Source organism: Archocentrus centrarchus, chromosome 18, assembly GCF_007364275.1.
Source record: "Archocentrus centrarchus isolate MPI-CPG fArcCen1 chromosome 18, fArcCen1, whole genome shotgun sequence".
In the NCBI taxonomy this organism is placed as follows: Eukaryota; Metazoa; Chordata; class Actinopteri; order Cichliformes; family Cichlidae; genus Archocentrus; species Archocentrus centrarchus.
Genome location: NC_044363.1, coordinates 8,573,183 through 8,716,780, shown reverse-complemented (window position 1 = coordinate 8,716,780; position 143,598 = coordinate 8,573,183). Strand labels below are relative to the sequence as shown.

The 143,598-nt window shown below is 40.5% G+C and overlaps 9 protein-coding genes, 1 long non-coding RNA gene and 1 pseudogene across 11 annotated transcripts in view; 7 read left to right on the top strand and 4 right to left on the bottom strand.

Moving 5' to 3' along the window:
* The window catches only part of LOC115796698 (uncharacterized), a 10,780-nt gene extending 2,972 nt beyond the window's left edge, over positions 1 to 7,808 (top strand). The window contains exons 2-5 of the mRNA XM_030753078.1: positions 4,116 to 4,382; positions 5,508 to 5,765; positions 6,741 to 6,878; positions 7,684 to 7,808. Of these exons, the coding sequence (XP_030608938.1) occupies positions 4,116 to 4,382; positions 5,508 to 5,765; positions 6,741 to 6,878; positions 7,684 to 7,700 (680 nt within the window). The 3' untranslated portion in view covers positions 7,701 to 7,808. The remainder of the gene's footprint in view (positions 1 to 4,115; positions 4,383 to 5,507; positions 5,766 to 6,740; positions 6,879 to 7,683) is intronic.
* Positions 7,809 to 20,641: 12,833 nt separating this feature from the next.
* Positions 20,642 to 22,238, top strand: LOC115796701 (uncharacterized). 2 transcript variants are annotated; one of them, XM_030753084.1, is made up of 5 exons: positions 20,689 to 20,773; positions 21,195 to 21,255; positions 21,365 to 21,650; positions 21,726 to 21,916; positions 22,019 to 22,238. In XM_030753084.1, the coding sequence occupies exons 2-5, from the start codon at positions 21,248 to 21,250 to the stop codon at positions 22,236 to 22,238; spliced, it is 705 nt and encodes a 234-aa protein (XP_030608944.1). In that variant the 5' UTR covers positions 20,689 to 20,773; positions 21,195 to 21,247. The 2 variants fall into 2 exon arrangements, with proteins under 2 accessions (XP_030608943.1, XP_030608944.1); XM_030753083.1 differs by having other exon boundaries at positions 20,642 to 21,255.
* Positions 22,239 to 22,263: 25 nt separating this feature from the next.
* LOC115796676 (caskin-1-like) lies at positions 22,264 to 24,368 on the top strand. Its single transcript, XM_030753038.1, has 5 exons — positions 22,264 to 22,383; positions 22,471 to 22,557; positions 22,995 to 23,498; positions 23,608 to 23,648; positions 23,745 to 24,368. Exons 1-5 carry the CDS (start codon positions 22,264 to 22,266, stop codon positions 24,298 to 24,300), a joined length of 1,308 nt encoding a protein of 435 aa, XP_030608898.1. The 3' UTR covers positions 24,301 to 24,368.
* Positions 24,369 to 26,820: 2,452 nt separating this feature from the next.
* Positions 26,821 to 31,348, bottom strand: LOC115796674 (cell number regulator 5-like). The gene is made up of 5 exons (XM_030753037.1): positions 31,342 to 31,348; positions 31,086 to 31,201; positions 27,693 to 27,798; positions 27,393 to 27,564; positions 26,821 to 27,082 (listed from the first exon to the last, which is right to left on the bottom strand). The coding sequence occupies exons 1-5, from the start codon at positions 31,346 to 31,348 to the stop codon at positions 26,830 to 26,832; spliced, it is 654 nt and encodes a 217-aa protein (XP_030608897.1). The 3' UTR covers positions 26,821 to 26,829.
* Positions 31,349 to 31,793: 445 nt separating this feature from the next.
* LOC115796673 (uncharacterized) lies at positions 31,794 to 35,895 on the top strand. Its single transcript, XM_030753036.1, has 5 exons — positions 31,794 to 31,892; positions 34,049 to 34,175; positions 34,344 to 34,412; positions 34,888 to 35,106; positions 35,540 to 35,895. Exons 1-5 carry the CDS (start codon positions 31,794 to 31,796, stop codon positions 35,893 to 35,895), a joined length of 870 nt encoding a protein of 289 aa, XP_030608896.1.
* Positions 35,896 to 50,900: 15,005 nt separating this feature from the next.
* Positions 50,901 to 51,388, top strand: LOC115796715 (uncharacterized). Its single transcript, XR_004021326.1, has 3 exons — positions 50,901 to 51,038; positions 51,241 to 51,293; positions 51,373 to 51,388. It is a non-coding gene; the product is annotated as an uncharacterized LOC115796715 (long non-coding RNA).
* A 4,220-nt stretch (positions 51,389 to 55,608) lies between these two features.
* LOC115796686 (uncharacterized) lies at positions 55,609 to 66,285 on the top strand. Its single transcript, XM_030753052.1, has 11 exons — positions 55,609 to 55,932; positions 59,143 to 59,330; positions 60,318 to 60,455; positions 61,631 to 61,769; positions 63,626 to 63,800; positions 64,305 to 64,440; positions 64,693 to 64,836; positions 64,960 to 65,012; positions 65,246 to 65,323; positions 65,789 to 65,902; positions 65,989 to 66,285. Exons 1-11 carry the CDS (start codon positions 55,813 to 55,815, stop codon positions 66,000 to 66,002), a joined length of 1,299 nt encoding a protein of 432 aa, XP_030608912.1. The 5' UTR covers positions 55,609 to 55,812; the 3' UTR covers positions 66,003 to 66,285.
* Positions 66,286 to 69,248: 2,963 nt separating this feature from the next.
* Positions 69,249 to 73,146, bottom strand: LOC115796694 (Fc receptor-like protein 5). Its single transcript, XM_030753067.1, has 5 exons — positions 73,046 to 73,146; positions 72,510 to 72,776; positions 72,153 to 72,398; positions 71,632 to 71,787; positions 69,249 to 69,414 (listed from the first exon to the last, which is right to left on the bottom strand). The coding sequence occupies exons 1-5, from the start codon at positions 73,074 to 73,076 to the stop codon at positions 69,353 to 69,355; spliced, it is 762 nt and encodes a 253-aa protein (XP_030608927.1). The 5' UTR covers positions 73,077 to 73,146; the 3' UTR covers positions 69,249 to 69,352.
* Positions 73,147 to 82,631: 9,485 nt separating this feature from the next.
* On the bottom strand, positions 82,632 to 93,214 carry LOC115796687 (selection and upkeep of intraepithelial T-cells protein 1-like). Its single transcript, XM_030753053.1, has 6 exons — positions 93,001 to 93,214; positions 89,197 to 89,547; positions 86,677 to 86,890; positions 85,246 to 85,310; positions 84,253 to 84,369; positions 82,632 to 83,735 (listed from the first exon to the last, which is right to left on the bottom strand). The coding sequence occupies exons 1-6, from the start codon at positions 93,047 to 93,049 to the stop codon at positions 83,239 to 83,241; spliced, it is 1,293 nt and encodes a 430-aa protein (XP_030608913.1). The 5' UTR covers positions 93,050 to 93,214; the 3' UTR covers positions 82,632 to 83,238.
* A 779-nt stretch (positions 93,215 to 93,993) lies between these two features.
* On the top strand, positions 93,994 to 99,447 carry LOC115796689 (butyrophilin subfamily 2 member A2-like). Its single transcript, XM_030753056.1, has 6 exons — positions 93,994 to 94,073; positions 94,810 to 94,915; positions 95,702 to 96,043; positions 96,503 to 96,784; positions 96,870 to 96,960; positions 97,907 to 99,447. The coding sequence occupies exons 2-6, from the start codon at positions 94,819 to 94,821 to the stop codon at positions 97,956 to 97,958; spliced, it is 864 nt and encodes a 287-aa protein (XP_030608916.1). The 5' UTR covers positions 93,994 to 94,073; positions 94,810 to 94,818; the 3' UTR covers positions 97,959 to 99,447.
* A 9,342-nt stretch (positions 99,448 to 108,789) lies between these two features.
* Positions 108,790 to 109,744, bottom strand: LOC115797459 (type-2 ice-structuring protein-like; annotated as a pseudogene).
* Positions 109,745 to 143,598: the final 33,854 nt, after the last annotated feature.

The window sequence follows — 143,598 nt, the reverse complement described above, 5'->3', positions numbered from 1 at the left end:
GTGGAAGAGAGCCAGAGATTAATATCAATTAATGATTAAATGCAGAGTGGAGTATAAACAAAGTAAATAAGGTGAATGAGAAACAGTGCATTATGTGAACCCCCCAGCAGACTAGGCCTATAGCAGCATAACTAAGAGCTGGTTCAGGGTCACCTGATCCAGCCCTAACTATAGGCTTGATCAAAAAGGAAAGTTTTAAGCCTAATCTTAAAAATAGAGAGGGTGTCTGTCTCCCGAATCCAAGCTGGAAGCTGGTTCCACAGAAGAGGGGCCTGAAAGCTGAAGGCTCTGCCTCCCATTCTACTCTTAAGTATCCGAGGAACCACAAGTAAGCCAGCAGTCTGAGAGCGAAGTGCTCTATTGGGGTGATATGGTACTATAAGGTCTTTGAGATAAGATGGGGCCTGATTATTCAAGACCTTGTAAGTGAGGAGAAGGATTTTAAATTCTATTCTAGATTTAACTGGGAGCCAATGAAGAGAAGCCAATATGGGAGAAATCTGCTCTCTCTTTCTAATACAGTGTTTTTCAACCACTGTGCTGCGGCACACTAGTGTGCCGTGGGAGATCGTCAGGTGTGCCGTGGGAAATTATCCAATTTCACCTAATATGCCATGAGTGTCTGTGCTGTAGTAGTGAGTGGGAGCATAATCATGTAATACTCTTCCATATCACTAGACTAAATAGGAGCAGGTAGCGAATTTCATTGTACATAGAGACAAGAGAATTAAGCCGCGTTTCCAAACGGAATGACTCGCCGTGGGTCGACTCGACTCGCCGCGATTTGACGGCATCTCCATTCAGGTTATATTGATGCTTTGATTATTATTCCTGATTGTTATTCTCTCACTGATGAATTCAAACACTGCACCAAAAAGTAGCCAGCAACGCACAAGGACTGAAAAGGTTAATCACAACCTTGTGGGCTGTGTGGACCCGACATGTAGTTCGATTTCTCCGGAGGTGCACGTTAGGTTATGTTGAAGGATCAGTGCGGTTTCTCAACAGACCGCTGCCATTACTTTGCGGACCGATGCGGTGAGCACGCAAGCAGTTGCCCGATGTCGCTCCCAGCTTAAACTGTTTGAGCGGAAAAAATGATTTCATACCAATCCACAAGGGTTTTAAATAAAATTACGAACACAAAGGTCATTTTATCTATAATTTCTGTTTTTTGCTTTTAATTATAGATTTTATTTATTTCAGTTAATGAAAATGTTTTTTTCAGTTTCAGTTTTCATTATTTAGTTCGTTTTCGTTAACTATAATAACCCAGTTTGTTACAAAGTTTACCAGCCGGCAGGAACCAGCTTGGTGGTATAACGTAGTATAGCCAAACTCGATTGCAATTGGTCAGTGGGTTTCCTTGGACGCTTTACTACTACCATAAGGATTGTAAAAGCTGCGCCGGTAAACCAGAAAGTGCTCAACAAGATTTTAATTAAGTCGTTATTTCTGTTTTGGTATTAGGTTCGGGTCCACTTGAGACATCATTTCGGTCCGGATCTGGACCGAGGTCAGCCTATTGGTGATGGCTGTTCTAAGCGATCCGAGGCGGTACAAAAATATGACGCAGAGTACAGCATGCCACTGATTGGCCAGGGAGTATCGTCACTAGCGGAGGCATGAGCAGTCCCGTCGCCAGATCTCAGTCTTAAGGGGGGCTTATGAAATACAACAGGGGGGCACCACTATTATTAGCTTGATTAGTGATCTGGCTTGGGTGGGCGGGCCAGGGCGGGCCCAAGCGTATCAGTGGGTGGGCACGGCCCCCTGGGGCCCGCCCATAGCGACGGGTCTGGGCATGAGAGCAACTCCTTCACCACAATCATTTTTAAAACCCCACAGCAAGAAACTGGAGGCACGCAAAGCACCGGTGGAATGCCCAAACCGACAGTTTGCAGTGGTAGTTTTGCAACATGAGAGCCATCTGAAACACTCACATAGCATACATATTTTATGGTTAACAATGATAACCTTCATCCATTAAAACATTGTATGGGGGGACTTATGCATGATGATGATATTAAACTGGCATTAGCTGTGAGCTTGCCTCTTTCTCATGTATTGTTGTGTTATTCCTGGTAATAGAATGCTTTTGGACAGAATTAGAGTTTGCAAAACACTGAAGTTTTCTACTATAAGACCACATTGTTGTGGCATTTATTATGTTCAAGCTGTGTTTTTGAAGTGGACATGTTAAGTGCACTTTTTATTTGAAAGAAGATATATATTATATGATAAAGTTCTTTTTTGTGTTTATTTGATTCCTATTCAAGACACTTTGATAAGAATATAGGCTTTAATATAGGCTACAGAATATCATTTTTTAACATTTTTGGCTGGTGGTGTGCCTCATGATTTTTTTCAATGAAAAAAATGTACCTTGGCTCAAAAAAGGTTGAAAAACACTGTTCTAATAAATGCATGAATTAGCTTTTCAGCATCAGTCTGAGAAAGGATGTTTCTAATTTTAGAAATATTGTGCAAATGCAAAAAAGCGGTCCTACATATTTGTTTAATATGTGCAAAAATGACTCCAAGATTTCTACAGTGTTACTGGAGGCCAAAGTAATGCCATCCAGAGTAAGTATCTGGTTTGACACCATGTTTCTAAGATTTGTGGGGCCGAGTACAAGAACTTGATTTTCATCTGAATTTAGAAGCAGGAAATTAGAGGTCATCCAGGCCTTAATGTCTTTAAGATATTCCTGCATTTTAACTATTTAATGTGTATCACCTGGCTTCTTGGATATAACGCTGTATTTCAGTATAATGCACATGGTGAAACTATGCCATGTCCATAATATTGAGGAGGGTGGGACAAGAATCAATGCATGCCATATCCAATCTAGAGGGCATAGGCTTTTTAGGAAATATGTGATTTATGCACCTAATTACAGACTAGTAAATAAGCCAATTGTAATATGTAAATAATAATTCCGGAGCATTCAGCATACAGAATTGCTGAAAATCAATGGAATAACATTGAACACAAATGGTCTGCAATTGGGGCCCAGTGCTACAAGAAGTGTAGGAAATATATTATTACACTGTTATAAGATCATAACGGTTAACAAGACACAAGAGGAGGACTTAGACTACAGCACAAGGAACAGAGACCAGGACTAAATTAACTTAACAGGAGAATAAACCAGAAACAATAAAACACAAAAAAGAACTGGAAACACAGGAAGTCTGACAACTCAAACAGGATTAACTAGAAAGTGAACAACAGCCAAGAACAGAAGTCAGAAAACTAAACTAAGAATCCTGCGGATATAAACAATGAAACCAACCAGGAATTACCAGAATAAGACAAATTCAAAACCACAATACACTAGGAATCAAACAGTAACATTAACAACAGAAATAGAAAAATAAAAAATCCTAAAACTAAAAACGCTGGGTCATAAACCTAGAACCATGACAGTAAATGTATATGATCCAAGCAAAATGTATATTAACTAGAAACACACTGAGGATGGTGGCACAAGCTGACAGGTTGTTTTTTTCATAGAGATATAGCGACATGATAAATACCATACCTACCAAATACCATAGCTAGAGATAGCTAACTACGTTTGGAGTTGGTTACAAAAAAAAAAGTATTGTAATTGCTCACTGAAACATACCTTTGTCTTTTTTCGTTTATCTTCTCCTTTCGCTCCTCTCTGCCTCTGAGGGACAGGTCCTTTCTGTCACATTTCTGTTTCGTAGCTTCATCCACAAATGACTGTAACTGATGGACCATCAGGTCACAACTGCTGATGGGGATGCCTGCCCAAACTACCTGAATGCACGCTGACACAGGAAGTCAGTGTACCCTACTCATTAAATTAGTGTTGTCACAACTGTACAAATGTGGACAGTTGTAATAGTTTCGTCTTTCTTTTAGGACACTGGCATATGTAAAAAATTTAAGCAAACAAAAAAGTTTCATGACAAAATCTGGGGGAACTTGGGGGCCCCTGGTGTAGACAAAGACGCACAACTAACCAATCACCAGTTCCTATTTTCTTATCAATAAGACAAAGCATATTGAGTTAAGTGTGTTTTTTTCTAATTAACAAAATACATTTTTAACTCATTTGTTTTCTATTTGAAACTTCCAGCAGCCACAATAAATATCAATCCAAACAAATGTCAGTTCTTTCGATATGAGAACATCCATCTGAGCTGTGCAGTGTCAGGGTATCCCAGCAACTGGACAGTGAGGAGAAACACTTCCTCTGAAACATCTCAGCCATGCAAAGGTGGATTTGGAGACCCCAATGTGACCTCCTGCATCCTTTCAGATGTTTACCCATCAGACAGTGGATTATACTGGTGTGAGTCTGAGCAAGGAGAGTGCAGCAACATTGCCAACATTACAGTAGCAGGTAGGCCGGCAAATGAGTGTGTGCTTTCTTACAGACTATGGAATATTTTAGTTTACTATTTTCTTAAGTCATTTATTTATATCTGATATACTGAATATAGCTGGAGGCCAAAAAATATGACAAATCTTAGTCTGACAAGTGTATGCACGAGTCTGCTCTGCTCTGTTCCATTCATTTTTCTCAAAGTGAGGAAAGAAGTCACAACATTTAAACTTTTGCAACATGCTCATATGCAAACATTGTGTACCATCTTGTTTTTATTCATGTCATATTGATCTAGAGAATATTAGTTCACTTGTCCACGTAGGCAGTTGTCTTGGGTTGAAAATGGGCAGCCATACCAACAATTAGAACAAAACAGTTCATCAAAAGCTCTACTGTTATCTAGGCCCACATACATGCACCAGTGGGAGTAAAAAGAAACTGCTTCTTTCACTTGAAGTTTAGATCATGTGAAAGAAGCAGGCATAGACTCCATGTGTCAGGTGGCAAATGTCTGTCTGCACCTCTCCAAAGGGGAAAAAAAAAAAAGAGTACACAGACACACAGACTAAAGTTTGAAACAAAACTTGAGCCACTGTCTCAATACCTGGAAACATTAATAAAAATGCTGTCCATCAACAGCAGAGGCTTCAAATGTAATAACTTAAATAATTTAGTAGAATGTAATCTATTTCTCTGTTTTACTGGAGTGATTCTGAAGTGGGGGAGCACAGATAGAATACCATCTAGAATACCATCTATCACCTGGGTTCGATTCCACCTTGGCCCAGGCCCCTCCCTCTCTCTCTGTATGGAGTTTGCATGTTCTCCCCGTGTCTGCGTGGGTTTCCTCCCACAGTCCAAAGACATGCACTTAATGGGGTTAGGTTAATTGGAAACTCTAAATTGCCCATAGGTGTGAATGAGAGCATGAATGTGAGTGTGGATGTTGTCTGTCTCTCTGTGTTGGCCCTGCGACAGGCTGGTGACCTGTATAGGGTGTACCCTGCCTCTCACCCTATGTCAGCTGGGATAGGCTCCAGCCCCCCATGACCCTGAACAGGATAAGCGGATGTGAATGGATGGATGGATGGATTCTGAAGTGTAACCAATAACACCAAGTTTAATGTTATTCTATTTCAGCTGGTGTCGTGATCTTGGAAAGTCCTGCAAGTCCTGTGACCGAGGGAGACATTGTGACACTTCACTGTTCTTACAAGGAAAGACGTGTTAAAACTTCTACATCAGATTTTAATGCTACGATCTACCAAAACAATAAATATATTGGGACAGCACTCAAAGGAAAGATGACTTTAAGTGTGTCCAAGTATGACGAAGGGTCCTACAAGTGTCAACACCCCACAAAGGGAGAGTCACCACAGAGTTTTTTGGCTGTGAAAGGTACATCTGAGTGATGTTTTAATGTTGTATTGGGAATGTTTGTGGAAAAACAAGGAATCTATCTCACATCTGTTCCATCTAATTCTATAACTCACTATCTTTGTCAGTCATGTGGCTCACATCTTACAAGAGTCTCCCTAGACTTAAATCGAATGTATTTTATAATGCAAATGATTTCATTAATAGGGGTCGGGTGGCTCGGGCATCTGATTAGGATGCCTCCTGGCTGCCTCTTGGGTGAGGTGTTCCGGGCATGTCCCACCGGGAGGAGGCCCCGTGGTAGACCCAGGACACGCTGGAGAGATTATATCTCTCGGCTGGCCTGGGAACACCTTGGGGTCCCTCTGGATGAGCTAGAGGAGGCGGCTGGGGAGAGGGAAGCCTGGGCTTCTTTGCTTAGGCTCCTGCCCCCGCGACCCGGCCCCGGATAAGCGGGAGAGAATGGATGGATGGATGGATGGATTTCATTAATAATAAAATCAACAGAAACAAGTTCTTGCCCTTTGAATTAGAACTGGTCTAAATTAAAGTGATGCTTGAAAAAAAGACGTGTTGAAATTTTTGACAGCTCACAATAAGATTTCCACCAAAGTCCACTGTAATATTGTCCTTTTCTTCTATCAGTGTGAATATAGCACAACTCAGCCCTACATACAAAGAAATAACATTAAATGAACCACCTGTGTGCAGGCCGAGTGACACTGTAGCACAGCTGTTTGCTTTGGCTTAAAAATATGCACAAGAATGACACATGACAAATTTCTGACTGCACTTATTTGTCATCCTAGACACCACAGATGAGTTCTGCAAACCATGATGTTCTTTTTGGTTCACAAAGGCCTTTGTTATAACTGCATGTACATGTGAAAGTGGCCTTTTTCCTGCTGTCTTATTTGAGTATCCACCTAACAGATGTGTTTATATTCACATATAAACACATCTTAGGTTTAATGCTGGTTATTTTCTTTCTCACAGCCAGAGCCACGCATAGGAGTGATCCTACTCCTCCTCCTCCGATGTCTCTGCCCAAGCTGGTGTGCACGGTCGTACTGTTCATCCTCTACACTGGTGTCCTCATACTATGTATATACACGTATCGAAAGTGGGCTCAAGGTAAAAGCACCTCCTAAACCTTACAATAATATGTCATATTCATTTCATATTGATCAGGTGGACAAGCCAAAATTATTGGAAACAATGTTTGGGGAAAGTAAGAGACCAAAATATAGGCTTTTATTTTATTTGTATAAATTTGTTTTAAATGCTGAGTGGATGTTATTAACCTTTAATGTTAAATGTAACATCATCAAAATACTTTGTAGGCTGTGGCTTATTTCAGAACTAATGGTGCAGGGTTACAAGAAACCAGGGACAAAAATAAGTGATGTTTAACACCTCCACCCCCACCATTACCACTACCACCACACACACACACACACACACACACACACACACACACATCCACACACAGCCTGTGCTTTTGTTTTATTTATCTGAAACTAATTCATGATATGGGTCCCTGGCTGTGCTTGAATTATGAGTTCAGGTGTGTTTGTGCATTCATGTTCCCCCTGTGAAGACAAACGTTCATGTTGTCTGGGCAAAATTTCACAACAAAGTTTTCGTCTGCTGTTCAGTAATTTCAGTAGTGGAAAAATGATAGATGCTTCTGCTGTTCGTGTTGTGGTTGATGAGGTGACATCAGATGTGGTTCACATGGCAACAACGATATAGAAAAGCCAATTTAAAAAAACAACCAAAAATAAAAGCTTCACTGTGTACCAACACTGTGTGCAGCCTTAGTTGTGGTAAAAGTTGTGGCAGGAGTGAAAAAGAACTGTTATTGTATAATGCTGTTTATGTTGGATTCAATTCTGAAACAATATTCCACTGCATAAAGTTTCTGTTCTTCTTGCAGCTCGAGCTGATGCTTAAAGGAGAGCACTTGGAGTGTTTGAAGAAGAGCGAAAACAATGATCAACTTATTACTGGAATTAAAGCAATATTGTAATTTTTCTTTTGTCTTTTACGATCTCGTTGTAGCTATAATGGTATGCTTACAGTATGTGCTGATTTAAGGGCCAAGTTTGGGGAGGTAGGGGGGGTACTCATGGTCCTCATGTTTTTGAGTTAGTTTTTTTATCTTTCTAGTTAAATATTCTACCTGTTTCCTGGTTTGTGTAATGTTTATTTTATTGTTTATCCCAGTTTAGTTCTCCCTATATGTTTCCTTCCTCAAAGTTCCTCCCTCCTCTATCAAGTATCCCATACGTTCATTGAGATCTGCGTCTGTGTTCTCGCCAGTTTAGTTCTCACTTCCTGCTTTATGTTGTGAGTTTGTTGTGCTTTGTCTTTAGTTTTGCACGCTTTGTCTCGTCTGCTGTGACTCTCTTCAGCCTTGTCTCATTCTGCCCTGCTGTTTCCATTTCTCATCAACCTTCTATGTATTTGTCTCGGTCTCTCATTGTCCTGCATCACAGTATCTGCTTATGTTGTTGTTTATGACCCCGTTCTTCTTCCCAGTATCCCTTAGTGTCACTATCTCCTAACTCTAGTTTGTTTTTAGGTTTCAGTATTTTAGTTTTAAGTTTCCTTTTTACTATGTTTTGTGTTTATATCAAACTCCCATCAGCTTACAATAAACGGCTCACCTTTTGCTCACCTTAGTTTTCCTCTGGATGTCTGCATTTGGAGCCTCACACCTTGCACTCAATTTTATGACAAATAGAGGCTCTGACTGCAGTATAACTGTCAGCACCTTTAACTGCTGTCATAGGTGTGTTCTTGTTTGTCATACTCAAACACACAGAAGTGCTACCAGCAAATTGTACCTCAAGTATCAAATATACAGCACAGCATTTTATTATTGAAACTCCTTGAGAGGAAACTTTTTCTTGTTTACATGTAGTTGGATAGTTTTGTCCAGTTTCCAGTCCAGGAATTTGACCTTCTTTATCAGAAGTCTTGAAGTATCAGAAGTACTGACAGTGTATAATAAGCATTTCATACTGTCTCCAGGTAGCCAGAAAAAATAAAAAATAAAATAAAGCATCAGCTTGAGTCTGACATGTTGCTATTTATAAATCAAAAAGTTAAGCAATGCTCTGTGTTGTGACCCTTGCGTGGGATTTCTGAGCTATACTTGCCGCGGGTTCCTTATTCTTATAATTATTCACAGAGGCGAGGAATGCAGTACGAGTCCATTTTTTTAATCAGCCATTCAGAACAACAAACATAAGCATAACCACAAGAACAGTAACTGATCACCAAGCATAGCGATCTTGACAGCTCAACATAATCAAGCACTGAGTGTTCGCTGGAATATATCACTCTGCTGCTTTCTAATTTAGCTGAAGATGCTGCAGTTGAAGTTGGTGAAAATGCAGCAGCATGATAGTGAGGTCATGTTTCATCAGTTTTATTTTGCTGCCTTTTTTTCAGAATTAAAAGACCTGAAGAACAAATATTAAGTTTCCAGGATTTAGACAAATGTTACCTTTTTTTTTTTCTTTAACTATTTCTCTTCAAGGCTGTGAAGTTAAAGGCACATTTTGTGGTTTTATGCTTGTTAATTCGGTTTTTTTGTCTTGTTTTGTTTAACCTTACATAGTAATCCTTTTTTAAACTTTTGGGTATTGTATTTTCTATTGTTGCATGTTGTTCAACTCAAACATTTGTCTCTGCTTGACCACTCCCTGGAATCCTTTTATAATTCCATGGTTTTGTAGTCGCTGTTCACATGATTTACAAACACAAATCAACAGCAAAACTAAACCAGATGCAGTCTGAATCTGGATGCTTGTCTATAACTCACAACACTCTGATTCCAAGTTTTAACATTTTTAGGTCAAAATCGGATGACCTGAAAGTAGTGATGAGAGTTTGAAACTGAAGCTTTGATACGAGAGGGCGCTATAATTGAAGCTTCGAGTAATGAACCTATTTTCGAAACAATTGGTTCAAGTGGTTCAGTGCTTTACAAAAGCTTCATTTTTCTCATCACTACCTGAAAGCCTGGTCTCTATAGACTGTCAAGAGTAAAATACTGTCAAGCACAGTAAAATGTATACATATCCTCAAACCATTCCTGAACCATGTGTATGTATATAAAACTCCAGTGGCACACATGGCTTTTTGAAGACCTGGCAAAGAACAAACCCTGAGATGTAAATAAGAGCATTCTCCACAAGGCTACCAAAGCAGGTTGTAGGTAGCTACAGTCACACACAGCTGCAGGAATGTTGACAAAAGGAGACAGAAGCTCTTCAATTTCTTCTGAATAGAACACAATAGAATAGAATGTACACAATGTACAATGAGATCAGAAGGCCACTCCTGTTTCAGTGCCAAAGTCCAGCTGTAGAAAGGGACGACTCAAAAGCAGACAGAGATGTGGTCTCATCAGTGACATGCGGTGAGGTTTGTGAGGCACTGACTCACCTGGATGTTCACAGATATGAAACCAAAATAGAAGCTTATATTTCAATTTTAATTATGCTAATTATTAATGGTGCTTTAATCACCTCCATACTGTTCAACAATGACAAGAAAAACCAAATATTTAATATAAGGTCAAATTATTATTTTTTTTTTTGGGGGGGGGGGTCTCTTTTTAAATAAATAAAAAAGAAAAAACATGTATTATCTTACCTTTATTTGAAGATGAAGTCCATGCGCCTATCCTTCTCCCTATGGGGCAGCACTGCTGCAGCACTGTGCCCTATCGGTGCGGCACGATACTTTCTGCCTCCCCCTGTGTATTTTCACTGTGCGTTTATGACCGATCACAAAGAATAAACATGTCACACACATTCATTCAATATATTAGACAGACTGTGGAACATCAGCACGTGCAGCACATGTGTAATCAAACATGTCACACAGTTCCCAGGAATTTTTTTAGTTGAACATAGTGCTGTGAAAAGGGGGTCACCTCAGCTGTTGAAAGCATAGATTCATATAGATTTAGAGCCTATCCCAGCTGACTCAGGGCAGAGGCAGGGTACACCCTGTACAGGTTGCCAGCCTGACACAGGGATAACACAGAGAGACAGACAACCATTCACATCTATGGGCAATTTAGAATGACCGATTAACCAGTAAGTGCACACCTTTGGAGTGTGGGAGGAAACATGCAAACAGGGAGAACATGCAAACTCCACACAGAAGGGTCCGGGACAAGGTGGATTCAAACCCAGACCTTTTAGATGTCGTCCTAGCTCTGAGGCAGTGTTAACCACCACACCACCATGCACATGAAAAATACTTGACATGTTTTGTGTTGTAGTTTGCTGTTGGCAGCTGGTAATGGGGAAAGTCTATATTTTTATTTATACTGTAAATATTCAGATTTACATCACTCCCCCCACGGGTCTGAAAGTAATGTCAGTCTACATTTGGACTGACAGAGACTTTGACTTTGAAAGGTGAATCTCGTTTGCAGTGCTTCATTTGGCTGTGCAATAACTACTATTGCCACTAGATGTCACCCAAGTGAACTGAATGAAACTTCAGTACTGAACCAATTATTTGGTTCAAAAAAGCTCAGCGCTTCAGAAAGCGTCGTTTTTCCATCACTAGCTCCGACCGTAAGACGGGTTGAACAACTCCACGCAGCACAACATTGACACATCTCTGTGTTGTGTCTGCCACATGCAAATGACGCTGACATCCGAGCTCAGTGCGGCGTCTATTTGATTAAGCACGAGAGGGCAGAACCGGTGCTTTCAATACAATCTTTGGTACTAATGAATATTCATCAACCGGCATTGGTGGGATAAACGTGCCAGCTCGGCTGGAATCGGACCGGAAGCGGTCGCTCGTCCATCAGGTGAGAAATATGTGGGGAGATAACTTCTGATATATAAAACTGTTTGTACTGACAACTATAAACTGAGTATTGTAATAACAAAGAAAAAAAAAGTAGGAGGCGACTCGAAGCAACAGTTTATTTCCGCGTCTGATTTTTTTTTTCTTTTCTTTCTTTTCATCAGGCACGTGCCTCCGTTTTACCACCGATTTGTGCCTTCAGGAGAGATTAATTAAACCCGCTTCTTTACGCGGACAATGACATCACCGGCTCTCTTTTTGCTCTCGGTCTGCTGTCACCTGTCCGTGATGGGAGTCACAGGTGAGTAAATAAACCACACCCTACAGACACTCCCTTATGTTACCTGTTAATCGTAAACTGGACATTTATTTAACCACCAAAGCAGTTAAGATATATCAGAGTAATACAGTAAACCTCCTCGGATATTTGTGGAATAAGGGATGAATGAAAATGAAACTTGGCTCTGACCTCTAGCTACAAAAAAGGCTCTGGCTTTAATGCAGCATGAAATCAAACTACACAAAACGACCGCGGACTTAATTCCAATTTACCTTTTATTGGTTCCGCAGTAGGAAATAGGTTTTGATTGGAGGGAGGTTGGTTAATTGGAAAACTTTAAAGCACACATCTACTTTTTATTGGTTCCATTTTTAAAGCATTTCATCATTTTCCACATATTGAATTAGACTAAAAGTCTTGCATGAACTTTGCTAAACTTTCTTCTAGACGGTCTCATGTTCAGAGACTTTCTTGGGTCAAATTTCACTTCCACTCAAATTTCTTTATGTAGCAGATTTAAGCACAAGTTCTGCCCAGCTGTGGTCAACAAAACAATTAGTTAAACAAAATTTGACAAAATAATTGAAGCATGATCATAAATAATTGCAGTAACCATTTAAAATGTAATATTGATAAGTTGTGAGCACTCCAATCTTAACCCCATGTCCCCCGACTGTCCTGGAGTGACCCAAACATTACAAAGTGCAAATATTTCACATTTTTATACGATTTTACAGGTGCTACAAATTTTGGGACATTGAGGCTGTTCTGGGTTAAATTTGACCCCCATCGATTCAGATGTATTTGCAGTGTGGGTCAAATAAAGGAAAAATTGTGATTTTTAGTGACTCGTGAAACCGTACATGCTGTTTCTGTGCATATTATTATTATTATTTAATGGGACAGGGGTGAGAGTGTTCAAGAGAACTGTCTGGGCTCCTACTATATTTCTCCAGGACAGGCACCCACTGGTCTTTGAAGGATCATGGAGGAATCTCCAAACAATGTAATATTAAAAGAGTCAAGTCAAGTCAAGTTTATTTATATAGCACCTTTAACACAACAACAGTTGACCAAAGTGCTGTACATAAATTTAGAAACAAAAGAACCAAATTATTGTTGTTACATGTCAAAACATATAACAACATTTCAAAATTTGAGAACACCCATCCAAAGGAGATAAGTGTTCTGTGGCCATGCTGCCGACACAGGCGCTGCCATTAGAGGAGTGATCACATATGATGTACATGGGCAACAGGGGTCATTCAGAGGTCAGAGGCTGCCTTGGCACAGACATTTGATCTGACAAAAAGGCAGCACAGCGGTGGAGAGATTAGAACCATAGCTGGGTTTGTGTGGAGTTTGCATTTTGACCCACTCCAGAGTAGCTGAAGTGGACTTCACCCCACAGTTCAAATACATACAGGATAGGTCATGATGACTCTAAAACGGTCATGATGTAAGCTTGATAAACTGCTTGAAGTGAGGAGAACAGTGTTGAATGAATGCTCCCGTCCTCTAAGTCACACCTTGTGTTACTTAGAGGACGGTATCGCTGTGCTGTAGTAACAAGATTTTGATAAGGATCTCGGCAGCGCACCACTGATTACAAACGTTTCAGTCTTTCTAGAGAGCCATGAAGGTGATAAAATATGTTCTATCTAGTGATGCTGAGATGGCGTTTCCTGAAGCTTTCCATCCAGTTGGTGCATCATTTACATGTAAGGAAATGGGCTATATAAATAAATTAACATTGCTATGTTCAAAATATGGATTTATGTATTGCTAGTATATATGGACCCTGATGACCCCTCCTTCTTTAATATCTTCTTCACTCTCTGATCAGTCTGCAGACATTCGTCAGCAATTTTTGCCTCTGTGATGCTTGGTGTTCACATCACCCCACTCTAAGGGATTACACCTTCTTATCTAGGCTACTTGTTAGTTAGCAGCTCCAATCTGATGGATATCACAGACACTCAGATTCATCCTATCACTGTTTCTGTAACACAGACAGGGTCACACCTCCACTTAGGAGATTTAAAACATCACTACTTAAAGAACAAGATTTAATTAATCATTTCAAAAAGAAGTGAGCAATGTATTTAGAAAGTAATGACCTGCCAGGAACCATGTGCTCTTTGGGAAGCTGGGAAGGTAGTAATGTGGAGCAAGATAATATCTTACTGTTAGCATTTGAACCAAACATAAACTCATTAGAAGCGGCCTGTGCTGCCTCACCACACAACATATAATTAGCAACCTGAGAAAACTAAAACTGGAATTAAATGAAATAATTAAGAAGACACAATTCCTAATGCAAAGCCTGCATTTGGAGAACATGGCAATAAATCTGGAAAATTCCCTGCTGAACAGTTAAAGCTATATAAATAAATCCATCCTGTTAAAGCCTGGGAATATTTCTAATGATCCGCAATAAATAAATAAATAAATTCAAAACTTTTATGAAGCTTTATACACATCACAGATTACTCCATTTGATGCTGCCTTTAAAGAATTTCTTAACAACATTAATCTACCAAAATTAAATGGTGAACCGATCATGTCTGAATTATTATGAAGCCCTACAGCATCTTCCAAATAATAAAGCCCCAGGTCCAGATGCTTTTATCAGTGAAGTTTTATAAAGAATTTTGGCCCATGTTTTTTTCAGAATGGTGACTCAAGTTCAGACTGATCGCACACGATCTCCAGACATGAACTCTGCCACCATCAGCCTGCTTCTTAATCCAGGCTAAAAGCCTGCACTACCGCCCAGTCTCACTCATAAATGTAGACCTTAAAATAATCTGCAGCAGTGAAAGCACGCCGCCACTGGACTCTAGAGCGGTGGAGACGTGTTCTCTGGTGTGATGAGTCACGCTTCTCCGATGGGCGAGGCTGGGTTTGGTGGTTGCCAGGGGAACGGTACTTGTCTGACTGCAGTGTGTTAAGTGCACTGTTTGATAGATGGGATTATGGTGTGGGGGTGTTTTTCAGAAGTTGGGCTTGGCCCCTTAGTTCCAGTGAAAGGAACGCTTAATCCTTCAGCATACCAGGACATTTTGGATCCTTTCATGCTCCCAACTTTGTAGGGACAGTTTGGGGATGGCTCCTTCCTGTTCCAACATGACTGCACACCAGTGAACAAAGCAGCTCCATAAAGACATGGATGAGAGAGTTTGGTGTGGAAGAACTTGACTGGCCTGCACAGAGTCCTGACCTCAACCTGAGAGAACACCTTTGGGATGAATTAGAGCGGAGACTGTGAGTCAGGCCTTCTCTCCAACATCAGTGTCTGACCTCACAAATGTAAGAAGAACGATCAGAAATTCCAATAAACACCACATGGTGCATTTTAGGTTACTTAAGTAAATTAGATATGGAAGCAAATACATGACACACAGTTCTTACTACCTTGTGCATCACTAAGAAAAATATCCTCATGAATTGTAAACATAAAAAAAAAAACAGTTTGTATTTTAATCAGTATAGAAATGTATTTAAAGATCCTGCACACATTGTCTGCCTCTTCAACAAAACGATTTGGTCGGATGACCTGTGGCCCATCATGTGAGGTGGGTTGGCCCATGTTGGGATGTCCAGTGAGGGATTCTGGGATGTCCTCAGGCTCTTTTGGGGGTGGGGTTCAGGTGAGGAAGCAGCTATCACTCAGTTGTGGGTGAGGTTTGGGTGGGTTGGGGGAAGCTTGTCTAAAACCAATCTGTCTTGTCCATTTTTTTTCTCTTTTTTTGTCTTTCTCTTTATAACTTCTCATTTGCCCCTCCCCACCTCTCAGCTCTAGCATTGTTAAACTATAATAATAATTTAATTAATTAAAAGAAAAACACTATCAAGAAGAGCCAATAGAGAGTTTATAGAGCTCCTCTTGGCAAACCAGATGTGTTTGGTAAAAGAATGCAGACCATGATTCTGCTTGCAAACTATGCCTGACTGGATGGGTTTAAAAAAAAAAAAAAAAAGTAGTATGAATTATAGTTACAGAGTGGTCATCAATGTTGGCACTAGAGCGTATGAATTGAGTTTAATTTTTGTGTTTCCTACAGAGAGGCAGAGACACACTTAGGGATCACTTTTCCATCATCCATCTGTCTGTCTGTATCTCAGTAACCGTGCAACATATTGACTTGGAGGATAGATACCTACACAAGAGCACAACTGCACAGCACTTTATTCCACTTTATCATTTGAACCTTTGTTTCTGCAGGAGGAGATCCGGTGAAAGCAAACATCAGGCAGGAGGTCATTCTGCCGTGCCACCTGGAGCCTCCATTCAACTTGTCGACTCTGACGGTGGAGTGGAAGCGCAACAACACATTTGTGCACGTCTATCGAAGCAGCAAAGAGTCAGCAACTAGTCAAGACAGTCAGTTTAAAGGCAGAATGTCTCTCCTCCCTGAAGAAATGGAGAAAGGCAACATTTCCTTATTACTGAGAAATGTGAGCAAAGCAGATGAAGGCCTGTACATCTGCAATGTTCCTGGACTGCACAGCCAAGTTAGAAAGGGGAACGTCACTCTAATAGTTGGTGAGTACAGCTGATGTGGTGCATCTTCAAAATAAATATTTTTATATTTGTCTGCACTTTCACAAAATCTATCAATGTTTTTGAACAGAGGCAGCAGGAAGTGACACAAAACAGACTGATGGACCAAGTAAGTAAATCATTTTCTGTTTGATTTATGAGAGCTCACCAGCACGGTTAGTTTCATTGTGAAGTTATCATCTATGTCAAGATGATTTCATGGAACATAATAAATGATTAAGTTCTGTTTTTACTGTTCTCTGTGATGTATGTGCAAATGTGATGAAAATAAAAAGCTGAAAGAAAATTAAGGAGGAGTTGTGAGTGGACAGCTTGGTTGGATAGGAGGGTGTTTGTGTCATCATCATGTTTTCTTCTTGTTAATTCAAACACTTAATCCAGAATTCCTCAAATGACTTTTGAGTTCAGGTTTTAGACGCCTGAGCAGGAAAGCAGCTGTGGAAAGTGGAGGATGAGTGTTGTTTTGGAAGCTTGTGATTAAAAAAAGTTCTGACATCTTGTTTTTTTTTGTTTGTTTGTTTTGTGTGTGTTTGGGCTTTTTCAGCAGACAATAATAATACTAAAACTATTGTTATTTCCGGTGTCATTGGTGGCATTTGTGGCATTGTTGGCACTACCTTATGGAACTGTATGAAAAAAAGTAAGTCACAAATTTTTCCTTCTTCAAATTTTACTAATCAAATAAGAAGCCAAACACTCATGTGTCTGCTGAGATATTCATTCCTCCTATACAGTACATACTGAACTTGAAACAATGGTAAATGGACCAGTTCTTATATAGTGCTTTTTTACTCTATACAACACGTTTACATTCACCCATTCACACAAGCAACCACTTCCATGTGCAGCTAAGCTAAGTGCTTACTGTCTACCATTCACACACATTCATACTCTGACAATTATTTCTCTTTTCACTCTACTTTGCCTTCAATATCAGATATTTCTTCTTTTCCACAAGTTAAGCTAAAAGGTAAATTTTTATGTATGCTTAAGCAGGCGTTGACCAAAGTGCACAAACAATATAAAATTTACATTTTTTTCTGTTTTGCAGAAAGACAAACTGGAGAACAGAACAATCAGCCGAACAACCAAAATCCAACACCGCTTCTGCCACAGCAAAACCCTAACGACTAGTCCTTCAACCCTGTGTGGACTAAACCCTCATTTATGTTTCTGTTTTGAGTAGCTTGGTGAATTAGTCTCAACCATGTAGTTTTTGTGTTTTGTGTATAGGCCTACATCCACACTACATTCAGCAGTTTCCATCAAGACGAGCACTCCAGGTCAGAGACTCTCTCGGTCCATAAGACCACACCTGAAAAAACTTGAAGAACTACTTGAAACTTATTCTGGACATCAGGAGAGTTTCAGCATGATGAAATGAAGAATTTATTTTAACTACATAACAGCCGCTGGCACAGAGCACAAGGTCAGGAACATCTGTATTGGTTGTCCATCTGTTTTCTTCAGACCACACAGTGACTGTTTCTATCTGTCCAGACTTTTTAAACTATATAGAGGATCAGGAGCACCTCAAAATTCTTTATGGTATATCATGAATTTAATTACAACATATAAACTTTATGATGAAAACATTTTAACTTTGAGCTCATGATAGTCACTACATTATGCTCCTGGTTGTCTCTCTCTGTATGAACATCACATTATCATAGAAGCTCTGAGTAAATTTCTTCAAAATTACCTGATTTACTTTTCTGGATAGCTTGTTAAGCTCTCTCTTAATAAACCATATGCTAATTATGTAATTATTTCAGACAAATATCAAATGAAATGGTGAATTATTGACATTTTAAATGCAAAATGTTAAAGCTCAAATCTGGACAGATGTGTCTGTAAGCTGAAACTTGGTGGGAATCGTGTCCGACCTGATGCTTCTGGAATCTGTACTGAAATCTTTCATCATGTGAATGTTTTACAGAATTGGTGACTACAAAACAAACTCAGGGCTTTTCTTATGCATTCTTTTATCAATGCAGCTATTAAGACTGTGTCTGTGTGTTCTATACCACATCTTAGAGACACCCTTAGGCCTTGCTCTCTGTTAGATTTGAAAATGTGATGTGCAATTTTAGAAACTGTAAAATAACATGAAGACTTGGTTGCCTCAAACAGCCTTTGGACTGATTTCTATGTGAAGGACTTGGGAGATTGCTCCTAAAAGTCTTGTTTTAATGCCTTTCTCAAGACTCTTAGCAATGATTAACATTAGCAAATCTTATAAATACAGCTAACGTCTACATTCAACAAATGACTGATTCCTACGTAGCACAACACGACCTCCACATTAGTACAGCAGAATAAACACTAGTGTTGCTTCAAATAGTATTTTTCTAGTGATGTTAATGAGCCATGGTGCTGCCACATTGGGAATCAAGGCATTTGAGTGCAGTTCTCTAAATGGTCACAGGTGCCATTAATATGATTTTCTGAGGGTTTGCAGAGCTGCTTCCATCTGCCAACAGACCTTCATCAGCATCAAGCTTGAAGCTTCGCGAAAACAGCATTTAATGTCTGTCTATGCATGAGAATGGTTTTGTTACTTGTATTTATACTTCTCTATTTTGTGTGTGACCAGTGGACCTGAGACAGTAGTTGCTTTAATAGAGTGAATCATCTGTGGAAAAGACTTTAAAGCAGTTAGCTGGTTTTTCTTTCTTGTACCACATGTACAAAATATACCATTTTAAGAAAACTGCTAGTTCATTTGAATTTGGGTCCATGAGGACTTAATATCCCTACCCTCCCTGAAGTGAAGTTCTACTAGAGATGAACCCAGGCCTCTCCCAGACGCTACCTGCATACCTTAAGTATCACTGTACTTGTTCTGTTGGACCTCAGTGCAGCTTTTGATACTGTTGACCATAATATGTTATTACAGAGATTAGAGCATGCCATAGGCATTAAAGGTACTGCGGTGCAGTGGTTTGAATCATATTTATCAAATAGAATCCAATTTGTTCATGTAAATGGGGAGTCTTCTTCATGCAGTTCCACAGGGTTCTGTGCTAGGACCAATTTTATTCACACTATACGTGCTTCCCTTAGGCTGTATTTTTAGAAATACAGTCAGGGTCTGGGGCTGGTGGCCCAGTGTTTTGAGTTTCTTTTGTGTAGCTCTCTTTTGTTGTATTTTTCAGGGTGTGTTTCTAATAGTTTAGTTTCGCAGTTTGTTGTTTGAGTGTGCTGTTTGGTTTCCCTTCTCATTGTTTTTGTGTTATATTCCGCTTGTCAAGTTTTTTGGTGTTAGGTCTACGTCTGTTATGTTTAGTCGCTTCCTGTTTTATTTTGGCAGTCCAGTGTTCCCTATGATTTGTGTTATGTTTTGCTTCCTGTGTTATTAGCCTTATTCATTTCACCTGTTGTGCTCAGCTGTTTCCACTCCCCCTCGTTCCATCTGTGTATTTAAGTCTCAGTGTTGTTTAGATCAGGGTTTGGGTCCCTGTCAGTTTTTCGTCTGTGTTTTGTTTTCTAGTTTCAAGTTTGCTGTTTTTGTGTTCATTGAATACATTATGAATAAATCTTCACTCTAACCCTGCTATCGCTGTGTCCTGCATTGGGGTCCTCCCTGCCTTGCCTGCACCAGCCGTGACAGCATCAGTTTTCATTATTATGCAGATGATACCCAGCTTTATCTATCATGAAGCCAGATGACACACATCAATTAAACTAAAGGATTAAAGACATAAATACATGAATGACCAAATTTCCTGCTTCTGAAGTTAGATGAAATTATTGGGCTCAGCCCTACAAATCTTAGAAACATGCTGTCTAACCATTTGAAAATATATCTGTAAGTACTTATGTTTGTTATCAGTAAAAACCCTTTTGTTGATAATATATTGTATTGATTTTTAGAAGTGTTAAGTAGATTATATTATTACTGTTTTTATGTTATTAAAAAATATTAAAATGTAGGTAATGAAAAGTAATAGTAAGACTGACATTGTGCAGTAGAGTGGTGCAAATTACATTAATAAATATACGTACACTACAAATCTGAAAGACAGTTGCACAGATATAATACAGAAGTATGTATTATATAGTTTGATAAAGTACAGCAGGAACATTGTTTAACAGCAGCAGAGTTTATCTTTCATTCTTGTTCCATGCTAACTTTAGCTAACATTCCTGTCCCAAGCAGGTCTTGAACCAGTGACTTTCGGCCTTGCGCGCCTCCCGGGTGCCGTTGTTCTCTGTTCCATTTGTTCCATTTGCTCCATGTGCTCCATTTGCTCCTGTGACACTACCTGCGCGACACCGGTAGAAGGCGCTGCGCGACACCGGCAGAAAGCTCAGAGCTTCGGACAGACCGTAAGTACAGATTCATTCAATTTTTCTTTCTTTCCTTTATTTTAATGGAAAAACTGAGAAAACCGCTCACAAATCTATTATTTCAGACTCGCAGGAGGTTCTCTGAGCTAACCGAGCTGTTTGTTTACTCTGACTTTATTTGTTGCTTTACGATGTTTAGCTAATGTAGCGGCTGGGATTTAACGTCCGCACACAGTCACTTATTAATATTACTGCGATTTATCAAACACACTGTCAGTGAGTGTGGTATAGTTCATACGTTTAAACTGTATATATTCACTTGTTGTTACACGGCCAAACTCCATCACGTCTGTAGCTGCTTAGAACTTGTTTATACTTGACTAAAAAATGACTGAAATGATAAATGCATGATGTGAGCATGATTCTCACTCACTGTGTTTTCTCCTATCAATTTCACCAGCTTTTAACCGAATAAGTGAGTTTTCTTTCAAAAACAGTTTCAGCAGCTTTTAAATGAAAAAGTGAGTTTGAATTTTCACTGTAATCACTCCATTTAATCTCTCACACACTCAGCAGCTTTCTGACTTATCTCGAAGCGCTCTTGCAGTCACACTTTTGTCTTCTCTTTAGATGGAGCATCCTAAATTTAGGAGGACCCCCTCAGCAAGGAGGCTACAGGGCAAAGGGTCCGGAGGAGGTGGGTGCAGAGGCCTGTGCCCACGTTGCCTCAGAGGGTGGCGATGCCAGCAACGCCACCCTCACGCTGAGCCGGTGGAAGGTTCAGTTTGGCCGTTACCAGGGTCAGACCTTCCACTGGCTGATGGAGAACGACGTGGGCTACGCTGTCAACCTGGTTGCCTCCCACCAGAAGGAGCGAGAGAGGACAGGTTCTCAGTCCCCACTCATGGCCAACAAGGTGGGCTCTGTCAGCCAGATTCATTCATACTCAACAGTCTGATGACAGCTTTAACACTTCTGTGTGTGCTCGTAGGACGCCTTCACCCGCTACGCCTCAGCGTACCCTGACTTTGTGGAGGCGGTCAGGTTCCACCGTGCGTTTGAGGAGGCGCGTGCGAAGTCCCTCCAGCCTGGTCAGGAGGGACAGGCTCTTGTTGGCTTTGGGGACTTCAAATTTGAGACCCTGCAGGGCCTGTATGAGTCTCAGGAGCCCAAGAAGAAACGGTATGTTGTAGCTGAGATAAAATTATTTCCATATTAACATCTAAGTCAGCTTCTTCCTGAATAACCTCAGTTATAAGTTTTAAGTTTGCCTCATCTCTGCAGGTTTGTCAACTACCTGCGAAGGACGGCACCAGCTCCTGGGTCACAGATGGAGAACGCCGTCCGTTATGTCAAGAAGAGAGACCGACAGAGAGCGAGTGCTGCTACAGCCGCCACCAGCAGCAGCAGCAGCAGCAGCAGCACAGCCTCTGTCTCAGCTGCAAAGATGGGGCCCAAAAGCACTTCACAGTACGCATTTCATTTAGTGTTTGTCTGCCTTTGATCACCTGAACATATTTGAAGAAGAAATGCTCATGTTGTGTCCTGTTTCAGGTTTGCAGGCTCTGTTTCCGGGCGACGTTCTCTGTCTGTGGTGGAAACGCAGGCAAAAGTTAAGAAACTGGCGGCCCCTAAACCTGCGTTTCCAGGTAAGCTGAAGTTCTGCTTCACTAAAACACAAAACTGCTGTTTGCTTTTTTTCTTCAAACCTCATTTTTTGTGTGTTCTTGTTCTAGCTTCCTTCACACCAGCTCTTCCCACCAGGACATCTAAAGAACCTACAAATGAAGAGCTGGTTCAGGCAGCAGTTCACACTGAGGAGTGTAAGTAACTGAACTTTTATCCATGTCACATTTTTATAACAGAAAGACTTGCATTCATGTTCTCTGCTGTTTTTATTCTTTCTTTCTTATATTTTGATGCAAACACAGAAGAGGGGAAAGCAGATGAAGGTCTGTGTTTCATTAAATACTCGGTGGGTTTCCTCTCTGCTCACTAACTGAGCTGCTGCCATTCAGCTTTGACATCACAGCTAATCAGAGCACCCTCAGATAATTAATCTCATTATTTAAACACGTGGCTTCTCCTCCACCTTCCTGCATTCCTCCATCAACAAGTGCAGTCCTCCACCTTCATCTGAACACTTTCCACTCCGTCCTCCCCTGGCCCCTGTGTCTCTCTGCTCTCCTGCTTCTACTCTGTCTTTACTTTAAAAATCAAACTCTTCGTGAACTAAATCATCTGTTTCTCTTTCATTCAGCAGCCTCTGACGTACAGGCACCTCGCTCACAGCACCTGCATCCACCTCCTACCACTTCATCACAGGAGGAGCCAACAGATGAGGAGCTGCTGGAGGCCTCACAGGAGCTGGATCCAAGTGTGGACACAACAGCTCCTGCTGCTCCTCCCCATGAGGCTCCCCCTCCATCTCTGGCGATGCGATGTTATCGGGGTGGAGTACCTGTACCAGCAAACAGGCGTCGTGCTTGAGGATGTCAGCCTGGACCCTGACACTCCGGATGAGGCTGCTGCCGTTGACACCCTCATGGAGGTGGATGAGGGGATCGAGGAGGACGTCGGGGACCCCACCATCTTTAAACCTGATCCACCCCCGACCACCAGCACAGTGGCAGCAGCTCAGTCAGCTGATCCAGCTGAAGCACCCAAGTCTGAGCCATCTACTCCAGCTGCCCCCCATCAACATGCCCCTCCTGAGGCCCCTGAGGTCCAGGCTCCTGCTCCTCAGCACTCCTCAGACTCTAAGGTAACACTCTGTGCTACACACATTGCTAATGAGGATGTCACTGTGTAAACTGTCCTATTTTATGCTGCTTTCCTCTTCACCCTCCTTTTGTGTCTTATATTACTCTCAGGATGAGGTCCATGGTCCTGAAGGTCAGCCCGGGTATCAGAGGTATAAGAACTGACATTAAACTATTTTGTCTCTATGTTAAAGTTTATCGTAGGATGCAGATCAGGAGTCTAAAGGCAGCTTATGTTGATTTTTCAGGTTCTGCAGACGCCAGAAATCCTGCGAGAGGGCTGTGCAGGAGCAGGGACTTGGAATGGTTCCTGCTCCAGCTGCTGCTGACCAGCCTCTCCCAGCAGCTAAAGGGCTGTCCTTGGAGCAGGTGGGACAAGGACAGCCCTTTACTTCCGGCATCCCAGAGGAACAGCCTGGACCCTCCAGCAGGGGACTGCCACCTCCACCAGACCAGCCTCGACCCGTCACTGTCATTCTTCTATCTCTGCTGAGACCTCTGCTGCCCACCTCAGGCTCTGCCGCTCCCCCGGCTCCTCTTCTTGGACCACCGGGTGTTCCCTGCACTACCGCCTACAGGAAGAGGAAGGTGGCGGAGGCTCCTCCTGCTGCTGCTGCTGGGCAGGGCCCCCCCCAAGGACAGAAAGCCCGCTGGCTGTACGCCTGCAGCAAGTGTGGCCAGCCTAGAAGGCTCGACACTGGCCACACTCGCATTGCAGGTGTGTCCTACTGTGCGGCTGTCGGTGGGAAGACTGTGGAGGAGTGGAAGGAGGACATGAAACGGCGTGACCCCCCAAAGCCGTGAACATGTTCATTTTGTTCTGTATTCAAGTTATTTTACTAATGTTTTCTTTTAATTAAAGATGCATCTTTGTTGACACTTCTTTCCTTCATTGTTCTGCATGGAAAAACAACCTGACAAGGTGTTATTCCCCAGGTCTAAGACACTCTGTGAGGCCCGCAGAAAGTCCAGGCCTAATATGCAAACGTCCTGCACCGCCGCCACCCACACCTCCAAGTTCACTCCCAGGCCCCCCACCTGAATAGGGACCAGTCCTTTTCCCAACATCGGGGCTAACTCACCAGTCACTGTACGCAGTTTTACTGTAGTTGGTTCCAACTGGGTTCCTACCGGCACCACGTCAGGTCTCATCAAGGTCGCAGTGGAGCCAGTGTCGACCAGAGCTGTGCACGGAGCCCCTGCCAGGGTGATGGGGATGTGACAAAAATCCCCTGCACGCGTCCAGCCCACCACCCTCGCGGACTCTGTGCTGTCGTCTGCTTCTGGGGGGAGCTGAGCCCCGCACCCCCAGCTGTACCGTTGGGCTCTGTCCACCGGCGCCCCGGCGGATTGGGACACAGAAGAGGGGGCCTGCGCCGTCCCGCCTACGCAGGCCCTGAGGCGTTTCCCTGAACACCGGCACGGTCTGGGCATCGCACGCTGATGTGGCCCAGCTGTCCGCACGTCCAGCAAACAGGAGGGTCTCGGCGAGGACGAGCACCGCGGCGTGAAGATTGTAGAGACACGCCTCGAACCAGTTCGGTCAATTCGGCCGCCCAAGCTGGCACCCCCTGGCCCGGGGCCTCCGGCACCGCAGCCCTCACCACCGGGTCATACTCGCTATGGTCGCACCCCGCAGAAGCCACCACGGCCTCCCTCTCCAAGGCCATCTCCAGGGCCTCGTGCAGATTGCGGGGGTGGGAAAGTTGAGTCTGGATGCGCAGCTCACCAGGGATAATGGCGCGGATGAACTGGTCTCTGGCCAGCTCGTTCTGCACGTCGATGGGCATGTGGGCATATGCTTTCTTCGCTAGCATCTCAATGTCATTAGCCAAAGCGCGAAGCGGCTCACCCGGTTGTCTCTGTCTACTCGTCAGTTCGGACCGCAGGACAGCAGGCTGGCCACACTGCCCAAACCGCCGCTGCAGAGCACCAACCGGAGCCCTGTAGTCACCCCTCTCCGCTGGGCTAAGCAGCAGCAGGCATGCCAAAGCGTCGTCAGTGAGGCACAAGGCTAGCTGGAGTGCTTTAGTGTCTGTGGACCAGGCCGCAGCATGCGCTAACAGTTCAAATTGAGCATGGAAGGCCTCCCAGTCAGCCTTACCGGAGTACTTGGGGGTTTTCACATTTGCCTGGCAGGGCCGGGCGCCACTATCGCCAAGCACGGGCCCCGCGCTGTTCGGGGCGGGCGTCTCCGCGCCCGCGTATATTCCTGCAGTCAACGGGCTAAAGCCAGCGGCGGCCGCCAGGCCTCTGGCAGTCCGTCTGAGGCGGGCCAAACGCTCTCCGGCACTGTCCGCTCCCTCAGGACCCAGCGTGCCCCCAAAGTCACTGTCCATAGCCTCTCTCTTGATCTTCGGGCGGGCCCCGGCCACATCTCGCTGCGCTGCCATAGTTAGCTGTCGACTGTCAACTGAGGTAGCCGAAGCAGGGCTAGCCGACGGTTAGCAGTTTGACTTCTGACACCAATGTAACGTTGTAAACACACTTCCACAGTCGGCGATATTCACAACAAAGGTCGTCTTTATTAGCAGAAAAACGGCTGCTGTAGGCCACAGCCACGCCAACCACAACAACAACAGCGGAACAGCAACACACACACACAGGCAAGCTCTCGGTCTTTTTCTCTCTCTCCATGCTGCCTTCACGAACCTCCCGAACAGTCCGAAATCCCACAACATCAACACGCTCTCTAACTAAGAGAATCACTACAATATTGTGTTCCCCCTTCATGACATGGGAACAAATTAATTTACCAGCAAGTCTTTCACATTGTCATTTTACCGAGAAATCGATCAGAAGCGCCGTGAAGACAGTCGGATCCGCCTCTCTGGCTGCGCTCTCCCGACACAGGGGGGAACAGATTTTCACGGGGGGATCAGAATTTCGCCCAACACCGGAAAAACAACTGGGCCTCAGTTGGGCTCAGTGTTGACAACTTAGCGAGGTTTTTTTTTCCCCATAAAGCGTCTAGCGACAGTGAAATCCTCCGCTGTCGCCGTGTATTCTGTACATAAAGCTTTCTAGTAACAAATGCTTGGATTTATTTTTTGCAGTTAAAGTTGAAAGGATTAGATTACAAAACTGAGGACAAAAGGTCTGATTTCATGTTTTCATCAAGTCCATAAAACATTATTTTTACATGAACTATATAGTAAATCTAAATTTGTAACTAATCTTCAAATGGGTGAACAATCATTAAATGTTAATGCTTAATAGAAATAATTTTCACGACTACAAGGAAATCAGTAGAAATTTATCAAAATGATTATATTCTCTGCTTTCACTGAAAGAACAACAAAACAACTCTGTGTAGCACCATACTGGCGATCGTCAGTACGACTGCATAACCACTCCTGGTTGAACCACATAACCAGCTGGACCTGGTTGTGCAGGAATCATCATAACTGGTGGCTGGACAACTGGAATAGGCTGCATGTGGACAACAGGGCTATTCTGTACGTTGATAACAGGTGGAGTTTTCTTACGATGCTTTAACTCACGATGCATCTGACACCAGGAGCACCACTCACAGAAACAGGAAACTGCAATGTCCCTACAGAGAGACCCCTGCAGAAAAACAAGACAAACATTACAGCTGTGGCATATTCAGGTGGCAGAGCAGGTCATCTGCTAATCAGAAGTTAGATCAATCCCTGGCTCCTCTAGTCTGCATATCAAAGATTCTGAGCATGTGTCTGTGCATGCTAAACAAAAAGCATTTAGGCATAGATGAAAATGCTGTATGAATGTATGAGATTGGGTGAATGAGACCTATCATTCCTACTTAAGCTGAACTGTGAGTACTCCACATGAGTAGGAAGGTGCTATATAACCACTAGCCTTTTTACTTTTTGTTTTTCCACTTCAAGTATGTCCTCGTCTCATGCCTTTTTTTTTTAATGGCAGCCGTTACAGACAAGACTGCAGGAGGAACACAAACAGGTATCCCAATGGCTGCTAATACACCAGTACCAAGTATATCACATAAGGGGAGACATCCATTTTCTCCAAAGCTTTCTGAAACAGAGCAGGCAAGGCAGGGACAGCACCAGAAACCATAGCAGCCTGAAAAACACAGAAATACAGCAAGAATATTGTACTGACTAGCAAAAGACTACAAATGAGAAAAATTGCCTTTAACCCTGAAAATACAAATTTAATTTGTATGTGAATCAATTTCATTTTCTTCTTACAAGTACGTGCATCCTCAAAGCAGTCAAAGAGACCGCTGTCCCAGTCTGTCAAAGGCATTATTGCCATTGTATGTTGAACTTCAACCACAGACACTGAAATATCACTCTGTAAAAGAGAAGCAGAACAAGTAGAAGAATGAAAACTGAAGTAAAACCTTCTGCTGTGCAGTACATCCACATCTCTGCTAGATGAGCTACCTTGTTCATGAGTACTTCAGACATTTGATATACAGGTGCTGGTCATAAAATTAGAATATCCAGACTCTGGGACCTTGATTTCCAAAGGAAATGCAAAATTGACTTTGATCAGAGAACATAACTTTGGAGCACTCAGCAGCAGTCCAGTCCTTTTTGTCTTTAGCCCAGGCGAGACACTTCTGACGCCGTCTCTTGTTCAAGAGTGGCTCGACACAAGGACTGCGACAGCTGAAACCCACGTCTGCATACGTCTGTGTGTGGTGGTTCTTGAAGCACTGACTCCAGCTGCAGTCCACTCTTTGTGAATCTCCCCCACATTTCTGAATGGGTTTTGTTTCACATTCCTCTCCAGGGTGCAGTTATCCCTATTCCTTGTACACTTTTTTCTACATCTTTTCCTTCCCTTTGCCTCTCTATTAATGTGCTTGGACACAGAGCTCTGTGAACAGCCAGCCTCTTTAGCAATGACCTTTAGTGTCTTGCTCTCCTTGTGCAAGGTGTCAAAGGTCATCTTTTGGACAACTATCAAGTCAGCAGTCTTCCCCATGATTGTGTAGCCTACAGAACTAGACTGAGAGACCATTTAAAGGCCTTTGCAGGTGTTTGGAGTTAATTAGCTGATGAGAGTGTGGCAGCAGGTGTCTTCAATATTGAACCTTTTCACAATATTCAAATTTTCTGAGATACTGAATTTGGGGTTTTCATTAATTGTCAGTTATAATCACCAAAATTAAAAGAAATAAACATTTGAAATATATCAGTCTGTGTGTAATGAATGAATATAATATACAAGTTTCACTTTGTGAATGGAATTACTGAAATAAATCAACTTTTTCATGATCTAATTTTATGACCAGCACTGTACTAGTAGGAATGACACTGTCTGTATTTGCGTGTAAAAACCACTTACTGTATAAGAACAGCTCTAGTAGAGTGTTTTCCCTCAGAATAAAAAAAAAAAAAAGCTGTATTTCTTTAACCTTAATATTCTGATTTACTTAGTTTAATTCTGAAAAATTTCTTTGATGAGGAATAGCATTTTTTTTCAGGGTGGAATAAACACAAAGAATGCTGCAGAATTTCAAACTATAGGCTCAGAGAAATGCAATCAAAAGTGCACGCTAAGAACAAATATCAAACATCCCACATAAGTAACTATTGTTATGGCTGCGTTCTATCTACCTACCCACCCACCCAGGGCGTCTCCTGTTTGGAGATTGTTTTGTGTCGTGGCTCACAAATTTCTCTTGTAAATAAGCATTGTTTATTTTATCGATTTTTGGGTTTTTTTTGTTTTTTTTTGTTTGTTTGTTTTGTTTGTTTTCTTGATTTTATTTTCTGATCGTATGTTGCTCCCTTGTCCCCCAGGCCCACAAGACGTAACAACTATATTGTAAGTATACTGTAGAGAAAAAAATGTTTTCCTAACACATCCAAGTGACTTTAAAACAACCACAATCCATGGTTGACATGTCTCCAGAAAGGATGGTTTGTTGAATCTGAACTACCAGTACACTAATACATGGGTAAACAACTCTCTCCTGAATAGGATACACAAACTGGTTTGGTGGTAAAAGTCTGTTACAGTTCAATTCAAACTGTCATCTACAACAGACAGCTTGCAATCTGGAGCCCTGGATGTGGTTTGCCTTTGGTAATAAAAAACAAAACAATAATAATATGTACACTCCCCTTCAAAAGTAGTGGAACACTGAGGCCAATCCCATCTTTTTTGAGCTAGACTAAAAACATTTCAGTTTGACATTTGGATACATATGGATCTGATACACAGTTCAGAAGATGGCATCTTTTGTCTAAACCCACCCATTTTTCCTTGGTAGCAAAAGAATTGGAACATGTGACTGACAGGTGTGGTTTGTTGCCCAGTTGTGTCCTGTAGCACTGATTACTTAAACAGTAAAAAGTGCCGAATCTTTACGTCAGTGTCAGATTTGATTTTTGCCAGTGTAGATTATTATGTGTAGATTATATTACTGTTCATACTGAACATCTACTCCTCCTATAATGTGCAATATTCATTCACCAAAATGCAATACTCACCCATCTTCACCTTTATTTGTATATACTTTATTAGATTTTTTTAATACATTCTATTTTCATTTATATTTAGACCTGCACAGGTGAGCTGACAGTGTGTCACTGCGTCACACGGCAGGAAACGCTGAGCAGCAAAGTCCTGAAGACTTGTCTTTAGGTCCACAACAGAGACAGTGAACTTTATAAAAGACAAAGGTTTAAATCACAGACAGTCAGCCTTTCTCTGTGACATAATGAAGCATTTTAATGTGTTAAACCTATTATTGTTTCCTGACATGTAATTTTGTCTACCTCCTCAGGCGGCTGAGAGACTTCAAGCTCCCACTCAAGGTGCTCAGGAACTTTTACACCTGCACCATCGAGAGCATCATGCGTGGGAGCATCACCACCTGGATGGGAAACTGCACCAAGCAGGACTTCATGGCCCTAAAAAGGGTGGTTCGTTCAGCTGAACGGACCATCAGAACCACCCTCCCCAACCTGCAGGACATTTACACCAAGCAGTGCAGGCTGAGGGCCATGAAGATCCTAAAACAGCCCAGCCACCCCGGACACTCTCTCTTCTCCCTGCTCCCATCAGGCCGGCGTTACCGCTGCCTGAGGACTAAGACTGAAAGGTTGAAGAAGAGTTTTTACCCACAAGCCATCCGTCTGCTCAACTCTGAGCCCTAACTGGACCATTATTGCACAATGTAAATATTATAATATTCTATAATTCCATGTGTATAGTGTATAGTATATAGTGTGAATTACTTTTTATTCTCCTTATTTATATATGTGTAGGTATATATGGCTGCAGGTACAAAATACATTTCACTGTGCATTGTACTGTGTATAATTGCGCATGTGACAAATAAACACTATCTTATGTAATTTGGAACTAATATCTGTAAGACAGGTTGGGCACCACATGTATAAATTTATAATAACTATTTGAAGAAATATTTTTTCCATAGAGAATTGATTTTAATTATATATTGACTCATCTTTTCTACAATTCATCCCACATATTCCTCATTTTCCAGGTAATTCTTTCTATAAATTGTATTTCTTATACTTTTACTTAAATTGAGAGTTTAGTTTTCTCACCCTTTTGTTTTTTAGATGAATTGCTTGTAGAAAACTGGAAGGTCTTACCTGGTCTTGCTGGACACCCTCAGTGCACCTGTGGCACTGAATAAATGAAAGGATGCACCCTGGATTAGGAGTGGCATAGAGTTGCCACTGGCTCGAGACAAAAAATGCTGCAAAACCTGAAACAATAAGAACAGAGAAAGGAAATGAAAAGCACATGCTGCGAATATCTGTTATGTTTTTAATTATATTATATAATTTTAAATTATAGTTTTGATTGCATCTGAGTAAATTTTAAACATACAAGGAAATACACTACATCTCATGTTAAAAATAAGTTAGTAAAATGCATTTATATAGCACCTTTCTTGATAAAGATTACAAAGTGTTTCACAACAATCAAAGGGAAAACAGTAACACATACAAACCATTAGTTAAAAGCAAGCCTGCACAAAGGCTTGAGCTCTTTAAAAAAATTCAGTAAAGTCTGCAGATGCAGATAAAGGTAGTGCATTCCAAGTTCAAGTTTAGGAGCTGCAACCTTGAATGCACATAGTCTCCTTTAGGTTTCAGTTTAAAGCGAGGAACCACCAACAGATTTTAGTCAGAAGACCTCAGTGGTCTGTGAGTTAAGTTAGAGTGTAAGGACTCCCTAATGTATGCAGACATTTGACTGCGCAGAGCTCTGAAAGTGATCACCAAGATCTTAAACTGAAGTCTGAACTTTACAGGGGATCAAAGATGAGGCAAACAAGAGGCTGCATTAACAAGATGCAAAAAAAGGAGCACCATAATGAGTCATATAAGTGCAGATGTTCAGCAGAGTCTGCCAAACATACACCCAAAGAACAGCAAGATCATCGTAGGCTGGTAAGCATGCCAGCATCTAAATGAAAGCAAAAACAACAGGCGATCTGCCAGCAGTGACGGCAAAGCCAAACACAGGCACCATCCTCCTCCTCCCAAAAACATATATAAGCAACATAAAAGTAAAAATGTATTAAAAAAAACAAAAAAAACAGACGTTTTTGTTTATCATCTTCATCATGTTTATCTTTTATCTGAAGAATCCTCGAAGTTTCAGTCTGTGGCTTTATAAGTGTGTAAGCTGTAGCTGTAAAGCTAATATAATTACAGTTCATTACAGTAAGCTGTGATAAACTGTAATGAACAGCCTCTCTCTCAGCTCTATCACACACACACACACACACACACACACACACACACACACACACACACACACACACACACACACACACACACACACACACACAGACAGTAATATAGGAAATTGATATTAATGATGATCAGTGGTGGCCAAAGTACTGACATTCTGTACTTAAGTAGAAGTACAAGTACTTGTGTTAAAAACTACTCTGGTAAAAGTTGAAGTACTGGTTCAACTTCTGTACTCAAGTAAAAGTAAAAAAGTACAGGCTCTGAAATCTACTCAAAGTAAGAAAGTGAAAGTAGCTCCTTGGAGGACGTTTCTACCTCTTTCTTACATCTTCCTCCATCTGAGTGAAGTTATTGCTCATTCTTTGCTCTCCCTTAAAATACAGCAGCTGTTCTTTTAGCTAGCAGACACACTGTGTGACAAACTGCACACACTTTCTTTGTCCTTTACGTTTTCTGTCGTTTATTTTCCTCACCGTTCCAGCGTGCAGCCTCTATGTAAAGCGCAACTTCCTCTGGCTCTTTCCGGTCTCCGAGCGAGCGTTGCAGGAGCCTCTCCCTCTACCGTGTGGGGTGTCTGTTCCCTCCTTCCCACCCTGTTGTTGCGACTTCCAAGAAAAAAACCACTCGCAATCAAAAGCCGGTGTTGTGCCAAAAAGTGATCGTCTGCCAAAAACTGATTGCCAGAAAATGATTGCCCATATTTAAACTGTTGTAAATGACTTGCTGACTTATAATCTGTGAAAAATATTATAATGTATGTGCAATAATAAACATACTTGAATAACAGGTCATTTCTTCATTTTATATCTAAGCCCTTCATAAATCCTATTGAGTACACTCTATTCACCAATATAAGCAAAGACATTACACATAAAAGCACATAGAAACATCAAAAATCACTTTCTGGCAGACGATCACTTTTTGTTGTTAGCAATTTCTATGTGAGTTTTGCGAACCTGCTAGAGGAAGGATAAAGCACTCTGGGACACGTTGAATGGATAATGTGAAAATCCTCTGGTTTTATATACAACAAGACTCTCTTGTATGTGGTTGCAATTTTAGTGACATTTAAAAGCAGTTGGCATTCAGGAGCCCCGACGCTCCAGCAGGTCATTAAAATTAAATTTTTCCACAATTTCTACTTTTCATTTAAAGTTGTTGTTGCTATGAAAGGAGGGCGGTTATAGTAATAGAAACACAAACAGTAAAATAAGGCAGTGATAAAATAGCTGTTCAGTAAAACAACCTTTGTTAAAACAGTTAGCCTAATATGTGTAATAACTATGTACTCAATGAAACAATTTTATAAACTAAAACAAAAAGTCTCAGCTTCTCGTTTATTCGCAGTCATTTTAATTTCATCTGCACTTTTTTCTTCTTTCATTTCCATATTTCCATCCATCTTCTACTGTGCTTCCTTAGAACAGACTGCATTCTGTATACTAAAGAAAACGGTTCAATTATATTAACTTTGATCATTTTTTAACTGTCTTTTCTCCATTTGTGAAAAAAAAAGTCCCAACATTAAAATGTTAGTTTCATCAAACAGAGCAAAGATGCACTGGAGGCTTTCTCTGCTCATTCTAATGGGTAAGTCGATCATTTTAGCAGAAAATCTGCACATTTGAATCACTCCAGATTAGTGCAGTGTTTCTTTATCACTGCTCACAAAACTTGTCAAATAATAGTATTTAAAGTCAAATTCATATGCAGAGGTATGTGTGAGTAGTCTGTATGTGAACTCTGCCCTCCTGATATAATTTTATTAACAATATTCTTGCCATCAGTACATTTCTGAACAGAGTATATTTTTGTTTTTAGGTCTGTGTTCCTTGTTTTTATGCCAGCACTTTGAGTACTACTTTATTAAAGAGCCTCAAACATGGGACGAAGCTCAGAGCTACTGTAGAGAAAGATATACAGACCTGGCCACAGTGCCTGATATGACATATATGGAGAGACTCTACACAAATTGTACAGGGAATGAAAGAAAAGCCTGGATTGGGCTGTACAGCATCTCAGGAAAAGAAAAGAGGAGGTGGCGCTGGTCTCTGCCAGGAGTGGAGTTCAATGATGAAGAGATAAAATGGATACAATGGAGAGACACAGAATCTGTAGTCACTTATCTTATGAACTGTGCAGTGATTGAAAGCCCTGGAGGGTTGACGAATGTTGGTTGTGGTGATAGTTTTGCTTTTATCTGCTATAATGGTGAGAATATGTGACAATAATTGTATTCATTTGCATATCATTCTGTCAAGCAAATTATTGATATATTCACATATGTGTAGCTCATCTCTAATGAATATGAAATGAAGAGATAACATTACTGCTAGTGTTTCATTGTTTGCTTTCCAGTTCACTTGAATGTCTGTCCTCACACATTTGTTCCTCTGCCTCTCATGTTAGAGCAGTGCAGACTGTTCGTTTCATTGATTTGCTGCACCATCATGTGGTTACAAACTGTATTAAACAAATGCATAAAGACATCCTGAGCATATTTCTATAATGTTGATAGCTTTAGTTCATTTTGGAAGGTTGTAAGCATTATTAAGATAATTAATTACCATAAATTTACAGGATATCAAATTATTTTTATTTTCTTGTTTTCAGTAAGAATAAAAATCATTTTCTGACATCCAGAATGAAAACATGTCCTCCAACTGTTTTTCTCCTTATTCCACAGAACAAGACAAATCACTCCATTTCATTGACACTCCTAAACCATCCTGGAGGGAGGCTCAGAGCTACTGCAGAGAACATCACACAGACCTGGCCAGTGGAGTGAAACAGTTAAATAATTCAGTCAGTAAATTTTCTGATAAACTACCATTGTGGATCGGCCTGTTCAGAGACACCTTGAGGTGGTCAGATGGGAGTAATTCTTCTTACAGACTCTGGGAAAGTGTTTATGAATTACCTGAAGAGACGAGTAAAACTGACAACAGCACCAGGAAATGTGCGATGACTGCATTAAACAAACCAGGAAAATGGAGCTCTGATGATTGTAACAAAACAAAACCTCTCTGCTGCTATGATGGTGAGATTTACAAAGATTCATCTTTGACATCTGCTTTCTGTCAGTATTCTTACTTAACGAATAAATGTGACTTTAGTTTAACACAGTAAATCAAGAAGATTTGAAAGAGGAAAAACGTAAAGCTTAAAATAATTTATAAATTTATATGTATGTACTGCATATGTATCTGTTCCATATAATTTTAATAACATGACTCATAATAAATCGAGCTACACAAAAATACTACTGTGCTCTGTAACAGGAACAGTAATTGGCACTAAACTGCCAGCACCAAGTGAGAGCACCAACCTGTGTTCAGCCATTGCAGATAAATTCATCCTGATCAATGAAACTAAAAACTGGGAGGAGGCCTTAAATCACTGCAGAACGTATCATCATGACCTGGTCTCCATCACAAACCTTGAAGAGCAGGAATTGGTGAAGGAGAAAGCCAAGAACGCCAACACATCCCACGTCTGGCTGGGACTGCGCTACAGCTGCACTCTTGGTCTGTGGCTGTGGGTCAGTGACTGGCTTGTCTGCTATGAGAACTGGGCCAATCAAACAATCACTGACCAGTGTGACAGGTCTGTAGCCATGGAGACAGGAGGAGAAAATAAGTGGTTCAAGAAAAATGATGAAGAGAAGTTTAATTTCATCTGTTCTTTAAAGTAGGCTTTAAAACCATGCTAACTTCCTGGCTATAGACCTTATATTTCTAGTAAATGTTGCAGTCACAACCTAAAGATACTGTTAAAAATATGTTTTTTCTTTGTCCAGGCTAGAAACAGATGACATAACAATAATGACATAACAATAATACTGTAACATCTCTTTGTGTTAATACTTCTTTTTAATTTGATTTCTTTGTATTCTGTTTTACATTTTTTACAGAATAAGAATCTATGTTATTCTGCGTTAAGGTCTGAATTACTTTATTTCTAATAAGATCGGGTCATGTCTTTTCTATTATAAGCATTTATATGCTTATAATAGCTAATGTTCAATAACTGTGTCAGACCCCAGAAAACCACATATTTGTAATTATTAATGTGTTGAATTATAAATAAAAACTTTATTTTTCCGTTTCTGTTTCTGTGTAACAATGTTCTCCTATTTTTCTCTGGGCTGAGTGAACATTTAACATTTCCATATGCAATATCTCTTTTAAGTAGAAAACAAAGACAGCTGATATGATAATCAAATTTGGATTAAAAATATTAAAATCTTAAAAATTTGCATTTTAGAGCAATAAAGGCATAGCTTACAGCCATAAAATGCTCTAAGGCTGGTAATAGATGTGAATCTGATTCTTTCAGTGTCTGTAAGAAACTTGTTGTATTGTACAGGATGTTTTTTCTCCAATATTAGACGTGAACTCGAATCAGCCTGAAAAGTTAACTGCTTTTATTTTCAATGATTCATGTTACCCAGTTCAGTCTTTTTGTGTATGAAATCAACAATAAAGGAAACTGTAGCTGTGAACATTATTTTTAAGGAGGAAAAGAATATATGAAAAACCAATTACATTATTTACAAAATTTGCATTCATAGATCCAGTTAAAACTTTATTTTATGTTTTCAGAAAGAAAGGGACCAATATATTAAGACAGTCACTGCAGCAAAAAACATGGAAGCTATTCAGACTGTGTAATTGTGCTCTCATTGTAGTGTTTTCCTTAAGTTATCATATAATTAAATAATAGTAAAATGCAACACTGTTGCAAATAAGCGATTAATGCTGCTTTTGGAGAGGCTCTGACCCAGTTAGCCATCACAATTTGGCCCTTTTCAAACTCCCTCAAATCCTTATGCTTGCCCATTTTCACTGTCATTCACTCACCTGTCAGTGTGTTATGCTTGTTGAACACATAACCTTGTCAGGGGCAGGTTATATTCCCCGTTTCAGTTAAAAATCATCTTAAAGTGCCACGTTTTAACTGGTTCTTCATTTACATCAGGTTTTAAGTACAATATCAATTCTCTGCTGGGGGAACATGTTTTATATGTGTGAGTTGTTCAGCTGTACTTGACTAAAACAGCTGAATGGATTCCAAACTGTGCATTGCTCTGTCACAGGAATGTGCATGTAGTAATTTGGGGGTCTCGAAAATGAACAAATGTTGTTATACTTGATTCTAATTTGCTGCCATATCCCTTTTACACTGCTGGAATTGCAGCTACTAGAACACAGGATACACATCAAGAATACCTGATCAATCAATAACATTTATTTCAATTTGATCTGCCCACAAATGAAGTGATCTCCACGTATCCTTTATCAGACTGTGTTGCATTGTCTAATCACCCCTGGGTAATTAAGAACCAGCTGTGGCTCCTGCTCATTGCCAGCAGTAGGTGGCAGTAATGCACTGGTAAGTTGTTTTCTTAATGCCAATAAAGGTCAATAAAGGTCAATAAAGCTCAATAAAGCTCCATAAACGAGGAGCCTTTCTACTCTGAGCACTCAGAGCACTTTTACTACAAGCCTCATCCACCCAGTCACACATCCATTCATACAAGCACTTTTTTCAAATCTCTTTGTCTAACATTTGCGTGCTTGCACACACACACACACACACACACACACACACACACACACACACACACACACACACACACACACACACACACACACACACACAATGGATTGCCCAAGGATACTTCGCCATGCCTATCCACTCTCCACCATCCACGCTGCGTCCAGAGTCCTGCCTGATAGCTGCCACCTCACTGACCCAGAGTGTAACAGACACCCTCTGCTGCTGCAGGCCTCTGTGTGGGTGATCAACATCATCCACTTCCACGGGGCACACATTAACTCACCTGCCACATATGTTTAATGCTTTTTGTTTTTTCCTGTGTGCAGTACGTTGATATTGTTTGTGATTGTGCTCCCTCAGATTTTTGTAAGTACACCTCTTCTGTCTTTATTATTGGATTTAAAATGTTAGGATTTTATGAGGAATCATCACACTTCATTTCTTTACATTCTGCTTGGAAAATGGGAAATAGGTGCAGTGATTTATTGAACACATCATGCAGAAATATGATAATATTTTGGCTAATTGCTCTTTGTTTATTACATTGCTGGTTCAAAAATACTGTTATGTCTGTTAGACTGTGTTATCTTTGTGATTATTTTGCATAGATTCAACTGAGGAAATGAGGACAAATCCCTCCCTCTGTGCTCTTTCACAGCTCACAGTCACAGCTGTGACAGGTACTTATAATTTAAATAACACACAAAACAGTTAAAGACAAAAAAAAAAAGACTTTTATAAAATACTGCAAGTTTATGTCTAAGAAACTATTGTTTCTTTGATGCAGCTGTGACACTAAAGAGAAAAATACATTAATAAATGCAGTGATATGAAAAAGTGTGAGCACCCCTGATAATTTTCCTGATTTTCCTTTATAAATTATTGGTTGTTTGGATCAGCAATTCCAGTTAAATATATCATATAAGAGACAAATACAGTGATATCTGAGAAGTGAAATGAAGTTTAAAGGAGTTACAGAAAGTGTGCAATAATTATTTGAACAAAATTAGGCAGGTACATAAGCTTGGGGACTCCAACAGAAAAATTACATTAATATTTTGTAGATCCTCCTTTTGCAGAAATAACAGCCTTTAAATGTTTCCTTTAGCTTTCAATGAGAGTCTGGATTCTGGATAAAGGTATTTTGGACCATTCTTCTTTCCAAAACTTCTCCAGTTCAGTCATTGATGGTTTCCGAGCACGGACAGCCCGCTTTAAATCACACCACAGATTTTCAATAATATTCAGGTCTGGGGACTGAGATGGCCGTTCCAGAACGTTGTACTTGTTCCTCTGCATGAACGCCTCAGTAGATTCTGAGCAGTGTTTGGGGTCGTTGTCTTGAAGTATCCAACTTCAACTTTTTCACTGATTCTTGAACATTGTTCTCAAGAATCTGCTGATATTGACTGGAATCCATGAGACCCTCAACTTTAACAAGATTCCCAGTACCTGCACAGCCACACAGCCCCACAGCATGATGGAACCACCACCAAATTTTACTGTGGGTAGCAAGTGTTTGTCTTGGAATGCTGTCTTCTCAGGACGGTCAGAACATTCTTATTTTAAAAAGGCTGATCTGTTCAATAAGGATGTTTACCATAGAGTGTGCCCTCTGCAAAAATTAGTAACCAAGAAAACATGGCAATAAGTAGGCTGGTAATTAATTCATTAGCTGGGGCATTATTATTGTGTGGTTGGACTTTAGGCTTCACAGAAGTGGCCTTTCCTCTCAAGTACACAGTACTGCCCCTCCCTCCAGGCTTTGTAAAGAGCCAGTTTCCTAAAGACCACAGCTGATACTAGATGCTCACAGGTTTCACATCCACAGCCCATAGTGATCATTTTGTTTTGTAAGCCTTTGTTTGAGCTTAAGGAAGTGGAAATAAGATAGCAAATAATGCATAATACACTAAAATAAGGGGATGTTTTTTCCTTCACTCTTCCTCAAATTATTGAGCCACCAGCAGCCACTGTTTGTTGCAGTAGTAGAATTCTTGTGCCCCCGAGTGAAACTGAGTTTGATACATCTGTGGTAGATTCTAAATATGTAATACGAATATTTGGTCTCTCCACCTGAAACCCGTCCAGTAATGAGGTTAGCATAGAAATACTTTTATTTTTTTTTCTCAAGCTGTAACCAGGGGCCGGTTTGGGGTTTGTGCATGGCAGCAGTCATGCCATGGACATGTCTGGATCTGCCTGCCCACATTAGAGACACTGAGTATAATAGCCGAGGACACACCTTTGCCAGCAGTCCAAAGTTCTGACAGTTATACCACAGTCGAAGGTAAACAAGTGCTACCGGTATGTTGTACCATTAGGGTCAAAAATGAAACAATAATAATAATACCTTAGAATTATGTTCACGGTACTCAAAGACACTTTACAATTTCATGCACTATTCATTCACACCTCAATCATACTTGGTGGTGGTAAGCTGCTAATGTAGCCACAGCTGCCCTGGGGCAGTCTGACAGAGGCGTAGCTGCCAATTCGCGCCTATGGCCCCCTCCAACCACCAACCACATTCACACTTAGGCAATGTGCGTTAAGTGTCTTGCCCAAGGCCACAACGACAGCATGCACTTAGACGGGGACTCGAACCAGCGACTCTCTAGTTGTGAGGTGAGCACCTACCCACTGCCACTCATGAAAGCACATATTGTGGGAACATGATAACTCATAAACATGCAAATCATCAGCTAACAACTTCCAGAATTTGAGGTAATTTATATATGAGTTACTGATTAAAATCTTAGCTTATCTCTTATCCACTGAGGTCTATGGTACCAGGAATATTGTGCCATCAGCACCAATCTTTTATTGTTGATTCTGTTTTAGTGTCTATTTTTTACTTTGCACTGTAGTTCTGTATTTACTTTGGGCTATTGTATTTATTGTTGATGTTCTGTTGCATATTGTTCAGTAAACCTTTGTCTCTGTTCTTGGCCATGCCCTGAAAACCTGTCATGATTTCATGGTTTGGTATTTTTCTGTTAGCTGACTTGAAAATAAGTCAGCTTACAAATGCATGGATACACCAACATAATCCAAACTAAACCAGATGCAGGTCCACATCTGGGTGTCTGCAGTGACTCACATCTAACTGTAATTGCAGGGTTTAACATTTTCAAGTTGAAACAAGGACACTGCCAAAGATGCCCTTATCCAGGCTTACTGTGAAGAAGAACCCACACACAACAAGAGAAAAAAAATACTCTCCATGGAAACCGTTGCAAAATCAACCTGTCCTGTTGCATGTGCACACTAGCAAGACACTGGTAATGTGAAACATGTGAACTCAGACACAAAAACAGGCACAGAAAAGAAAAAAGGAAGTAAGTAAAAACCAAGATGAAGAACTAACCTTAAAAATGATACAGTAAATCAAGTGAAAGAGGGACAACAGGAAGATACACCTAGTTTTGAGTGAGTCATGTTGGCCTTTTAGAGCCAGAAGTGACCATATTTGGATGGAAAAGTTGAGTGCTAAGTTACCAGCTAATGCTAGCACAACATGCAGATATCTGTTATTAGTAATGGACTAGTTATACATACAAATACTGCAGGGGTTAGTGCTGTCACCTCACAGCAAAAACATCCTCCTCTTGAAGCCATCTTGGGCCCTCATGCCTGGAGTTCATGTGTGCTCCCTGTACCTGTGTTCAATCTCTCTGGGTATTCTAGAGATTCTAAGATTGTGAGAAGCTGAGAAATATCATTTGAAGCATGGATGTTTAGTGCTCTGTATGTAAATACAAGAATTTTAAAACAAATCCTGAAATCGATTGGGAGCGGATGTAAAGAATGTAAAATCACAGTAATGTGAACTTTCTTGCTGGAATGTGTAATAATCTGTGGTTAAGGAAATGGATGGATGGGTTGATGGCTGGATTAATACAATATTAGAATTTGACTCACCAAAAGTGAAGCACAAACATGGTCACTCTGTACAACAGCCATGTACCAGTAGCACAAACATGACTGAGAGATCCACTTTAGTTCCTTTAATTAGTGGCAGAGCGGCCTAGGAGACAATCCATCCATCCGTCCAGTTTCCTCCTCTTATCCAGCTCAGGGTTGTGGTTGGGCTGGAGCCCACTGAATTACTTTAGATCAGAAGCACAAGAGTACCTTAAAAATCCAGAATCTATTATGTGCACAGGAAATGAAAGCCCCACAAAAAAGTATTTCAACCTTATGAATGTTTCTCAGTAGGTTATTGTCCTACATGGGAGTGTACACTCAGCCAGACTGTTTGATATAACAAAGTAACCACAGTACTAATGTGGTGTAATTAAAGATTATAAAAGTCAGTGAGTCATCTTCTTTTGGCGCTCGCTCCAAGAATGTTTGGATTGTGATGGCAGTTGATCAACAGCTTTATGGTTCATTCTCGATGATTCTGACAAATCAAGGCAATGAAACTTACATCTCTGATATTGTTTTTATGATACTGCTTAAAATATTATTTCTATAGAATGAGTTGAGAGAAGTTATTTGTCACACGTGTTTGCATATTGTCACGCTTTTAAAATAATGGCCTAAGTCGTCTTTTTTTTTTTTTTTCAGGTTTTTCAGAAAAGCCAAAAAAAAAAAAAAAAAAAAAAAAAACTAAACCAAAAAATTAAAAATATGATGTTTTAGGCAAAAATAAAACTTTCATTGAAAACTTACTTAGGCTACTATTTTTAGAGGGTGATGTTATGATAAATACTTATTCCAGTAATTTTATCCAGTATTTTTATAATGCAATTTAACTTTTACCTTGACCTCTATCCACAAATCCCCCATTCTATATTTTTATATTTTACTTCCAAGTTCAAGGTGAAGAGTGTGGTTTTCTTATTCACACAGAACTGTACACAGTGTCTTCTTATACAAAACAAGTTCATGACAATTCTCGCTGGTCACTGAAATACTTTTTTTTAACAAACATTTAAACTTATCTTTATCACCCCAGTGTCCATATGAACTGCTAATGCATTTCTCCCTATACTTTGCAAATTATTGTTTCATGCCTGCCTCTCACCAATGACAGCTGGGACTGGCGCTATAGAAAATAGAAAATGGATGGATGTACAGTTCCAGTACAAGTCTGGACACCAGGGTTATAATAGTTTTGGATTTTACATTATAGTTTAGTTTTAGTTAGTTTTTACTTTTTTTTCTCTAATTCAGTTAGTTTTAATTAGTTTTCAGAGTGGTTTTGCTCGTTTTTATTAGTTTTTATTTTTGGTTTCATGCTTAGTTTTAGTTAGTTTCAGTTAGTTTCAGTATTAGTTTTAGTATTTTCATACCTAATCAGGTGCAAGATTCAAGGCGCAAAAGTGACTATTGTGTAATGAAAACTTGACAAAAGATACAGTTTAAAGAAATATAGTCAACAACCAACTGTTCACAAGACATGCTAAATTTGTGTAATATTAAGGACACACATGAGCATAACCAGGGAGAAACAAAGAAAAACATGAACTCCCAAACTCAATAAATTCTACAATAAACTCCACAATAAACTTCAGCATCAGTGCAGCAGATTAACAACAGCTACATGTGGTGTTAAACAAAAACAAACTCTTTGAAGGAGTCAAAGCTCAAATCCAGCTGCATCCTGATGTTCTCACCACCTGAAGCTGCTTCTGTTTTGGAGCTAGCTTGGTTAGATGCTCGCTAATTAAACCTGCAGGGTCTTTGCGGCCTCTGTACACAACCTACAGAAGTTGCCGACCTCATGTCCGCATTTATGCTTGTGTAGCTGGATTGTGTGTGTTAATTACCTTGTGGTCGTGTGCAGGTGTTTGTACTCAAAGAACCTCCATACGGGACTCGGCAGACCGCAGCCATTACTTTGCGGACCAGCGCGGTGAGCGCACGCACATGCGCACTCACACAGTTGTCCTGTGGCGCTCCCAGCTTAAACTCGGAGAGCGGAAACAATGATTTCATATCAATCCACAAGGCTTAAAAACCCCCCCAAAAAAACAAGTAAATGAAAGTAAGTTTATCGATTATTTCAGTTAGTTTTAGTTAGTTTTGTAAACTCACAATTCAGTTTTAATTAGTTATCGTTTTTTCCTTTTAATTATAGTTTTTATTTATTTCAGTTAACGACAATGTTTTTTCAATTTCAGTTTTCGTTATTTCGTTCGTTTTCGTTAACTATAATAACCCTGCTGGACACACTCACTCATTCAAACCTTTGACTGGTACTATATGGATGTATGGTAGTATATTACTGTTTTCACCAAAACAGCCTTCCATATAAAACATTTGTTAATGTTTTGTTCAGTTCATTTTTGATCAAAATTAGCAAAGCTTTAGCTGAACTCTAGCAGTTAGAGAGCCAGGTTACCAAGCATAGTTATTGTTTACATTAATTCTGTAAGACCATAACAATAAACATCATGCAACTTTATTTTGAGTTACTGTAACTTTCTTGAAAACATTTCTGGATGAGACCCCACTATTTTTGCTTGTATCTATGAGTGTTAGGCCCTAAATGAACAGTAATCAGACAAGATCCCATTGTCTCCTTTGCCGTGTTGAACTGGGTGGTGTTAAAGGGAGGGGAGTAAAGGAGGAGACGCAGTGAAAACATCCTCGTTTTAACCACTGCAGTCGTTTCATTTGAGCGGCATAATTACCTGAGCCTGTTCCTGTGTTGTATCAATTACCTGCCTGTGTAGAGTGACAGATATACTCACCACAGTATGACTGGAACTTTGCAGCTCCTTCTTCTGCTACTGCTGCTCTTTGGTTCTCAAGCTTCCCATTACTATGGGACAGTGATGACTTTTACACCTAAAGACAGCAGAGATGATGGATCTCTCACGGTACGTGCAAAACTGCTAATAGTAATACTACTATTGAATACTATTGAATAATATTTTTGAACAGCAAGTTTGTTTTGCTGACTTAAAAATGTGTGTTTGTGTGTGTGTGAACAAAGGAGAAAGAGTTCACTGAATCTGAGCACGGTCCTGTAACAGGATGTGCTGTTGCAACAAAAGAAGCTGCAGAAAAAGAAAAGATGAAAGAGAAAGAACTCTGTAAAACCTTTTCGTGTTTACTTATGAACTGTTGAATAAAACTGATAAAGAGGTTCAATCAAATAAAAAAAAAAAGATCTGAGATTCAAACTGGACCATGCAACCAAGCTTTGGACCAGTGGATAATTGCCCTGGATCAGTTCACCAATGTGCTTGTGGATTTGAAATACACAACTGCAATACTCACAATCTTTGTGAAGTAATATGCATACAAAATAATATGTATACACTCTGGCCATTACTTACCTTGTAAAAACTGCTTTCCAGAGCAGCAAAAGAAAAGTTTTTAAATTTTTTGTTATTTTTTAATAATAAACAGAAAGTTACAATTTTGTGACTATATATATATATATATATATATATATATATATACACACATTTCATGTGTTGTAAGACTAGACTTCAAAGAAATTCATTTTATTCTCATGTGGGAGGAAAGAAACGCAAATATTTCCTGTTAAAGATCATTGTAACTTTGAGCCCATACACTGTCCCTAACCATACTACCTTCAAAATGTGCATGCAGTCAGCCACTGAAACCATCCCCTGCATCTGTGGTCTTGTCTGTTTTGTCATTTTGTCTTGACCCTGACCTCCTGTATTTTCATATTGAGTTTTATTCCTAGTGTTGTGACTAGTCTGCGTCTCTGTCCCGTGTCTGTGTGCAAGTCCCCTGTGTCTAGTCTGCGTGTACCTTGGTTAGTCACTTCCTGTTTTATTTTGCCAGTCTTGTGTTCCCCTGTGTTAGTAGTTTAATTTGCTTCACCTGCTGTTTCCCCTTGCCCTGATTACCTATTGTGTATTTAAGCCCTCAGTTTTCATCTGTTCTTTGTCGCGTTGTCTTCAGTGTTCCCTTGCTGTGTGTGTGTGTGTGTGTGTGTGTGTGTGTGTGTGTGTGTGTGTGTGTGTGTGTGTGTGTGTGTGTGTGTGTGTGTGTGTGTCTGTCTGTCTGTCTGTCTGTCTGTCTGTCTCCCTTCTCCGTAGTTTTTTTATTTATCTCTGGCACCCGTCCAGCTCCAGTCTAGCTGTGTTTTGGTTTCATGTATTTTCTCAGTAAATCCACCTTTGAGTTCTATTTTTTGAGTCTGCATCCTTGGGTCCAATCCTGCCTGCCACACACAAGCCATGACAATAATGACAAGTCACATGTCATAACTTCCTGCATCGGTTTGTATGCAGTGGCCTGTTTTGGCCGAGTGCCATGAATTTCATCATAACAGGGGTATCACAAGGACGTGGACAAGATAAGAGTAACAGCTACCCAGGGGACTAAGCAGCAGTATACACTGACTATGATCCAGTCATTACTGTAACAACAATACCCAACTACTATTTAAAGTTTGTTTATAAAAGACAAAATATAATGTTTTGATATTGTTCTGACTTAAAAAAAACATTTTTCTCTAAAATAAAATCTCTGAAAGTTAATCCCCTCTTTAATTTTTTAAGCCGCAGTAACTCTGGCCTTATTATAATATATAATAATAGACCTACTTTTACTATTACTATCTTAATATTGCAGGTGGTGTTTGACTATAAGCTGAGCTTTCGCTCGTGCACAGATGAAGACACATGGGTATGTGCCAGTGGTGACTGTGGTGCTGAGACTGTGGAGCTGAACATTGTGGACAAGGAGGGCACAGAATGGTGTCAGAGGGAAGGAGTCATGATTCGGGAGGTTTCCCGTAATGCTCTGTTTCAGCTACAGTTAGTAATCTATCAAACCACAAACGATGCAACAACCACCACTTACTTGATTTCATTCATTCAGCTCAGACTAAACTTCTTGTACTCACACATACGTTTCTTGCGTGCATTTACAAATAAGTACAGCAGATTTATGTAAGAGCTTCACTGCCTCTGGTTAAACTCCACAGGTTAGATGGTGGCAACTGGATTGGCAACAAAAATGGCATTAGTACCTGGAGAGCTATGACTCAGGTGGACTTGAGGACCCGGTCTGACACAGCTCAACCCAACAAATCACCCCAGACCACCATCCTGCCAGCCCTGCGGTAAGTTAACTTTGGTATAACTACTATTTTAGTATTTACAAGGTCTAAAGGGGAAGAGTCAAATATTTGCCATATCAGTAAAGTTAAATCCTTCATAGCACATAGGTAAAATCCAGTTACATGTAATATGAATGCTCATGTAGGTCACTGTGCATTATTTTATTTGCTTGTGATTCTTTTTCTTTTCATAAAATCACCACAGTCACATTCTATTGTCAGAGTTGGTTTATGTTTTAGCTAAATGATGAATTGGGAAATTTTCAGAAAAAAAAACACAGATGAAATCTGAATCTTACAGTTTAACTTTTAAAAACGCTTCCATTTATGCATTTCAAATATGCAAAACCTTTATTAAAAGGCCTCTATCATTTCTGTCTGTCTACTGTGTATAAAAGCTGCTATGGCCAAAAATGGGGGAAAAAAATAAAGGGGTGGACTAACCCTAACCCTAGTCCTAGATAAGTATTTGATGAACTGCTGGATGTTAGTCTTAAGGTCGTAAGTCATAATTGGGTGAGTATTTTATGCATTGTACTAACTGTCATGTCTCTGTGCCAGAGTTCCTTCAAATTGTCAGACAGCCTTCAGCCTGTTGGCCTTTGATTCTGATGGAGACGAGATTAAATGCAGATTTGGAGACACAGCAGCCAATGAATGCAGTCCTTGTAGCCCACCATCCTTTCTGACCATCACACCAGTGAGTTACACTCATTGTTACAACATAATTAATCTCACAGAAAAAGTGAGTCTTGCAAACTGATGTATTTATTTTTTTTACAATTTACAAGACATAGCTCAATCAATCTACATAGTTATGGGAGGTTACAACTGTTTCTCTCTATGACTTTTTTGTGTAAATATGCCTACAACTGAAAAATACCCTAAAGCTTCTGTATGGTGAGATGCATTAAAGTAGTAAAGAACCCTAAATTAAGCTTTCATGACTTGCTGAACTAAAAAATTGTGGCATCCTGGAATTCACTGTGTCCGTGTGTTCAGGATTTAGTCAATATCAAAATGTCAGTTTTGGACTGCTGTATTTCTGTATCTGATTATGCACAATCATGCAAAATCAAATGCGTCAAGGTGCCTTTTTTCAAGCTCCAGAGGCTAATATGACCTGGAGAACTTACACAGACAATCTGCTAAAACCATTTGGTACTGAGCATTTACCAATCAGTGGGCTTTCAGAGTATAATATCTTAGTTTCATCTCTATTAAGATATCATTTTTTTTTTTTTTTGGGTGGTGGTGGAGAGTGCATTTACCGTACTGCAAACTACATGTTTGAGGTATTTGTACTCAGTAGTGGAAACTACATTTACCCTACATTACATAAATCCTATACAAATATCTACACTTTAAAGTAAATATTGCTTTTTATGCAAAGATTTTTTTCATACCAAACATATGAAATAGCTATAAAATATCTTATACGGAGATGAACAACTTGACCTCAGTGCAAGTACAGCTGTAACATTAAGCTGATTTAGTGAAAATTACCTGGCAGGATTTTGTAATTTATTTATTTATTGTGCAAAAAGCTGAATATTCCATGTTTCTCATAAAAATAGAAAAATAGTGAAAGAAATTAAAATCTTGAAATTTCAGTGAAGAATTTCTGATTTCAAGGTAATTTTGTTAAAAATAAACAGCTGACTAATTTGAAAGATCGAAATCATTACCGTAGTTGTAATCCAATACAAAATGCTAACACCCACAGTAGTGGGTATGTGGGTTAACACAAATTTGTGTTTTACCTTTTACATTCTTGGAATTTACAAAAACAAATGGTTTTTCTCTATTTCTGTAGTCTTGCACATTGTTATTTGATTCGGCCAAAAGAAGTGAAGAAGGTCCATATGCCGTGCAGCTGGAGATGGAGGACTTCCCAATACAGACAATCTCCCTCCATCAAAGTGATGGTGTGAAGACAACAAGGACTCCCAGAGATGCTCTCAGTAAAATACCAATCAGATTTGGTCTAATGGGTACGTAGTTCTTTAACTGTTAACCATTAAGGAATCCTGTTTGCTGGATGAAAACTCAGCAAAGACATCTCACTCACCATAACTCAGCAAGATGAATTCACCTAAATTAACTGGCTCCAAACTACAAATGCAATTCTTACCTGGATCATCTCACCCAACACATTTAATACAATAATACTTGATTACATAATTGCTAGGACAAATGTATCTCGAAATGTTTGTAATCTTGCTAGTTTGCCAAATTACTTCAATATATGATTCATTTTTGTTCCAGTGGACCCGCCTGTGCCGTCCTGCTCTGAGGGAATCTACCTGCCCAAGTTTCTGCCTCCAAGTCCAGCTAATGGGGCTCACATGATTGCCTATATTAATGAAACACTGAATATTACCATCATGGCAGAGGCAACCAATGCCCCGTAAGTAACAGGAAAGAAACAAAATGCTGACACACAGACAGTGTATGCCTGGGTTCTATTGCCCAGACGCTATGCCATGCACTGCATTATAATATTATTTAACTGCAATTTGCAATTTACCACCTGGCATGATCAGTTTTGTTCACAATGCACATGATTTGGGGAGCTACAGAAAGCAAAATGGTGCCCAGAGTGAATGCAAGGGGGGAAAAGAGGAAAAACGGAACTCAAAGGACAATTTTCGGCTTTCTAATAAACATAAAATCCCAGAAGCTGGGAAGCCTTGGAAAAAAACAAAACAAAAAAAAACTACAGTTCCCAGCAAAATGATGTTAGTGGCTTGCTTTAAAAATATGATAGTTCATGCTGACGACATAATGACGGATATTCGAACATAGGAAGTGCTCTTAGGGGCTGATCAGATCGATAAAACTCCTGGATAATAATGTTTTTGTTGTGTACGTGTTTTATGATTTCTGCAAACCCATTAGTGGGAGGAAACTGCACTCTGGGACACGTTGGATGCATGCAAAAGGCCTGAATTTGAGTTTTGTGTCAATCCTGTAACCGTAAATCTCCTCTGAACTCTACGCTGTAGCATATGAAGTATCCTGATGTGCATCTCTTTACAAATGTAACCACAGGTCAGGTCAGTGCAGCCTGCAAGGGTTGTAAATAGCCCATGGGCTTCAGAGGTGTTCCGGTTACGTATGTGGGCCCAGCAACGACCCGAGGAGGCACAGTCACCCTCTACTATGGAGGACACAGAGAATAGGGCTGTGTTTAAATTCCCTTTCACAGTTTGTGTCCTACATAACAGATTCAAGCTGAGTGCATTCATTAGGATTAAAATATAGATTTGAATAACATTTCTATTCTCATGTATTATTTTATATGATTGCAATAACATATAATGAGCTTCGGTTAGCTTTACAGAAAAATATGAGGTAGAAACGTCCTCCAAAGAGCTACTTTTACTTTCTTACTTTGAGTACATTTCAGAGCCTGTACTTTTTTACTTTTTCTTAAGTAAAGAAGTTGAAACAGTACTTCGACTTTTACCAAAGTATTTTTTAACACAAGTACTTCTACTTCTACTTAAGTACAGAATGTCAGTACTTTTGCCACCTCTGATTAAATGCAGAGTAGCATATATGCATCACAGGAAGCCCCCCAACTGTCTAGGCCTATTGCAGCGTATATAAGGGAGGGTTCACCTGATCCAGCCCTAACTATAAGCTTGATCTAACTGGAATGTTTTAGCCTCATATATGCCACATGGATTTGGTGCAGGCAGCTCAGGTTAGCCTGAAAGCTGAAGGCTCTGCCTCCCATTCTACGTCTAACCCCAAGTAAGCTGTCTGAGAGTGTAGTGCCCTCTTGGGGTGAAATGGCACTATGAGGTCTTTAAGAATGATGTAAATAATGATCAGATTAGAGTTCATCTTTTCACATGTGTTGTTCAGTTGCAAAGCCAAACCATACATGAATAAAATGTCTTTTATTGATTTTTTTTCCTTTTAAGACATAGTTTAAGATGTGTCTGTTTTCTACCTTCAAGATTTAAAAGCCAACCATCACCATACATTTGGGAATAAATTCTGATGTTTTAATGAACTCTGATTTACATGCTAGATCTCTCTCTGGTGTTTTTTAGGGATTTAAAGCTTATGTTCAGTGGACCACATGATGTTGTCAAACACGCTGCTTCACGTGGAGAATTCATTCTGACTTGGACACCATCTGAGAATGAAGATGGAGAAGATCACCCCATCTGCTTTGTAGTCCAAGCAGAGGAAAAGTCAGTGTGGTGATATTTGCATGATTATAAGTGTAAATCACATCATACAGTTATGTTTTTGTATCTGTAAAACTGCCTATGAAAAATAAAATATGATACTGAAGGATCAGATCAGTTTAACCACTTTCTCAACAGCATCGTTATGGATATATTTTGTACTGTTTCGTGTTCTAATTAGTATGCTTTGAAATGATTCCCTCAGCACAGCCAAGTATCACTCTGAGCTACGCTGTGTTATTGTGAGCGTCCACATTAGTGAGTAAACTGAAATTATTGGCTTTTCCTTCATTGCATTCTATGTTAGGATAGTTTTTCATATGTAATTTTTTTTCAGGACCAATCACCACATCGCTGCCAACAACTGTTCTGCCTTCAACTACCTCAGAAAATATGACCACACCTCCCTTTGGTACGTGAAATATGCAACAGCTGATTTGGCACATGAATAAAGGCCTCTGTCCTTAAGACAGTTTTATTTCTTCAGGTTATCTGGTGCTAATAATTACAAACAGTGGCACAAAGGTGTTTCCCAATTGGACTTCTTGTGTAATCACTTTTTTTGCAAGCGTGTGCTTTGAGGAATTTGTGTGTAGAATGAAATCTTCTAATGTTTGTGTTTAGATTTGGCAAATTTTTCACTTCCTCTGTTTGTTGTTTAACAGTAAATAAAACTGAACCTCTAAGCAACGTGCTAGATGAGTCCCGAGGATCAGGTAAATATGAATATCTTACATCGCTTGGAAGTGCAAAGCTATGGTTTTAATATTGTTTGACTTTCAAAGCAATTCAGCCTTTGAGCTTATCCTTCTTCTACATACAGGCGATGGCAGCATTGGTGCTGGTGAAGTTGTTGGTATCGTGTTTGGTGTTGGAGCTGTTGCAGTGATTGGTGGCATTGCCATATGGGCTTTGAACCGAAGTTCTCATGTGCTCTGTGAGTAATAAAATCTGCTGCTTTTTAAAAAAATTTTATACCCTTTATCTCATTTTACAGATATTAAAGAAACTGTGTGAATTCATTTGTTTAACAGCCTTCTCTCTCTCTAATTCATTTTTACAGAAAAAAAAAACAACAAGGAACACCAAATCTGTAGAATTTAGACAAAGGAGAGCACAGGGGATGATATAATGCACTGATTTTCTTGCTAATTTTATTCAGAAGGGGTCACCACAGCTTATTATTATTATTATAATACACCAGATGCCCTTTCTGACCGCCAAAAAAGATCTTTTGCTTCTCGTGCTAATGTCTAGACTACTACACTAAGGAACCACTAGAATGCATTTTTTTCTCTGTCCAATTGTGTGTCCAAGTCCAATTTCTACATATGCGTATGTTATGAAATGCAGATGCATATTTTACTTTTGAAGATCATATCAAAGTATCATGTGAATGCTCAGTTCACTGTTTTCAGTCTTTGGTTCCATCTGTTGGTGAGATGTAGAAGTAAATAAAAGCTAAAGGCAGATAACCCCATGTGTGAGTGATTGTGTTTTGTTAAGGCTTTTAGTCTTAAATTCACACACTGATGTAAAGAAAATATTTACATAGACAATATCTGAAAGTAGAACATCAAGGTTTGAGAGCTGAAAAGCACAAGAAAGGACACAATATTTAAACACTCTCAGCAAAAGTGTAATTCAGTTTCCCTTTATTTATACAGCAGTAGATCACAGCAAACAGGTGCCTCACAGTGCTTTTTATATTGAGATAAAGACTTAATACAGACTAAACTCCAACAATCAGACTTTGCTCTATGAGAAAGCACTTGGCGACAGTGGGAAGGAAAAACTCCCTTTTAACAGACTCAGCCTGAACAGAGGGGCAGTCATCTGCTACAACCTGTTCAGGCTGAGGGGAGTGACAGGACAAAAGAGCCAAAAAGAGCCAGAGATTAACAATAATCAATAAAGCATATATAATGTAAATAATCTCTAATCTAAATAATCTCTGTAATAAAATGTTATGGTCAACAGCATCGAGTCAAAAAGAAGGTCATTTGCAACCTCCACTAAGGCTGTTTCTGTACTGTGATGAATTCTGCAACCTGACTGATAAACAACCTTCATTCAAACCTACAGGTTTAAATGAATTGATTATATACTATGATTTCAAAGTATGCCTTTAATTGTTTGAGCAGTGTCAAAACAAACAAACAAACAAAAAACAATAGTAGCATAAATTGGTTGTACAGTACAGCACAGGTAGGTCTGGACTGGCAGCTCCACCTCATTACTGTCTGCCGTGCATCACTTCCTCTAACTGAAGCCACTGAATCTAGCTGCTGCTAGGAAGGATCGAGAGCTTGGTTGTGTTTGGTTAAACTCTCACCACTGGGTGGAGTAGTGCTACTGTGAGTCAGGCAGACTCGTTTTTTTAGGTTTACTTTGTGTGTGTGTTTGGTAAAGTTCTCATACTCTAGATGTCTATTTTACTTTGCTTTTTTTTTTGTGTGTCATTTTCAGTCTAAGTGAATTAAGCAGCCGATTTAACCCCTATTTGGGGGGGTGCAATGCAAATATGAAGGGAACTGTACTGCACGTCCACTACACGGAGTACTTTGGATTTAGGAGCCTCGTTTACTTTAGTTCAAGAAGTATTTTGCTCACAAATACTGAACATTAGATACTTCGGTTAGATGTGTCCACATGTCACTGAATCTTAACTAATTACTACATTTCATGCCTCATAGTGTCAAAGACTTCTATGAGTATGTTTACATTCACAGCGCTTCCTGTTGAACTGTTATCAACATCCTTTTTGCTTTCGGCCTCTCTGACTGTTTTATGTCAGTGACCTTTGAACATATTTTACGGGTCATTATTTATTACAGCTTTCAGTGCACCAAGCTTTACCACAACAGAGTGAATATCAGTGTGCATAATTTTAACTCACTCACAAATTTTACTGAGGCTCAAAGTTTCTATCATTATGAAGCTGTTTTGAGTGACTGGTTGTAGGTTAATTTTCCTACAGTGTGAAGCCTGTTCTGTGAACGATGCCATCGGCAATCCAACCCACATTTTAACAGATCTGAGAGCTAAATGTTGCAAAGCATGTTTTCCAGATGGTGGGGCAGTCTCAATGAGAAAAAGGATCATGGCAGACAGAATGTGTGGGCTGAACATGTGAGTCACTGCTGAGATTCTTGTGGTGGCTCCTCCCACGACATCAATGGCTCGAGGTTTTTGGAACTGTCTTTACAAAAGGGAAAAGGCATATTCACACATTCACACACTCACACAGTCACAGTAGGGAAAACACTGGAGACTGCAGCACCACCAAACTTATTGCAACTGTGTACAACAATCTTGCAGTCATGTTGCCTTTAAAATAGTTGCTTTAAAGTTGGCAGCCAGACTTGCAATCACTCAGTCAGCTAGCATCTTCAAGACAATTTGAGTATATTACAATGCCAATAAAGCGGTAATAAAACAGTGACAAGGCGAGTTCAGTCTGCTATGCAGTTAAATGGGCTCAGCTCTGTCTATTACATTCAATCCATTTGTGACATTGCTGTGACAAACTGTGGAAAATCATTGAAAAAGGCAAATCACTTGCTGTCTTTTCAAAATCTGTTGCTATCCATATAGACAGAAATTCACATTAACTACCTACATTTAGAGTCCAACCAAAACCCGATCCAGAAATTACTTTCCAGAAGGTGACACGGGTGCAGCAGGACAGTGATTTAACTGCAGATTGACACAGGCACTCAGTAGCCTTGCTTTTATTTAGTAATTTAATCAGTTAAGTTCCCCATTCTAAATATGCATGTCACAGAACTGTTGCACAAACTGATGGAGGGATTGAACATGAACCTTGGAGTCTGGTTGCCTCTCACCAGGTGACCTGTGCAATCCCCTTCCAATTGAAAGTGTTGGATGCAAACACAATTACATGTAATTCTAAATGTGAATCCAATGCAGTCATCAAGAAACCACCTTTTTTTTCTGGTTGCAAGGAGGTTGCCATTCTGTCTTTATTCTAGTGTTACTGAGCCATTGGCACTTCAGTCTTGGCTTTATTTTCCATCCCCAGGCCTGGGGAAATGTGAACGCCTGAAAATCCAGAATCCATTATCTGAACAGAAAGGAAATGGAATATCCTGCACAAAGATAAAAAGTACTTGTTGACATGAATACGAGGGTAGTTGTAATGTGTAGTTATTGTCTAACATAGCAGTGCACACTTAATCAGAGCTATTGTGGTAATAATTACACTTAGAAAGGCTCTGACTCAGCTTGCTGAAATACCAGAATATTTGGATTGTGATAGCAGTTGTTCCACACCCTTCTGCTGTACTCTCACGCTCATGAACAGCAGAAGCAGATATCACGCTTCCCATGCTGCTTTACCAAAAACAAGTATACTGCTGTGTGTAGAGCGAAAAAGAGGTGGGACTTTTAAAGGTGGGACTCTTCAATACAAAGTCAGCGTGATTAGAGCGAAAAAGTCAAGTAACTTTAACTAAACAGGATCATGACAAACATCAGGCTTGTACAGTGACTGATCCTGTTGAACTCTGACTGAGCAGACAGCACTCCCTTTGTCTCTTTTCAGTTTGCAACCATTTCTGTGCCATAATTATGGCTGTAAAGGGAGGAGACAAAAGTAGGAGGAGTACTGGAAAAAAATCCTCCTTTTATCCATTGCAGCTTTATGTATGCTCATCGTTTCATATCAGAGGCTTCGTAACTGGGACAAGGACTCTATTCTAGTTTATTGTGACTTTCTTGCTTGCATAGATTGACACTTCTGCTGATCACCACTATGACTGTAACCATGCTGCTCCTGTTTCTGCTGCTGCTCCTGGGTTCTCAAGCTAATCATTACTATGGGACAGTGATGACTTTCACCCCCAAAGGAAGGACATATAATGGATCTCTCATGGTAGGTGTCCCTATGATAATAATAGTGGGCCTCTTCATTTGCACAACTATAAAATATTTTGAGTAACACCTATATATTTATGGAAATCTTATTTTTTCCTTGCTGTTGCTGTTTGTGTACTTTTTCATTATTCATTTTGAAGACCTCCTCATGATGCTTTCTTAATGTTTGTTAGGTTTTTGTTGCCTTTTCTATTTTCTGTTGTAATCAGCATTTTATCCCTTGTCTTAATCTTGACATCTGCAGTATGTTTAGTTGTGTAGTTGTGACTGGATTACTCAGTATTATTTTAATTAGCCCTGGCAGGGCATGCAGCGACTACCCCTGCATGTTTCAGTCAGGAGCACAAATATTTGGACGATGACTTGTAACTCTGCCACCACACTGCAGTGAATTTAAAATCCATCAAGACATGATTATGGTGCACACTTTGTGCTCCATTGTTATAGGGTCAAAAAAAAACAATATAACATTAAATGTATATGAACAGGCCTGAAATTAATATGAGCTGGGGCCTATCCCAGCTAACACAGGATGAGAGGCAGGGTGCACCCTGTACAGGTCGCCAGCCTGTCGCAGGGCCAACACAGAGAGACAGACAACATTGATACCTATTCACACCAATTTAGAGTGACCAATTAACCCAACCCCAGTAACTGCATGTCTTTAGACTGTGGGAGGACACCGGAGTACCCGGAAGAAGCCCACACAGACATGACAGGAATCAAACCCAGGCCTTCTGGAAGTCATTCTAGCTTTGAGGCAGTAGTGCTATAACCACCAGCCCCACATATAAAAATAAGTCAGCTGTTCTCTCACCTTGTAGATTTAGTGGCCCGGACTTGTCTTTTGTGGTTAGTATGTGAGCAGTATTGCATTAAGGAGAGATACTGGTGTGGTGTGCTCAGCTAATCTATCATTACTGCAGTCTCAAAGCCTTTATTACTCAAAGTCTTTGTCGAGTTATTTATCAAATTTCCTAGTTTCAGTGTCAGCCGTAACTCGAACCGGCTTGGATTCCACAGAGGACGCTGGCCAACTCACTCGATTACACTTTATTTGTTCCAAATGTCTGTGTAGATTCTCAGTTATCCAGGTCATAGTAGTCTCTGGAGCTTGAAAAAGGCGACTGGATTTCTTTTTGTTTCTTGAAGACGTTTCACCTCTCATCCGAAAGGCTTCTTCAGTTCTCAACCAAATGGTGGAGAGACCCAGGTATTTAAACCCCTGTGGGCGTAGTCCCCTGGAGGTGGTTATGACCCTCTATTGATCATGTGCGTGAACACATGTGCCCAGGTGTGAAGGGGGCGTGGGTCATATTTAATCAGTGGTTTCAGTTGAAACCAATTTAGGACTCCGCTCCATTGTTTCCTGTGGCCTATTGAGGTCACTGGAACAAAGGTGTGAATGGGGGTTGAGACGTCTGGGAAGGGAGCTCAGGACAGCACTGTAAGCGGGGGAAAGTTGGTGACGTAATCCACCTCCTCTGTTCAATGATGGTTGTTCACAGTGGACATAGATGGCTTCTTTCACTCCTCTTTCAAACCATCTGTTTTCCCTGTCCAAAATGTGAACATTGGCATCCTCAAAAGAGTGCCCTTTTTCCTTCAGATGCAGATGTACTGCTGAATCTTGTCCTGTCGAGGTGGCTCTTCTATGTTGTGCCATTCGTTTGTGAAGAGGCTGTTTGGTTTCACCAATGTAGAGGTCCGAGCACTCTTCACTGCACTGAACAGCATACACTACATCGCTGATCTTGTGTTTGGCGGGTTTGTCCTTGGGATGAACCAGTTTTTGTCTTAGGATGTGACTTGGTTTGAAGTATACTGAGATGTCATGCTTGGAGAAAATTCTTCTGAGTTTCTCTGACAAGCCTGACACATATGGGATGACAATGTTGTTCCTCTTGTCCTTCCCATTCTCTGTAGTTTGTGTTTGGCCTTCATTCCTGTGCATCTTAGCTGATTTGATGAAGGCCCAGTTGGGGTAACCGCATGTTTTGAGGGCTTTCTCAATGTGTGTGTGTTCCTTATGCTTCCCTTCTGCCTTAGAGGGAACACTTTCCGCACGGTGTTGTAGGGTCCTGATCACCCCAAGTTTGTGTTCCAGAGGGTGGTGGGAGTCAAAGAGGAGACACACAGACCAGTATCTCCTCACCTCAATAGGCCACAGGAAACAATGGAGCGGAGTCCTAAATTGGTTTCAACTGAAACCACTGATTAAATATGACCCACGCCCCCTTCACACCTGGGCACATGTGTTCACGCACATGATCAATAGAGGGTCATAACCACCTCCAGGGGACTACGCCCACAGGGGTTTAAATACCTGGGTCTCTCCACCATTTGGTTGAGAACTGAAGCCTTTCGGATGAGAGGTGAAACGTCTTCAAGAAACAAAAAGAAGTCCAGTCGCCTTTTTCAAGCTCCAGAGATTTGTTCCAAATGTGCATTTCAACATTTAAAGCAAAGTAATGAGGTTGAAAACCTATAGAAGAGAAACACAAATTCACATTAAAGTACCTCTTGATAAACAAAAAGCAATGTCATCATTTTTTAACACATACTTGTAATTAATATTTATACATTTTTTACCAAAGAATGTTCATGATTTTATCCTTACTGTTTTTAAAGATTTCAAACTCAAATCTATCTATTCAAAAGTTTAAACTTCACATTAAAGCAAGCATGTGTGTCAGTTACTTAACTGGCCCAAACAGCTTTCAGCACAGTCAAATCAAGTGGAGCAATTATTCATTCAAAGGAAATTGTATAACTGAAACTAAACATGCCACACTTTAAATCATATTCACCAGAATTCAGCAGTGAAAATCAAACAAATCCACACCTACCAGTGGGGTCTCTGGGTCTCCTAAAACACTGACACACAGCTCTCCCCTCTGCTGCTACATTCTGCCATGATGGCTAAACAAAGAAACCTGCACACCTGATTTAGGAGGGTTAAATCACTTCCTCATCTACCTAGGCCTGAGGCCTGCAAGCTCATACCAGCCGTTCATTCAATTTCAAACCATAAATATAACATAAATATAATATGGATAAGTAGCAGAATTTTTTTTTCTTCTTTTAAATACAACTCAACAGTCTTTATTATTCACTGAGAATTTGAAAGGGACCTAAAAGCACTTTGTTTTATTTTTAACAGTTCCAGATTTTTTTATGAAATGGCCTTATTTTTGCAATATTGCAGGTGGTCTTTCACTACAAGCTGAGCTTTCGCTCATGCACGGATAAAGACACGTGGAATTGTGTCAGCAGTGACTGTGGTACTGAAAGTGTGGAGCTGAACATCGTGGAGGAGGAGGACAAAGAGTGGTGTCAGAGGGAAGGAGTCATGACTCGGGAGGTCTCCAGCAGTATAAGTTTCTTTCAGCTACGGTCAGTAACTGTCAGATGAAAGACAACTTTGACCCTCTGAGGTCATCACCATCGGTGATGACCCCAAACCTAACCCTGATCTTAACTCTAGGCAATCAGAATATGTAACAAAGCTACTTTCAGCTCCTCCCTTTTTCACAAAATGTTGCTGCACCAGGTGGTGTTGCATATTTGATTTTGGCCAATGCCTTTTCAGACACAACTGCAAAGGCATTTGAGGCTTTTCCAAAGTCTTGCCAATCAGGGAACAGAGAAAATAATCATTCTAACATGCATCAAAATTTTAAAAATTTAAGAGTATTGATAGAGTTATCACCAAAGATGGCTTAGACCTCAGAGAATTAACAAACGATACAAAAATTGCCATTTACCTGCTTGCACGTGTCTCCAAAAATGGGTGGAAGTTTGTCAGGGATGAGAAGAGATTCAAAATAGTTGATAATAGATGATAAAGAACATGGTGAATGTATTAGTTTGATTAGTGTTGTGTGATCTGATGCAGTCAGCGTTTCAGTAACAGAAAGGAAAAAGGGTATGATAAAATATCAAAAGGGAGTTTTTCCTTCCCACTGTCGCCGAGCGCTTGTTCATAGGGGGTTGTTTGGATTGTTGGGTTTTCTCTGTAATTATTGTAGGGTCTTTACCTTACAATATAATGAGCCTTGAGGCAACTGTTTTGTTGTAATTTGGAGATCAATAAATAAAATTGAATTGAATAGCGTAGGGTATTGTAGGGCCCCCTATGAGTGAGTGCTTGCCAACAGTGGGAAGCCAGAACCAGGCTCAGGATGGGGGCTGAGCGAGGGAGACAAGACAAAAGACACACTGTAAAAGAGATCCAGAGATTAATAATTGTAACACATACACATAGATAGATTTCTTGCATGCTAATTAGTTTACATGCTAAACCATGTATACTAAACCATGTATATATATATGGCATTTACTATAGAAAATAACCAAATTACCTCCTTTGAAACTTCAAAGGTTAGATGGTGGTGACTGGGTTAAAACCAAAAACAAGGTCGTTAAATGGAAAGCAGTGACTGATGTTGACCTGAGGACTCGGCTCGACACACATCAGCCTAACAAATCACCTCAGACCACCATCCTGCCCGTCCTGCGGTAAGCCTCCTTATTATGTTAAGGCCATCATTACAATATTTGCAACTATCATACAGGAACGTGTCAAACATCATTTCTGTATTGTTTGTGCAAATCCAAATAAAACTGAATACTTGATGTATGGGCCTATTCTACCCAACTGGTTCAAATTGATGTGAATACCATGTAAGTATGTAATTTTATCTGGCTTATTGTTATAGATTATATAACTAGAAAGATATTATGTGGTATACACCCTTGTACAATAGTGCCGTATGTACTTTCTCTTACTTTGGAATTTTTTGTGTCTGTTCTATAATGTGCTTAATAAGACAGATAATAATAAGATAATCACAGAATATTAATCTCTTACAGCATACTTATTTACTTTTGTTATTTAATGAGTATTGTTATTTTTTGCTGGAATATGTATTATATCTTTACTAACCCAGAGGTGACTAAAAGTATTTAGATAAAAGTTTAGGGCAAGGCCTCCAAATTAGGGCAAAATAGTTTGGCAGAAGGCAATAAGATGCCCCCTGAAGGTTATTCTGTTATGAAATGGGGCTGTAATGTTACCCAGATTTTTATATTTATTTAAATATATTGTATTTATTTTACATCTTCATCAGTGGCGGGAGGAATCCCCATAGGTGATGGATCTTGTGACAGATATGAATCAGTTCAGTAGAATGGTCCATCATCGGGTAACAGGCGGGGTACACTCAGGACAGGTTGGCATTCTCTCACAGTGCTAACACAGAGGGACAAACATTCACATTCACGTTCACCCCAGTGGCCAGTTAAACTAACCTGCATGTCTTTGGACTGTGGGAGGAAGCTGGCACATGAAAACGCCACTCAGAAATCGTGTAATTAAAATATGGCTTGCATATTTTTTCTTTTTCATAAAATCAAGACCATACTTAATTTAAAAGGCTCCCATTGAACTTTCAATCAATGTCTCGTAGTGTTACAGCTTTTCTGCTACAAGATTTGCTCCAAACATTTCCAAGATCCATCCTTAACCCTAACCCTGAGGTTAGGTGGATGTTAACAGGGTTGATTTTGGAGTCTTTATATGCTATTTTTAGCTTGGAGGAAGGATGTTACCATTTGCAGTTGTTAAAACCACAAGTCCCAGTTTTTGGGTGAGTATTGCATTTACTGTACTGCATGTGATTTCTCTGTGCCAGAGTTCCTTCAAATTGTCAGAGAAACTTCAGCCTGTTGGCCTTTGACCCTGATGGAGACAAGGTTCAATGCAGATATGGAGACACAGACGCAGATGAGTGCAATCCTTGTGCCCCGCCAACTTTTCTGAGCATCTCACAAGTGAGTTTCAGTCATCGTCACATCTAATTACAAAATGTCCTTTTTCCATCATTAGTGTGTCTGTCCACAAATCACAGGAACCCCTCCTCACACTTAAACATTTAATGAGTCTTCACCAGGGTTATAATAGTTTTGGATTTTACATTATCGTTTAGTTTCAGTTAGTTTTTACTTTTGTTTCTCTATTTCAGTTAGTTTTAATTAGTTTTCAGAGTGGTTTTGCTCGTTTTTATTAGTTTTTATTTTAGGTTTAATGCTTAGTTTTAGTTTAGTTTCGTTAGTTTCAGTATTCAATGTGCAAAAGTGACTTTTGTGTAATAAAAACTCAACAAAAGATACCATAAAGAAATATATTCAACAACCAACGGTTCACAAGACAGAAGCACTACATGCTAAATGTGTAATAATTAGGACACACATGAACATCAACAGGGAGAAACAAAGAAAAACATGAACTCCCAAACTCAATAAATTCTACAATAAACTCCCAATAAACTCCAGTGTCAGTGCAGTAGATTAACAACAGCTACATGTGGTGTTTGACAAAAACAAACTATTTGAAGGAGTCAAAGCTCAAATCCAGCTGCATCCTGATGTTCTCACCACCTGTTGCTGCTTCTATTTTGGAGCTAGCTTGGTTAGATGCTCGCTGATTAGACTTCTGCAGGGTCTTTGCAGCCTCTGTACACAACCTGCAGAAGTCTCCGACCTCATGTCCGCATTTATGCTTGTGTAGCTGTGTGTGTTGTGTGTGTTAATTACCTTGTGGTTGTGTGCTGCGGTGCCAGCTGGGACTGCCCACTTCCTTCATTTCCTCACGTCCATTCCGACAGCAGTCTCCCTCCAGGAATTTGCTGACATTTGTGAGGCCTTATACTGATGCTCTGATTATTATTCCTGATTGTTATTCTCTCGCTGATAAAGTAGACGGAAACGCACAAGAACTGAACAGGTTCATCACAGCGTTGCGGCAGCCGCTTTCTCGTGCACACGCACGCACACAGCTGCCCGACGGCGCTCCCAGCTTAAACTCGGAGAGCGGAAAAATGATCAATCTACAATAATTTCAGTTAGTTTTAGTTAGTTTTTTAAACTCACAATACAGTTTTAGTTAGTTATCATTTTTTCCTTTTAATTGTAGTTTTTATTTATTTCAGTTAACGACAATGTTTTTTCAATTTCAGTTTTCGTTATTTCGTTCGTTTTCATTAACTATAATACATTTCTGCTCAAGGTCAATGTCGTGACACATCTACAGGCACATCCCATTCTCACAGCATAATCTCGGTGCATGGTACTTACAATTTCAATAACTTCTCACTCCTGATGTGGTGAACAAGATTCGGTTCAAGCTGTTTAGCAGAGATGTTAGAAAATGCAAGAGTCTCAAAGCTGATGGATTTTGCAAACACAAAATGAAACCTGTGCAGAAAGTTGAAGTCACTTTAAATTTTCAGTATAAAACAATTTGCATTTCTGCCACAGTTAACAAACTTTGAAGTGACGTCAACTTTCTGCACATACACTTTTTACTATGTGCTCTTACTGGTAATAATCATGGAGCGAGTGGTGCCACATTAGGAAGGCAAGGTTGAGGCCTTCCTGTCATCACTTTGCTATGACATGCTGATGTGCTTATATATTTTCATGCTTTTTATTACAATAAACTATGCGATGGGTCATGAGCTGAATTAGCTTCTGTCACTGACATTCTGATTTATAGTGTTTTTCCCATAACGTGATCTGTGAGAGGTCACGGGAAATGGGGTCAAAACTCCTGTTGGAACATCCTGAGGAAACAGTTCATAGTCGGCATACAACTGACTTTCTTTTCTCCCTTTTGCCTCCTCCTGCAGGCTTGCACATTGGCATTTAATTCTGTCATCAGGCTTGATGAAGGCTCATACGCAGTACAGCTGGAGATGGAGGACTTCCCCAAACAGACCATCATCGTCCATCAGTCTGATGAGCAAACAAGCATCACTCCCAGAGATCCTCTCAGCAAAATACCAATCAGATTTACTCTAATGGGTAATTTTCTTCTTTTTATTTAACCATTTAATATTTCAGCTATTTGTTGAAGGGAAATTCAGCAGAGGGATGTTATAACTCAGTAAGACATGATGAATTCACTCAGATGTACTGCTTCTTCTTTTGGCTTCACCCTTTCACCACAGCAGGTCATCTGCCTCCATCTCATCCTGTCTCTAGCATCCTCCTCTGTCACACCAACCCCTCTGCATGTCCTCCTTCACTACATGCATCCTCTCTGTGGTCTTCCTCTTTTCCTCCTGCCTAGCATCTCCATACAGCCACCATCCCTCCTCTGCACATTTCTTTGTCTCCTGGTCTGGAGTTTTTGCTATTATGCTGCAACAAGTTTGATAGGGATGATAATGCTGCTCACTGAGATCTTATGTAACAAAACACTGTCTAACCATATTTTGCTGGCTAGCATTATCACTGGCAAAGTCATATCTGAGTTAAATTGCATGCCACATTGCTTTACTAGCTAGCTTTTCTGCGTTGTTCCAGTGGACCTCCCTGTGCCGTCCTGCTCAGAAGGAGTCTACCTGCCCAAGTTTCTGCCTCCAACCCCGGCCAACGGGGCTCGCCTGTATACTAATGACACTGTAAACATTACCGTAATGGCAGAGGCAACCAACGCCAGGTGAGTAAATTCAGAATGGATATGAGGACCCTGTGCACCTTACAAAGTAATACACTTTTTCTATCTCTTTTATAGCGTATGAAGTGATTATTCTACCGTATGTTTTCACTTTAATTGCAGGATCTTTATCTGTTAGCTGAAATATGTGACTAGTTGTAGTTCACCTACAATGGCAGCCTGGAATAAATCCTGATGTTGGAACAGACTCTGGTTTCCTTCCACACGCTACGTCTGTCTTTGTGTGTTTTCAAGGATTTTGAAGCTCATGTTCAGCGGACCGCATGATGTGGTGAAACATGCTGTTTCACATGGAGAATTCATCCTGTCCTGGACACCATCTGAGAACGAAGACGGAGAAGATCGCCCCATCTGCTTTGTAGTCCAGGCAGAGGAAAAGTCAGTTTGTATGCATGATACACAAGGACCAGACTGTGCAAACACTTTGACAGATGCATTTTTATGGATATATTTTGCACTGTTTCATGTTCTAATCAGCATGATTGGGATTTCTTCTCTCAGCACAGCCAAATATCACTCTGAGCTGCGGTGCGTGATTGTGAGCTTTCGCACAGGTGAGCGCGCTGACCTTATTGCATTCCATATTAGTGGAATATTAGTAGTTGGGTGAAACAATTTATTGATACAAACCATACACTAAGTATCAGTGGAAAAGATGTTTTTGTGTTATCATTCATATTCTCTGAAAAAAAGGCCAAGAAAGTAAAAATTCTGCCGGGGTATGTAAACTTTTGAGCACAACTGTATGTGAAATGTTTTCTTACGTTTCTGACTATTGTGCTTTCAGAACCAATCATCACAACACCTGCGCCAACAACTGTCCTGCCTTCAACTACCCCAGAAAGCACGAGCACGCTTCCCTTCAGTACGTGAAATGTAGAAGAGCTCATGTGGAGCATCAAGAGTATGAATATTGTCTGAAAGGCCTGCATCATGAAGACAGAGGACTTTGTTAAGGTTACCTGGTTATTATAACCAGTTATTACAACCTGTGGTTGTCACTTAATGAATGGGCTTCTTGTGTGTTTGCTTTCTTATTTGAAACAACGTGCTTTTATTCAATTTGTCACGCTGAGCCTCTGATTTTAGAACTGGTGTCACTTCAGCCAAACCAAACTCAGCAGAATGTCCGCATCTGAATATGTCACCACGCCTGTGTGTTTTTATTTAACAGTAACTGAAACAGAACCACTGAGCAATGAGCCTGTGGTGCTGGATGAGGCCAAAGGATCGAGTAAATAAGAATATGTTTGATTGATTGAAAACATGCAGCTGAGGTGTAGATGTTACTGATTGATTCCTACAGCTTACTCTCCTTACATGCATACAGGTGAGGACAGCAGTCGCGTCGCCAAAATCGCTGGTGGTGTGTGTGGTGCTGCGGGTGTTGCAACGATCAGCGGCATTGCAATCTGGGTTTGGAAGGGAAGTCCTCACATCTTCTGTGAGTCACAAAGCTCTCCTGTTTTTCCTGTAGTTTTACTGCTGGTTTTGTTTTACTGGTATTAAAATTTTTCTTCATTTTTACAGACAAAGTAGTTTAATGGATGAAGACAGGGATCGAGGAAAAGCAGACCCAGCTGTGACATGTAGAGAAATTGTGGAAATGATAGCACAGAGGCTAATACAGATCATTTGTTTTCTATGTAAATAAGTCAAATTTGTATAAATGTATATGTTATGTAATATAGCTCATAACTTCTGCTGACAAAGAATCAGAGCCTTTCAAAATCAAGCCTCGGAGCACATATTTAAGAGTTTGGCTCCATCTGGTGGCAGAATGACAGCAATGTACAACTTTGTAAATAAAAGCGTCACATACTTTCAGATGTGCCTGATTGTGTTTCATCATATAGCGGCTTGCAGACTCAAATGCAAGCATTTAAATGAAAAAAAAATTAAAGATTTGAAGCCTCAAACTCTCAGCAAAGAAAACAAGAGACAGTTATGGAGTGAAGTGCTGTGTGAATATTGAATAAAACTTTATTGTCCCACATGGGAAATTTGTCTTGCATGAACAGAGTTACACAGCTGCAATTTGCATAATTAAAACAACAGAGAGAGAAGATACAAGGTAATAATAAAAGTTCATTTCTAAACAGAACACACACACACACGCGTGTGTGTGTGCATGTGTGTGTTTTGTTTTTAAACTAGTTTTTGAAAGCTCTAAAACATTTTTGTTTTCTTGTTTTATGACAGGAGGTCACATGAATGTGTTGAGATATTTAAAGAATGAGCATGCAGTCATGTGCTGATGAGGATTTCTTGCATTAAGATGAAACAGCAGGTGGCGCTAATTCTCTTGTTCTTGTATTTCTTTGACGTCTGAGGCTCAGCGGTGGTGCTGGAGTGGGCCTAATGTTTGACCTTAACCTTTTCTTTGTGAAGGAAACGCAGGTTCCTGATTTGTTGTGAGCCTAAGAACTAATTGTGTATCACACAGCAGAGTTGGGAACACTGTTGTACGAAGTGTCATATTAGCGTTCATACTACAAACAAACATGTGGCCAGACTTTTCCACGGGAAGTGGTTTCACTCAACAGATTGTGTTGGTAATTGTTTACATTCATATTTAGTTCAAGGCACATTTCAAAATCTCAAAAAAAAAAAAAAAATCTGTTTCCTTTTTGTTTTTGTCTGTGTCTCATGAATCATCACCTTCCTCTCTGTGATCACTGGAGGCCCACTTCCCTCTGTATGTGCAAAATGTTGACAAATATTTAAATAAATTGTGACATGAACAAATCATTTACACAACAGTGCACTGCATCATAGTGACATCAGCATGTCAGAAACCTCTGTGGATCCAGCCTTTGAAGAAGCTTTCACTGTATTTCAGTCACAGAGTTTTATCCAGAGACCAAAAAACAGGAGTTTCCAGCCACACACTAAAATACAAAACATCGATCACTTATTTTACTGTAATCAGAACACACAATCATACATGTTTCCAGAGTGTTTTTAAGTATCCTGCATCATTTTATAACGCCTGTCATTTTAAAATGGACGTTTTCAGTATAGCCGCTGAGCTGTTTGTGTTGTGGGTTTTTAAAGTGGTACAGTGTCCTCTCTTCTCAGAAATGACACTGACCTAGATTAAATGCTGAAATTTTAACCACAGCTGACCCACACGGGTGGAATCACTCGAGTCAGTAAAAATCCCTGACTTTTCCTGTTTGAAATTAAAAAAAGGCTTTTTCAGTTTTGAGCCGATGCTGTTCAGAGATAAACAAAAAACAAGAGACAGATGGACAAAAACAGATGAAAACAAAACCACAAACACCTCGCCAAGCTTGTGCCGTGGCCCCTCCACATCCTTTTCACACTAAACACAACAATTACATATTTCATATCCGCTGCAATCTACAGTATGACATGTGCTTAGGAGATGCTCTTGCTCTTATGAAGACAGAGAAAAATAGTTGTCAGATGCAAGGGTCAGAGGTCAGAGCATCTGGACGGGGTATGTGATGCTTTCTAATTCTCAACAACCCAGATTTTCCTCTCTTCACAGTTCTCTGCTCTGTACTCCCACTCTCAGCTCTCACACTGCAACAGGAAGGAAATGCAGAAAGTGAACAGCTCTCAGTCTGTGAAAGCGCACTGACATGTTCTTTATTCACCTCTAATTTCCCTGTGATCTTATGAAAATTCACTGGTCATGTTTGATATGCAGTCAGAGTAACTGGTGGTAAAAACCTACATTTATGAGAATGAAACTTCCAGTCCAGATGTGCAATATGTATTCAAGAATATTTTTATTCCCACTGTAAAATGAAGAATTCAATTAAAAGAATAAAAAAAGTGTAAAATCTATACAAAGATGTAATCCTAAAATAATACTGACAAAGACCTAATAAAGCAAAGTATCATCAATATTAGTCCAAAATCTGCTCCGGGTTAATAACATCAATAACATGCACAGTCAGTACAGGACTGCAAACCACGACGAGCTCTCCTCTAGACACACACACAAACACACAAACAGACACACACACAGTTCAGGGTCTATTTAAGCCATATGTTAAATAGGCAAATTTAAAGAGTTCCAAACACACAAATATTCCATTAAAACAGATGGATGTTAACCAAATGCAAACTCTACCTATCCCTAAGTCTAACTCTTGAGTAGTCCACAGTGACATGATGCCCAGCACAACAACAACAAAAGGCCAGCTTCCCTCACAGTACTGCCTGAGAAAAAAAATGAGCCAGCACAGACTAACAAAAAAAAAAAAAGTGGAAAATCAACTTTTCCTTCCAACTAATTATCTTCTTCATAATCACAAGGTCATCGGGGACCTGTCTAGGGCTAGGTTTGGGGTTGTAGTAGTTATTCACAATTGTGTTACCATGCGGCTAAAACAAATGCAACCCCCACCCTTGACCGGGTGACAGGTTAGGCACTTGTAAAATCATTAAGTGGTTCATTGGTAAGCTGGTGGACGTAAAGAAAAATGGAGCAGCAGACACACACAGTGGTGTCGGGACAGGAAAAAAGCCAAGGTCAACTGGTACACTGAACATGAACCTGCAGTCAAACACTGGCCAGCTATTCAGATAGTAACTGGTGTTTTTCTGATAAGGAAAGTAAACGTGCTGATAGGCATGCACAAATGGGTTGAGCTGTCCCATTGAAATACATGAGATAACAGAATACAACAATACAACACACTGGAATTCAGTCCAGAAGACTTTGCTGTCAGCAGTGTCAGTGTTTCAAACAGGCCACTTCAGCAGGCCGCACCTCTTTTTTTGTGTGGGGGAGGGAGGGGGGGGGGGGGTGTTTGAATGAAACTACATTCCCTTTTGGCCTTTGGCAGACGAATGCTGACAGATTTCCTCTGAAGCCTCGGGGGCAGCCTGCGGTACACTTTGATCATGTGTTTGGTTAAACAATCATTTCCATGATGACACGATCCGTGCTGGTTCTCTTTGCAGCAATCTGAGCTGCTGTGAAGGGAAAAAAAAAAAAACAATGACAACATGAGCTTTTATATCTTTCTGTCTTAATAATCATCAGCAAACATCAGTTTGAAGTTAGAATCAGATTAAGATTGCATGCTTTCTTCTAGAAGCAACTTGTTTATCAGAAACCACCTGTGAGACCACACTGCAATGTTGGGATTTACCTGCAAACGCAACAACGTCAGCAGCTGTGATCACAGTTCACCACTCTGTCACAACGCCTGCAGAACACACCGTTTTCTGCCAATAATATATTTAGCATGTGTCACATTTTTTAAAAAATGGACCTCGCCACTGTGACATCACCCACTGATTTGAAATTTCGAGTTGAGGGTTTTGTTGCTGCTATCTTGGTGGCAGATGTGAATCCAGATGTGATAAGCAAGGGGTGAATCTCACTGTGAAACCAGCTTGTGACTGACCAATCACCAATCAGCATATTCTGAATAATCTTTTCATTTTACTCTAAAAATGTCACAAACTGGGCTTAATGCTTTATTTGGTATGACCTGACAGGACTGACCGAGTCCACAAATGTCACCTGTTGGTGGCCATTAAAAAGGTTTCATGTTGGCTTAACTTTCCACACCTGGGCACTACATCCATCGTTTATACTGTTTATACTGTCTATGGTCATCCAGTGTCTTAATCCCTATGAAAACACACTTTGCTTGAATTCACTCCTGTTGTTTAGAGGCCTAGCTAGCCATGCTGCATGGTTTTATACCCATAATCGCTATAATATCTGAACAGTGATAAGAATTACAGCCTAGCCAAAAAGACGGAGTCAGTATGATGAGATGTATCCATATGTATAATAAGAGCAGCAGTGGCAAAGAGAAAAAAACTAATAATGACTAATAATGAGGTGGAACTGAAAGTAACAAACCAGTACGGGAGCATTATCCATGATGGTGAGAAAGCACCTAGATACAAAAAGATAACATTACTAACCAGTGTCTTTGGTTATTTGATGTAAATGTTAAAACCCAACTGTGAAACAACAACTCCCCTTTATGAGTCCCAAAATGGTAGAAGGGGACTACCTCTCATTTTGAGTATTAGTCAAATTCAAATTAGTGGCTAAATTGTATGTACACTGGTGTGAAAAAGTATTTGTAATTTTAATTTTTATTGTTTGCATATTTGTCACACGTTCTAAATCATCAAACTAATTTGAATATTAGACGATAACCCGTGTAAATGGAAATCGGTGGACTGGCTGGTGTGTTTGGTGTGTTTGTGTGTGTTTGAGCTTCAGTGCACAAACTGACGGCTGGACTCTCCTTCAGGATTTTCTGGTAGAGGGCAGAATTCATGGTTCCCACAGTTACAGCAGGTCGTTCGGGTCCTGAAACAGCTGTTCCTTTTGCTCAGCAGAAGATTTTTCCTTGGACCTTTCCCATAGATGCCATTTTTGCCCATTCTCTTTCTTATTGTTGAATTATGAATACTGACATTAACCGAGGCGAGTGAGGGCTGCAGTTCTTCAGATGTCATCCTGGGTTCTTTTGTGAGTCGTCGACGCGCTCTTGGAGTCATTTTGGTAATGCGGCCACTCCTGGGAAGGTTCAACACTGTTCCAAACGTTCTCCATTCATGGATAACAGCTCTCACTGTGGTTCACTGGACTGGATATCAATGACTTTGTCTCTCAGCTGTTCCTTTAGATTGCAGCATGATGTATTTTGCCATCTTTTAGCCTGCTTTACTTTGTCAGACAGCTTCTATTTAAGTGATGTCTTGATTCGACAGGTCCAGCAGGGATCAGGCCTGGGTGCAGCTGGTAAAATTGAACTTAATTTTTTTTTTTTTTTAATGTGGTTATTTATATTTAATTAATGATTTAAGAAGAGGGGGCAGTTACTTTTTCACAGAGTGCTGGGAAGGTTTGGAAAAAAATTGTGATTGTGAAAATTGTGATGGACAAATATGCAAAATCATAATAAAATCAATCAGAAAGGGGGAAAATACCTTTTCAAAGCAATGTAAAACATAAAAAAAGGCAATAAAATCATCAAATATGGACGACACAGCTATTGATTAATAAAGCTCGCCATTGATAATATAAAAATTGCCTGAGAGCACAGGTTTATTGCCCAGTGTGATAAGACACACACACACACACACGCACACACACACACACACACACACACACACACACACACACACACACACACACAGTTGCAAGGTTTACTGTACCTCTCCTCCTGTCTCTGTATATGAGTGCCAGCAGAACAGTGGAACACAGGTAAGGCACTCCCACCACCACATGACATACTAGTCTTAATACGGGAACAGAGCAGGGAGCCGCAGGTTCAGCTGCAGAGGTGCACGGAGTGGAAGAAAGAGGAGAATCTGTACAGAGATGAATGTGGAAATCATTTGTCTCAGTGCCTCAGAATAAAAAAATTCTTTTAATTGTGACTTTTTTTCCCCTTCATCTTTTGCAGCTGATGGAAAACCATAAATGTAAACACTTATTAAAGCTAACCATGCTAATCATAGAAACAAACACATTTTCTACCTCAAGACCAAGCGTGAAATTTTGAGTTTTTTCATGAACCAGATATAACTAGAAATGTTTGTAGTTACTTTTTTCTTTCAAGGTTTTCTTTTTAATTTGAGCTTATGAATATGATCATAAGCACGGGGCCTCAAATGTTACATATTTCATGGGATTTTTCTCAGTCACAGATGCAGCTACGAAGTGTTTGTCTCACCTTCTACAGCCAACCAGCTGCCCAGTGATTCTTCACCTCCTGAGATGCTGCATTTGTAGAGCCCTTCATCAGATTTAGAAACACTTGTAATGGTCATTTCTCCCATGGAGTTGCTTCTGATGCAGTGTCCATCTTTATAGAAATCAAAAAAATGGTTGGAGGACTCTGTTTCGGGCTTACAGTACAGAGTCACTGTGGCTCCCGCGGGCACGGGGAGGGTAGGACTCTCCAGAATCACAGGACGATCTTTAAAAAAAAGGCAGAAATTCAAGATGTCTCATTTAGCAAAGGCTTTTTTTCCCTTTATTTCTGAAAGATTAACTTTTGCATAGCAGAACTCGCTCATGTTTGCCATACCAGTGATGGTAATGTTGACTGAGTTGCCCTGCTCTCCACTGATGGACTCACACCAGTACACCCCGCTGTCTGTTGGGTAGGTCTGCCGAATGATGCAGTTCGAACCTGAGGAGACAAAGCCCCAGCCGGAGGAGCAGGGTCTGGTCCCACCCTTCGACGTTTCCCTTTTCACCTTCCAGCCGGTGGAGTTCAACTCTTCGCCACAGCTCAGAGAGATGTTGTCATACCTGAAGAATTGAGACCTGTCAGGGCTGACCCGCAGACAGGCTGCATGGCAGGAAGGGAGGGAAAAAGCAAATTATAGCAATAAAACATAAATAATGGGAACGAAAGGCAGAATAAAAGCAGCTTTAAGTAATGATGTGACCAATAATGAAGTATTTTAAGAAAAAAAACAAGGAAAATAGTTCACAGGGGAACAATTAACCAACAAAGCGTTAAATGAATGATTTTTTTTTTCATTTCAAAAGACCTTACAGCAGCTTAGAGAGATTTTTTTTTTCAGAAAATAAGGAAATGTTAGATTTTGTACTCACTCAGCATCAGGCAGAATGGTGTTAGCTGCATCCTGTGTCACCACCAACTAACAGAAACACACACTGATCGCACACTTCCTGAGAATTTAAGTAGGCGGGCTTGTTTTGCGTGATGGTTAGCAGGTGGGGGGAAAACACATTCAAATGTGTTAGCTCATCTAAAAATACTAAAGCACAATATTTGATTAGATCAATGCAATTTTCCAGCTTCCTAAAGGCAAGCTATAAAACAACCCAAGATATTTGTCATGCAACTAATGCGAGCATGTATTCACATTATTATCATGCTTTGGAAACATAACTGTAAATACAGACTCACACACTGGGACACTCAGCTGATGTGGGTTCTGTTTATCATCCGCTTCCACTGCTCATACACGGGTTGCCGGCCAGCTTGGCTCGCTCCTGCCTCCGCTGCCTACTCCGGCCTCCCTCTGCCTCCTCACAGCACGCTACTGCACATACATGGAGGTGACATTAATTAAAACACGTCGGCCGGCTGTACCACCCAGCCTCCCCTGACGCCACCCCCTGAACCCGCCTCTCCTCTGCAGCTGAGCCACAAACCACACCCCGCCACCGCAATAACAAATGTAGGTACAAAACAAAAAAATCTGATTTTCATTGGCTAATTTGGATGTTATGAGCCAATGAGTGGCACTTACCAGTTATCAGTCTTATACATAATATGAGCTGTCATCATGCATTATAATCAGTCATGAGACAGCAACAGACTATAAAGACACCTTTTAATCATGTGCCTGGCAAATCTGTAGCTCTTTATATTCTAAAAGACTGCATAAGACTCGTGAAAACAAAGGACAATTTGCAATATAATGAAGTCTAAAAGACAAGTCTCAAACTTGTGTTTCACAATTGAGAGTGGATTAAGCCCCTCAGCCCCAACCGGTCTTGGCAGATGACTGCCCCTCCCTGAGCCTGGATCTGCTGGAGGTTTCTTCCTGTTAAAGGGGAGTTTTTCCTTCCCACTCTCACTAATTTGCAGCACAAGAAAGGAGAGCCTGTTCTCCCACGTTTGTGCGCTTCAGCTTCCGTGTCCAGACGAGGACCCGCCCACACTCATACGTAAAGGAGCAGCTCACAAACGTGGTGGGAACGCGGGCCCGTTCTTAAGCGTTTCGCCGGTTCATTGGGATCGGCACGGGAACTTGCTCCGGCTCCGGAACCTCGGCGGTGGGAAAGTAGCATAAGTGCTTGCTCATAGGGGGTCATTTTGACTGTTGGGTTTCCTCTGTAATTATTGTAGGGTTTTAAAGGGGACTTTTTGTTGTGATTTGGCACTATATAAATAAAACTGAATTTACTTAATTCAGCAAAACATGTCATTAAAAGGTTTTTAAACCAGTCAATTCAACAACAACTGTGTCTTCAAGTTATTTAGCCTTGCAGATCTGTTTGATTTTACTTCTGAACATCCACCAGGTTGCCAGCGACATGTTCAGGGCAACAGCATACCCAAATGGAAAGAAACCAAAATGCTCTGAAAGTTACCATCTTCAAGCTTGTTAATCATGTGGCTGCGATGCAGTCATTGGTGACCTGCCTTTCATGTACTGTGCTGTGGTTTGATGACTTCCTGGTTAGTAGCTTTTTGTTTTTTTTGCTGCTGTGTGGATACAAAAAAAGGCTGTTTGTAATGCTGACATGAGTTAAACAATAATTTTTGTTAAGAAGGGAAAATAAAAGCGACACATGACTGAAACTTTCACTGTAAAAAAGGCTTTCATTTTACCAACAGCAGGGACAAAATTTTCCTACCAAACAAGTGAATCGAAAGTTGATCAGAGCGCTTACAGTCATGCGATAAAAGAATTTTAACAATACTCTGCGCACTCCTGTGAAAAACTAGTTTACAGCTTTATTGCTTCCATAGGCATTGAGTGGGTAAATAACAGCCAGGTGCTCATAGTGTGAGCACATCTGAAAAACAGAGGTTTGCTGATCTGAAGCATTCTGGTGCGTGTTAACACAATGCCACAGACTGTGCAATGCTCAGAGAAACTGCAAAAAAAAGCCCAGGAGCCACATCTGAGGCTCACCACGCCACTTGGTGGTGGCGGGTAATGATTTGGGCTTGTTTTGAAGCCACAGGAGCTGTGCACCTTGCAGTCTCTGAGTGGACCACAAAGTCCTCTGTATACCAAAGTATCAGAGTCAAATGGGAGGCCATTACATGTCCATGAAACTAGGTCATGGAACACGTCTAGCACAGCAAAAAATTAGAGCAGACTGTCTTCAAAGGAAAAGAATCAAAGTGTTGCAAAGGCCCAGCCAACGTCCTGACCTCAACCTGGTTAAATCATTGGTGGAACCTTAAGAGAGCAGCTCCCACAAACCTCAATAAACTGAGGCAACTCTGTAAAGATGGGTAGGCCAAAATTACTCAACAACAGTGAGTGAGACTGATAAAATCATACAGATAATGTGTACTCACTTAAAGCAGCAAGCTGCTGCTGCTGAAGATGATTTCACAAGCTACTGTAACAGGAGCTGTGCTGAGTTTTTCACAGGACTGCTGAATGTTGTCAAATACGTTCTTTTTCATGACCTGAAGGTAATGTGAGCTGGGGCCTATCCCAGCTAACACAGGGCGAGAGGCAGGGTACACCCTGCACAGGTTGCCAGCCTGTTGCAGGGCCAACACAGAGAGACAGACAACCATCCACATTCACACCTATGGGCAATTTAGAGTGACCCATAAACCTAACCCCAGTAACTGCATGTCTTTGGACTGTGGGAGGAAACCCAAACAGAGATGGGGAGAACATGCAAGCTCCACACAGACAGGCCTGGGCCAAGGCGGATTCAAACCCACACCTTCTAGATGGCATTCTAGTTGTGAGGCAGCAGTACTAACTACCACTCCACCGTGCTGCCTCAGAGGTCTTCTTTTCTCATAAAGCAGATGTTGACACTAAAAGCAAGGCTGTTGCTACTACCTCTTTAAATTTGAAACAAGCTGTCTTTAAGTATAAGGCTGTTAGTAATTAATCACGTCTCACATATTGTCACATCATACACTGGTCAACATTGATTTTGGTACCTAGAAAAAAATACCTGATGTAAGGCATTTCAGGCTGGTTCCAAATCTATAATCAGAATCACGATTGATTTTGGTATCTGTGTCTCTTTTTCACCTGTTGGGTGTTCATGGCGTACTTTTCTAATAAAATCTTTGATGTCGAGTTTGGTGATTGGCATTTATTGGCATAGTTACGTAACTCAAGATCCTGACGTGCTAGAGAAATTCTGTTTGCAAATTTGGAACCAGCGTCCCCAAATTAGTAAAAATCAGTTGTTTTTCCTCAGGTGGCAGAAAAAACGTTTTTTTTTTGTTGACCAGTGAGATCAGTGAAGCACTTTGAGGTCTGTGGTCTCCATCATACTGCCAGTGGTTGGTTCTTCTTTGAAAGCTGCTCATCTGCCATCTTGTGGCACCGGCAGGTCACTACAAAACATTTCGTTTTCCAAGGCACTCTGCTGCTCAGTAGTTGGTGTATTTCTTGGCATGCTTTCACTTTTCAGCTCTGCCTTCTCTTTTAACTGAACACAGTTACATATGAACACAGCTAATCTCAGTGCGACTGAAGTGAGCCCTCCAACAGCAGAGGCAGTGGTTTTAACGTCAGGGCTCATGCAGACAGCTGGAAAATCAAATATAGTGTTGACATATGATCGCATCATTTTATAAATATGATCTGTGTCTGCACCATACACCCTTTCTCACCTTCTGTTTTTTATCTGTTTAGGAGAACACAGATGTACATTAAAACTGGAAAACAATTTCATGAATGAATAAATCAATTTTTATATTATTTTACACAAGCCCAGATGTGTAATGTGTTGTGGTAATATACCCTGGACAGGATAAGCAGAAGAGGATGGATGGATGGATGGATGGATGGATGGATGGATGCATGGATGGATGGATGGATGGTACAAAAAAAAAAAAAAAAAAAAACCTGCATGTTTTTAGCTCACTTTTGCCGTCATTGTGTCAAACCTGTTTGTGTATAATTTTACTTATGAAACATAACTGAACATCATAACACTTACAGACAGGAACACTCTCTACACCTTTTTTTCCATTGTGAGGTGAACCTAGAAAAAATGGGAAATGAATGATCATAAAGTTTACATTTCCTCATTCTCAGTGTACGTGCAAATCTCTGAAGGTTTTCATGAACATGTTAGCTTGGAAGACAGCAGAGAGTTAGACAGAGATTTGGATTCGTGGACAGGTAAAGAAATCATGAACATCAGTGTCCGATTACCCTAAGGTCACAAGTTCACATTGCACTGATGATGTCATAACGCAACATCAAGTCTGTAGTATAATGTGGATTTCTCCATGATGTAAAGCAGCTTCTGAGGGGCCTGAGAAATGTTTGGAGGTATGTGGAAAAATGAGGACTGATGACATTATTTTTGTTTATGCTATATAACATAATTTACCACTTTGGTTAAAAAGATTGAAGAATAATGCTAACCTGCAGCTAGCTTTGTGCAGAGTAATTCTCTGGTTCACGGTGAAACTTCCATCTCGTTCTCCTTTTGCATATTCAACAGGAATGTCGATTCCTTGGCCACTCAGAAATGTTACCTGAGGCCAGAGACAGCCCCACCTCCTTCAGCTGAAACCACCGAGAGCTTTGGCTCAGAAAAAGCTTCACCCTTCCTGAATAACCAGTTTCATTACTATTTATATGCACAGCTCTCCAACAAGCTATCTTGTCCGTGCTAATATTTTTCTCCTAGTGACTCAATTAATTTCCCCAGGCTCTCTGATTTACCCAACACTGCTGTGAGTTCTGCAGCCATCTTTGTCCTAATATTTTAGGTGGGTGTACACAGTACAGTTAGCCAAAGTCCGTGAGGAAAACTACAGTATGTTCTCCTCTTTCATCATTCAGACCTGACTGGGCTTAAACCATCAAACTGGTTGCCAGTGTCATGTCAATTTAGACTCAGAGGGATTGTGACACAAAGAATTCACAGAAATACATGAAAAGACCACAACTTGGCAACGTCACATTGTCTCCCCACCTCTTGGCAGAGGTGGGGAGGAATAATTCCCTTTTAACAGGGAAAGACCTTCAGCTGAAAAGTGTTCGGTAGGAGCAGCTATGTGCTGTGACTGCTTGGGGAGATCAGGGAAAAAATAGAATTAAAATGAAAACCAGGATGAGTCTATGGGACCGAGTAGACAAAGGTTAATGACATCCATCCATCCATGACATAGTTGATGCAGTAGTGGAAAATTGCAGTAGTGGAAAATTGAAAGTGATCCAGATTACTGAAATCCCACAGCCACATAGGTACAAACCAAGCAGCCAGGCATGCAGACTGCTTCTGGAAATGTCTGTGAAAGGATGGGTCGCTCTCAGGAGCTCAGTGAATTCCTGTGCAACAAGTCCAGTCATGAAATTTTGTCAGTAGTAAATCTTCCAGTGGGATGTTAGTGGTACTATAACAAAGAGGAAGCAATGACAGCAACTCAGATATGAAGTGGTTGCCCATTTAAAATCAGAGCAGCATCAGTAGATGCTGAGGAGCATAGTGCGCAGAGGTCACCAACTTTCTGCACAGTCGATCACTACAAGACCTCCAAACTTCATGTGGCCTCATGTGTGGTTGTGTTTTTACCTTTAAACAGTTTCAGGTTGTCTCCTTCCGCCATTTCTAGTGCTCACATGGAGCTAATAACTCACAGCTGAGCGATATCTGTGAGTTCCTCAGGTTTAACTGTTTGCGCTCTTTGACCTTTACACAATCGTGTATTTTTCCTGCCCTGACAGTGACAGCAGATAGCTGTCATGATTCATCCTCCCGTCAGGCGGCACACGTGTAGGCAGATCTGCAAATACCAACTGTAAAAACTAGGAAGGTTATCTTAGTGACTTTCTTTGAGCAACATACTTTAGTGTCACTCACACGTGCTCCATGACCGGATGAGTAAAAGAGAGCGGTTTCATTAGGAGTGAGAGAGGAATCCCAAACAACTGGGATTTCCAGTTTTTCCATTATAAGCTGTTCCATTTAGGTGTCTGGAACAGGCGAAAGTTCTTTAAAAAGGCATGAATGTGATCCTAAATCTGCCGCAGTGACCTGACAGACATAGACATATGAATCACTATAAATTGATATCATATGAGTGCTTGATGTGGGAAAAGGACGAGTCTTTTGGCACTGGGCGCTCTCTGGTTTCCTTTCAGTTGGCGTTCTGTTGACCAATCACGGGTGCACCGGAGGCCCAGAAACTGCTGTTGCTCCAGAATCCAAGTTAGCAAACCAACATGGGCTCTCAGATAACAGTAGTAGGAATAATAGTAATAGTGCTAAAATATTATAACAAATAATTAATATATGACATTATTGCAAGTTTTGCTATCAGAGTGATTATCAGGTTTTATGGAAACTAATGTGGACTAAATAATGAAACATAACTAGCACTCAAAAAAAAAATCGTAAACAGGAGGAAACATGTACCTCCCTCACAGAAGAATATGAGTTTCACTTGTACTGCTGACACAACAACCTTTTGCTACAATGAGATGCAAATGTAAATACAAGCCTTGAGTTAATCCCAGTGACTGTAAACTCTGCAGAAACTAATCTCACACTTCAACACAGTAAACACAAACGTGCCTCACTTACTTCTTCCTGTTATGACTGTTTCAGCCTTTAATCACTATGAGACCAACGACATTTTCACTTAGGCACTGTCATTTTTAAAAAAATCTTAAGTAAATATAAAATCATAGAAAGCAATACAACAAACGAGGCTTTCATCACCCCATGAAAATATGTGTAACTGATGAATTCAGTCGTAAACAAAGGCAGGATGGCTGTAAAACTGAAATGAGTACAGAGTTTACATTCAAACAATGTTAGAATCATACAGTTTACAGTTAGAATCCTATTTAAGCCAATCTGAGCAGAATCAGAGTCGTTGTTGGGACACCTTCATGACAGATTGTGCTATAAAGGGGAGAACAGAGAATAGCGTCATGATAACCATGTAATGATGACAGATTAAGCAGGTATACTCTATGTGGCAACAATGTTCATATTTTTTTAACCCTCGTGTTGTCCTGGGCTCGTTTTTATTCATCAGATGGTCTGAAAATGATAGGGGTAGTTTGATACTATGCTCTTCACGATTAATGAAGTTTAGATTAGAAATCTGAAGTATTTGAAATCTTGGTTCTCACTTTTTGGGGTGAGGTCCCCACCTTCTTCTCCGCTTCCATTCTGCAGGCTTGTTTCTCAGCTCTTCTCTTGTAGAGGCTTTCTTGTGATTTTATGTGCCAGTCTGAAAGTGAAGGGACACCCTTGACTCTCTGGCATCCTTTAAAAAGCAGCTTAAAACTCATCTGTTCGGGCATTTGGACAGTCTTTGTGTCTTGTGCTGTTTTGCTTTGGTTCATGTGTTTCCATTTTGACTTAGAGCCTATCCCACAGGGCGAGAGATGGGTTAAAGAATACTCTTATTTTGAAGAGAGAAGCCTATTGGATCTATGCTTTAAATACATTTGCTCCTCATGGACTTAATGAAGATTTTGATCTGAGACCTTTTTTATAATTCCTATTTATAATTCCTATTCATTCTCTCATTGTCCTTGAGTTTTTTTGCCACTCCGTTTTAGTGTATTGCTTATATTATTTATTGGGTCTTTTTCTATTATATTATATATTGTTATTTGTTGGCATTCCATTTTGACTGTTCTGCACGTCTATATTTATGATCATTATTATATTGCCTCATTGATTTGCAATTTACTCATTTATCAGTAGTCTATATTATTACGCAGGCATTTTTTGTGTGTATATTTTTGTGCCTTAACTACTTTCCCGATTCCTGACGTGTGTGATTAGATGCCGTAGTTGTCATGTCTTTCCTTATTTGGACAATAAGCACTCTTACCCATGTGACCACATAATGAGTGGGCGGGTATTCAATTCAATTCAATTCAATTTTATATATATAGCGCCAAATCACCTCGCCTCAAGGCACTTTGTACTGTGGGTAAAGACCCTACAATAATATAGAAGTATATAACATGTTTGTTGCAACCTGTGATTGTAAAGCAGGGGTCTCCAAACTTGCGGCCCACGGGCCGCATCCGGCCCCGCCCACTTCCGGTCCGCGAATTGATGTCAAAAATAACATACAGTTTGGCCCTTTAAGTTACTTTTTTGACATTTCGCTTAACCCTCTTCATTGGAGGGGAATGTATGTTCTAGCTAAACTAATATAATGTATATAATGTAATGACCGCGGTTGAAATACTCTAACCCTGCCCAAGCAGCTGCAGCAGCAGGTCTGCAAACAGGAAAAGACACGGATAGATGACCAAAGGATAAAGGTCAAAGTTTCCCTCTAATCCAGGGCTCTTCAACTCCAGGCCTCGAGAGCCCCTGTCCTGCAGGTTTTAGATGTGTCCCTGATCCAACACACCTGAATCAAATGGCTGAATTACCTCCTCAGTATGCAGTCAAGTTCTCCAGAGTCCTGCTAAAGACTTCTATATTTGACTCAGGTGTGTTGAAGCAGAGACACATCTAAAACCTGCAGGACAGGGGCTCTGAAGGCCTGGAGTTGAAGAGCCCTGCTCTAATCACTGATACAGTGTAAAAGTTAATGAAGCAGCGCACCTGTCTGAAAGCATGACGTCAATACGTCAGAGCCGCTGTGATTGACTGGACTTCACTCCGATACCGTCAGTGTGTGGGGAGTGCGTTCAAGAACGCTGCGCTTTTATTGCTTCCTACAGGTTGCACATAAACTCATCCAGGGGATAAAAGATCTATTTCATCATCCTTGGAGATCCCCGGGGTCACGTCTTTAGATAAACATAGATTTAGTCATACTGGTATTCAGGCACGAGCCAGCCTTACTTTAGAATGACATTTTTATACAAGATCATTTGCAGAAATCTGCAAAATATAATTTTTTAATCAGCTTTCATACCAGGAGAGGTTTCATGGTGGACGTCAATGCTTAATAGTAACTGAAGATGCTATCAAAGTGATCAAAATGTACATTTTTAATAATCTTCATCATCCTGTAATGACCATAGTGTAATATCTATGTCCATGTGCTACAGCACATGGACATACAGGATGGAATGTCATATGTTTGTATGCTCCCTGTCTCCTGTGCGCAACACATGGCTTTGCCATTAATAATAATAATTTTCATACAATGCATAAAAGAGTCCACGATAGTTAAAAATGTAAGAACATGAAAAACAGGCAAAAAAAAAAATACATGAAAAAATTTTTGAAATGCCTGCCATCAAACTTTTGACTTTTTTTAAAACCTAACAACAACAACAAAAAAGACAGTAAGGAAGACGCCTGCTGACCCTGTTTACTTACTCAGACCCCAGGATGACCAGCAGAGCCCCCTTTACTGAACTAAGTAAGCGCCCAGCCCGAGATCTTTTTCTTAAAACCTGATAGAAACATGGTGAGATAAAGTTTTTATTGAGCACTAAAACAGAGCACAATATCAAAAAGTATAGTGAATGCAAAAGTGTTTCATCTACAGAGTTTATACAAATACATAACTGATAAAAGAAAAAAAATAGTAACATTAATACACAACACTATAAAGACAATAACTTAGTGAAACGTAAAAAGCTTTTAAAGTGCAAGAAGTGAGTGTGCCAATTTGATTTACCATTACAGCAAAATTCTTTGCATTGTGTACAATGACAACAAAGGTTTGAACTGAACTGAATTGAAACGGCTTCTTTGAGGAGACACTCCCATAGCTACACTAATTTTAACAAATTCTCCCAAGTAAAAACACAAACGAACCCTAACCCTTATTATGAAGCTCAATGAGCCGCTTATGTACAAGAACGAGAAACACAATCCCTGTATATCATGTTCTGGTCCCACATTTTGACAGGCAATGCAGAAAATTCCCACCACCTGTACCTGTATCAAGTCAGCTTAGTTTCCTGGAAATACGGATAAACTGTCTCAGTTCTTTTCATTGGAATTCAGGGCCCAGGAACAGCAGATGCCCAGAACTCCATCTTCCCAGCCACCTCCTGTAGTTCTCCCCGAGGCGATGCTTTTTATTCCATGGTTTAAAACGAATCATTAAACAAAGTCACTATGGCCACATACTTGCAATTGACAAGTGAAATTTCCTTTCATTTTTGATCTTTAAAAGCTATCAGTTCATCATCTTCGGTGAAATCTTCCAGGAGATTGTAGCGCTTATTAAAGTCATGTAAACATGGAAGTACCGAGGAGTGCCTGCGCAGGAGGGTTCTTGGATGGGGTGAGGCAGCAGAGTTGATCTTCAAGAGGCTGCGGTCAGCTAAAGAAGAGTTGGACTGCTCTGAATAAATATTGAAAATATCTGGACTGCTGAAAATACGGGGCCTTCTTTGAGATGGGTGGGCAGGTGCTGGTGTGGCTGTGGAATAGCTTCGGATAATAACTGTCCTGCTGAGGCGAGTAACTTTGTTTTTCGGTTGTTTACAGAGGGTCTCATCTTCCATGTGAAACCCGGACTCGCTTTTCAGCTGCCCTGTGCCGCCATTTACCCAGCTGTCCATGCTGTTAACTCTTGGCTGGAGGAGGGGCAGTTCACACGTTATACTCTGATCTGACGAGTTCACAGACTGTTGCTGATTTACAACTGCTGCGTAAACACACAAACAACAAAAAAAGAGATCTTAAAAACTTTGTCCATAAAGCAAATGTGTGACATTGTGGCAGCTTATTTATGCTAAAACACATCAGAAACTGAAGCTTATCAAACGCGAAAGCATCAAAATGAGGCTAATAACACCAGAAATGACAAAGTTACCACTTTACATAACCAGACATAGAAAACAGCTGGAAACGGCAAACTAGCATCAGCTCCCAAAAACTGAGGAGTGATGATGCAGGATTACGGGAGTGAATAATGGACATGTCTGTGGGTTGTCCTTCCAAATCTGTTCCTTAAATTTCTTAAGATACGACACATTTATTGCCCTTAAATGTCATAACCTTATTCACCCGAGGAGTGAGTTGGTGTTGTTGGTCCTTTGTGTTCTACTAAAGTTGTAGGACATTCAGAATCTCAGTGGCAGCCCTTTATGGTGTGTTGCTTCTAAAATGCTTGTGTTAACCTATATCCACGCTTTTTTCCCCTGATCAGAACTGTGACTTACCAGGTTGGCCACATTTCTTAAATAAAAGGGAAATCACTCCAGCTGCAACCAAGAGACACAAAGCTGTTCCTGCAACGGCGATGGCAAAGGAACCAACATGAACCTTCATGCAGAAATCTGAAATGACATCACATTGTGTTGACACATGAACAGATTGTCTAATGTTTCATTTATAGATGGTATGCCATGTGTGCAAGTGTTTAAGTCCAATGAGTGCTTAACCCTTTAACAATACTAGGGCCCGTATCTGGTCCCAAAACAATTTGCCAAAAAAAAAAAAAAAAAAATCCAGGATTGTTAAAGGGTTAATGGTGCGAAATAAAGATCCGATGTCGTGGCAGATTTCCTTATTTGGCCACTAGGGTGAGAATTCCACATCATGCCAGACAACACCAAGGGTGTTCATCAACAACACAGTTAAGGTGGAAGGTGCCTCATATAGGTCTGACTGAGTTGTTTCCTGCCTGCTAAAATAAAGACTTCAAAATAAAGAAATTTAAGCCACGCTCTTCATTCCAAACAGAATAAAATATGTTGGCCCACCCGGTGCAACTGTGACAGCTTCAACTCTTCTGGGAAGGCTTTCCACAGGGTTAAGAAGTGTGTTTATGGGCTTGATATATGTGGGATCCTATCACTGTACCACGCTGGAATTCACTGAGCTCCTGAGAGCGACCCATTCTTTCACAAATGTTTGTAGAAGCAGTCTGCATGCCTAGGTGCTTGGTTTGACACGTGTGGCTATGGACGTGATTATAGCACCAGAATTCAATGATTTGGATGGATGAGTGAACACTTTTAGCAATATCCTGTATGTTGAAAGCAACAGGAGAGCAAAGGGTGATCTGATAAAAACCCACCTACAGCAATTGTATGAAATCCCAGTCAAAACTATGGGTCAGCACCACATGGATGGCAAATGGATGTGCATTCAAATCAAATGTGAATTTGGGTGTTAGCATGTACAAGTATGACAGTGACACTCCTGCACACCTGGTATGAGGATCTTTGTTTCCCTGGTCTGGTTGAACTCTGACTGGTGAACTCTGCAGGTGACACTGAGATGAGAAGGACACAATTGATAAATAAAACCTTTAGTGTTACATTAATGAAAGGGTAGTTATTAGGTACACTGTTGGGCAAAATTCTTGAGCCAGCCCTCATTTCTTTATATTTTGCTAGTAAGGTGGGGAATAGGTGCAGTAATAATGCAGCGATTCATTGAAACATGGGATTACAGTTTAGGTTTTCAGTTCTAGCTTGAAAGTTAATCTTTGGCATTCTTTAAAACAGCCTGAACTCAGTGAGGCAGCTTTCTTGTAATTTCTTTAAATATCATGCTTTTAAATCCTTCCTTTTCATATATAAATCATTCACTTGTGGTCTATTTAAAGCAGAACTGCAATGGTTTGGTCTGAATTCCTCGTTATTGTAGCTTCACTGTTTCACACCTTTTCTGATGCACATCTTAGAGCAGCTCGTTTTCGCTTCAACTGTGAATGAGAAATTTCACGCCCCGCCCCCCTCCAGGTTGCAGAGTGTTCTACTCCACCCCGTTCGGACATTTTTGTAGTTTGATAGCAGCGATACGATTATCTACTGGCAGAGAAACAGGCATTTCTAAGAGGCTCTGATGCCGGGGAGCGATTTAAGGATTGGGGGTTAATACACCCAACAACTGGACATTCCAATCTCATTGTACATCCTGTATAATGACAATAAAGGCATTCTATTCTATTCTATTCTTTTGACCTGTCTACTTGTAACTTCGGCATAACTGAACTTGGACTACAAAATCACTGTGAGAAAAAAAATGGCGGATTCACGAATTGGTTGACCGGAAGTCCATGACCTTGTTTAGCAGTTCCACAGCAAATACTGTGACATAATAGACAAGAAAACGTAACAGGGAATAGAGAAAACTGAACAGACAAAAAATTATGACCCAAAAACAATATAACACAGCGCCGGGACGGAATGCATTTAAATTTAATGCACCCCTACACACTCAAAGTACACAACAAAATGTATTTAAGGGCTAAAAAAGTGGATTTTGCATGATATGGCTCCCTTTAGTCTTCAGGAACAGTTTTCCAGGCTTCCTAAAAGAAATTCAAAGCTCTCATTTGGGTGTTGACTGACTTTTGTTCTGTTCACTCCCAAGATGACTCCACACTGCCTCAAGTATGAGGAGGTCCTGGGTCTGGGGAGGCCAATCCAGGACTGATGGTGCTCCATTATGTGAGAACTATTCCTGGCAACTACTTAGTGAAATTACATGGAATTTATAGGGAAAGCGAATTATGGATGCATTCTCCCATTTTCTTCACAAAATATAAAGAAATGAGGGGTGGTTGTAAAACATGTAACACTAAGACGAGCATCTTTCTCATTTTTAAACCACTATATTAACATAAGCACAACCTGCTGGTAGCTCTTGATAGAGTGGCTCTTTGTGTCACAGTGAAGCATCCACGGGGATCTTGGTCTCTGCTTGGGTTTTCTGCAGAGATGCTTTTTCCTTTGTCATCCAGAAATGTTATCCGAGGCTCTGGCAGCCAGCAGCCGACTTCACAATGCAGAGCCAAGCCACCGCCCTCGGCTGGAATAAGTAAGATCTTTGGCTCAGAGACAGCCACTGTAAAATGACAAGAACAGAAGGTGTGACCCACAGAATCCGTCATCCCACGCATGCATTATCATTTCTGAATAACCTGCCATGGTATTGTTTTTTATAATTAAACCTATGACGTCAGATCCTAATGCTGATCTGCTTTGAACAAACATGTTTTTCATAGACCTCTTGACTTCTGCAGAAGAAAAAAAAGGCACTCTAAATAACACACACAAAATCTGCTTCCTGAAAAAGTCGGTTCTTCTGAAGAAAGTTGGTGTGAACCGATTCCCAATCACGGTCACTGTCACAGGACCTTAGACTTTACACTGTCCAAATATCACTCAAATAATATAATATGAAAGTCTGAAAAGTAGCAAAACACTGATGTCATTTTAAGAGCAGCACGTGGATTTTAGACAGGCAGGCAGTAGTGATGCAATGACTGGCCTAAGGGCTGTGACTTCAGGGGAACAACCAGAATAAAGACTTTTCAGAAATGCTTATGAAGAGAAACAGATTTGTAGGGAGTGCTCCCACAGTGCATGCAGCTGCTAAAAATGACTAATCTAATGACTAACCGAAGGCACAAGGTTATTGTGCCTTCTACAATTAGAGTAATAACTCACAGTGTCTAACAAAGACATGTTAGGCTATAATTATGTATTATTAATTTCAGTCAGACAGTGTTTGCTTTAGAGCAGGGGTGTCCAAACTTGAGGCCCGCAAGTACAATACAATTTGGCCCTTTAAGTTACTTTTTTGACATTTCGCCTTCCCCTCCAATTAAGAGGGTTAAGCGAAATGTCAAAAAAAGTAACTTAAAGGGCCAAATTGTATGTTATTTTTGACATCGATTGACGGACCGGAAGTGGGCGGGGCCGGAAGCGGCCGGCGGGCCGCAAGTTTGGACAACCCTGCTTTAGAGTAATGATTAATCTGTCAATTGTGGAATCAAAGTAATCAAACAGTTATATAAAATATGAATGAAAAGCGTGAGCACAGAACTTTAAAGAGCTATTTCTTTATAAAACAGGTGTCAGGAAAAAGTTAATCCCTTAACATAAAATCTAACATTTGATTTTTCTCTATTCCTCCTTTTCATCACTGACAACAGCAGCTTGTACCAAATCACAGCTACACAGATTAAAGAAGGTTTAAGGTTACACAGGCCAGCGGGGTGTTTGCTATGAGGTTAATAACAAACCAGTTTAACTGGTGACGCCACACCTAACATAACAAAAACAAAAAAAACTGTCAAACGTGCACACACACTGAACTTAAAGCCTTGGCTGTGATACATCCCTGCAGAAAGGACTGAGGCCAAGATCACATTTTAAACCCATTAAGACCAAACCCTACATTGGAGCCGATTCTCAGCATAATTCATAACTGTGATCCACACCTCCTGATTTTTATATTCACAGCTAATACTTTTACTCAGTTTGCTAATGTGGTAAATGGACTGGTTATTATATATGACTTTTCTACTCGAGCACTCAAAGCACTTATACAACATGTTTCCATTCATACAATCATAAAAACACTTTTTTCGACATCTGCTTACGATGAACACACCAGGAGCAGCTCGGGACTCAACATCACGCCCCTTGGAATACTTTGACTTGCAGACTGGAGCAGCCAGGGATTGAACCACCAACCTTCCAAATAGTAAATGGCCTGCTCTACCTCCTAACCCACAGCCAGGAGCATGTGCTCATGTGCCATATTTACCGTATTTGTCACCACTTTAAGGCTGCAACTAATGGCTGTTTCTGTATTCAAACTCATCTTTGTTCTGTATTTTCCCAAACATGCATTTTGTCCAATCAACATCCAGCATCATTTACAATGATTTTATGAATAAGAACAGCTGTTTAAGGTTTTCTTTTCTTGGACCTACTATACTGTATTTTTATCTTTGAACTTAACGAGGGCAGCTTTGCATGTGTCACAGTTCAAAGGCAGTTTGCTCTGTAAACAGAAGATTTGAACAGCAGGAAAAGTGCTCTAAGAAGACACTGGCCAGCCTTCCAGGGCATATCTGCTCTGGTAGGTAAACTCAGGCTGTGTTTTAGCTACATGCTAAAGATGCATAATTTCACAAACTAGAAGATGTTACATTTTAAATCGTTCTGGCCTCACGATGCTTCTGTTATAATTGGATATGAGAAATTCCAAATCTGGCAAAAATGATTAAATACAAACCTAACCATAAAAAAACAAAACAAAAACAAACAAACAAACAAAAAACTTAATATAATGTAGTTGGAATCATATGGAGGGTGTTTTTTTGTACATATTTAAGAGACTTTATGAAATGGACTTACCCACGACCAGCTCCACTCTTGTAACCTTCCTGCCGGCCTTTTTCAGGAACGTGAGGCACTGGTACTTTCCAGCATCAGACACCTGCACATTGGAGATCCGTAATGAGATGTTCCCATCTTTCAGTTCTTTCATGATGAGGCTCGTCCTGTACTCGAAGGCTGGATTCTTCATCTCGTAGGTCTCACAGCCGTCCCGGTACAAGAAGACCACGTCTGGCTTCAGGCCTTCTTTGGACCACTCGACAGTCGGAAACTCGCTGTCGTCAGAAATACTGAAACTGCACGGCAGAATGACATCTCCTCCAGCAAAGGCCACAACCCGCTCTGTGTGACCGTGTGCGAGAGATCCACCTAAAAAAAAATAAAATCAAAAACAACAGAAGATTAATCACCTATATCATATCAAAATTATAAAAAAGAAAAGATATTGAGTAGACATTAAACAATATATGTAAAGCTTTACTTTGAGGGAAGAGTTGTTCCCTCTAGATGAGATGGACACGTGTGATCTGCATTATTCTATGTGTTTGTTTGGGATTATTTTTTACTCAATGAATAAAAGGACAAAAGTTTAAAGGTAAACTCCAGTAAATGAATTAATAAAACAGTGGATCAACCAAATAATAAACAATTAAATAATACATCAGAAAGAGAGCAACTGATCAGAAAGTACTAGAATAACTTCTCTGTTTCAGTGCATCTTATCTTGAGGACCGGCCACAAGGACATACAATTAAAGCATCACCAATCTCACCATGTTCTGTCATTAATCTGGACAAGATTTCTCTATGACAAATTAAAATATCAGAAAGAAGATGTGATTTATGACTCCACAGCTGACGAATCTGAGTCATGAAAACCAGCTTGAACAAGACCGAGTGACGAAGGTCAACTCGTAGCACCGAGAGATTGTTTATGTTTAGATAAGAGGAGGCTGACAGTATAAAAATGTTATGGTTAGACAGGAACACGAGCTTGGAGAGAGAGACAGAGCACACACAGGCCTGCTGTCTCCTCCGAGTCCCCGCATGTGCATGTGTGACTTTCTGATTCTTTAATATATTAAAAGTCTCAACTTTTTAATTAAAGTGTTTCAGGTGTCTTCTTCATAAACAACCTGTTAACCTGTCATGTTATAGGTAAAGAGAGAACTGTGACAGAAGGCAAAGCCTGCATTTTTTCAATTTTCCAACCTTTACCTATGACCAGGAAAATGAGCTTCCTACATAGAGTCAGCTTTAGAGGCAGCTCTGGAAACCTCTTGGAAGATTCCCCTGGGGTGATTTCAGGGATGCCCAGCTGGAAGGAGACACTGAAGTGGACACAGCATCCACTGGAGGGGATAACATGCACTATACTGCCAAAAGCATTCACTCACCTAGTTGAACTCAAGTGTTCAAATCCCTCCCACGGCCAAGCATCTAGGCATGCCAACTGCTTCTACAAACATTTGTGGAAAAATGGGTCATTCGCAGGATTTCAGTGAATTCCAGCGCAGTACGTGACAGGAGGCCACCGGTGCAACAGGTCAGGCCATAAAGTTTCCTCACTGCTAAATATTTCACAGCCAGCTGTTAGTGGGATCATAAATAAAAGGAAGCGATTGGTCAGCAATCAGTGGATGCTGAGGTACATAATTAAAAGAGGTCACCAACTTTCTGCAGAGTCGATCACTACAGACCGCTTTAGATCACCAAGTGCAACGCACAAATCACGACTTTCCGTTTGGTGGATGAGTGAGTTTGGTGTGGAAGAACTTGTGTGGCCTGCACAAAGTCCTGACCTGAACCTGACAGAGCACCTTTGGGATAAATCCGAGCAGCCAGGCTCTCTCACCCAACATCAGTGTCTGACCTCACAAATGTGCTTCTGGAAGAATTGTCAGAATTTGTATCTCTATGGCCACTGAAAGCGAAGGTCATTTAGATAAGTTTTCAATTTTTTTTCCCCAAACAAGAGCCTGACAGAAGAAAACCGGAGGACCGGCAAGACTCTTTTCTTCAAGGACAAATTTCCATAATCAGCTACATTAATGTGTAATGACTCCTCTATGGTGTTATCTGCAAAACATCACAGCTGTGTTTTCCTATGACGCAAATGCTTGTGAGGCTTTGTCACCAGAATATTTCCTCATACAATTAAGTGACAACTCTTGACATGCTTTGTGTCTCTGTGGGGATTTTCACAGGTCACACTGAAAGGTCACTGAAAACGCAGCGTATTTGACTAATGACCCTTTAATATTAATGTTGAATAGCAGCACATGTGACGCGGTTTGCACAGTGGTTTTAGTGTGCTTGAAGTGATGGCCTGAGAACAAAGGTAGAATTGCAGGTGCACTTTTTCCACTGTGTGTGTCTGTGTGTGTGTGTGTGTGTGTGTGTGTGTGTGTGTGTGTGTGTGTGTGTGTGTGTGTGTGTGTGTGTGTGTGTGTGTGTGTTTGTGTGTGTGTGTGGCTATGCAGTTAGTCTTTGCTTTTATTATTTCATTTCATTTTCAATTTTGGCCTTCAGCCATAAACAAAATGATCAAAAATAAATCTTTTGCATCTCTTTGCGTGTCACAGTTGTGTTCGTGCTTTTTGTTTTTGTCTTTCAGTCCCCCAACTCTCCTTTAAAGGTCAGAATTCACACTCCACCGGACTGCCACATGTATGGTTTACTTCAAAATTAATTTTTTATTTTATTTTTTTGCTTTTCTGGCTTTCTTTAATGCATTTTCACATTAATTATATTAGGATTCATTTATATTTATTTTAAAATACACTAAAAGCACAATTTTCCTCCAAAAATTGTGAGTAATCATTTTAAATAATCATAATCTCAGCACTGGCCAAAGCGTTGTGATTATAATTATTTGTGCTGTAATCTCACTGCCCTAACACAGAATAAATAATACAGAATAAATAAATATTAAATCCAAATTGACCGAACCGTACTGCTTTTGCATATATGTTTATATAGTTTAAGATTAAAGGTCTTATCAGATTTAAATCTAGAACTAAGGACTCGAAATGTTTGTTTTCCATCAAACCGGTTCGGCACAGTTTATTAGCAGATGAAGTAGTTTATGTAAGCACTTTCATGTGGCAGTGATAGTAGTAGGAAGACAAACAATGGCAGTATTGTTTGCTGCTGAGAGACAAGCATTAGACTGAGTTGCCTCATTAAATTATGTTATGCTCACAGCCACACACACATTTCTGTATTATGTCTTCTTAAGAGCGTCTTTCACTCTTAGTGTACAGATTATTTATTAATGCAATTTGCTCAATGTCAGTCTATTACTCTTTTTACCTACATTTATATATTTTATTTTTTTAGTTTGTTTTCACTGTTGAATAGTAAACTGTATGAATATAGCTTTGTGCTCGGTGCCTGTGGCATTTCTGCTCTCACTTCGTTGTTTATTTATTGTAGATTGCACTATTTTTCTTGCTGCTGTAACAATTACTTCCCTGCAGGATCAATAAAGTATTTATAGTTCTGTCTATAATAAAGACTTGCTGTGACACACGCTACACATAAGAATTTTTAAAACAACCCAGAAAAACATGGAGTTTATTTTTATCTGTTGGCTTCTGTGATATTTATTCTGATAACAGTGATAATCTACTTTGCTATCAAAGCTTTGCGGTTAACTGACCTTTTAATTCGCCTTTCATGAAACTGCCTGATGCTCTTTAGCCCTCGTTAAGCCCCCTTCCCCTCTGATTAACTGTTGTTTAGTCTTTAGTGGGAACACACCGCCGTTGCAAGCAGGACTTGCGAAGTGAAGTTAAAGCAACGAGGCGCTCTTTCTCACCTGTGTAAGACGACAGCAGGCCAGCAACCACGAAAAGACGATGAAACATCACCACAGGACAAAAGTGTTTTTTTCGCTATAATTAATGAAACTGATTAAATGTTTCATTCTCTTTTCACACACCTGCGGTCCTTTAATCAGGTCAGCAGGGCGCACGAAGGCACACTGAACATTTCATTCACAACTTCAGACTTCTGACCTGGGCTTGGCCGTGGGCGGCGCATACAGTATTTCACCCGTCCACACACCCACGCACCAACTCCAGCTCCATTAAAGTGCTGCGCCTGACTTTCTGTCGACGAGTCACCATCTTGTGTCAGAAGCCAAACATTACAGCAAAGCAGGCTGAGGGGGTGCTCCATCCATCGCATCCACCCACACATACATTCTCTTCCGCTTATCCTGTTTAGAGTGTGAGGGGGGTGCTGGAGCCTAACCCAGGTGTGACAGGGAGAGAGGCAGGGTAAACCCTAGACAGATCGCCAATCTGTCGCAGGGTTAATACTTAGAGACAGATTTTATTTTATTTTATATTATTTTATTTTATTTTATCCTTCTTCTCTCCTTGAGCTCCTGTAATACGCCAATTTCCTCGTCGTGGGATCATTAAAGTTTTATCTTATCTTAGAATGAGGTTTTACCACTAGAGGGCGCAAGAGGATGCTTTTCTTCTTTCTTGATCTCCATTTTCACATTTAAAGGCTAAACGTACCGATTTCCGCAAATAAGAGCTTGAAAAAAATTCATATTATTAAATACATTTCTTTTATAACCTTCAGCAGTACCGTGACGAGAAGCTCAAACTTCGGCAGAACTTAATAATAATAATAATAAAAAAGTGATGCCAGCTAATGAGAAATACATCAATATGTAAAGATTAAAAAATCTTAAAAGACAAATTTATAATTACTATGTATGTGTGCGTGTGTGTCTGTGTGTGTGGATAGTGACTCAAGAGACTCGCGCGACGGACTTCCTCATACAAGAAGTGCACGTGCCTCCCAGAATGTGACAATGTAAACAAACAAGCGAGCTGTTGAGCACCGAGACGATGAGAGCTGTTGGTCTTAGAGGTGGGTCATTTTACTTTAAAATACTGCTCATTTCAACCGTTATACAAGCAAAGCTACGCTTTTAGTTCGTGTGTGCAGTGACGTGAATGTATTCTGACATTATTGCTACAAAACAACAAGCATTTAAAAGAAAGAAGCGAAAGCAGTGCAAGAGCCCCTCAAACCCTTCAAACAAGGCGACAAAACACAACACACACAAAAAAACAAGACAAAAACAAAAAACGGTTAATGCCGTACAGAGAAAAATTTGAGTAAACAAAGAAGCGAAACGTCATCGGTTTAAAACGCTTTTCTCAGCTGATGGAGGTGCAGCTTTAACCGCACGCATCCGGGGATTCAGCGTGTTAAATGTTTCAGTCTTCACGGGCGTTTCCTGCCTTTTATTTTAAACTATTTAATAATCTCAGAGGTATCTAAAGCGCATGTCCATTATTTTGTCCGTCTAAACTTATTTGTGACTCTCAGCTCTCAAATGAATTTTTTTTGTGTGTGTAAGTTTTAGCGTAACTTTGACGTGACAACAGCGCAGCAACAAAGCGCATGGCTGTACCGATAGTTACGAAAACCGCGCTGCCACTCTGCTGTGCACAGTGGGGGTGGGGGGGCAGTGATGGTGGCAGAAGTGGCGCAGCAAGTAAAATGTACTCATAGAGCGCGTTTAAAGACAAGAAAGCAGTCACAGAGAGCTTTACAGCGCTGTCAGTATGTTCCAACCTTTTACTTTTCTCTCTTTAAGAACTCTGAGATGCGTCTGCGCAGATGCAGATGCTCCTGCAGAGGCTGCAGAGCTTTGCTTTTACATCATGTGATTGTCTGCCTTCTCTTAATACCCAAACACAGAGGTAAGTTCAGTGTCATTACTCTGAAGTTATGTCATTAACAGCCACCTAAAGTTACACATTTATACAGGACCAGTCAAACTGTACGTCTCTGCACCTCATGTTGAACACTCTGTCTCATGCCTACGTGCACCCCCCCCCCCCCCCCCCCCCCCACACACACACACACACACATGAAACCACATCCAACCCCGTCAGACATTTCTTTGTGTAGTCTTTTAAGTAGAATGTTCTAGTGAGTGTTCTACCCGTGTCTCCTTTAGGTGTTTATTCTATATTTTTTTTGTGTAATAGACAAGTTCTACATTTTTGTTGTGTAATTGTTTGTATTCCCCCTTTAACCCATTATTAAGACCAAAATGAAGACTGCAGTCTGAATAAATCTTTTGGCTTCAGGTGCCTAAACAGACTGTGACTCTTATCATATCTTCTGTTATTGTTATTTCATTTAAGAAGTGAGTTTGACTTGATTTATGAGTATTACAGTCCCAGTGGCACTGCTTCTCTATATAACCTAATATCAGACTGCTGTGGTAGGATCATATGTCCTAAACTGTGTGGGTTTGGTGGACTCCACGTGACTCGTCGTCTTTCATGTAACGCAGTGTAAATGTGAAACTACAATAAATAAAAGTCCAGTAAATGAAGCCTGTATTCCTGCCTGAGCTCAGTGCTGTGGCTCACTGAGGTTTCCCGGTTTCTCAGTTTAGTATCATTTGTGATTTGTCAGAGTGTGTCTGTTGATTTTCTAATGCGTGCTTTACTCCTCTGGCTGCGTTTCCTCTTCAGGGCAGCCTCTTGTAGTCGGTCCATCGCAGGCAGTCGTGGCCACAGTAGGCGAGGAGATTGTTTTGCCGTGCCACATTAAACCGGAAATGGACGCCAGCAGGATGAGGCTGGAGTGGGCGAGACCTGACCTGACACCCGGGTTTGTACACGTGTGGGCAGACAATAAAGAACACGTGGTTAACAAACAGCCGTCGTACGGAGGAAGGACGTCACTCATGATCCACAAACTGGAACACGGGGACGTTTCCCTGAAACTCTCCAACGTGACCGTCTCTGATGAGGGAACCTACAGATGCCTTGTTCCACAAGTGGGTCGAGAGGTTTTCATCAAACTTGTTGTTGGTGAGTAAATAAACATTATGCTTATTTTATCCATGTTTCATACATGTCCATCTTTGTTTGAGGTCTCTGTCCATTAAACAGTGATATTAGTGTTACTTCATTTCTAAATAATTTAATTCAAAGGAGTTTTTTTCTTTTGGGTGAATGAGCCAAACTGAGCAACCCTAAGCATGTGGCCAGTGACCGCTGTTTATGGGTTAACTTTTGAAGTCCATGTGTTTGTGGTTCAAGATTGTTTTACTAATTAATTAGTTAATTTTTTAACCGCTGGGGGATTGGACAGAATTAGACATTTCCTGTCATATCCTGACAAATAAAGTGCTTCGAGTGCTCAGTTTAAGTAGAAAAGAAAACATTCCAAAATAATCCAGATCAAGTCATCCCTTTGTATCCTGGGGCCAAACACCCACAATGTTGGAACTGTGAATTTACAGCATATCTCGTGTTTTTCATTTTTAGGTGCGGCCTCCTTGCCATTCATCAGAGTAATGAACAGAACCAGCAGCAGGGTGGTGTTACAGTGTGAGTCTGCAGGCTGGTATCCAGAGCCTGAGCTGCTGTGGTTGGACAGTGAGGGAAACCTCCTCTCTGCTGGACCTACAGAGACCCTCAGAGGTCCTGATGACCTCTATACTGTCAGCAGCAGAGTGACTGTGGAGAAGAGACACAGCAACAACATCACCTGCAGAGTCCAACAGAAGAACATCAACCAGAGCAGAGACATGTACATCCATCTCCCAGGTGATTAATATTATGAAATTCTTCATACACGCTTGTCAAAATTACCCTGATTATGTGGTTAATAATATCACACCATATCTTCCAGTCCTTTCCTGGTATGTGAAATTAGTGTTGGTACCGTGCCTCTTCAGTGTCTTCCTGGCTGCCGTACTCACAGTACATGGAAGGCGCCTAAGGTAAATGTGGCCATTACAGCACATCAACAATGTGCCATGATCCTAAACTTTCTGTGATTTATGCAGAGTCACAATAAAACCATCTCAAAATTGGGGGAAAAAAAAAAAAGCTTAAACATTCGAACTGCCAAGAGAGGTCATTCTGACCGCTTCCTGCAGCAATAGCAGTGATGGTAAAGACATCATGTCTTAAAGAAATTAAGAAAGATTTGACAAAATAAGTATTTAAGATGAATTTTAGCAGGTTATTATTTTCATAAATGACATATTGTTTCATTACATATGGAGTTAGCATACACATTAGAATGAATTAATAAACAAAGGGTACAACAAATAACTCAGTAGCTAACAAAACTACATAATATCTCATCCACATCTGCCTCCGCTCACCGGCCCTGCAGCCTGTCACCCAGCGTGCACGCTGCTCCACCTCAGTCTGCAGACCTTCATGTCCTCAGCTCTGCCCCTGAGGCCTGAAACCTCCCTGATTCACTCTGAATCTGCTCTGATTCATTTCTGCTGCTCTGCAAAGTCAGCAACTTGTCCTGTTCTCCCCACATTTGGTCACACTCTGCTCCAAGCGGATGTCTGCCTGAAATCTTTTCTTATGTTGGTAAACAGACTAAACTCAACAGCAGTTACAAAGCGGTTTGATGTAAAATAAGGAAATGACCTGTTGCAATACTTACATTATTTCCTGTGTAGTCAAAATGACATACTTGGTAGTTCTAGGCATAAGTGATCATAATTTGCTTCTCTTTTGATCCCAGACAACCCAAAATTCACTATTTGATGAAAAAGCCCATTTTAGGGGATGGTTTGATGCAATGGTTTTTACTAAAGAAAAGCAATAGGAGTAAATCCCGTCCTCTGTGACTGATCTACATTGTTTTTATGTGATTATGATGAACACAAAATAACAAGTTACCATTTTGCTTTTCTCCAGGATTCCTGGACATGCTGAAAATGAGGCGATGATTAAGACAGCAGATGTGTAACGACCACTTTGATGGAAAACCACACACACACACACACACACACACACACACACACACACACACACACACACACACACACACACACACACACACACACACACACACACACACCAGCTTTAAAAGGACCTTCAGATTAAGTAGGGGCAGGAGGTGGAGCTTCTGACATGTCCAGAAGAAGCCAAAAAGCAGGTGAAGAATGACACATTTCAATGGCAGGAAAACAAGCTATGAGAATGAGTTCATGTAAGGAGAATGATTCTGCTTCAGCACAACTGTCAGCACGGCTGTCGGCCCTCAGTCTGGGTCTCTGCACAAGTTTTTGATGCAGGTCTAAAAGGCGATAACTCTGGTAAAAAGTAAATGAGCCTCAGTTCATCTGTACAAATGGGTTATTACATTTCTCATTTCTTACTGTCTTGGATGACCTCTAGCAGCTGTAGTATTTATGAAAATGAAACTTGCCCTTTTTTTTTTTTTATTCATGACTGTTTCAAACTTTAAATGTGTATTGATTATTTTATCAATGATGACAAAGACCCTGGCCAAGATTCTGAACCTCATGTTGCCCGGAAAGTGTTTATTGGAGTGTGAATGTTAGAAAGCACTTAGGTATAGAAAAAAAAGTGCTTGTATGAGAAGGTGTGGATGCTGGATAAAGTGCGATTATCTCCAATACTGTGATTTGAGGCTTTGAGCAGAGAAGATTTTCCCAGTGTTCAACCCTTCAGTTTATGAGGGGAACCGATTAGAAGAAAGTTGCCTTAAATGGATGGTGGTCTTAACGTGAGAGGAGCTGAAAAGCTTGTCTCAGACAGCGGAGGAGCTGTGAACTATCTAAAGCTGCTTTAGAGTCCAAGAATAAAAACATGGAGCTGGAAACTAACAGAACAAATCCACTCCAGGTATTATTACAAGTATGAAAACAAAAGCATCGCTGCAGGTGCACCAAAAGAAAAACAGCTTTGGTCTTACCAGAGAACAGAGAGCTGCTTGAATTAAAATGGTCGGGTAAGACCGTCTCAGAGTCTCAGAACTGGAATCTCTCCACTGCTATAAAACAGGAAGAAAACTAAAACACCATGGAAACCTCAAAGGTTTATAGCTTCTTACCTCTGACTTAACAGGTGATGACCGTCATGTTCATCAGCTGTTAAATTGGGATTGGATCTAATAATTTGTGGTTGTTAGTATGCTAAATCTATAGCAGCACTTTTCAGTGAGTCGGGAGTTTTCAGGAGTTTCTGTTGAATGTAAGTGTTAGTAACGGGCCGTGCAGAATGGGATGGGATCGGGAAGCCAAAGCTAAAAATCCTGTTTTTTTAGGTCTCCATAGACTACAAACAGTCCTGGTCGCGTATACTTTATTTGGAAGTCAAATTTTCACATGTACCCTCAACATACTGTCCGAAGATGAATAATATTTATATTTAATTTGTTTATATACTCTTTGCACTGACCTATTCTTGTCCACATGGTGCAGTAACTGTGTCATGTACATGTATAAAGATTGTTATTGTTATTGTACTGTAGCTATAATTGTTACTACTTTGTTAAAGACACACATAGTTCTTATTTGAGGTGCTAGTCTTCCTTCCTTGCTTATGTGTATGTGCCTCTTTGTATCTTCTGTAAATAACTAGAATGTATTTTTGTCTGGAAATTTGATGTTTTTTTTTTTTTTAATACAGTTTTTGCAAATATTAAGTAATTTATTCCCCCCGTACCTTGTCATAAGTGTCTTCATGAACCTCCTAACCACAGCAGCTACATTTTTAGGTGAATCTGCTGTTGCTTGCACAGCAGTGTACACACACACACACACACACACACACACACACACACACACACACACACACACACACACACACACACACACAAAAAAAAACACAGAAAATAAAAATAATAATGCACAAAGAATTTATAAGTAACTGCGAGAATGTGAACCTGCTATTCTGGATAATATAGCACTTTTAAACATGAGAGACTCATCAAAAGGATTAAAAAAAAACATCAAAAGTAGCCAAAAGGTGAATATTGCTGTACAACATACTTATAGATAATACAATTTCTTTTGACACCTGTAAAATCTGAATATGTATTATATTGTGTATTAGACCTCATGCTGTACACCACTTTTTAAATTATTTTAGCGTTGTTTACTTATACAAATAATAAAGTAGTTAACATGTAAACATGTAGCACATGAAAACATGAGCAGTTATAAAAACTTCCAAACGCAAAAATAAAGTAGACTTCCCAAGTTTCTCAGTTATTGCTGTGAAAGCAACGACCATCACAATAACAACGATGATGCCACTGTTAAGGTGTAAGGTAGCTTGAGGACCTAAAAGAATATGTATGAGGGGCTAACACAGAGAGCCAGACAACCATTCACAGCAGTCCTAAATTGCCCAGTTACATATATTAAAAAAAATTCAAAGTAAACAATAATGCTCATTACTATTTAAGACATGTAGGTTTGATGTCATTTAGTTGAGGTACCTTATTTTGTATGATACTGTACTGCTGACAATAATAACAGAAAAAAGAAAGTGGAAGTAAATTGATTGCAAATACTTTATTTTTAAGATAATCAGGAAATGAATTCTTCTTTATTCATATATTGATGACAGACTGTGTCAGCATGTCTCTGATATTTGAATTAGATATACTGATTTTGTGCGGTTGGTGAAGTTCTATTAGTCTTTCAGAAAGTTTTTTTTAATTTTGTATTTCATTGTTTCTTTGTTATTATTTTCATTTTCAGTTGTGAGAGAAGTGTAACAATGGACTCTGCACAGTCCCCTCATGTTCACTTTATTTTTGCAGGCCTTCAGAATCATCCCCACAAAAGTGCTTCTGCAGTGCTGAATTTGAATCTTTTCATATTCTGTTACATTACAATCATATTCTCTTAATGAAAATCGAATATGATCCAAATCCAAATCCCGGGATGTCCTCATGATCATCACCACCATAAATTTCTACTGAACTACAGAAAACTTCCCACAAACCTTCGGTCATACCTCCAAAACACTGATGTTGAAACACCTCAGTCATCTCACAGCACAGTCCTATCATAACAATATAAATCATGGTTGAAGAAATCTTAAATAGTAACAGGACAACACGTTTGAACATTTTATTAGTAAACTGACATTTCTAAGGAACACTTTCAGTCAAAGTGTGACCGCTGAGTGAATCATTTGGGAAGTTTGTGGCTGTAATAACTGCAGCTGATCACTAGATGTCGCTGTAGGATCTGTCTGAGGCTTTGAATCTTTTCTTAAGTTTAATCAGGATGAAGCCTCAAAGGCTTCTTTGCCTTAAAGGGTTCTAATACCTAGACAGTTATATCTATAACAACAGTATTACAACCAATATGGTGAAAAAACCCTTCACTCCTTATGTTAAGTGAAAAAAGTGACTGATTCATTCCTTACTTTTATCACTTTTTCGTGAGTCTGTGACAAGAAGTGTACTTCTTTTCCAAATATTCTCTCTAGCTGTCTCATTAACAGCTATCTGAAGGACTCACCTCTGATGCTTCTGCCCAACAATATTAAATTTTCTTTTAACCTTAAATATTAGAAATTTACTTACAATTTGAGTGCATTAAAAAAATGGGCAATATAAAACTTGCAAAAATGTAGGAAAATACCCCCCCCCCCCCCCCCAAAAAAAAAACCCAGAGATGAATTATTGTCTTTGAATAATAAGTAAGTAAATAAAAAGGAGACTTTTTTTCATATGTATACAAACAAACAGAAGGACTACATGTGATCCCAAACACAAATGATTTTAAATGCTCTCTTCAAAGGAAGGTGAGCACACAGCGACAGCTGCTGATAAACATCACTAATAGTGTTACAGTGTTTTTAATTTTACATTAAGCTGTACTGGTTTTCCATTTAATTTGTTTGACATAATTCAAATCACTTGTATACACAGACTGGCCTGTTCAAATTTGAGTTTGCATAATGTACATTTCATAATGACCATGAACAAGCTAATAAATCAAGTATTATTAAAATAAAGATAAATTTGGTCAGTATGTTCCCACTCAGGTGTGACTTTAATAATAAACTATACCTATCCCTTCAAATACACAATGATGTGTGTTTTTGATACATGTGTTAAACAATGTTGTGTACTGTGTAAGCAATGTTGATTCAAGCAAAAATTGGTATGGAATCAGAGTTGGGCACATTGAATGGAATGATGATACAATGAGATGAGTAATAACCAAACTTTTATGAGATTATCTGATTGTTGTATGTTGCATTTACAGGAAGTCCAATTTTAACTTTAACTTACCATAGTTTTATCTTTGAAACTGAAATTTAAAAACTTTCCTTTTCCTTTAATAAACCAGATATGTAGATATTTATTTTATAACTTAAGGAACTGACTCATTCAATGTGTCATAGTGACATGTTTCTGACACATCACAAGATCTTAGTTAGTGACAATAAGTAGAAATTGTGTGCAATGTAAAACGCTCAGTAGTGTAAAGTTCTAAAAAATATATTTTAGGTGTGGGCATGATGTGTGATAATTTAAATAAAAAGAAAAGCTCGGAATGAAATAACATCAGCTTTGTCATTAGAACTTTTTACTATGACTATAACAAACTTATAGTTAGAGCTGGATCAGGTGACCCTGAACCCTCCCTTAGCTGCTGCTACTGTATAGATCTACAGTAGGCTGCTGGGGGGTTCCCATAATGCACTGAGTATTTCTTTTTATTCACCTCTTTTCACTCTGTTTATATTCCACTCTGCATTTAATCATTAGTTATTATTAATCTCTTGCTCTCTTCCACAGCATGTCTTTTGTCCTGTCTCTCTCCCCTCAGCCCCAACCTGTCATTGCAGATGACTGCCCCTCCCTGAGCCTGGTTCTGCTGGAGGTTTCTGGCTTTATTTCATTTCCATTCATTTCATTTCATGCTGTCCCTGCCTCATCTGAAATCGGTTGGTATAATTTTTTTGTGAGCAATGTAACAGATTTCAGAGTTTGTTTCAAATTGAATTCCATTTAGGAAAAGCAACATCAACTGCTGAAGGGATCAGGTTTTATGCAATGTACACAACTTTTTTTTAATACTATGTAGAATAATATCTAATCATCTTTATCCAAACTGAGTTTTGATTTAGCTGTTGAGAAGCACGCTCTCTACAGAATTCTACTTAAATCCAACATAGTTTTTTTTCCTTCTACTTTTTGCTGAAAAAGCTACAGAACATTTTTCCTCTCCTTTGTAGAAACAGTAGAGGTAAAATCATACTGGTGGGCAGAGTAAACAAGTTTACAGACATCAAAATGACACACTTCTCTGTGTTACGGAGCAGATATGAGTTGCTCAAACCAACTGCAATAAGCGTTCCTAGAAAAGACACCAACAGAACGACCATTATTGCTGTGATGGTGTAGAAAGCTTTCTGCTTTGACTGATCGATCTTCTTCCTGTCCCCTCCCATTTCCCCTGGACCCAGACGAATCAGAGCACAGAGAACAGAAAGGCAACAAAAAAAGATAATAATCAAAGAGGCCGCCATCGCAGAGAAATATGGAATATAGGGAACAGCAGGGTAATACAGAGCTTGTACACCAAGCCATCCAAAGCACAGCAACCACACACACCCAATGCAGATGTTTCTGATCCTGATCCCACCTGACTGTCTCAGCCCCAGATAGGTGATGGGGTGAACAACAGCCAGGTACCGCTCCACACATGTCACAATGTTAAAGAAGAGCTCTCCTGGATAAGCAAAAGCAACTCCAAAAAGTCCTACAAGAAACACCACTAAGTTACTTGCATATGTGCCACATAAGGTAACAGTGGTCCCCAATACAAAAATCAGTTCAATGACAGTCATATTATAGGTGAAGATGTCAGAGTGACTTGTTGCCATGGAGCTCTGCTGCTGCCATTGTTGGTAACCTACATAGAGGATGAGGATGGAGAGAAAGAGGACAACAATCATCTTGGTGATGAGGATGGAAATCCCGATGTTGGAGGCAAAGCAGTCAAAGTAAGAGAAAGATGAGTTGTCTGACATGTTGCTCAATGTGGTGTTTGGGCTTTAGTGGAAAAAAGGAGGGAAACAAATACAAACAAAAGTGAGGCAGGCAACAATATTTCAATACAATTCACCTGCATGTTTATTTTTGCTGGACCAACTACAGTTTACAGTAAATTATAATGGAGTATTAGGGCCACATTGAGAAAAAAAAAATTCAATTTTGCATTTAAGAATAAAGTCAAAATTTCGAGAAAAAAGTCAAAATATGGAGATTAAATGTGGAGATGTTAAAGAGATGGTGCAGAAAGCTGCATCAGCTCAGAAGAAAAAAAACACACAAACTGGCAATGTTAGATGCAAGGATTTCGATGACTGCACCTTTGTGCAGCATAGAGGGGATTTACAGAATCAAGACACAAGACAGCTGATCAAGTTGTTTCATCTACCCAAAGCATTTTGTAGAGGGTACAGCAGCTGACTTGACTTGAAACTTTTTTTCCCTCAAAATAGTATTTTGACTTTTTTCTGAAAATGCGTGTTTTTTTTTTTTGTTGGATTTTTTTGTGTTTTTTTTTCTCTATGTGGCCCTAATACTCCTTTGTAGTACACTGCTGACACTATGATATTTTTAGTGTTGCCAATCTCTGTTAATGACCAGTGAAAATTTAACATATAATTAAGAATAAAATACAAGCAAATATTTCTCTGTATTATTGCTTTACCTTACAATATAAAGCACTTTGAGGCAACTGTTGTTGTGATTTGGCACTATATAAATTGGAATGAACTGAATTGAATTGATATACATTACATAGCTAAACAATCTCCACCTTACCATCTGAGGCTCTCGTTTTGTTCAAATTTTCCTTTAGATCCACACTCACACACTGCTCTTCACTAGTATGCAGCCAGCAATGGTTAAGTCTGTGTGAAAGTATATTACTGAATGTGGTAAAAGGGATGACCAGCAGTCAAACAAATGATGGACTTTGCATGATCCCACACTGTAAAATGTGATGACATCTTCAGGTTGCTGGACAGGCAGGTTATTTATGGCTGTGTGTTTTTTGTGTTGCAGGTGCCTGATAGGTGCGGTTAGGTCGTTGGTGACTGGGGACACCTGCACCCAGTGATCCCAGCATAGAGAGCACTGATTATAAACTCTGATCATGTGCTGAAGAGCTTTTTCAGTTTCCTTCTACCAAACAACACACCATGCTAGCACTCATGCAAATATGCTAACACCACTAACTTACTGACTGACACACCTCTTGGTATTTTATTTGGTAATTTTACTTAACTTGGTTATTTTCAAATAAACAAACACATTAACTCCTTTTGAATTTGAAGACCTGATGCTGGACATTTGAGAGTCATGTGGTCTCATTCCATGTCTGATATTGGATTCTAGTTTCTCAACAGTCCTGGGTCTTCCTTGTCATATTTCATTTCCTCATGCTCCAAAGCAACCAAGGAGAGGGCCAGGGGGTGGAGTCACGCCTGCCACTTACATGGTCAGGCTTCACGCAACCCATCACCTGGAGGTCATATCATGCTGGACAAAGACACCATGGTCAACCCTATCAACCCCCCCCAACCCGAGGAAAGGCCTCCCCACCCACCACCACCCCACCCCATGAAGCCCATGCCCGAGTAGCACAGCCCTGAGCCCACCCAACAGGCCCAACTGGCCCACCCCCGACTGGCACCCAGGGAGAGCACCCCCCGCCCCCGAGAGGGACAAGGCCGAGAGAGCAGGGGAACTAGGAGGGCACCCAAGCCCCCCACCCCAGGGCCAGCCAGAGCACCCCGACAGCCCCGGCCGGCACCACCCCAGACGTTCGGGCCGAACTGGGCCCCACGACTCCCACAGTGCCCAGAACCTCACCACCCAAGCAGCCATACCCCCCCCGGGCAGAATGGGCCAACCATACAGCCCCCATCGGAATATAAGGGTCCCCCATGGATCCTAAAGAATAGAAAGCCCAATTAACTCATGCTGGGACCCCTAGAGTGATCAGTTTCTGTCTGCAAAAGGGAAACCCCCCCCCCAAAAAAACGTACTTACCCTGTAGCTGCAACACAGATTAGAAAAGTTAATACCTCAAAACCCACAAATGTTATCAATAATGCCAGTAATGATAATGTCAACCATACACTTTATTTATAATAATATGCTCAGCATTGTACATTAAGGTATTCGTTGCCAGGCAAAAATCTGGATTCTAGAGTTATATTTAAGGAGTTAACAAATGGAGGCCACGTTTCAATAAAATGTGTCATCCTGTTTTTTTTAAGGAGGCAGATACTCTTTCCATTGATATGTGTTCAATCAGGAGAATAACCTGTGATTAATATTAAGCAATTGTTTATTTCTCCAATTAACAAGTTTTCTTTGCAATGACTAAAGCTGTGAGTGTGACTATAGCTTTTTTGGTTGAAAGATTGATTGAAGTTATTTCACCAAGCAAGCACAAATAGCAGATAATGGGAATGTGCAGCCCAAGATAGAGAAAAATTTTTATGTGACTTCAAGCGAGAAGTTCTGGACAAGTGAGCAGAGCCACAATGCATGAAAATAAGTGTCAGTGGTGTTTTGAGTACACTGACTACAAATCTTAGTCTCTGAGAAACCCCTTTTATTCTACATGTGCTGTGTAATATAGGTTCTGTGCAGAATTTTGTATTGGATAAGTTGTAAATTGCTATTTTTTGTCATTGAAAATGTATTTTTACAAATCTGTGTCCAATAATCAGGTTCTAAAGACAGTGGAAGTCTTTTTCCCATTTGGAGATGGGTAAACATGTTGAGTCTGTGACTGAAATTAATTTATACAGTTTAGAATTTTTTTTTTGTTTGTTGTACAAAGAGTTGAAATCTCTTTTACAAATGTAGGTGGTTGTAAAGGGCTATTAAGTGTAGGAAATCTTTTCTTAATTGAGTTCTTTAATTGCTGGTAGTAAAGAAAATTTCCATTGCTTAATTCGAATTTTTTAAATAAGTTTGTAGCTGACATGAATTTATCATCTTGAAAGTCGTGATGGAGGTGTGTGTGATTCCTTTCTGTTCCCATGTTCTGAACTGGACAGTTAATCTGAAAATCTGAGCTGTGACAGACTGGATAGAGACTACAGGGGTCCATTTGCAAGTTTGTAATCTCAAGGGGTTTCCACCAGACTGTCAAGGTAGAGAGATCAACAGGTTTTTGAAGCAATTATGGTGTTTAATTGAAGCAGTAATAAAGGGGATGTCTGAAAGTTTAATGTTGTTACAATCCATCTGTTCTAATTACACCCAAGAGCTGTGGGCTTCATTCAGGTGCATCCACTTGATAATATATTGTATCTGGTTAGCTAAGTAGTAGTACAAAAAATTAGGTTCCTCCAGACCTCCATTACCTTTGCTTTTCTGGAGAGTGGAAAGACTATTTTTTATTTTTCCAGTAGAACTTTATGATGTTAGTGTCTAGCAGCTGCAACCATATGGATGTAGGTTTGAATGGAATCAGAGAAAAAATAGTTAATTTGGGGTAAAACTTTCATTTTTATGGTAGGTATTCATCAAATTCAGTATTGACATCATTGCTCTCATCCAGTCATTCTCTTGCCCGCCTTCAGCGAGCCAATCAGTCACCAGACCAAGTGCTTTAAATTTCAGGCTCATTCTGCCTTTCAGACTCTCATTTGTGTAACCCGCCTCCTCCTGGTCAGTCAGAACTGATCCAAGCTTTCATCGTCATCTTCACCACCACCAGCATCTAAACTTCTGCATGTCCTATCCTAAATCCTGTCACCACTGGGATTTTGTTCTGCCATGATGGGTCATCAGGGTCATGGAGGGGGTGGAGTCTATACCAGCCGTCATTGGACGAGATGCTGGGTATGTTAATCCTGTTTTGTGTTTTCTATCATGTGAGCTCTAGGTCACAACAGACTGTTGAGGGTGGCACTTTAAATTGATTAACTTTGATTGGGCTTCAACTTCTTTCCTGATTTTCAAACAGACTGCTGTCATGCAGCCTCTTTCCTCTTTGAATTATAGGAGCCCCCCCCCCCCCCCCCCCCCCCCTCCCAATAGGTAAGTTGTTTATATTTGAAAACATTTTTCTTTCTTTCTTTCTTTCTTTCTTTCTTTCTTTCTTTCTGTCCGTGACTACTGTGATGCCAACTACCTTAAAACATATAGAGGAAACAATTCTGGTTTGGAGACCATGTCTTTATCAAATTAATAAGGTCTTGATCTAACTAATGGCCTTAAGATGATTTAGAGACTTGAGAAAAGGGTGCAAGGTTTCAAGAAATGTGTCTCAACAATTGTGAAAACTATTAAAGCTTATTTACTAATTATTTAGCAAGTTTATTTGTTTGTTGCACATATTTATTTATTAATATAAAATGTAAATTTATTACCAACCTATTATTTTTCTCACTCACTGACGTCATTGCTGTGTGATGCCATCTGGTTGGCTGCTGTCCGTTTAATGTCTACTCATTTTATTTAGTTTTTACCTCCTTTTGCTTTAATGACTGAATAATTTTTGACAACCCACATTTGGAAGATGAGAAAGACCAGTTTATTCTGGGAAAAAAAGTTTTGCTAAAAGCATTCCTTTCATTACACATTCACTTTGCGCCTGTTACAAGAGACAATCCAACCCCAGTTTAATGACACTTGTCGCTTCATTCCTTATGTAGCGTTACAGCAAAAGAAAAGGAGAAAAAATGAAAAACAAGACAGATTCCTCTGTTGATATATGAGATTCTTCTTTTTTTTTTTTTTGCCAGGTGTACCATGCTTTAATGTCAGCTCAGGAATCATTCGAGTTTGTGGACGCAGACAGATGGGAGTGGAGTGTTACAGACCTGATCATCCCAGCATTTTTGCTCTGTAAGTACCAAAAATCAGAATTAACAGAAACCATCATCATATGGACACACGGTTTATTTCAGGGATTTTTTAAAATGTGATTTACCTGAATAATTCATCTGAATGCAGCGCTGAATTCCCAAATAGTTGCTCGGCTCACCGGGACACCAGGTAGTATATCTGAATTTTTCTCCATCGATCCAAAACCAAAGTCCCTCCTAGAAAATAGAACAGAATTAAAAAATCATATATTTTAATAAAAGCTATACCCTCAAATTATATTAATGACAGTCAAATATAGTTTGATATGATTCTATCAGACTTTGGGTAATAATGAGTTGCATACCTGTTGTGCATCTGAGCCTCCAATCCATGCAAGTCCATCCTCATGACTAGAATAAAATATCACCTGCTGGATCCAGTGGTACTCCTCGAGGCTTTGCACAGATGCAAGGTGTGCATTCATTGACTGACAGTTTAACTGCAGTAGAGTTTCCAAAGAAAACAAATATTTAACATTTCAAACCTGAAATGATCAGAGATCAAAATTAAAGTCCAAATCACTGTTGTTACCTCAGCCTCAGCCCAGGTCAAGAATTTGGAAACATAGAAGTAGCATTTGTTGCCATACTGAGTCCAACCCATGGGACAAATCCCGAATGTCTTATTAGGAGGATTTCCTCCTGAAGAGAAAAAAAAAATTGTTAAACTTCTTAAATTTATGCTACAGCTGCCCCATAATCTGAAAGATGTCCACTGATCTGCTTCTTCATCTGGAAGCGCTTTTCCATACATGCATACAGAAAGCACATTATAATACAATACTCACCAGCAACGGTGGTCAGAGCCATCATTGCACAAAGAAGTGCAGACACAGTCAGCAGCTTCATGGTGATGTTTTGTATCCTAATGTTCAACAAATAAATTATTGAAGCTACTCTGAGAGTTTGCAGCAGGTCTCTGGTAGAATATGTTCTTCTATTTTTTTTTAGTCTTCGCCGGCAGCAAACGGAACTCGGAGGCTCAGATGCTGAACGGCTCTATGACCAGCACTTATATACTGCTTCTAATGTTTGCTTAGAAACAGAAAAAATATCTGACTGAGGTCACTGGCTGCAGTGACCTCAGTGAAAGTTACCTCAGTCACCTAAATTGTTACATGGCAGAGTTTGAACAATAACTCTTGTGAAATGATGTTTCACATTCAGTTTTAAAGGTAATTTTCAAAATCTTCCAATTCTTCAGAATTTCTCCAGTGCTGTTGCTCAACTGCAAATATAATATTGAGTTCATCCACAAGCCACAGATTTGGTATGCTGTTCTTGGTTATCTCCATGCTTTGCATGGTAAAATAAAAATAGAAAACAAAATCTTGAAAGTGTAAAATGAAAAGCTATCGCACTGGAAAGTAAAAATTGGTTCATAAGGGAAAGTTCAGTAAGTGCTCGCAGAGGTGTGGAGTGAAGGGATGACCTTTTTACGGTCCAAACAAAATTAGTGCAGCATCTGTGTGCAGCAAAGAGGTTAACACAGACAGCGATTACGAGCAAGACAACAAGTACGCACTTTGCGTCCTTTAATCTGTGATATGAACTGATACAAAGCAGCAAGTTCAGCCTTAGGGCTCAACCTAATTGACAGCCGTGAAAATCGCATCGCTGTTCTCATGTAATATACACCATGCAGTGAAATAAATGTAGAAAACTTTACGTTGAAATGGCAGAGTCACGCCCCTCTGCTGCGTTCTTGGTACGAGACTAGCTACCTTGCAGGGCCCGAGTTGAACCCATTTTTCGGCCGAGTAACAAGTGCGTTTGTGGTGGAAAAAACTGCTGAACAGTTCAAATACTGGCACCGGCACCAGCACCCCGTCAGTGGAAAAGCAGCATATGTCAGGTAGCTTAAGTTCTCAGTTTTAAATTTCTAGTTGGTTCACTTCTATAAAGGTGTGCAGTATGAATCAGTCTGATTATACAGTCACTACCTCCATTAGATGACACTATTGGTGTTGCCAACAAAGAAAATACATCTCATTTAGATTCTGCCTCAGAGTCAGTAATGAAGCAGCCTCCTCTTTGGACAAAATTATGTTGCATGATGCTGCTGGTATTTAATAAACTCTCTACTTCTGCTGGAATGAAGCAGGAGGAAATACTGGGATGCCTCCAATCATTAACACTGTAAAGCCAGTGCATGGACAGCAGTTGTGGCACTTATATTTATAGTCTGTTATGTACAATGCAAAATGTACCTAAAGTGGTTACATTTTGTCTTTTTAGCCCTGCTGTTGAGGACAGATGACAGTCAGTGGAGCTTATCCAATACAGAGCCGTCCATGTCCATCCTGCATGTACCAGTTGTCCATCCATCAACTTTTTGCTAAAGTTGTTACTCTTCTGTCAGTTATATTTGAAATCTTCTGAAATCTGGCAAAAATACTCCTTAGGTAAGGCTCTACAAAATATATGAGGAGGACTTTTAATTGTTGACTTTTTCTATATGAATATTTGAAATTTTCCAGAAAACATCTTTTTCATAACATAATTAATGTGCCCTTTTTCAAAAAAGAATATCCAGCTCCAGTTTATGCCACTTGTGGGTTCCTTCTACATGAATTGTTATAAAGATGAGCAACAAAGAGACAGATTCTTCAGGTGATACATTCAGTTCAGTTCAGTTCAATTCAATATATTTATATAGCCCCAAATCACAACAGCAGTCACCTCCAAATCAGTTCCACCCCATATTTTAACCAATAGACTTTTAGAGGTATTTGAGACCCCAAGAGTTTTAATATTTTATATGAATAGCTTTCATTTGTTATTTATTTTTTCTTTTGTATACACTGCTTTAGAGTCACCTTCCGTGATCACGTATGTACTTATAAATTTACAAGAGGTAGTAACAAAGGATGTTTTTCAAATCTGGGATGAGTAATGGAATAGAATAGAATGCCTTTATTGTCATTATACAAGAAATACAAAGAGAATGGATTTTTTTTCTTTTTGGAATAGAATGAATGAGCACTGAAAGGAAGAGCCATGAGCCGCTGCGTCACCACCATCTTGGAAAGATCCCAAAGTAATGATAAGAAAGAACAATTCACTCTGCTGAATAACATTATGCAAAAAACATCCATTAAAAAAGATATCTGACTGAGGTCACCGGCCTCAGTGACCTCGGTGAAAGTTACCTCAGTCACCTAAAATGTTACATGTCAGAGTTTGAACAATAACTCTTGTGAAATGATGTTTCACCTTCAGTTTTAAAGATAATTTTCAAAATCTTCAGATTCTTCAGAATTTCTCCAGTGCTGTTGCCTAACTGCAAATACAATACTGAGTTTATCCACAAGCCAGAGACTTAGGAATGCTGTTCTTGGTTATCTCCATGCTAAATGAAAATAGAAAAAATATTGAAAGTGTAAGATGAAAAACTATCGCACTGGAAAGTAAAAGTAGGTTCATAAGGGAAAGTTTAGTAAGTGTTTGCAGAACTGTTGAGCGAAGGAATGACCTTTCTGTTTAAACTAAAATGCAAAGGGACTCATTTTTGTTCACGTCTATTTAGGAGTCATTGACAATTATCAACATTTTCCAAGGCGTACAAAGCATACTCTTTTCCAGATGCCCCCCCCCCCCCCCCCCCCCCCCCCATGTTATTTAATTTCACCTGGTTCTTTGGCATTTTTTATGTAATTGGAAGTATTAAAAGATCCTGGTGTTAAAAAATGCTGGAAATCTTGGTATCAAATATATATATTAGAATTTATAGGGTACAATAAACTGATTTGAATTTTAATGTAAATGTGTACTACACTGCATGTATGCAACATGTATCATATAGAACATTCCTGTTGCTCATTCCTGTACGGATTGGAAAATGTTTTAATAATTGTGAATGATATATCATACATATCATTTAGATTCTGCCTCAGAGTCAGTAATGAAGCAGCCTGCTATTTGAAAAAAGTTATGGATCTTGATGTTGCATGATGCTGCTGGTATTTAATAAACTGTCTACTTGAACTTTAACAGTGACTTCTGCTGGAATGAAGCAGAAGGAAATACTGGGATGCCTCCAATCATTAACATTGTAAAGCCAGTGCATGGACAGCAGTTGTGGCACTTATATTTATAGTCTGTTATGTACAATCCAAAATGTACCTAAAGTGGTTACATTTTGTCTTTTTAGCTCTGCTGTCAACAACAGATGACAGTCAGTGGAGCTTATCCAATACAGAGCCGTCCGGTGTCCATCCTGCATCTGTCAGTTGTCCATCCATCAACTTTTTGCTAAAGTTGTTACTCTTCTGTCATTTATATTGGAAATCTTCTGAAATCTGGCACAAATACTCTTTGGGTAAGGCTCTACAAAATATATGAGGTGAACTTTCAATTTTTGCCTTTTTCTTTATGAATTTTTGAAAATTTCCAGAAAGCATCCTTCTTAATGTGCTCTTTTTCAAAAAAGAATATCCAGCTCCAGTTTATGCCACTTGTGGGTCATTCTACATGAATTATTTTAACCAGTAGACTTTTAGAGGAGTTTTAGACCCAAAAGTTTTTAATATTTTATATAAATAGCTTTCATTTCCGTGCTTTCTGTTATTTATTTTTTCTTTTTCTACATTGCTTTAGAGTCACCTTCCATGATCATATGTATCTAATTATAAATTTACAAGCGGACATAACAAAGGATGTCTTGGAAATGTGGGATGAGTAGTGGAAGAGAAAGAACAATTCACTCTGCTAAATAACATTAGCCCAAAAAATCCATTAAAAAGGTCACCACAGGACAGACGCATTTGTCCCACCCAAAAATTACACTGCGGAGTAGAAAAATACTTGATTTTGAAAGTTTTGTGTGCTTTCATTTTGAAGTCGCAACATAGCGTCATGTCACTGCTCCCCCCGCCGGAGACAGTAGTCAGAAACTCTTTTGAATTATGTAGAACGGTCTGTCGGGAATGTTGCCTTTAATATGGCTTTTTTATAGCGTCTTGTCAATTTATTATTTTTATTGATGTTTATTAGATTTTATTATTTTTATTGATGTTTATTAGATTTTGTTTTTGTTGGCCAAACAAACAGAATTTCAAACCTACATAAATACATTTGTGACCAGTATTAAAAGTTTTCAACCAATAAAGCATATCAGAATTTGTACTGTGCTACTAAATTATTTTTGTGCTACTGAAATATTTATCTTGCTAGTACCACTGCGGCCACCTGATAAAGTGAGCGTACAACCCTGGAATGACATGGTCATTCTACTTGATAAAAGACTCATGCCGTTTTGTTTGGTGGTTTGCCCACGTCTTATTATAGAACATAATTATACATGCAATCATATAGGTGTACACAACGCTATTTTTCAAAGAAACATTTGAAAAAGAAGAAAGTAAATGATCAAATAGCATTTTTTTATGTTTTGCTGCGAGTATTTAATGATCTGTCAGGTTTACGATATGTGTCCCCCCAATAGTAAACTCATTTCTACGCCCTTGACGATCATATTATCTTGGAGTGCTTTCTTTTCATAATGTTCATTGAAATCAAATAACCCTAACCCTCTATCAGAGTATTTATAAATTTATTTTAATTGCTTTCCCAATACTTGGAAATCATGGGGCAAACAGGCTAATTAATCTAACTCATGCACTAATTTCATTTTTCCAAAAAAAGTGCTTCATACTTTAGAGTTAGAGAGAGTTAGAGTTTGTTCCAAGGGTTGTGGTCATCATCACTGTTGATGACTTAGTTGTAAATGTAATTAGCTGTAAATACATCCATCAATACATTTTATTGGCCATTTACCCAGTTTATGTTGACAGGGGACCTGGAGCCTAACCTAGCTGTTGTAGGCTGACAGGTACAGTAGGTCCTTGTTTCCAGTTTATCACAGGGCCAGCACAGAGAAACAGATTCACCCTTACATCAATGCCTATTAGAATTAACCTAGCCTGCATGTCTTTGGACCTTGCAAGGAAACCAAGGTACTCAGGATAGAGCACAGGAATAGATAGAAGATCCAAACTCCACACAGAAAGGCCCTGGTCAGCCTCTGGATTCTTCTTCTTGTGAGGCATCAGTGCCAACCACTGCACTACTATACTGCCGAGCAGTGAAACATATTATGTAATTCTGTTCCTAATAAAATTTGCGGATAAAAGTCCTGACAAAAAAAAGAAGTGTTTCTCAATCAAAACTCAATCGATTGAATCATTACATCCTTTTTTCAACATGACTTGCATTACTTCAAATCAGTGACCCTCTGATAACCCTCTCGTGTATTACTGAGGAACCTACACATGCAATTTCCTATTTTTTAGCACTTGCATCCAGTTTAGAGAAGTGATTGCTGCCACTCATTTTTAACTAAGTCAAAAATGATCATTTCAAATTATATATCAGTTTTAAAATCACCAGCAGTTTGAACCTCTCCCTGCTCTGGTCAGTTTTTCACAAGCAACAGCAAGTAAAATCAGAATAGAAGTTACCCCACATGAAGTTTAACTGTGGTACAAGGAGCATGTGTTCTCAGCCAACAGCCTCAGTAGATAAATTTATTGTTGCATTTTTGTTCAGCAGGTTTGAAATTAAACTCTGTGAAGAAAAAAAATCACTGAAAGCAAAATATTTTACTGATGGGACTGAATTAGTGCTGCAAAGTGGCTGCTTTCAAAGATGATTAAATCAACTATTTTTGCATGCATTTTCTTACTGTGTTACATTATTTAATGTAATATCGAGAAAATTATGAATTAATACATTTTTCTTGCTGACTGAATAATCCATTTGGCTGTATACATAAAAGTCTATTGAAATATAAATACAAATAAAGCAGAAACATTTAATAGATGTTTTATTTTTGGTGTGAATGACTGAAGTCGGACAAAGTGAATGACTCAGTCTCAGCAGATCCTGTGTTGCCATGGTAATCACGAGTCATTGCTGTAAATATAAAGGAAGGTGGCGGTTACAGTTTGGTTTTTACTTCATAATCTTGTAACTTTTGTAGAATTTTAAGACAACAACAAGACTTTGTGTTTTCCAGTTTTTGATGTGGTGTGTAATGAATGCTCACTAAGGGTAGTATATTGATGCTCTGTTCAAAGTGGTGGTTTTGAGCGCAGATAAAACCATTTGATGCGATTATGAATTTTGGTTTTAGAGATTTGAAAAAATGTTGCAAGGTGGTATGGCAGTTGCACCTCAGCTGAGAAGAAGGCATTTCAAGGAGCCACAACCTCTGCCCAAGAAACTATTCGTTGACCTCTCTCAACCTTCAAGAACTTTATGGTTCCTGCTGTCTGACAAAAGCAAGAAATATTCTCAAAGACCCAACACACCCAGGATACTGTCTGTTTGAGCTCTTGCCCTTGGAATATTCAGGACTATTAAAGCAATGACAATCCAGTTAAAGAACAGTTTCTATCCTAAAGCAATCATATCACTTAATACTGACTAATGCAATTAGGCTGCTGTTGTGTAGAAGGGTAAAGTGCAATATGTCATGCCAGGTCATGTTTGTAAAGCCAGGTGATGTTTGTAAATGAGAACCGGTTCTGAAACATTTTTACCAGGTAAAATAAAGGTTAAAAAAATGTGGAAAGACAAGAATGTTTGACTGTGAGTTATTGTGTTGTTTTAATTACTTATTATGGATTGGTTTCATATTTTATTACTCTTTTCTTTTACACTGTAGAGAATGCACTTTAATTTTGTTGTGGAAATGACAATGATCAGGAAGTTTGTGGCAGATTTGATAGAAGTGAGTATTTGTTACCAACTTGAACCTTTTCTGATTCCATTTGCTTAAATGTCTTCAGTTAAAATTCAGAACAGGCGATAACTGAATATACTGGAATATTACGACATGAGACTGCTCTTTTCTATTGCTTTAAAATAGTTTTCTAAACTTTTCCCGTTAGCCCTTTTTTCATGTCATCTCTGACAACTGTATTATGTGGACTAGGGCTGTCCTCTCTCCACAGGGAGTGTTTTGGTATCATATTTGAAAGGAGTTGTTCAAATCCTAGTAGGAAAGAAAGATGTAGAAATTAGGAACTCTTTTAAATGTATAGCAGATACTGACCTGTAAGTTTGTCTTAACACAGACTTGTGAGCTACACCTTAATGTATTATGTCTGAACTACATTTCTCAGGATATTCTAACTCTCTGTCTCATTGAGGAATTATGTCATGTATTTTGGAAATGACAGAAGAAACAGGACATTTACCCTGTTCCAGGGTGCAATGATGACCTTTTTTTTTTTTTTTTCACCCTAATTTGTTCCAAGAAATAGAGCGTTTTGGGCCCTGTCAGATTCTACAGTCTCTGGTGCTCAGGAATGGCTGCAGTGCATAAAGCATTTGAGTCTCCAGCAATGTGGAACAAAGTGATGTGCTGGATGAGCAGTGTGGTGGGCCATCAGGAGCACACAGAGACATTTCTGGTTGCCTGAAGGGTTGTTTTAGCCTGCTATTAAGAGTCAGCTTAATCTGTAATATTGTAGTGAAACTGAATGTGCTTATTAGCTTTTTAATCTATGAATCAGGTGCAACTCTGACCTGGAGACTGGATGCTTGCTTTGCAGCTGCTTGTGTGGCTGTGAAAAAACCAAAGACTTCCATAAATGAGTGCTTGCAGCCAGCCCGTCTTTTTTCTGTCTCTCTGTCTCCCCTTGCCCTTTGTAAGAGTGTCTTTTCACCTTCCCTCAGTGTTTCCTGGCTCCGGTGTTTTCTAGCCCTGTTTTCATGTGAGCAAAGGATTCAGTAAGTTTATGGTTTCAGTTTCCTTTTTGACTTTTGTACCATCAGCCCTCAGTAAATGGCTCACTTTTAGTTCACAAAAAAAGAAAAGAAAGAAGAAAAAAGGACACGCACATCCAAAACTTTTAGTTCACCTCAATCTGGCTCTGGATGTCTGCCTTTGGATCCTCACACTTCAGTCTCCATAACACTACATTCTGACCAGAATAGCAGCAGACGCAACTTTTGAGAGTCCTGAAGAGTTTCTTAACTACTCCATATTTCTGGGGATGGTGGCTGTGCTAGTCCGTGCAGGAGAGAAGGGGGAAGTTGGGCAAAGAATGAGTAACCTGGGTTGTTCCTACCCTAAGTATGTGGACTTATTGTGAATATGGTTTAGAATCCACCAGTGTGGTTTGATAAAGACATTTCTGCAAAGACAAGTGGGGAAGAATTCCTGGTTCCAATTCCAGTAGACACCTGCTCTACCTCCTATGGCTCAGGTGATGAGGAGTTTGGCCTTCGATTCATTTTACATCTTTACAATGAAGATTTGTCAAAGACATTGAGGTCCTGTGATTCTCGTTGCATGATTAGTAGTATTCTACTGAAATATATTATGTGTGCAGATGAGCTTGTGGTTTTTGGACCTGGTCTCCAGTCCTGGGAGGTCCTCAACTTTTTTTTTTTTTTGGATGTGTGTGAGAAAGATAGAGAAAGAGAGAGAATCCTTGGTAGAGTGCTCCCTCTATTGTATGATGGGGTGAAGGGACATGTTTCAATACCATCCCATTTGTGTTCATCATTTCAGGTGATCTCATCATGGTCATTCTGCACTTGATCAATATCACATTGTTATCCTGAAGCATTCAGGTGTGGCCTAACCCAATGCCAAAGGGGAAAAACATCAGCCAGTTCTTAGAGAAACAGCTGTTGTTGCCCATTCATCTGGGAAGGGCTCTAAGCGGACCGAGCTTTGCTGTGGTAGCACCAAATTTGTGGAATGATCTGCCATGTCAGACAGTCACTCATTTTAAATAACTTATAAAACTCACTCAGCTCTCTGTGCAATATTATATTATTCATACTGAACAATATCTATCACTCCTATATTGTGTAATATCCAATATTCAGCGAGTTTTCTTACACAAGTTGGCAACAGAGGCCAGATAAAGGAGGAAGGTTGAACGTAGCTAGCAGTCTCACCCCACAGTGTTTTCGTTAAATTTGATATTCTAACATTAAACAAAACAGGAGAAAATTGATCTATGTAATGTGGGTCTAGGCAAAGCTTTAAAGTTATTAAGTTATTTCATAAACTTATTTGTAGTTCTAAACATATTTATGGTGTTTTTTTCTTCACTTTTTGTCTCTCCAAAGATGTTTTTCCTCTCCTGCAACCTCGATTGCAACTACAGTACGTCCAAATGAACAATTATGCAATTAGGCGATGACGTCATACAGTGACCTCTGTTTTCAGCAGCGGAAAATTTCCCATATTTTTAAATACAAAACTGACAGGTATGGCTGTGAGTGCTGCTGAAATGAAGAGGGATATACAATTGATGTTAACATAAAAGTAACAAGAAATATTCTCTTTCTTTTTTTTTTATTTCGACTAAAAGGAAATATTGAAAACAACTGTGGGCAAAGAATAGATCCTTGTGGAACATCATAATTAAGATTAGTTCCTTAAGATTAGTCAGTGTAATAGTTATTAAGCACCCCCTGTGCATTACACCCCCCATCTAACCTCCACCCCAGCTCCTTCTTGGCTGGTCGTGTCTCCTGTCACCAATTCCTAATCTGTTCTGTACAGGGCTCTACATTCCCCCATCTGTGGTTTTTTCTGCATATGCACATGAAAGTACAGGTATTTTCAGACAGATTTATACCACCAAATACACATTACTGCAGACAAAAGTACAGTGTTCATTTGGACTGCAGTGGTGCTGAATGAATTTAATGTTAAACACAACAAACATACCTCCTGTCATCAGTTCCTCAATGCAAGCTTTTTAGAAATGTGTAGCAGCAGTCAATATCAGCTTCTGAATCTTATAATACTCTTTTTGTTGTGCACAGGCGCAAGGTTTGCCCCATGGACAGACATGGCATGAAGAAAGTTTGTGTGTCCTCAGCAGAGGAATGATTTAAAAGGGAAGCATGTATATAGAAAATAAATTTAGACCTAAATTTAAACCTTCCAGTACATCACTGGTAATATACTGCACCAAAAGGCACAGTTCAGTAAATAACTAAAAGAATCAAACCAAAGTCAAGACATTTTATTTAAAACTCGTGCAGAATATCTATTAAACTGTATGATTATTCCCACTCCCTGCTTCTGGAAGGCCAAGAAAAAATTTAATTGGTCATAATTTCTTGTCACTATGTAATTTTTAAACTGTACAATGAAACACTTCCCAGCAGCTTGGGTCAGAACCATCACAGCCCAAACAAGTGTATACACAGATGGCATCTTCATGGTGGAGATGATATGATACAGTTTTGTTTTTGCCTTAAGTCAAGAGAACCAGGCATATCAGAAATACTCATACTCACAGTAGCAGCCTTTTCATTGAAGAATAAATGAAAATAAATATGAAGTTTGTTGCAAACCTTGGTGCGCCTTTTCTTCGCTTACTCAGTGCCAGCCTTTAACTGCTTCTTCTTTCAAAAGAAAATGCAGCTTATGAATACAGTTTCTTATCTCAACATCTATCAAAAAATGCACTCAAAAACTACCATGGTTAAAAAAAAGTAAAAACCACAAAGGCTACATCCATGATCTGAAGCTATGATCCACTAAAGCATTAGGATCAATAAAAAAAATAAAAATAATAATCTGGTGCTCAGCACGTCTTAAAATTAGGCACTATGACCTCAGATGAACAAAAACATGTGATACTGTGTGATCTGACAAAATGAACTACACATACTGTATTTTCTAAGCTGAAATACTCACAACTTCTCCATATCAATAGTGACAATCAGTTACTGTATTACCCTATCACTTCATTGTGGTGTTGTTCAAGAGCAGTTCTTCTGTTTTCACAGGATTAATACCTTTACTTAAAAAAACAAACAAACATAAAAACAGAATATTGCTCCATATTACAGTTTTACTATGTCCAATCAATGCATTTATTTACACACCATTAATGGCCCAGGTTTTGGGTTCATTATACAAAGTTTAAGGGTGGGCTGTGTCAGGTCATGGTGCGGCTCTTTCCCGCTGACCCTCTAACCATGCGGAAGTGAGACCAATGAAAACCAGTGCACCTTGATAGTAGCTTTACACTTTACAAAAACTCACTGGAGATGAGCAGGTTTCGTTTCCAGGATTTATTGAAGCACAAAGTTAAACAAAGCACATGGTGTGCTCATCAACTCCGGATGCTAGAATAAATCTCAATCCAGCTTTTCACCAAACAAACAAACTGATCTTACCAATACAGCATAGCTTGCAGGGCACACCACGCAGGTCAGAGGCACCTATATTCAGTGAAAGACAAATTTCATAACATTGCCAGTGTTGGGGATTATTTTTTACTCAGTGAATAAAGGACAAATGTTTAAAGGTAAAACTACAGTAAATTAATTAATAAGCAGTGGATCAACCAAATAATAAACAATTAAATAATACATTAGACAGAGAGCAACAGATCAGAAAGTTCTAGACTAACTTCTCTGTTTCAGAGCATCTTATCTTGAGGACCGGCCACGAACATACAATTAGAACATCGCCAACGTCACCATGTTCTGTCATTAATCTGGACAAGATTCTCTGTATTGATTAAACTAGAACATCAGGAAGAAGATGTGTCTATGACTGAGAGGAATCTGAGTCATGAAAAACCAGCTGAAACGAGCCTGGATGACGAAGGACAACTCATAGCGCCCAGAGATTGTTTATGCTTAGATAACAACAAGCTGTATAAAAATGTTTTGGTTAGACAGGAACACGGGCTCAGAGAGAGAGAGCACACATACAGGCTGTCTCTTCTGAGTCCCCACATGCATGTGTATTTTTCCTGATTCTTTAATATATTAAATGTTTTACTTTTTTAATCTAAGTGTTTCAGGTGTCTTCCTTCACAAAAAACCTGTTTACCTGACATCAGCATCTTTTAGACAATCGTTCAGTCCTCATGGTGTTGCAGCATCTTCTTCCGGCTTCTGCGAGAATCACTTCCTCCAATCCACCTGTCCCACCTTCGTTGCTCTAAGCAAATCATTGATGATTTTGAGCTTTCAGTTCTCAGCAGTGAGCTTCTGAATCTCACTGGCTTGCTCTCCATCGGCGACCCTGGCCGTAACCAACTTACTGGTGACAAAATCAGTGTCACTGTCAAGCTCTGTTGCTTATTTTTAGCTGACTTGTTTCACAGACTAGGTTGCTTGAAGATGTATTAAGCACTCCTGAACTGGAGGACCTCTCAGATACCCCCTATTTGGCGTTGTTCCCGGTGTGCCCCCAGTGCCACGAATGTTAGGAGGCACTGGCTATCTGTTGTCATCAGAACTCCCACTGGCTGGGGAAGCAGCTCCCAGGAGCCACGTATGTGATGTTTTTCTGTTTAATGTTTTCCTCCTGTTTTCTTTGCTGAGAAATTTGGTGTTTATAAGTTTTCAGTCCTTTGCTGCCATCTACTGGGGAACAAGGGTAGTGTTTTTTATGTTTGCGGCATCGACTGATGACGTCATGAGCAGTGGACATTGTTGTGTGGGAAACAAGCTTGATGCGCGATTTCTGTCTGTGAGTCTCAAGTCAGCCCTTGAGGCATCGTCGGTATGTTGTATTAATTATATGCATATGAGTGTATATAAAATAAGATCACTGTTAATTCACCTAGTTTAGAGCCCTGCTAACCTTTAGTAGAGTTCTATATCTGTTATTTGTTGGCTAAGCTAATCTAGCTTCTAAGCTATTTTCTATAGCACTGTCAAATCGCCCTCTGAATGGAATTGTATTTTGTTTCACAGTTTTACCCTACTTCAACTTACCATAAAGAGTTAACTGGAACCTGTCATCTGTGTGGTTTGTTGGAGAGGAGTTAAACAGCTGTCGACCCTGGCAAGGCGTTGGGGCAGGACAGTACAGTAAACGACGTCTTCTGGCCGGGGCTGATCGTCGCAGCTGGAGGACAGAATGACACCGTATAAGTGACGGCTCCGACAGAATCACAGTAACTGGATTGTCTTTCAAGCAAGCAAGATTAAAATCAGCGTCAAGATGTCAGAAAAGCTTCGACCACACGATCCATAAAAACCAGATCAGATGCAGCCTGCTCATCTAAAAGGTCTTCAAGCTCCTCTGCTAGCAAGTTAGCTGCTGCTCAGGCGCGGGCAGAAGCAGAGGCTGCAAGGACTGAAGTGGCATTCACTGCAAAAGAGAATGAACTTAAATTAAAGCAAGCAGAATTGGAATTAGAAAATAAGCATTTGGAAATGACACTGAATAGAGTCCGCCTTGAAAACAAGCTGCAGCTACAGCGGCCAAAGCAGACGTCCTAGAGGCAGCAGTGCAAGAAGAATTCAAGCAAGTTTTCAGCGACATTGATGTGCCAACCGAGAACCCAAACGTACGCACAAAGGACTATGTTGAGGGAGCAGATAATACTCTCCACCAGAGCTATTAGAAAGCACTCCCGCCAGGATCCCAGACATTCAGACCCCTGAATATGCCCATCCCATTGCCTCTTACCACACTGTGAGTAATTACCCCATCAGCAGAACCACGTATTGCCACAATCACAGCACACTGACTATGTGCCTAAAATGACACCTCGCCCTGAAATAATGCAGAATCCTTTAGGAAATGACTACAGTGACACTGCATATAACCAACCATTAGACAATTCCCACTCACTACCCAGTGTTGCTCACCAACAAAGAAGCCCTGTACATGCTCAGTTTGATGAAAACAGAGGAATATCAGACCTTGTCAGATTTATGGCCCGGCGTGAGCTTATCTCCACTGGGCTTGTGCAGTTTAATGACCGTCCTGAATGCTTTAGAGCTTGGAAAGCATCCTTAATGAACTCTATCAGAGACCTCAGCCTCTCAGCTAGTGAGCAGCTTGACCCTCTTGTAAAATGGTTAGGCAAGGACTCATCCGAACATGCTAGACGCATAAGAACTGTTCATGTGAGTTACCCAGAACATGGACTCAGGGCTGTATGGGATCGGCTCAATGAGTACTATGGTGCATCTGAGGTAATTGAAAACTCCATGTTCAAAAGGCTGGAGAGCTTTCCCAAGGTGCAGAACAAAAATGAGCTCAAACTAAGAGAGCTGGGGGACTTACTGATGGAAATACAGGCAGCAAAGGCTGATGGGGACCTGTACGGCCTCAGTTATCTAGACACACCCCGCGGGATTAACCCTATTGTGCAGAAACTGCCATTCTACCTGCAAGAGAAGTGGCTCACATTAGGTTTTAATTATAAGGAACAACATAGGGTCCCCTATCCCCCATTTAGCTTCTTTGTGAACTTTGTGTGCCTGCAGGCAAGGATGCGAAATGATCCTGGCTTCATGCTGGCAGCATCCAGCAACGAACAGTCTGGTTATCACAAGCCTGCATCAAAGTTAGAGAGCCAGAGGGCAGTAGCTGTTCTCAAGACAGGAGTGTCTCCTGAAACCTCACTAACACCTTCTGACTCCCCATCTGCAAGTAGGTCCACCAACAGAGAGGACCCAGCAAAACATTGTCTCTTGCACAACAAGCCCCACCCTCTCCACAAATGCCGTGGATTTAGAGATAAGCCCATAGAGGAAAGAAAGGCACTCTTAAAGAAACATGGAGTGTGCTACAAGAGCTGCAAAGCCATACACTTGGCAAGAAACTGCAACGATGAGGTAAGCTGCACAGAATGTGGAAGCAACATGCATGTTGCAGCGCTACACCCTGGCCCAGCACTGAAAGGCAGCAGCTCAGAGAACCCTGCACTTGAGAACGGCGGGGAGACTCCTGTCTCGGCCACATGCACCAAGGTGTGTGGAAAGGACAACTCAGGGCGCTCCTGTTGGAAAATATGTCTAGTAAAGGTATACCCAGCCAACCACTCTTATGCTGCAGTCCGTATGTATGCCATCTTAGATGATCAAAGTAACCGATCACTTGCACGAACAGAGTTTTTCAGTATTTTCAATATTTCAGGACAGCCCTCACCATACTCCCTGAAAACATGTGCGGGGACAATAGTGACTGAAGGTAGACAGGCATGTGGCTTCATGGTGGAACCTGTGAATGGCAGCATTGTGCTGTCACTGCCACCATTGATCGAATGCAATGAAATCCCAAACAATCGGACGGAAATTCCCTCACCCGAGGTCGCCTCCAGCCACGCCCATTTGAGACATCTCGCAAAGCACATCCCCAATCTCGACCCACAAGCCCCTATTTTGCTGTTGTTAGGCAGGGACATAATCAGAGCCCACAAGGTGAGAAGACAGGTGAACGGCCCACACAATGCACCCTATGCCCAAAAACTGGATCTGGGTTGGGAGATTGTGGGCGATGTGTGTATTGGGGACATGCACAAGCCACCGCTTGTCCACTCCTACTACACCAATGTGCTGAGAAACGGACGTCCTTCTCTCTTTCAGCCATGCCCAAACAGCTACATGGTAAAGGAGAGATACTGTGTCACTGAACCCTTCTCACACTTCATCCTGCATGGAGGCAGTCATGCAAAGGCAATACAGAACACTTTGGACAGTGATGCGTTTCAGACAGCAAAGGATGATGACACAGAGGCACCATCCATAGAGGACATGCAGTTTCTGAGCATCATGGACCATGGAGTCTACAAGGACGAGGGAAACAGCTGGGTGGCTCCCCTTCCTTTCAGAGCTCCCCGACAACGACTGCCCAACAACCGTGCCCAGGCGCTGGAACACCTCAATTCGCAGCAGGGCTCCTTCAAAAGGAGACCTGAAATGAAACAACAGTTCATTACGTTCATGGAAAAGATCTTTCAGAGTGGGCACGCGGAAGAAGCTCCCTTACTGAAACCCGGAGAGGAACACTGGTACCTACCGTGCTTTGGAGTTTATCACCCGAAAAAGCCTTCTCAGTAATTTTTGAATGCTTTGTCTGCCGCAAACTCGGAGGAAAATGTGAAGTTCAAAAGATGGCTGACCTGCCACCCGACAGACTCAGCACTGAGCCACCTTTTACTAACGTTGGCATGGATGGATGGATGTTGCCCTGTTGCTGCATGTCGCACAAGGGGAGGACACGCTGAGAGTAAGAGGTGGGCAGTTTTCTTTACTTGCTTATCTGTCAGAGCCATTCACATCGAGGTCATTGAGTCTTTAGATTCATCCAGCTTCATTAATGCACTCAGAAGGTTCCAGGCTATACGAGGGCCAGTGAAACACCTATGCTCAGACAGGGGAACAAATTTCATCTGCGCCTCCAAAGACCTCAAAATCCCTTCAAATGCTGATGAATAACATAAAGTGTTAACTGGAACCTGTCATCTGTGTGGTTTGTTGGAGAGGAGTTAACCAGCTGTCGACCCTGGCAAGGCATTGGGGCAGGACAGTACAGATGTCATCATGTTGTGAAGGCCCCTCAAATGACTCAGTCCCAGTCCAGGTGGTGTCCTCGGCCCACAACGCGTTCTTGTCGAGATGGCTCCTTCTGCGCTTCCAGAAGATTTAAAAAGATCTGGGTCCGTGCTGGACACCTGCTCTGCTGAGTCTCCCCTCTCCTTTAGCCGTTCCACGACAGGGCGAGCCTTCACTGGACCTGGATATCAGCAAGATTTCCTCCAATACGAGGCCAGGCTCGGCAGCCTCTTGGCCGGGGGAGGGTGAATGGGACTGTCAGAACCTTATCCTCCATTCTGGTTTTGCCGTTACTGCTTATAGCATAAGACATAAGATTAATAATATCAATAACATGCAATGCTAAATCTACTTGAAGTAAAGCACTCCCTTTTCTTTATATTTGCTTCCTTTGGGTTCCACTTTTGAAAAGCACATCATTGCCTCTCATTGTTTGGCAGAAGAACTACAAGTATACTTACCTTTACAATCTGATAGCCGTGCTTCTGTGCAGACACTAGTAAACTGTCTTAGGGATATGTAATTATGGCTGGAGATAAACTTTCTTAAACTGAATAAAAACAAAACAGAAATTATTTTATTTGGACAACCTTGGTTGGGTACGAGAGCATTATTGATGGTTTAGCCTCCTATTATCACCCTGTTATGTGGAACCTTGGTGATTTTTAATGGTGTTTTAAAACTTAATAAACAGATTAGCTTTGTTGTTAAGATGAGCTTTTCCAATTAGTGAAAAAATGAAGGCCTTTTTCCCACAACATGACTTTGAGAGAGTAATTTATGCTTTTATTACTTCTTGTTTCAAACTATTATAATTCTTTATATGTTGGATCTGATCAGCTGTTACTTTGTTATGCCTGGTTATTTAACTGACCTTTTGAAACCCCATATTCCTACCAAAGCCTTGCGGTCTACAAACCAACTGCTCCTTAGTCTGCCTGAATCGAGGCTGAAAAGCAGAGGCAACAGAGCCTTTACTGTGGTGACGTCTGATCTCTGGAGTACTTTACCCTTTCACATAAGAGTAGCCCAAATTCTCAATCATTTAAAAAATTGAAAATGTCATATTTGCTTGCATACAGATTTAATTGCGTTTAGTACCCTGGGTTTTACTGTGCTAACACAGCTTTTTCTTTTTTATTTTTGATTGATTCTTAGTATATATTTATTTATTGTTGGTTTAGAGACTGTTCAACAGTGCATGTTTTAAATAAACTATACTGCACTTAGCTCAATTGAAATTGTTTATATATGCTATAACATAAATTTTGAATTGACTTGATGCACCCAAGGATATTATCATATTTAGACAAGAAAGACCTCACTTTCTGCACTATGTTACCTATGCGAAGCGGTATTAATACTATTATTATTGCTAATAACATAGCAAATCATCAGCCTCACTTTCTAATGTCTTCCAACAATTATTCCCCCTTGAGGCTGATGAGTGCTTGACCATAACTTCCTACTTTGGCTCTGCTGTCTGTTCTCCAGCTTCATGTTGACCCCCTCTGTATTCAGATTACTTATGTCCAGTGAAGTGTCACTCTTTAGTTCTCCTCCTCCTGGAAAGACAAAATTAGCTCTGACTGTGCTATTCCCTCGAACTTTGAGATCTCCTGGCCATTTGATTTCAACTTAAAAATAATGGCCACTGCACTGGGAAGCTGTAAAGCATCAATTAACTGCAACACAGCCTTTCCATATACTAGAGGATTGCCTTCAACTCTCTGAAATCCTCTCTATCTCTAAATATTAGCATTAGTATGACAAACCTCATTAACCTAGGCTGAAGCAATGTACAAATTAAGTCTCTTACCTGTAGCCAGTGTACAAGCTGCTGGTAAGCTTTTTGAACTGAGATCAGCGATGAACTCAGCAGATCAACCTTCTGAGCTTCTACAGTAGAAAAACTTACACCTGCAGAATTAAGTTAAACAACCATGTAGCCCACATTACAGCCATACTCATCCCTAAAGCAAGAACCATCCAAAAGCAGTGTTAAATTAGCTGTAATAAATTCATTATGCACATTAATTTTCTCAGCTCCTGAATTTGTCAGTCTGTGGCACAATCATGAGGAGTTCATTTTGGAAACAGGGTTAACATTATTACATCTTTAATAGTTCAGGGGCAGATAAATTTACCTCCTACCCCCGTAGTCTTATTTGAGTGATAACAACCTTGGGATAGAAAGCAAAGCCTACAACAGATGTGGCGTACAAAGAATTACAGGATGACCTAGAGTTAAAAATCCAGGTTTCTGAAAAACAAAGTCTGCTGCCATCAAACCTTGATAGCAAGGTGAGAAGCCAGCTATCATGTTATCCAGTTTTATATTGTAATAAGGCAGGAGCTGCTTACCTACTGGGGGATCCTGCGTAAGGGCAGCATTATATAACCCCTCCTATTAGCCACATATAAATGGAAAGGTTTTGAGTAATCTGATTACCCATTGCCAGGTCAGATTGCGTGTCCTGCTTCAGTGCGTCAGATGTTGCTTCAGCTCCCGTCGACCACTGCAACTAAGGATCAAAGTTAGGTTGTCCTGCTGCCTTATTGAAGCAGCAGAGATGCAGTTTTAACACATAGTCACAAATCCACCATCTGCTGAATCCTGTCATTCCCAAACATGTCAACATTCACCAACCGTTTGCAGTTTTTCAGGTTTTAATCACAGTTTTTAAGTGAGAGAGAGCAGTTAGCTTCCTCTGTCCACTAAACTGTCTTCCTAGATATTCAATGGTTTGTTAACAGAATTGCAAGAATTCTTCGTACTTTGTTCTTTTACATCACAACATCACAAACTTCAGAGGCTATGATGTGACTGCAGGAGACCTGAGTGTGTCACTAGCAGAGGAACTTAACTGTTTCTTTGCTTGCTTTGAGATGCCTCAGGACCACCCATCTGCTCCAGCTGTTATCAAGAAGGCTCAGCAGCGACTTCACTTCCTGAGGGTCCTCAGGAAGAACAACTTGGACTCAAACCTGCTGCTGACCTTCTACCGCTCATCGATTGAGAGCCTGCTGACGTACTGTATCACAGTATGGTACGGCAGCTGCACTGAGGCAGACAGGGTCAGGCTTCAGAGGGTAGTCAAGACAACACAAAGAATCGTTGGCTGCCCTCTCCCCTCCCTGATGGACATCTACACCTCCCGCTGCATCAGCAGAGCCAGGAACATCATCAAGGACAGCTCACACCCTGGCTTTGACCTGTTTGACCTGCTGCCCTCTGGCAGGCGCTACAGGTGCATCAAAGCCAGAACAAACAGACTCAAGAACAGTTTCTTCACCAGAGCAATCACCACCCTGAACTCACACACTCACCCACCGTAACTGTGCAACACCCACATCTCTGTGCAATATTATATTATTCATACTGAACAATATCTAACATTCCTATATTGTGTAATATCCAGTATTCATTCACTAGTGCAATATTCATTCACCAAGTGCAATATTCATCATCTTCATTATTATATGTATACACATTTACTTTTCTTACAATGTACAGATGCACCAATGTATGTATATATTTTTATACATTCTATTTTTTGTATATTTTACACATTGTTTATCTCTGTATATCTCTTGATTATATTGAGTATACTAGATTATTATATTTTTATTTTAGAGAGTTTGATTTTCTGTTACATGGCACTGAACAGGAGTGGCCCTCCAATCTCATTGTACATCCTGTATAATGACAATAAAGGCATTCTATTCTATTCTATTCTATTCTATTTTAGAGGACGACAAATCAGCTGCATACTGTGAGACAGTACTGAGAATATTTAGATACTTCAAATCTTACACTAAAATTTGGTTCAAGATGTTAGGGCTGATAATCACAATTATCACAGTTATAGAATGTACTAAGTACTAAGCATAAATACCACTTAATATCTGGTGCACTGTTAGAAAGCAAAGATATGGATCAGGAACCACAGGTGTATCAGAATCTGCAATTGCATCAGTATGTAACTGTCTGAATTTGGTTTGAATGTATGAGCTTTAAATAGCACTCCTACCTTCAATAGCTCATCAATATTAAGCCTGATAGCTTCAATGGCATGTGACTTAAATGAGCATTGCCTAATTTAACAAGGTAATTTGACCCCAGGTTTCAGCTCAACTGTATCAGGCTGGGCAAATTTGACCCTTCCCTCATTTCAAGGATTCAAGGATTTTTATTTGCCATTTGTGCATGGACCAAGGTCTAGACACATTGGAATTTTTTGTGTAGGGCTCTCTCATAGTCAACCAAGTATACCAAGTTGTTTCGCTCAGCTGAGATGGAACCTGTTTCAACAACTACTCATGTTCAAATGATAATTGAATTTGAGCTACACATGTTTATCTAATAACAATTCCATGCACTATTCATTCACACCTCAGTCATACTTGGTGGTGGTAAGCTACTAATGCAGTCCTGCCCTTGGGCAGTCTGACAGAAGCGTGGCTGCCAATTCGTGCCCACCGCCACCAAACACCATTCACACTTAAGCAATGTGGGGTAAGTGTCTTGTCCATGACACAATGACAGCATGCGCTCAGACAGGGACTCAACCCAGCAACCCTCCGGTTGCGAGGTGAGCACCTACCCACTGCACCACTGCGACCCACATCATTCACTAACACTTTCATCACTATTTTTCACTAAAATCCTAATGAACTGTTTGTCCTTAGAAATGTGCATACATTTATTGTGTAGTTAGATTCCCTCTAAAATAAGCTTTGTCTTTCTAACCATCAGTGCAGTACATGAGAGTATGTTCACGAGCAAGCAGCAATGAGATGCGGGCCAGCATTTGGCACTTGTTACCAGTTTTTCAGTCCATCAGGTGCAGCAGCCACACCCTACGGGGCAAAGTAGATGTAGTCAGTAGTAAAAAGAAAAATGTTCTTTTATTGATCAGTTCATCAAAACACAGATCATAGTCTTTGGACTCCAGTTTCTCAAACAATAAATGTAGAGCAATCCGGGCTCCTCAGCTCCTCAGTCTCCTCCTTTGCGTTCATACCCAGAGCTCCCACATTTCATCTGTCGTTCATTTAACATGGAGTCTTCAGTCGCTGCTGCAACCAAAACGCTTTAGGTTGAACCCAGACCCAGTCTCTGTGTCTGTTGGCACATCATCACTCTGTGTGCTTCCTCAGTTGACAGTTTGCATACAGTTCATCACTGGTGGATATGATTTTGCTTCTAAAGAACACAGAATGTCTTTTCTCCTGAGACTTATTGAAATGTCAGCTCACTTGACAAATTAAAGGATACGTCAGGTTGCTACTTTTCCTCTTCAGGCCTCTCTGGTCCTCCTTATGTCCAACAGGCTGTTGGTCTAGCCCAAGAGGTCATGTGGCACTCTCTCTGGAGGTGACCTGTGAAGTTACCTCTAGGCAGGTTGTTCCTCTGTTGAGTAGGCTGAGTGAGTCCAAGCAGCGGTCCTGGCTGTGACAGTTCTCTCCTTCCTTCACACCAGGTCACTCTGCGCTCCCCCTCCTCCCATTCAGAAGGTAAGAGTTCATGTGTGTCTGGACATCACTTTGCCGGCTGTCCGTCCGGTGCATTATCTTCCAGCCTCTGCAGCCGTCTCCCTCTCTCTCCTCTCCTGCCTCCTTTGCAGGAAGGTCATCCTCTTCAGTCCCGTCGCCAGATCTCACTCTTAAGGGGGGGCTTATGAAATCCAACAGGGGGGGCACCACTATTATTAGCTTGATTAGTGATCTGGCTTGGGTGGGCAGGCCAGGGCGGGCCCAAGCGTATCAGTGGGCGGGCACGGCCCCCCAGGGCCCGCCCATAGCGACGGGTCTGATCCTCTTTCTTCTCCAGCTGTTGTTGTTGTTAAGGAAGGTTGCTGTGGAAACCCGCAGCGTCATCTTTAAATCATCTCTGGACACAATGTTAGTAGGAGGGAACAGATTGCAGATTGTCCTTCTTCATGGTTTTTTGTTTAAAGGTCCACCTCTTGTGTGATGCCACTCACTGCAGTTTGCTCAGAGGACATGCTTCTCAAAAATTACCTTCAAGCACTTAAGAATAAAGTGGAGGCATTTTTCTGCCACAATGGGGCAGAAAAAGGACAATTCAGGATTTTTTCTATCATCTATTTCCCCTCTATCATAACCCCCAAACCACTTCTACTAGTAAACACATTCTCATCTATATGTAAACTCAGCAACATGCCATGTTAAAAGATACCAGGTGAAAGTCAGAGATGGAAATCATCAGTGTCATTTGCAACTCCACACTCCTGGTGGAGGTGGATATTACCGTTTTATTACCGTGTGCATGGGGCTGTGGATCCACCCCCCTGTTTTAGAGGGTCTCCATGGGTTCCTGCTCCACACTCGCTCTCTGAGAATAAAGCAGTGTCCGCTGTGAAACAATAACTGTCTCTCTGGCTATAAGTTCTACTCAAAGAGTAATCTCTCAGCACCATCAAATTTATTCATTTGTTATTTATTTTAAATGTATTTATTTATTTACTAATTTGGTAAACTTACAGATTTACCTCTATAACTATGTTGGGACCCAGGCAGATAAACAGCAGAGAGGTCATTGCAACTCAGTGTACCCCCTTCTTCTAAACCCTCCGGTATTCAAAGAATGTGCTGAGGTGAAGACATCATCTGCACTGAGACCACACAAATACCAAAACAATATTTCCCGAGGACCAACTTACAGATTTTTCTCTTTCTAGGACTCCTTTTGACTTCATCTTGAATTATATTTTAAATTAAAGGTTCTTGTGAGTTGTCAAAGCTTCAGGTTGATCAGCTTCTTATGATCAGATTATATTTTGTTTCTAAAATTCTTTCATTTCCTCAGAGGCTCAGCTGTTATTTCATCCTCTCTAATCTATACTCACCGCTCCTTTACCTCACTCACAACTACTACATTTATACTTCCAGTTCAATCTATTTTAGGCTCAGTTTGTGTCCAAGCTATATTATTATCATTACTATTTTGTTATTATTTATTATTCATACTATTGTTGTTATTATAGCTATTTTATTTAATTCTCTCTTACGCCTTATTCTCCCAAATATTTTAACATTTATTTCCCCTTATTCTTCCAATTTTATGATTCATCCTTAAAGCAAACATGTTTGGTACATCAGTGCATTCGGATCATCATTCCGATTGTGAAAAATGCCAGACATGACAGGCTTGAAAAAAAAAAAAAAAAAGGGTATAAATAACCTAGAGCATGTTATTCAAGATGGAAACTTTATTCCATTTCAAGAACTTATATCAAAATATGGAATCAGCAGCAGTAGATTTCTGGAATATCAGCAACTGAGGTCCATCATACAGGGAAGATTTAATTTAAATGATCTGAACTTGGAAATACCTGTATGGGTAACAGAATTTCTTAATCTCTGTACTCCTAAATTGCTGTAAAAAACATACAAGCTATTGTTAAAAATTAATGATTCAATTTCCCTCCCAACTAAAAAATGGGAGCGGGATCTTTCCAGCAACCCAGATGAAACCTTCTGGACACATATATGTTTAAACATCTTTAAAATGTCTCAAAGTCCAAATTTACAACTTATACAATAAAACTCTACATAGAATACACTATACAGGACAACAAATGTTCCAAATGGGCCTCAGACACTCAAATATATGCACCCACTATTCAGGCGACCACGCTGAGAATTATATGCATGCTATATGGTCTTGCATGCCTGTTCACAGGTTCTGACAGAAGATATGTGACTTATCCACACGGTTTAATTGCAGTATCCCAGCCTCACCTAAACTGTGCATCTTAGGTGATGTAAGTGAATTAGATATGGAAGCAAATATGTCACATTTTTACACACACTTGCACACTTACCACTGCAGGAAAAGTGGGTTTTTCGACAGTTTCTGGCATGTAATATTGCCACGCGCCTTGAGCTTTAGGGCTCTCAGCAGGAGGCTTTGGCCAGAACAATAAACTGTAGGGAAACTGCCGTGGACTCTCTGTGTCAGTGCTCCCTCAGCTCCTCAGGTAGGGCAGGCTCTCATATGTAAAGGAGGTTTCTGTGAGTCATACAAATGCAAATCAAGTACTCACCAGTGGTCACCAGTACTCGCCAGTGGTCTACCCCTCCCAACAGTTGTAACCAACATGTTTTTATTTTGAGATATATGTAATCAAATTTACATTATCATCTTTTAAGCCTTTTTCCATTACAATGTGACTACACATAAATTATTATACAGCGAAACATTCAAACAAGACTAAACTCACAAGAAATCATTCTATTTTATAAATTTGAATTATCTAGTTGGAAATATACTTTTGGAGGTTTTCAGCTTTTGTCCCTTTTTCCAATAAGGCTGTGAGCTTCTGTCTGTGAGCTTCTGTCTGTGAGCCTTTGTCATGGAGTTTTTTGTGAACCCTGAACTTTAGTGGACTGAGGGAGATAAACAAAGGCTATAACTTGATTTTGGTGACACCACAAGCATTATTTTCATTGAAAAGCATACTCAGTTTTCAGTCTAATTCACTGTAACAAAAAGTCTGTCACACCATCATCCTCTTCTGTGCAGTGGCTTCCCAGCTAGCATTGAACATTCAGACAACATCCCATGAATGCTGCCATAAACGTTCAGTGAATGTTCACATGCATTAATGACATTAAAGACTACCAAGGCAAATGGAATAAGAAAACATATAAACATATAAAACATATAAACTTTTATTTTGCTATACATGGATGTACATAAGAGATATCAGCAAAACCTTCATGAGAAAAATGCAAAAAAAAAAAAAGTAAAATGTAAAAAAAAAAAAAATGGACAGTGGATGTGGTCTTCCAGCTCATAGGGGGTCGTTTTGACTGTTGGGTTTTCTCTGTATTATTGTAGGGTCTTTACCCACAATTCAATTGTTGTGATTTCGCACTATATAAATAAAATTGAATTGAATGAAATGAAATGAATTGAATTCTGTGTGGCAGCGTCCTCGCCTGTGATTGGACAATACAGATTACGTGCAAGGATCATGCTGAAGGTCTCGCAAGACCAAAGGAAATCAGTGCGGGTCTTTCTCTTCCCTTCAACTGAATGGCGTTCTTTGTCTACGCTGCTTTCCTGGTACGACAATGGAGGACAATCGTCTATATTTTCAACACCCCAGAAGCTCCTCATGAAGCGGCCTCTCTACCGGCCAGCTTCAACCAGCCCCGCTGCAGACGAGAAGACAACTGCTGGCTGCAATGAGTGGTTATCTCCTCAGTTACTCAAGTTTCTACTAACTGAAAGACAGATGGCGTCTATTGTGTAGCGACTCGATGCTCTAACAAAGACTCACCTACTCAAGAGAAAAATACTTGGTCGTTTCTAAAACAAAATACTAAGAGTGGAGGAATGGTCACAGTAAGCTGACAGACGTATTGTGATTTGGGTTCTTATTTTTATTTGGTTTCATCTTCTAGGAAGCAGTTCCTGCACAACTCTGAATCCAATAAAAGCCGGTATGATCCTCTGCAGAGGTAAGAATCAGAAACAAGCAAGCAGTATTCAATGTGTGGAGAGAGAAGAACTCAAAATGTTTTTACTCTTATTTATTTTCCACAGACTGTGTTCCCCCTCACAACGCGAGTGTGATTGTTCCTAATGCGTGAACCGTGATATAATTGTGTGTAAGTATCTATTGGTGTTGTTTGTTTGTGTGTTTTTTGCCTGGATATGTTTATGTATGCACTGTGTTTACACTCTTTATTTACAATGTACAAAAATGCTTTCCAGCTTCTTGTTAAACCTACAGAAGGTCCGCCGCAGCTTCCTCTACAGTCAGCCTCACCTTCCGGAAAAGGCGGCAGCCATTAAAATCCTGCCCGGGACGTGCAAGAAAGAAGCAGGTAAGACGTGTTGGATTGGATTGTTGGTCTGCTGTATTTGTGTAGTTAGCTTGGAAATGCAGTTTTATTTTTGGAAAATATTACTTATTGTTTTTTTTAACTTTATATAAAATCTGGCTTCTTTTGAACAAACCAAAATGTATATAAAAAGGTGATGCAGTGAAGGTGAAAATAACATTGAATGTTTATAGTTTTAGCAGCTGTAACATTTTGGGACCTAACGATAAAAAGTGTATAATCAGTTTAAAGGTGCCTCAAGGGTTAATGATCAAATCACTGAAGTACTTTATCAATGTTACATTTTTTTAAAGTACTTGTTCATTTGTCTTTTATTCACAGGATGTAGGAGTTGGTACTTTGTCACATAACCATTGTTTTTGATGACAAAGATGGGCTGATTAATTTTTTTTTTTTTTGCATTCAGGGTCTTATCTGCTATGTGTGCATTCAAAGTCAAGAGACTCAAACTTTCAGTGTAGTTTCCTGATTTTTCACAATATTTCATTAGTTTCATAATGACTTAATGTGTGCTCTGTGTCAACAGCTGCTGGAGGCGAGGACGAGTGTCCTGGCAGTGAAGGAGGTTGCCTTCTGAGACGGTGTCACCACTGACCTCATGTTGGATGAGGAGGATGGCGTCTCAGAGGGCGTATCGGGCTGGATTAAGACCCCCAAGCTTCCCCAGCCAGGAGCTCAGTGACCTCTGAGCCAAACTGCAAGACAGACTAGAAGCTCACCCTAAATACAACACTGTGCACCATAAGTGTTTGTATGCTGGACCATGCTCTGAGAGAAAGCCACCACCACATGGCCCACAAGTAGCAAAGCATTATATGTCATAATGTTTTTGTTTTCTTATATATGATGTGTGTGTGTGTGTGTGTGTGTGTGTGTGTGTGTGTGTGTGTGTGTGTGTGTGTGTGTGTGTGTGTTTGGCGTGTGGAGGTGTGCGTGTGGAGGTGTGCGTGTTTGTGTTTGTCTGAGGTGTGGGGTGGTGGGTGCTGGCCTTGGGCACGGCGGGTGTGGTCACTTCAGGCCCTGGACCTGCCTTCCCTGCCCTGCGGTTGGGTGTAAGAAACTGGGGTGTTTAGTGAGCCAGTAGTTAGCTGGCTCTCTTCCTCGGGGGGTAGTCTTCTACTTCCCGATCATATGTATCCTGACCCTTCACATCCTCTTACTCAATCAAACAACACATCACACACAACTAGGGTCCTTGGGGGGGTGCCGCGGGTCCCACAGAAAGTGGGGCCACTCATCTGACTCTGCTCGCTGCGCTGCATGATGTCCCACCCCTCCCTTTTAATTACACCATACAGCTCACAACACGTCATAGCACACATAGGGCCTTGGGGGGCAGGTATGTCACACAGTGGTTAGTGGGTGGAGCTGCCGAGGTGGCTCCACTTATTTGTTCACTGCTGCCTGCTCCTCAATTTTATTTACATCTTAGATATTGAGGGCCTTGGGGGGTGGAGGGGGGTGGGCGCTGTTGTTCAGTGCGCATGTTACATCTGCCCCCCCAATTTTAATTTTAATAGCACTGTAGCTTTCACACAGTCATACACTGCCTACTGCTCCCTGCTGCTCCCCACTGAGTGTCACTGTCGCCCCTGGGATGTGGGTGCCTGAGGGTCCTGGGGTGCGTGGCTGGATGTCTTGACGTGGCTTCTGGCCTGCTCCGTTGCGACTGTGGCCTGGGGGTGGATCGGGCCTCTTTTGCATGGGGGAGCTCTGCTGGGTGTCGGGCGATTCCTGGGCACCTGGGGCCTCGGGGCTACATTCTCAGCTCGTGCTGGGGGGGCGGGCTCTGGGCTCTTGCCTGTTTGCCTGTGGGGGTTCCGTCTGGGGTCTTCCTCCTCTGGGGTGTGCACACGGTTGCCATTGGGATGTGTGGCCTCGAGTCTTCTAAACGCTCCTGGTGGGCTGTGGATGACCCGGGTCCCCTGGGTCTTTCCCTGCCTGCCTCTGGACCCCCCGAGGGGGGTGGTTGCGGCTTCTTACCCTCATTACAGAGTACGTTCCATGACAGAGGAACACATACACATTACTACAAACTACAGTAAGAGTGTGTGTGTATATATGTATGTATATATAAAAAAAATCCCAGCTCACCCCTATGGGCGGTCTATTTTGCCCTCCAAGCTCAGGTCCTCTACCAGAGGCCTGGGAGCTTGAGGGTCCTGCGCAGTATCTTATTTCAGAATCTGCTGGAGCCACTCTCCTAGTTTGGGGGTCACTGCCCCGAGTGTTCCGATTACCACGGGGACCACTGTTACCTTCATCTTCCACATTCTTTCCAGCTCCTCTCTGAGCCCTTCGTATTTGTCGAGCTTCTCGTGTTCCTTCTTCTTGATGTTCCCGTCACTTGGTATTGTAACATCTATCACCACGACTTTCTTCCTTTGTTTGTTCACCACTACGATGTCCGGTTGGTTAGCCACCACAAGTTTGTCTGTCTGTATCTGGAAGTCCCACAGGATCTTAGCTCTGTTGTTCTCAACCACCCTTGGGGGCGTGTCCCATTTTGACCTCGGGACTTCCAGGTCATACTCGGCACAAATGTTCCTGTATACTATGCCGGCCACTTGGTTATGGTGTTCCATGTATGCTCTGCCTGCTAGCATATATATATATATATATATATATATATATATATATATATATATATATATATATATATATATATATATATATGTGTGTGTGTGTGTGAATGTGTATGTATGTGTAGCTTTTATCTTCTATTTTTTTTTGTCTCCCCCGCCCTTTTTTTTTCTTTTTTCTTTATGTCTTTTTCTTCCCTGCCTGTCAGATCTGGCAAGAATAAATAAAATAAAAATACAATTAGCACAAATAGCCTCTAGAAAACTTATAGAGCACTTCTTGTAAAAGCAAATATGTTTGGTACAATAGTGCCTTCGGATTATCATTCTGATTGCGAAAACTGCCAGACATGACAGGTTTAAAAAAAAAAAAAAAAAAAAAAAAAGAAAACGTAATGTATTTAAATGAGCAAAAGGTGGAGTCTTTATCAAAAGCTGCTGTGCTCGCGGATGAGTTTGTGTTGACGCACCATGGCACATTTTTGTCTGCACATCACGAGCTTACACCGGTGTCCAAACCCGTGAAACAAGGGAAGACCTCTCCTAAACGATCACGGCCCAGCCCTGTACCCATGGCTAACCGTGAATGTTTTTACTGTCACAAAACTGGACATCTCGCAGCTAACTGTCCCTCGCTCCAGCGTAAAGAACACAACCAGAGTGCTAGGAGGCCAAAGAGCGTGGGTTTTTTCCAGTCTGCCCCTGTAGCTTTGCTGGCCCCAAACGGTTGTGAATCGGATGGAGGTGAGGTGGGGGATAGCTACCGGCCTTTCGTTACAAAAGGGATGGTTTTGCTGATGGGGAGGGAGGACGACCAGGTGCCTGTAGTAATGCTGCGCAACGGCTGCGCAGTCCCTTATTCTGCAGTCAGTGTTGCCTTTTTCTGATGATTCGTTCTGTGGGGCTGATGTTTTGGTGTGAAAATGAGTGTGTTGAGAGCCCCGTTGCATAATATTCACTTACGCTCTTCTATTGTGTCGGGTCTGGTGAAGGTTGGCATGCGCCTGTGTTTGCCTGTGCCAGGGGTTGCGTTAACATTCAGCAATGATTTGGCTGGAGTGAGAGTTTTTCCGAGGTGATTGACAACCCCATTGATAACGTTAGCATGCCATGATTTAGGCTGGAACGTGTTTCGCCAAGTAGTGGTACCTCAGAAGTTTAGACCCCAAATTCTTAACCTCGCTCATGACATGTTCTCTGGACACCTAGAAATAAAGAAAAGGTATCACCGAATTTTACGTCATTTCTTTTGGCCTGGGCTTAAGAGCGACGTGGTTCAGTACTGCCGCTCTTGTCATGTATGTCAGTTGGGGGGGGGGACCAAATCAAACCGTACCTCCTGCACTGCTGCACCCGATCCATGCGATCGGGGAACCGTTTTAACACATCCTGCTCGACTGTGTGGGTCCGCTTCCACGAATGAAGTTGGGAATCCAGTACCTGCTGACTATAACGTGTGCTGCCACGCGATACCCCGAGGCTTTTCCATTGCGCACTCTGAAAGTCAAGGCAGTAGTCAAAGCTCTCGTGAGGTTTTTTTCAGTGTTTGGGTTACCGTAATCGATCGAAATGTATCAGGGTTCCAATTTCACATCCAAAATATTTGCTCAAGTCCTACAAACACTCTCCATAAAACACCTTAAGTCCAGTGCATATCACCCCAAGTCACAAGGTGCACTCGAATGTTTTCACCAGACACTAAAGTCGATGATGAGAAAGTTTTGTCTGGAATCAGGCAGGGAGTGGGATGATGGTCTGCCATTGCTCCTTCTAGCTGTAAGGGAGAGCGTGCAGGAATCCCTTGGATTTAGTCCTGCTGAACTAGTGTTTGGACACACAGTACATGGTCCCCTGCAATTGTATAAAGAGCAATGTTTTTTGGATCCCGTGTTTACTACGCGAAACGTGCTGGACTATGTGAGTACGTTTTGGGAGTGCCTGCATAAGGTATGTGAGCTGGCACGTGGTGCTCTTTCGTCCTCCCAGGGGAGGATGAAAAAGGTTTGACAGGAAGTCGGTGCCGAGACAGTTCCGAGTTGGGGACAAGGTTCTGACTCTTCTGCCTGTGAGTGGATTGTCCCTCCAAGCGAGATTCTGCGGGCCCTATATGGTGAAAGAAAAATGAAACAGACTATGTTGTAGGTACCCCAGATCGCAGGAGGAAAACACGAGTGTGCCATGTTAACTTAACGAAGCCCTATGTTACCCGCAGTACAGAAATGGAGACGACACCATCTTGTGTGGAGCCATCTACTGTAGCTGCGGTTGCTCCAGTGGCCCCCCCCCAATATAATCCAGAAAGTGATAATCTGCATTTCACCACCACGGAGATCGTGTCCCGTCTCCGGTGTTCCGGAACTCAGAGATAACAGCTGATTTAAAATCTTATTTATCTCACTTAGATGACTCTGAACAACGTGACGTGTGCCACCTGATTAACAGCCATCGTTCCCTATTGGCTGATACGCCGTCCCGTACATCTGTGTTACAGCATGACATTGATGTAGGGGCTCAGACCCCGATCAAACAACATGTTTACCGGGTAAACCCCACAAAATGTGCGCAACTCCAGCAAGAGGTCACTTACCTGTTGGAGAATGGCTTGGCTGTTCCCATCTCCAGTGCGTGGAGTTCTCCTTGCCTGCTCGTGCCAAAGCCTGACAAAACGCCACGGTTTTGCACAGACTTTCGCAAAGTAAACAGTGTCACCAAGCCCAACTCCTACATGCTACCGTGGATGGAGGACTGCGTGGACCGTGTGGGTTCCGCAAAATATGTTACTAAACTCGATCTACTAAAAGGATACTGGCAGGTGCCGTTGACACCACGCACGTCCGACATTTCAGCTTTTGTTACCCCTGATCATTTCCTGCAATATACTGTAATGCCTTTTGGTTTCCAGAACGCCTCTGCCACATTCCAATTTCTCATGCACACAGTCCTGGCAGGGGGAAAAGGCTGCGAAGTATATCTGAACAATGTTGTCGCTTACTCTGGCACCTGGGCCGAAGACATCGAGATACTTTGTCACATTTTTGACTGGTTGACAAAAGCTTCCTTTAACTAAATCTCGCCAAGTGTGATTTTGGCCGAGCAACCGTGACCTACTTGGGCAAGCAAAAACAATGCCACAGCGAATACATGCCATAATCAAACCTAAAGGCGGTCCAATGAAATATTAGTGTGTGACCATTTTTTTGGCCAGGCAGTGTAGTTGAATGTTCATGTTGATGTATTCCTAGCAAAAATATCTCACAGCCTCAATTCCAAAAAAGTAGTGATGCTGTGATTTAAAAAAAAAAAAACAAGAAATACAACAACTAGAGCATTAAAGCCTCATAATCCCATGTTATTCACAAGAGAATATAGAAAAGCTCATAATAAAGGAAAATAATACTGAATTATTTTGTATTTGATGGCAGCAGCACATTTCAAAAGTTGGGACAGGGTCATGTTTACCACTGTGCAGCATCCCTTCTTCTTTCATAAACAGTTCGTAAACAGAGAGCAGTTACTGAACTTTTCACTGAAAAATGTTGTGCTATTGTTGTCTGATTCTAAGGATTCTAACTGATCAACAGTCCTGGGTTTTCTTTGTCATATTTTTCATTTCATCATGTGCCAAATGTTTTCAATTGGTGAAAGGTCTGGGCCACAGTCAGACCAGTTCAGCACCCAGACTCTTCTATTATGAAGGCATGCTGTTGTAATAGATGCGTTGTCTTGCTGAAAAGCTTTCACTGAAAAAGACATTGGGATGGGAGCATATGTTGCTCTTAAAGCTGCATGTATCTTTCTGCATTGATGGTGCCTCTCCAGATGTACAAGCTGCCAATTCCACAGACACTAATGCACCCCAAACCATCAGAGATGTAGGCTTTTGAACTGAGTGCTCATAACAAGCTGGACAGCCCTTTTCCTCTTTAGTTTAGAAGATGTGGCATCCATGTTTTTCAAAAATATTCAGACAAATATGGATTTGCCTGACCACAGCACAGTTTTATACTTTTCCTCAGTCAGTTTTAAAATAGCTTTGGCCAGTAGAAGATAGTAGGATTTCTAGATTATGTTCACATATGGCTTCTTCTTTGCATGATAGAGCTTTAACTTGAATTTGCAAGTTAAAGTGCATTTGTCTGTGAACACAATGAACTGTGCTCACAGCATTACCATGACAGAACCATGACTGCTTTTAATGCAGTGCTGCCTGGTAGTTGTAACGTCTGGGTTGTGTTCGGTGGTGAAGAGGAGGCGGCGGGCAGCCAAAAAAACGCACAAGCACACTGGCACTGAGAATTTCAGTATTGCCCTTTTAATAAATGTAATCTTCACAACCTTATGAAGCCCGGTTGAACGGCTGCTACATAAACACACATGAAAACGAGCAGTGTTCATACAACCTGTAACGGTACAAAAACATAAGGAAAAAGGAAAAGGTCCGCCTCAATCCAAAATGTCCGTCTGCAAAACACATCTCCCGCGCTCTCTACTGAGGAGCGGTGGGCGCACACTGGTGACATCATCTACACAAAAAGGCCAGACTGTCGTAAAGAGACATCACAATTACGACTGTTACATATTGATGGGAAAATTAAGCTTTTGAGAAGCACTGAAGCACTTGAGCCACTTGTTTTGAAAGTGCTTTAATTACAGCACCCTTCCTGGAGAAGTGCAATGCTTTTAATTACACACACGCATGCTCACATGCACACGCACACACCTCAGTAATCTCCCTTACTTTTGCAGAAAATACCTTTTGTCCTGAAGCATCTTTGCATTCTTTGAGGCACAAATATTATGACCAAATATCATCATATCATGTTCTATTTATAAATAAAGATGCATGAATGTGTTGTGTTAAGAAGAGAAAACATGGCATAAATTCAGTGTGCTTGTGTAACTATGGCAGGAGGTGATTTTGTGGGAAGGGAACAC

Coding starts and splice junctions, on each gene's coding strand:
- LOC115796686 (XM_030753052.1), top strand. CDS start 55,813: ATGACTGTAACCATGCTGCTCCTGTTTCTGCTGCTGCTCCTGGGTTCT. Junction 63,801..64,304: donor AATCAGATTTACTCTAATGG/GTAATTTTCTTC, acceptor GCGTTGTTCCAG/TGGACCTCCCTGTGCCGTCC. Junction 65,013..65,245: donor GATTGTGAGCTTTCGCACAG/GTGAGCGCGCTG, acceptor TTGTGCTTTCAG/AACCAATCATCACAACACCT.
- LOC115796689 (XM_030753056.1), top strand. CDS start 94,819: ATGCGTCTGCGCAGATGCAGATGCTCCTGCAGAGGCTGCAGAGCTTTG. Junction 96,044..96,502: donor TTTCATCAAACTTGTTGTTG/GTGAGTAAATAA, acceptor TTTCATTTTTAG/GTGCGGCCTCCTTGCCATTC. Junction 96,785..96,869: donor CATGTACATCCATCTCCCAG/GTGATTAATATT, acceptor CATATCTTCCAG/TCCTTTCCTGGTATGTGAAA.
- LOC115796701 (XM_030753083.1), top strand. Junction 21,651..21,725: donor CCCCACTCATGGCCAACAAG/GTGGGCTCTGTC, acceptor GTGTGCTCGTAG/GACGCCTTCACCCGCTACGC. Junction 21,917..22,018: donor CAGGAGCCCAAGAAGAAACG/GTATGTTGTAGC, acceptor TCATCTCTGCAG/GTTTGTCAACTACCTGCGAA.
- LOC115796687 (XM_030753053.1), bottom strand. CDS start 93,049: ATGTTTCATCGTCTTTTCGTGGTTGCTGGCCTGCTGTCGTCTTACACA. Junction 86,891..89,196: donor AAGAGTGGAGCTGGTCGTGG/GTAAGTCCATTT, acceptor GTCATTTTACAG/TGGCTGTCTCTGAGCCAAAG. Junction 85,311..86,676: donor CTATCAAGAGCTACCAGCAG/GTTGTGCTTATG, acceptor TTCTCATCTCAG/TGTCACCTGCAGAGTTCACC.
- LOC115796694 (XM_030753067.1), bottom strand. CDS start 73,076: ATGCAGCTAACACCATTCTGCCTGATGCTGA. Junction 72,399..72,509: donor AGTCAACATTACCATCACTG/GTATGGCAAACA, acceptor TTTTTTTTAAAG/ATCGTCCTGTGATTCTGGAG. Junction 71,788..72,152: donor CAGCTGGTTGGCTGTAGAAG/GTGAGACAAACA, acceptor ATCTCTGTACAG/ATTCTCCTCTTTCTTCCACT.
- LOC115796673 (XM_030753036.1), top strand. CDS start 31,794: ATGCAAAAAAAGGAGCACCATAATGAGTCATATAAGTGCAGATGTTCA. Junction 34,176..34,343: donor GGAGAGACTCTACACAAATT/GTACAGGGAATG, acceptor TGAACTGTGCAG/TGATTGAAAGCCCTGGAGGG. Junction 35,107..35,539: donor TTCTTACAGACTCTGGGAAA/GTGTTTATGAAT, acceptor ACCTGTGTTCAG/CCATTGCAGATAAATTCATC.
- LOC115796676 (XM_030753038.1), top strand. CDS start 22,264: ATGCTCATGTTGTGTCCTGTTTCAGGTTTGCAGGCTCTGTTTCCGGGC. Junction 23,499..23,607: donor AGCACTCCTCAGACTCTAAG/GTAACACTCTGT, acceptor TATTACTCTCAG/GATGAGGTCCATGGTCCTGA. Junction 23,649..23,744: donor GGTCAGCCCGGGTATCAGAG/GTATAAGAACTG, acceptor TTGATTTTTCAG/GTTCTGCAGACGCCAGAAAT.
- LOC115796674 (XM_030753037.1), bottom strand. Junction 27,565..27,692: donor CTTTGAGGATGCACGTACTT/GTAAGAAGAAAA, acceptor TGTGTTTTTCAG/GCTGCTATGGTTTCTGGTGC. Junction 27,083..27,392: donor GTAACGGCTGCCATTAAAAA/AAAAAGGCATGA, acceptor CTGTAATGTTTG/TCTTGTTTTTCTGCAGGGGT.